At 56.0% G+C, this 139,620-nt stretch overlaps 9 protein-coding genes across 15 annotated transcripts; 5 read left to right on the top strand and 4 right to left on the bottom strand.

The window, feature by feature from the left end:
- The first annotated feature begins 29,064 nt into the window (after positions 1-29,064).
- Positions 29,065-31,101, top strand: LOC122384686 (extensin-like). Its single transcript, XM_043372324.1, has 3 exons — positions 29,065-29,211; positions 29,504-29,610; positions 29,861-31,101. The coding sequence occupies exons 1-3, from the start codon at positions 29,197-29,199 to the stop codon at positions 30,486-30,488; spliced, it is 750 nt and encodes a 249-aa protein (XP_043228259.1). The 5' UTR covers positions 29,065-29,196; the 3' UTR covers positions 30,489-31,101.
- An 8,143-nt stretch (positions 31,102-39,244) lies between these two features.
- On the top strand, positions 39,245-39,994 carry LOC122384674 (altered inheritance of mitochondria protein 3-like). The gene is made up of 2 exons (XM_043372311.1): positions 39,245-39,264; positions 39,331-39,994. Exons 1-2 carry the CDS (start codon positions 39,245-39,247, stop codon positions 39,992-39,994), a joined length of 684 nt encoding a protein of 227 aa, XP_043228246.1.
- A 934-nt stretch (positions 39,995-40,928) lies between these two features.
- On the top strand, positions 40,929-43,313 carry LOC122384673 (sodium- and chloride-dependent glycine transporter 1-like). The gene has a single exon (XM_043372310.1). It carries the CDS (start codon positions 40,929-40,931, stop codon positions 43,311-43,313), a length of 2,385 nt encoding a protein of 794 aa, XP_043228245.1.
- Positions 43,314-52,752: 9,439 nt separating this feature from the next.
- On the bottom strand, positions 52,753-64,878 carry LOC122384708 (nascent polypeptide-associated complex subunit alpha, muscle-specific form-like). Of its 3 annotated transcripts, none has more exons than XM_043372373.1 (10): positions 64,812-64,878; positions 61,753-61,880; positions 60,625-60,888; positions 60,194-60,280; positions 59,651-59,858; positions 58,994-59,117; positions 56,515-57,638; positions 55,158-55,559; positions 54,577-54,830; positions 52,753-54,000 (listed from the first exon to the last, which is right to left on the bottom strand). In XM_043372373.1, the coding sequence occupies exons 2-9, from the start codon at positions 61,849-61,851 to the stop codon at positions 54,604-54,606; spliced, it is 2,535 nt and encodes an 844-aa protein (XP_043228308.1). In that variant the 5' UTR covers positions 61,852-61,880; positions 64,812-64,878; the 3' UTR covers positions 52,753-54,000; positions 54,577-54,603. The 3 variants fall into 3 exon arrangements, with proteins under 3 accessions (XP_043228308.1, XP_043228306.1, XP_043228307.1); XM_043372371.1 differs by having other exon boundaries at positions 64,783-64,826; XM_043372372.1 differs by having other exon boundaries at positions 61,753-61,883; positions 64,783-64,821.
- A 400-nt stretch (positions 64,879-65,278) lies between these two features.
- Positions 65,279-87,607, top strand: LOC122384706 (trithorax group protein osa-like). Its single transcript, XM_043372367.1, has 7 exons — positions 65,279-65,744; positions 67,225-67,350; positions 67,809-67,928; positions 69,724-69,922; positions 81,390-81,594; positions 82,136-82,248; positions 84,456-87,607. The coding sequence occupies exons 1-7, from the start codon at positions 65,563-65,565 to the stop codon at positions 86,562-86,564; spliced, it is 3,054 nt and encodes a 1,017-aa protein (XP_043228302.1). The 5' UTR covers positions 65,279-65,562; the 3' UTR covers positions 86,565-87,607.
- A 770-nt stretch (positions 87,608-88,377) lies between these two features.
- Positions 88,378-92,940, bottom strand: LOC122384681 (mucin-2-like). Its single transcript, XM_043372319.1, has one exon. It carries the CDS (start codon positions 92,887-92,889, stop codon positions 89,008-89,010), a length of 3,882 nt encoding a protein of 1,293 aa, XP_043228254.1. The 5' UTR covers positions 92,890-92,940; the 3' UTR covers positions 88,378-89,007.
- A 298-nt stretch (positions 92,941-93,238) lies between these two features.
- LOC122384672 (peroxidase-like) lies at positions 93,239-115,574 on the bottom strand. Its single transcript, XM_043372309.1, has 16 exons — positions 115,567-115,574; positions 113,647-113,840; positions 112,679-112,817; positions 111,963-112,189; positions 103,029-103,208; positions 102,467-102,637; positions 101,306-101,500; positions 100,238-100,365; positions 99,032-99,216; positions 98,394-98,533; positions 97,463-97,581; positions 96,043-96,176; positions 95,581-95,750; positions 94,222-94,324; positions 93,300-93,919; positions 93,239-93,246 (listed from the first exon to the last, which is right to left on the bottom strand). Exons 1-16 carry the CDS (start codon positions 115,572-115,574, stop codon positions 93,239-93,241), a joined length of 2,721 nt encoding a protein of 906 aa, XP_043228244.1.
- Positions 115,575-123,722: 8,148 nt separating this feature from the next.
- Positions 123,723-132,076, top strand: LOC122384702. Its single transcript, XM_043372358.1, has 4 exons — positions 123,723-124,111; positions 129,316-129,536; positions 129,932-130,161; positions 130,393-132,076. The coding sequence occupies exons 2-4, from the start codon at positions 129,338-129,340 to the stop codon at positions 131,914-131,916; spliced, it is 1,953 nt and encodes a 650-aa protein (XP_043228293.1). The 5' UTR covers positions 123,723-124,111; positions 129,316-129,337; the 3' UTR covers positions 131,917-132,076.
- A 572-nt stretch (positions 132,077-132,648) lies between these two features.
- LOC122384703 (cellular nucleic acid-binding protein-like) lies at positions 132,649-138,094 on the bottom strand. 5 transcript variants are annotated; one of them, XM_043372363.1, is made up of 7 exons: positions 137,949-138,045; positions 137,230-137,354; positions 135,256-135,308; positions 134,713-134,869; positions 134,039-134,304; positions 133,691-133,845; positions 132,649-133,323 (listed from the first exon to the last, which is right to left on the bottom strand). In XM_043372363.1, the coding sequence occupies exons 3-7, from the start codon at positions 135,265-135,267 to the stop codon at positions 133,227-133,229; spliced, it is 687 nt and encodes a 228-aa protein (XP_043228298.1). In that variant the 5' UTR covers positions 135,268-135,308; positions 137,230-137,354; positions 137,949-138,045; the 3' UTR covers positions 132,649-133,226. The 5 variants fall into 5 exon arrangements, with proteins under 5 accessions (XP_043228298.1, XP_043228299.1, XP_043228295.1 ...); XM_043372364.1 differs by having other exon boundaries at positions 137,811-137,954; XM_043372360.1 differs by lacking the exon at positions 135,256-135,308 and having other exon boundaries at positions 137,949-138,094.
- Between the last annotated feature and the right edge of the window lie 1,526 nt (positions 138,095-139,620).

Here is a 139,620-nt window from a genome sequence, read left to right as displayed (position 1 = left end):
ATCTTGGTCTCCTGTCCCTGCAGCGGTGTCCGCGGTGCCAGCCGGCCACCACAGCCGAGTGTAGGTATCTGCACTCTGCAGTCGTGCCAGCCACCGCGCCATTCACTGATCGGTGCAGTGGTTTACACACGGCGGGACTTCTGATCCCATCGACTCAAGATTTGGTCTGAAGTGACCACTGTAAACTCAAGGCCCCCAAAACACGCCAACTAAATGAGGGTCAGCTCAGCGGGGATGTTTGTCGCAGCCTGTTCATCAGAGCACAAATTGCACCTGCAGTGCGTGACGAAAGCTGTCTGAGATAAAGCAACTGATGCAGCAAACAGAGGTTTGACGCATTGGTCTATTCCGAGTAATCAACCAATTACTAAAACATTCGTTCTTTTTCTGTCCCTACCAATACATAATGAAAGTTTTAGTCATATTTGTGACATATAGGCGATAGAAGCTAATCAAAAGATAAGTATCTCGTAAGATATTAGAAATAGAATGCGTTGGCGTAACAATGTTGTGACAACCGGCCTAATACAAAGACGGAATTGTGAAATTATCCAATCACTTGGTGACACGCACCTCACTGATAAAGCTGACCACTGCAGAGGGACCATCAAACCAGGATTGGTGTCGGACACTGATCTAAAGCGCATTAAATGATAACCGGCCGGGTCCCGGGTTACCTGCATGCAACGGCGTGGCCAACCGGGTCCGTCGGGAGCGTCCGGCGTGGCCCACGCCCCACCGGGTCCATCGGGGACGTCCGACGTGCCGTGGAACGGATCGTCGTCCCCAGAGTGAACTCTGCTGAAAACCCGCCCCATCGCCCTCTGCGAAACACGCCCTGACGAGGGGCAACGTAACCGATTACCCATCTCCAATCACAACGTGTTTTAAACTGTTTACCGCGAGCTTGTGACGTAGATTAATCGGCTGCGTCATCGGCCCGGACCCCGGTACCATCCTCGCTTTCCGCTTTTTATTGCCATTGTTTCCACGCTCGTTCCCGGGCGGCGAGGGGACCACTCGCTTTTCATTGATCATTTTCGACACGTCATTTGGAGGGGAGACCGCACTGCTTCCTGCGCCGCCGAGCCCCGAAAAATGTAAACCCTAATTTTATTTTGATTCGGCCGAAGAGCCCAGCGGGAGGCAGCCGAAGCGGACCCTCGATTTACTGTCAGGGGTAGGCCACATTCGAATGTGGGTAGGCCACATTCGAGACGGCTCTGAGGACGCCGACCAGCGACAGTGCGTCGTCCCGTGCGCCAGAGACCGGTTCCGTGACTCGATTCCGGCGAGTGTCACTGTCGGCGGCCAGAGCGCACACAACACGAGCCGCGGACCGCCAGAGTGTCGGATCGCCGCTGCCGCCGCGCCGCCCGGCCCACCGACGCTATTGGGTCATCTATTATGCAAAATTCAATTCCATTCGGAGACAAGGGGATCATTTGCGGGTTAAAAATGAAGCAGAGGCGGCGCGGCCGTGTCAGGGGTCGCCGCCGTTGCACAGCGCGCAGCGGCCGCGTGACGCCAAGCCCGGCATTACCGGCGATAAACACTGTTTTCGGACGCGGCCGGGCACACGGGCCGCGACCCGCGCCGGCAAAAAGGTAACTCGGTCCGCCGGATACGTGCCGCCGGGTCGCAGCGGCCGCAACCGAAGCCGCCCGGTCGGAGGCGACACGTTCCATCCGAGTGAACCCGTTGGCACCGGCCAACCCCCGGCCGCCCTTCGGCGCGCCGCCCGACCGAAATTGGACGATCGAGTTACGGCGGCGGCTCTATTAGAGGGCGCGCGCACCCTTTCACCGCGAGGACACGAAATTAGAGCGACCACGGGTCACTCCCTATCGCTTCTGTCCACCGCCGACACTCCGCGCCGGCCGCAAATCCAATGTCGCCCGGCTTTAATCGAATCGGCGACGTCACCACACGCGCGTAAATTAGATTCATCTGTTTGCATTCTATTTCTCGGCCGAGAGCGTGCGCACATTTCCGGGCTAATTCGGTTTTTAGGGTCAGCGTCCCGCGGGTGCGATGGCCGGCCGACATGATCTCGGCTTTAATCCGCGCCGTAATGAGAGAGGAGGCCGCGGCGCCCCCCGGGGAGCCGCTCGCGCCGCCCCGTCGGCGTCGATCGCCCCGGGCATCGGTCCGTGTCTCGTCGACGCCGACGAACGGCCGCCGAGATCGCGGCGGAGGGCGCCGGGCGGCCCGGCGGGACGAGGTGGATCCTCGGTCCAAGCCGCCGCAGTGCGGACCGAGCTGAACGACGCGGCGGAGACCGGGGATTCTCCCGGAATTCTCGCTGAGCAGCTCGGGTCGGTCCGGCCCGGCGACCGGAGCCCGGATCGGTGGCGGCCGCTGTTGACACTGCGGCTCAGCAGGCGCCGGCGCCGCTCTCCAGTGAGCGCCAACAAAGGGGCGCCGAGTGGAGGGTGGCCGCGGCGCGCCACCGGGCCGTAATCCGCCGGCAGCGGGCGGCCACCCGGGCTGGCCGCGTCGGCAGCTGTCGACGCGCTCCGTCCGCTCCGCTGGACCGGCCCTTCCGCCGTGAGCCCCGGCCTCGCGGCGTGTGCGTCTCAGAGCGCTGCGGTGTCACCGCGCGCAGATCCGCTCCGGAATGTCGCCGCTTATGGAAACCACGAGCGGCCGCTGTTCTCCGCCTCTGTGAGGAGCGCCGCCTCCCCCTGACACGACCCGTCACCACACTCACAATAGACGTGCCCGGGAGCTTTAACCGCCGCCTCAACGAGCCCCTGTCGTTCGGGCCGTCACATTCGACCCCCCTCCACCGAATACCGGTGAGCCGCGAGACCCGACGGCCGAGTCAGGGCGATCCGCTTCTGCAGGCTGAACCCAACTCACCGGTCCGTAGAACGCTGAGTTGAAGACACTTCAGGATGGTGAAGGACGTCAACGAAGTCGGTCAAAGATCAGAGAGGTGGCGGGGATGAGACTCAGCCTCGGAGGGATGATGCTGGGCTGGGCCTCAGGGTGACAGGGGGCGGAACCAGACCTCGAAGGGATGACAGCAGCGCCGGCAAAGGTCAGTGGAGGACATTCCGCGCTTTGTCCGGAATTTACATACCGGAGATGGGACAGGCGGCAGGCGCGTTAAAAATGCCTCGGCCCTCGAGTACGTATTTCAATAGTTCTCGTGCTATGTTTTCTTTTTTTTTATGTAATGAACAGGTGCGCTGATCTGATGGCTGAAAGCATGGTTATTGGTTGCTCATAATAGGTAATATGTGGTAAAAGGATGAGTCTGGTAATACATTTATATTCTTGTCATCATTTGATATGAATGTGATTGCCTGCCCCTTGCATGGTAACTTGCAACATTATAGGTAGGTACATGTTATTTGCAGCAATGCGGAGACATGAGATAAATGTTATATTAAACAGCATGATAGATTCGAATTCTGGTGGCGCTAGCCACCAAATGCAAATAGGTAGCCATCTTGTTTCCCACGGTAGGTCGGTGTTCAAGAAGACTGATACTACATATATTCTTCTAGCGCCCTAGGTAATTCGTTTTGATACCCTCAGGGAAGAAGGGGATATCCGAATTGCAGTTTTTATATTGCCAGCGTTATTTCTTTGATTAAACTATTCCGGAACAACAAAGTGGGAGCTGACCAAATACATCACACGCTAAAGTACTTCATAAGCGCCTAAGTATACCTCAGGCCTCCGCTAAGTATAGCCCTCAAAATTGGCTTCCACTTCTGCACATGTTTTGCAGCTGGGCTTTGCCTCCGAACGGCGAGTTATGAGCACACATGGCCTCCATGATGCTAATGGCTGCGTACCCTCCGTATTAACATAAAAACGCACTGTTCATCTTGGTCTGACATACGGCCGAGCGGGCACGCACGCCCACCCTGTGTCCACCAGGGTATAATTACACATTGCAAAAGCGTCCCATCCATGCGCGCGCATTCACCGCGGCCCGCGCGCCGGTCCATTAATTGCCTTTATGACCCCCGCGCCACTGCAGCCGGCGCGCAATTTGTTTATAATCCCTCCGACCGCAAAACACACTCTCGGGGGTATTGTCTGAGGGCGGCGCGGCTGCCGGCAAATCACCACCTTCTGCGGCGCCGAATTAGCCGGCCATTGACGGCTACCAGCGGCGGCTAATGGGCCGCGGCCGCTGCGCAGATCGGCCGATCGGACTCTCATCCATATCCAGCGGCGGCGGATTCCTGAGATGGCGCGCGGCGACCTCTGTGTAGCCGGGCGACCCGGCGCCGCCCCCGCGGCCGCTACACATGTCGGCGGCGCCGCGCACCCGGCAATTAGACGGAGACGAGCTGAATGGCGCGGCGGGCCGGGCATTGCTGCCGTGCCGGCCGGGTCGGGCCGACACCTCCACCGCGCCGAGACGGCCGACCGGCGCTGCATATTCATAGGCTGGTCGGCGCGCCGCGCGGCCGCTCGCCGCCTATGTAGATGAGCGGGCGCGCATCTGTGGCCCGTCCGCCGCCCGATCCCCGCCGCCAGCCCGTCTGTCTGTCTGTCTGTCTGTGTATGTGTGCGAGCACGGGGGTGCGATGAGCGTGTAATATGCAGGGCTGGTCGGCGGCCGCGGTGCGCCGTGCGCACCCGTTCCGCACGCGCCGCGCATAATCGAGCCGCCGGCGCCGCCACAGCGGCCAGCACGCTGTGAAATCTGAAGATGTGCTCATCTAACGGCGGTATAATATCCATCCGTTGGCGATCGAGCGTGCATAACGAGTCGGAAATCGGCGCCCGAAGCTCAGATTTCACGCCCAGTTTGACGGCGGCGCTGCGTGCTTGCAGTGGCCGTGGACGCCGCGCCGGGGACAGAGTCGGACGCTCGGTCACGCCGCCGGGCTGGCCGTCGTGTACCGGCACACCGGACCCATTGTCCGCGGCTGGTCCGGGAGCGGCCGCAGCGCGGTCCGGACGCCGCCGATACTAGCTTGATTTGGGGTTTTGTTATCGATCGTGATATGAACGATAACACGATTTGGGTGCAGACGGCCATTAACAGCCAATACTGGACAACAGATTTGGGGAGCGAACGGTATGAGACACCTAAATCAGTAATAGGGTCCACCTATTAGCTTGATTTGGGGCTCGAATAGAGTGAGCGGAGGATTGCCAGCACGAGGAGGGAGGGAGGGGCAGAGGGGTGGGAGGAGACCCGAGTCGTGGCGCGCGGTTGACGGCCCGGGTCCAGGGACGGGGAGGGGACCGGGCCGCGGCCGAGGCGAGATAAGGCACACACAGTACACACGGGGAGGGAGGGATCTGCCGCAAAACAGGTCAGGCAGTCCAAGACGCGAGCTCAGAGGCGGCGGACAGTGCAGAAGGGTGGAAACCAAGCGACAGGCTGTGGAAAATGGTCGTGGTCTCGGAGGCAACGGACAGTCGAGAGAGTGGAAATCGAGCGAATGACTGTGTGATATGAGCGAGCAGTGGGCGAGGACGGGAGACAGGTTTGTGGCACGACAAAGTAGCTGGTGCTCAGCAGAGGGAGCACAAGGGAAACATACATGGCCGGTAAGTCAGGCTAGCGTGCTAGCGAGACTAGTGATAAGGGACCTGCATAGTTGACCCGCTCAAGAGTCAAACGAATGGAATATGCCGTGAACGAACCCATACCAGAGGGGTGGACCATTGTGCAGAGACGCACTTGGCAATTGAGTGTACGTATGTATGTATATGTTAACAGGAAAGCCGCAAGGCAAATACGAGACTCTAGGCATCAGGAACATAACGAATCGGCTCGGCTGACATGACATGTGCAGCGATGATACGCACTCTGGCTGGCAGAGTGCGCCGTGCGCCGGGGTAGAGCGAGCTCAGCTGGCTATGTGTGCCGAGTAGTTGATCGTATTTTAAGTGTCGAGAGAGAGAGAGAGAGAGAGAGAGAGAGAGAGAGAGAGAGAGAGAGAGAGAGAGAGAGAGAGAGAGAGAGAGAGAGAGAAAAGAGAGAGAGAAAAAAACATAGTGGCCCTCGGCTGGTTGTGTTCGCCGGGGTAGGATCGCGATCGGCTGGCTAGGTGAGCCGAGTAGATCGACATGGTAAGTGTCATAGTGGCCCTCGGCTGGATGTGTGCGCCGAGTAGATCAACCTGGGCTGGCAATAGAGCACTTCATGGGCCGGATAAATCCGTTATCCACGGATAAATCCGCGGACCGGATAGGATTGGATTCTAAATTTGTTAAAAAAGAACGGATATGGGCGGGCCGGATTTGGGAATTGAAGGTTGAACCCGGATCAAAACGGATCAAAATTTTAACATTCAACATTGAAGTTAAAAATTAACCTAATGTGTTAAGCGGCAGGATGATACCTAGCTTACCAATGTGGTGATTTTCATGTGGTTTTAGGTTTATAAGCATGGTTTTTGGAACCATGATGGTCTGTGAGATGTATGGCTGTCTGGTCCCTTAGATTGAATTTGTTAGTCCAGTTTTGGGTGAAACCAGTTATTGGTGAAACGGATAATTACGGATATTTTTTGGAAGTTTGGCTGCAATACGGGCCATGGGTGGGCCGGATTCTGATATTCAAAGAAAGGCGGATAATGGGCGGATCTGGATATGACTTGCCGGATATGGGCCGGGCCGGATCCTAAAAAGCCTATCCGTGAAGTGCTCTAGCTGGCAACGTGCGCCGAATAGATCAATCTAGTGTCACCACTCTGTCGTGCGGCAACGGCATCCCGGCTGGCTGTGGGCGCCGGGTGGTCCCACTCGGCTGGATGTGTTCGCCGAGTGGTTAGATTTCGTGGGTTTCCCGGCTAGCTGTGTGCGCCGGGTGGTCCCGCTCGGCTGGATGTGTTCGCTGAGTGGTAAGTATTCGTGGGTTTCCCGGCTAGCTGTGTGAGCCGGGTGGTCCCGCTCGGCTGGATGTGTTCGCTGAGTGGTAAGTTTTCGTGGGTTTCCCGGCTGGATGTGTTCGCCGGTGGTCCCGCTCGGCTGGATGTGTTCGCCGAGTGGTTAGATTTCGTGGGTTTCCCGGCTTGCTGTGTGCGCCGGGTGGTCCCGCTCGGCTGGATGTGTTCGCTGAGTGGTTAGTTCTCGTGGGTCTCCCGGCTGGACGTGTTCGCCGGGTGGTCCCGCTCGGCTGGATGTGTTCGCCGAGTAGTTAGATCTCGTGGGTACCCCGGCTAGCTGTGTGCGCCGGGTGGTCCCACTCGGCTGGATGTGTTCGCTGAGTGGTAAGTTTTCGTGGGTTTCCCGGCTGGATGTGTTCGCCGGTGGTCCCGCTCGGCTGGATGTGTTCGCCGAGTGGTTAGATTTCGTGGGTTTCCCGGCTTGCTGTGTGCGCCGGGTGGTCCCGCTCGGCTGGATGTGTTCGCTGAGTGATTAGTTCTCGTGGGTCTCCCGGCTGGATGTGTTCGCCGGGTGGTCCCGCTCGGCTGGATGTGTTCGCCGAGTGGTTAGATTTCGTGGGTTTCCCGGCTTGCTGTGTGCGCCGGGTGGTCCCGCTTGGCTGGATGTGTTCGCTGAGTGGTAAGTTTTCGTGGGTTTCCCGGTTAGCTGTGTGCGCCGGGTGATCCCGCTCGGCTGGATGTGTTCGCCGAGTAGTTAGACCTCATGAGTACCCAGGCTGGCTGTGTGCGCCGGGTGGTCCCGCTCGGCTGGATGTGTTCGCCGAGTGGTTAGATTTCGTGGGTTTCCCGGCTTGCTGTGTGCGCCGGGTGGTCCCGCTCGGCTGGATGTGTTCGCTGAGTGGTAAGTTTTCGTGGGTTTCCCGGCTTGCTGTGTGCGCCGGGTGGTCCCGCTCGGCTGGATGTGTTCGCTGAGTGGTAAGTTTTCGTGGGTTTCCCGGCTTGCTGTGTGCGCCGGGTGGTCCCGCTCGGCTGGATGTGTTCGCTGAGTGGTAAGTTTTCGTGGGTTTCCCGGCTTGTTGTGTGCGCCGGGTGGTCCCGCTCGGCTGGATGTGTTCGCTGAGTGGTAAGTTTTCGTGGGTTTCCCGGCTTGCTGTGTGCGCCGGGTGGTCCCGCTCGGCTGGATGTGTTCGCCGAGTGGTTAGATTTCGTGGGTTTCCCGGCTTGCTGTGTGCGCCGGGTGGTCCCGCTCGGCTGGATCATGGATGTGTTCGCTGAGTGGTTATTTCTCGTGGGTCTCCCGGCTAGCTGTTTGCGCCGGGTGATCCCGCTCGGCTGGATGTGTTCGCCGAGTAGTTAGATCTCGTGAGTACCCAGGCTGGCTGTGTGCGCTGGGTGGTCCCGCTCGGCACCTGCGTGCCTGCAGTGGCCGTGGACGCCGCGCCGGGGACAGAGTCGGACGCTCGGTCACGCCGCCGGGCTGGCCGTCGTGTACCGGCACACCGGACCCATTGTCCGCGGCTGGTCCGGGAGCGGCCGCAGCGCGGTCCGGACGCCGCCGATACGGCCCGTTTGTCCGACCGGCCGGCCGACAGCTAATTGGCACTTCATTAATCTCAGTCCACCCCTGGGCTCCGTTCCTTTCTTCTGTTTGTTCTCTATCGGGCCGGGGTGACGTTTCATTTGTTGGACACCATGTAAAACGTCCCAGCCGCGCCTAATGTTTCTGATGCAACACGCCTTTTTCTTCTCCCGCTGTCGCAACCGATGACTGGGGGGTTGAACTACACCGCGTCCGCATGTTTGAAATGAAGATACTTGCTAAATAAGTACTTCAAGCCCTCCACTTTTGATATCCTAAATCCAATCAACTCGACGTCGGCGCTTGACGTTTTTTAATCGGGTCGTCGGACTGTCGTTTTTGCGATCAGCCGTCGCCACACCCGCCGGCGAATTTCCTGAGAAAACATCAAACGCAAGCGCCGCGCGGCGCCGTCGACAAAGACGCACGTGTCGTCCGATAGAGCCCAAATTACATGTCAACAGCGTATGATGGAGCGGCGAATCGATGCCTGCCGAGCTGGCGGCGGCACGACGCGAGCGGGCGTCGCAGCGCGTCGGACGCAGCCGCCGGAGCCGGCCGTCCAGCCTCCCAATCGATACAGCTTCATTACAGCCGAGCCCGCCGGCCTAGCCTCCTCTCCCGGCCCGCCAGCAGCCCGCAGCTCACAATCGCAGCTCGGCGTCCGCCCGCCGGCGACAAAGCGGGCCGCTGTCACACCGCCACATTCAAAAACACATCACCTGGGCGGAACGCGACAGTTAATTTCCTCCGGCGGCCGTATCTCCCCTCGCACGCCCCTCGCGCTAGCCTGCGGCCGGGAACGGCGGATGAGTCTGTTGTTCCGGCGCGTTGGAGCTGCGGCCGGGGAGAACTGTCTCCCGTCGTGTGGAATTGCGCGGGGTGCGCGCGCGGATCGCGGGCGGCAGCCGCACACGATAATGTGATTTCTGCCCAGCCGGTGGAAGTCGGTGCTGTTCCTCGCATGTAAAGCCTGACGTGACCGTCCGTCCGCGGGCGTGGTGTTTTGATCGGCCCGTCGTCACGGCAGTCCAACAGGAGACGCTTGCCGATATCGTGAGTTCGTGACAGGTCACCAATTGACCCCATTTCTCACGAGAAAACTTCGAGAGCGTTAATAGTTCGTTGGAAGTCGCTCCGTTGAGCAGCACCTTGCACCATGCCCAGACCCTACACGCCGCTCCACTCCCCAAATGCTCTGCGCCCGCGCGGTGGCGTGATAGGCCGTTTCGTGATTCGGTCGGAGCTCCATTCATCTCCGTCCGTGCCGGCGCCACAGCTGCAGGCTAAGCGGCCCCGAGCGTGATTTTTCGCCTTCCGCGTCGACGCGGGGCGGGCGGGGCGGGGCGGGGCGGCCCGGTTCCGGGTTGCATCTGTCGGTCCCGGATCTCGGCCCGCCTCTCCGCCGCCGGATCGTGAGCGGCCGCAGCTCCCCGGCTGCAGCTCCCCGGGCCCCCGGCTCCCCGACTGCAGCTCCCCGGCTCCCACAGCTCCCCAGCCACAGCTCCCCGGCTCCCCGGCCGCAGCTCCCCGGCCGCAGCTACCCGGCCGCAGCTCCCCGGCCGCAGCTCCCCGGCCGCAGCTCCCCGGCCGCAGATCCCCGGCTCCCACAGCTCCCCGGCTTCCACAGCTCCCCAACTGCAGCTCCCCAGCCGCAGCTCCCCGGCTCTCACAGCTCCCCAGCCGCAGCTCCCCGGTTCCCACAGCTCCCCGACTGCAGCTCCCCGGCTCCCCGGCTCCCACAGCTCCCCGACTGCAGCTCCCACAGCTCTCCGGCTCCCACAGCTCCCCGGCTCCCACAGCTCCCCGACTGCAGCTCCCTGGCTGCAGTACGCGGCTCCCACGGCTCCCGGCTCTCACAGTTCCCCGGCTGCAGTACGCTCCCTGGCTGCAGTACGCTCCCTGGCTGCAGTACGCGGCTCCCACAGCTCCCCGGCTCCCCGGCTCCCACAGCTCCCCGACTGCAGCTCCCTGGCTCCCACAGCTCCCCGGCTCCCACAAGTCCCACAGCTCCCCGGCTCCCACAGCTCCCTGGCTGCAGTCCCCGGCTCTCACGGCTCCCCACTCCCCGACTCCCACAGCTCCCCGGCTCCCACAGCTCCCCAGCTCCCACAGCTCCCCAGCTCCCACAGCTCCCCAGCTCCCACAGCTCCCCGGCTGCAGTACGCGGCTCCCACAGCTCCCTAGCTGCAGCTCCCACAGCTCCCACAGCTCCCCGGCTCCCACAACTCCCCGACTGCAGCTCCCCGGCCGCAGCTCCCCGGCTCTCACAGCTCACCGGCTGCAGTCCCCGGCTCCCACAGCTCCCCGGCTGCAGTCCCCGGCTCTCACAGCTTCCCGGCCGCAGCTCCCCAGAGCCGTCCGAGAGGCGTCGGAGCCAGAGATTTGTGACAACGCCATCCTTCGCCAGAGGCTTGCCGCCAAAGCCTAACCCGCAATCTATCGGCAAATAAATTACCGACGCAACAAGAGGTCGGCCGCTGTCCAGCGGTCAACAGGAGGGAGCCTGCGCCGCGGCAGCGCCGGAACGCCGGTCAACAGGAAAATACGGCCTGCCGAGGCGACTGAGGTCGCTGTCACACAACGAGATACTGCAGGGAGGAACGACGAGAAGTTTTAATTACTTCCAACCTGAGACCGGAAGTCAGGCAATGTTCGGACAAATCTGTTCGTTCTTGTTTCGCGCACTGGGCTCGGGTAAAACAGTGGGAAAATAAATAGGAATGTCTCAGTGTCATGAAAAGTGGAGACAATGCAAAACTTTGGACATACACATAACTGCCTAATGGAATGTTCAATAAGAGGCACACTGACGAAATTGGCCCTGTCTAGTGTCTTTCCCGCGTTTCGTCTATGTTTCCTATGTTCCGCTGTGTTCCGTCTCCGGAGCGGTCGGTGCCGAGGACGGCTCCTCCAGTGGCTCTGCGGTCCCGTTAGCGGCGCTCTCCCGGCGGGAAGGGCCTCCTCGGACGGCCCATTGATCGGCGCGCCGCCGGAGACGGGTCGCGACAGAGCGGCCGGCTCTCTCCGGCGCGCGGCGCATTGTCCACATTCCGCGCTTTAAAAGGCGCATCTGGTCGGGGAATGCGGCCGGCCCGCCCCCGGACACAGCTGGTACAGCGCGCCGCGCCGGGGACAGCGCCGCCCCGTCCACACCGACTTGACTTGCATGAGCGCCGCCCCTCATCGGCTCACCACGCCCCCGGCGCGACAGACGGACAGGGCAGACGTGACGGACGGACCCGCCTGGCCCGTATGGCTGTTAACAGACGGACCGGCGGGCCACGGCGCCCGAGAACGGTCCAGCATGGACGCACACCGCCGAGAAGGGGCGAGGCTGGGTGCCCCGGTCGTACGGACAACGCACATGATGAACATTGCTGACCTGAACCTATGAAGGCTAGATAGAGTGTTAAAAATGAGTGATTTTGGACGATAGCGAGGATTCACGTTATCTGGTATCATGGCCGAGATTCCTGACTATCAGGAAGCTATACCGCAATCGCGGAGCAGGAAGGTATAAAACAAAAAAATTAAGTTTAGTAAAGCCATGGGTGTCGATTTGTATACTTTTGGGGGTGCTGCAGCACCCCCAATGCTCAAATGAGCACCCTCAATGGTTTTCCGGGCACCCCCAAATGTTCCAGTCAGCACCCCCAATTATTTTGTCCCTCAATAACTCCCACTAACTCTGCTTGAGGAAAATAATTGGTTCCGCAGTCTTTCACTGCTAAAAATAAAACAATTACGCAATTTACAATGCATGAAATAAAAATGCAAAGAAAAGAAAAGTTAGTCTTAAGAAGAAGGGCGAAAAAAGGCGTTAAGTTGCAGACTGCAGAGACACTGGTGTGGGTCCGTCGTACACGAGTGTCTGACCCTTAGAGCTGATAACCCGTACCCTTTACAAGCCGGCAGGGGGCTCCAGATACCGGCGACGGGCCCTCAGAGGCCGGCAAAGGGCCATCAGATGCCGGTGGTACCTTCAGAAACCCTGTGGGGTCGTCTTTAGAGACCGGCACGGACTCAGACGCCGATGGGGCCCTCAGAGTCGCCGGTGTGGGGTCTTCAAATGTCACCGGTGGGTGGCCGTCATATGTGCACTTGTGGGCAGGGATGCGGAGCCGTGGAAATTTCAGACGGCTCCGGCTCCGGCTCCGGCTCCGGAGAAAAAAATCGGCTCCGGCTCCGGCTCCGGGTGAAATGTCAATACGGCTCCGGCTCCGGCTCCGGCTCCGAGTAAAATGGTCCGGCTCCGGCGGCTCCGGCTCCGGCTCCGGCTCCTACTCAGTACATTCCCTATGCGATTAATTAAATACGGGTGGTCTTAGGTGTTGTTTTTAGGTGTATTTTCTTAGGTGTATTATCTCATAAATACGGGTGGAAGAAAAAAGGCGATTGGATTGGCACACGTTGTTTCTGCATTTGCATAACAAGGATATTTGGAATAAATACCACATGTTTTACTGCTTTGTACTGTCAAACCGAGTTAGGTCAATATTTTTTTCCTCGGAGCCGGAGTCGCCCCTTTTTTGACGGCTCCGGCTCCGGCTCCGGCTCCGGGCTGTGTTGTTTCACGGCTCCGGCTCCGGCTCCGGCTCCGGGCAAAATATACTGGCTCCGGCGGCTCCGGCTCCAGCTCCGGCTCCGGCTCCGGCTCCGCATCCCTGCTTGTGGGGCCTTCAGAAGCGACGGTGTTTGGCCCTCAGAGCCGCCGATATAGGGCCTTAAGAGGCACTAGTGCGGGGCCCTCAGATATGGCAATGCAATGTATGGCCCTGGGAGGCGCCGGTGTAGGTGCTCCACAGTTGCCGGTGATGGCCCTCACAGGCGCCGTTGTGGGGGCTCTCAGAGACACTGGTTTAGGGCCATCACAGGCGCGCGTGTGGCCCTCAGAACTGCTGTTTCGGAACGGACCCTTCATAGGCCGACAAGAAGATATCAAGAGGTCACCGGTGCCTTCAGGAGCCTTGTGGGGTTCTCAGAGACCGGACATGGTGCTCTCAGACGCCGCTGTGACCCTCCGAGTCACCTGTGTGGGACCGTCAGGGTCGCTGGATAACTGACGAGGGTATCGCCGTCAGATCCGGGGTTTGGGTCGATACGGCTCTATTCCGGCTAGCCAGTATATGCCGTAGCGCTCCCGGGTTGTTATGGTTCCGAACCGCCAAGTCTGGCTCAAGTCAGACTCCCTGCCATGGCTCAAGTCCGGCTCCCTACGACCAGGTCCGGCTGCACCTCATAGCTGCTCTGGCTTACTGTGGCTGAAGTACGGTGGAGGTACGGCACGGCTGATGCGGCATAAGTCCGGCTGTGATGCGGGCGAGCTCCGGTATCGTGTGTCAGCTCCCGTAGGGCCCCAGACATTGCCCATACTTTAGCCGGAGCAAATGCCGGAGCTAGCCAGAGTAAGACCAGCTACGGCCAGGACCAAATTTGCTGGCTGGGAATAGGCCGGTTAAGACCCCCATAGTCTGACATGTGGCCCTCCGAAGCCGGTAAGGGGCCCTCAGAGGCCGCCAAGTGGCCCTCAGAGACTGGCTTGGGGCCCTTGTGGAGATCTTAGTGTTGGTACTTGTGGGCCCATGAGGGGTTTTTACGAGCCCCGTGGATCCCTTCTATGTCCAAATATGGCCAGCATTGACCCTTAGCGGCCAATTGGCGCCTCAGGGCCCCTCAGGCCCGAATAACCCGAGGGGACCCTGAGGCCCGAACCTGATGGGGGGGGGGGCACGTGCCTCACGGCCCACCTGGCTGCGCCACTGGGGAAAATCGTAAACCCGTAAATATCCAAATGCGATCACCTGTCATTTTTCATCGATATTGGGATCGTCTGATTACCGCCAGAACCTCGTAGCTACCGTTGCCTCCGCGCAATGTCCGCCCCTGCGGACCGCAGCGGCTACTGCACCGGTGCTAATCACCGTCATTGGTTTCTGTCACCTTATTACAGAGGTGTCAGGGCTGCTGCCATGCTGCCGGCAAATATTTTTTTTTTCGGAAAGATGTTTATGTAATCACTAATCAGGTAGCCAAGTACTAGGACGAGCAGAATGATTTTCAAGAAGAACGTTCTGCCCTTGGGAAATGTTAGTATATAGAAATCCCGGCATTATCAGTACCTTATGGGGATAACCAACCCCGCCTTGTACGGTTGTGCCGCATGGCAAAGCTGCAATCTGTCACCCGGTGCAGGGGTTGAGCACCCCCAACCATTTTGAAAAATCGACACCCCTGAGTAAAGCTTATGGTGGCGAGAAGGCTACAAGACTGTAACGTCAGCCAAGCCAGCAGCAACGTCTTCAGACAATAAGACTGAAATGATGTGATTTGTGCGCCCCTATACAACACATGATGGGTCACATTTTGCCGATTTTAATTCAACTGTCAGCGCCGCCATGTCGACATGTTTAGTATTCCGGCGACATATCAATTCGAGGGAAACTGAGATGCTCCAGCTTGCTTGCTTTTCATTTTCCTGTGAGCTATTGTGCTGGCGTCAGCGCTCGTAATGCCCTCTGTGCCGACTGCGGAAGGTTGTCCCGTTCCCCATATACATGTCGGCTGAGAATAGCGTGCACACGAGCTCAGTTAAGCATAAAGAATAACTCCCATAAAATTACGCCGTGATTTACCCAGCAATGCTTGCACATTCCACTGTAAGTGTTTGATATTATCCCCTACATGAGCCGTCCGTTGCGGTGTTATCGCCGTTATTTATTGATGTCATTCTGCGACATTGATCGGCCGGTAGTGTTATGGGCGATATTGCGTTTATGCATGGTTCCCCACGCCATTTAAATGGCCCATAACCACAATCAAACGGCGCGGAGGCTATGAAAATCGAGCTAGTCCCTAGTGCGTTAATTAACTGCATTTACCGACACCCATTTTACGAATTACGATTTACGCCTATCGTGACAAAGAAAGTGCGGTAGATAATTAAATGCAAGTTGTTATTAAACACTTCGCTCAGAATGTCGGAACAAATCGCTAGCGTATATTATCATGACACAGTGCAGTGACGCATAGTGCTAATTAACTGCAACTGAACAACAACAATAAATACGGTCATTTTTACAGAGTGGAATCATGTTTCGTAATGCAATATTGCAAAGAGACGTGCCGCGCCGATCGCCGCGCGCTGGTGGGAGCGCCGTTGTCCGACAGTTGAGCAGGACGCGGCTGTCTCCCTGTCCCGCTGTTACGAGGCCCTTCCGGTCATTGCGCGTCTCCCGGCAGCGGTGCCCAGCTGACCCGGGCCCCCCAGTTCCCGGCTACCTGCCGCCAGGCAGCAGCCGGCGCCGGCCGAAGCAGTCCGTAAAACCATGAATAGCAATGGTCGTATTCGGTGTCCAACGATCGGAGCGCTGCGGCCGGCACCGTTTACTGCCGGCTTAGTATGCATTAACGGCAAAATACCGCGCCGAATAAAACTGAGTCACAAATCACCGGGCGGCGGCGCGCTTTGGTGCCGGCCCGCCGCGGTCCGGTCGGCGCGCTCCGTCGGCAGATCACGCCGGTAACGTTTCTATGAATGCCGATTAAGCCGTTGGCAGTGGCCGGGCACGCCCGTGCACCTGTGATCACGCCGGGCGTCACCGGGAGCCGCTGCATGGGCGGCGGACGGACAGACGGACAGTGCCGACCGCAGGCCAGCACACCTTCACCGGAGTCGCTTTATCGTCTGCAGACGGAAAAACGGACAGACAGCGACGACCACAGGCTGTCACCTTCGCCGTGAGTCGCTCAATAGACATTGGGCGGAGGAACAGCGCCGACCACAGACCGTCTCGGTCACCGGACTCGTGCTGTGCATTGTCGGCTCCTGTGTGGCGCCTCCGCCATCCACCACCACTGAAGAGCCGCGGGCCGGTCCGCTCTGACCGTTCGCGCTCGTAACCGGCCGCGTCCCAGCTGCCGACATTGGGCCGTGCACGGTTTGCGGACGTCGGCTGCCCGCTGATGGCCGATTTCCGGTCATCATGACCGTGCCGAACGGCGCCCCAGTGGAGCCATTCGTCCGAGAATCGGCGGCCCGCTCCACAAAAACCTGTTGAGAAAACCATGCGGCGGCTCTTCTGGTTACCCCCATCGGGTTGGTTCCCCGCCGGGTTCCCCGCGGCTCCCTGCCGGGTTACCATTCAGACATCTGGCCGTTCTCTCGGTACGGAAGGTGGTGGTCCGGTAACCCATCTGGCGGTCCGGCGCCGTGTGCGGCAGACGCGGCGCGCTCAGCGGGTCTCCCGGCGGGCGAGCTCTGTATCCCTGCATCATCGACCGAGCGCCGCCGGCCGACCCCACCTGGCCAGACCCGACCCCCGCGCCGGGACCGGCGGACAGAGGGGCCGACGGCAGTAACACGCGCTAACGGCGCCGCCGACACCCCGATGACCGCTCCAACTGTTGTGTTCTCACTGGCAGTGTGTGTGAGTTATGGGCGGGGCCGCCGCGGGCCGGGCCGGGGCACGACACGGGCGCCGCGGGCCGGACCGGACTGACCGATGGCCTCATCTGGAACAACACAGAATGTGGGCCGACGAACCGCCCGTGTCGGGCTAAGAGTGGGCAGGCAGTCGAGACAGGGCTCTGTCGCCTGCACCCGCCCCTGTCGAGTCAAGGCCCCAGAGCTGCTCCACTGAGACGGGGCCGGCCAGAGCAGCGCCCCGCCTCCGCCGAGCAGGGGCTGCGGAGCTGCACCCGCCTCCGCCCGGGAGCGGCCCGATTGGTGCCGCGGTGCCGGCCGGCGGACACTTATTGTACTCGGTCGTCGCCGCCCCGCTGCCGGCCCCGGGGTGACACCTCATAAAGAACGCTCTTTCTTGTGAGCACTACTTTGTCCTGATTCATTTTTCTTCTTGTAATTTTTCGTCGGCCGAGAAAGACAATGGCGGATGACTGGTCAAATTCCGTCAGTCAAGATTAATGCTTCCAAGATGATGACGCCAACAACAGCTCCTGTGGCAAATTACATACGGAAAGGAAAAAGACAAAACAGGTCGGCAAAAACGGGCTCATTTGTTTTCCGCAGGGGATGTACTCACTGAAAAGACCCTGTAAATGCACCTCCGGCTGTCCCCGGCGGTGCGGCGCACCGGTTCCGATCGGGTCGGGTCAGTACGGTCAGGTGGCCAGTGGTGGGCGGCGGTCGGCCCCGGTGGGGGTCAGGTGGCCGCACCCTCGGGCGGCCGCTCTCTGAAGTGTTCAGCGCGGCGCGGGCGGCGCCCGTGCCACGCGGCTGATGTATACGGCCGGTGGGCGGCGGGCAGCGGTCGGCCCCGGCCGCCCGCCGAGCCGGCCGCTCTGAAGTGGCCGGCGTGACCCGCCAGCGCCGGGGGGCGCCCCGGCTGCCGCCCCCGCCCCCGCCCCCGCCAGCCGCCGTATCGGAGAGCTGCTGGAAATGAAAACCTATAAACACGGTCGGCGCTCGTTTAAATTCATAGAAAACATAATGAGCCGGTCGGGCGGCGGGCGCGCGCCGCGCCGGCTGGATGTCGCCGGCCGAGGGCGAGACGCGCCCAGCGGCTCTCTGGGCGGACGTCCGGCCTCGGCAGGGTCACCCGACTCCGAGCAGCGGCGGGACGGGGCGGAGAGAGTCGCAGCCCTCAGGCGCAGCCCGGAGCCGCGCGGGGAATGTGCGCTATGCGAAACATGACAGGCGCCGACTCCCGAATAACATAGCACCCGGCTTCAATTGCCACCAAAATGACCTCTGCAGCCGATACGGCGCGAGTTACACTCGTGATAGCTCGTTAGCGCCATGTATCGGCCGGTGCCGCTGCTGGGGTGGTATAACTCGCCCGCGGGTCCGGTGATAGCGCGGGATGTCGCTGCCGGCGCCCGCTGGACGCGGCGGACCTCGGCAGGGATATTCAGAGTATCGCCGATCGGGCCCGCGGCGGCCGCGCGCCACAGTAGCGTGCCATTGATCAGTTGCATGCGGCTGGCGGGCTGATGATATCTGGGGTATTCGCCGTGCTACTGGTGTTAAATGGCAGGTGGCCGGGCGGCGCCCGCCGCGAGTTGGCACTGCCGGCGCGGTGGTCGCGCGCTTCGTGCAGTAGCGATTTGTCAGCCGCGGCGAAACGGCCGGCCGGCCGGCCGTCGGCAGATGCCGCTGATGTTGGTTAAAACAAAACCAAAACCGAAACCGCACCGTGTTGTATCCAGTACACTTCCCACTGCAAGTGACGCAACAAAAACAAAAACAAAAATCACGTTGTAGAGGGAGTCGGGCCGCGTGTGGGGCTAGCCCGAACTGTGGCCAGTTCTGGGCAGCGCTGCCCGGGTATCCGTGCATGTAGGGCGGTTACGGCCTGGACCCCCCCCCCCCCGTCGCGGTGAGCAGAAGACCCGTCGGGGCCGGCCGGGGCGGGACGGCCGCTCTCAGTGCGGTCAAACCGAGCGCGTTTGTGGCCGGCCGCCTCCGCAACGTTCCGGGAACGCGGTGAAGCCGGGTGCCGGCCGGGAGGGCTCCCTCACCGACTGAGGTCGGGTGATCGTCGAGCCCTACGCTCACCAAAAGGCGAACTGGAACGGCGCACGGTTCCCCAGTGCAGCGGCCCTTAGCGGGTCACGCGGGCCACACAGCCGAGTCAGCCGTAACAGCTGTGATCCGTATCGCCCGATCTGTGAGTGACCGCGGGAGCGGCCGGCTGTCGGCCGCCGCTGCGACTCTGAGCCGGTGACACCGTCCAGTAGCCTGTAATGACGCTGCTCTCCGCCGGTGGCCGCCGCCGCCGCCGCCGGACGGCGTTTTTACGTGCCGTCGGTGCTGATGAGCGGCGGCGGCGCAGCACAAAGGGCCACGCCGCCGGGGGAGCGGCGCGCGCCCGCCGGGGGGTCGCCGGACCTGTCGGCCGCGCGGCCCGCGGCGCCGCCGGCGCGCAGCGGGGCGCCGCAACCCGGCCGCGCCGCGCCGAGCGGCCAGTCATGACCGGGCGCCGCGCCGCCGGCCCCGCTCCGGCCGCGGCCGCGGCGGGGAGCACGCCGGCGCCGCATGTGCTGAGTGGCCGCCGAGGGCCGCCTGTCACGCTCTCAGCTCGGTCAGGTGGTCCCCGCGGTGACAGCTTCGACGGCGCGCGCTCGATTCGGCCGCCGGACAAAAAGGGTGCTCCGTGGCGCGGTGCTGATGGCTCGGACACCGCTCACAGCTGTCGGCGATCAACAACAGCAGAACCTTACATAGTGGAAACCATAGTCACTAAAACAATGTTTGACGAAAAAAAAACAACAGAACAAATTTTCTATCAGAGAGGCGCCATTGTACCCTCGCATCACTCACCGGTCCACCCTGTCCGTCTGTGCGGGTCCGCGCGGGGAGCTCGGTCCGGGCCCGATCTCACCGGGGGCCGGGCCGAATTAAAGCCACCCCGACTCGGCTATTCATTGGACGCGCACAAGAGGACGGCAAACACGGCGCCGGCACGGGCGCCGACATTGTTAATCTGTTTGTCATGTGCTTGAGCCGGTCTCGGGGGAGGCGGCGGCGGCGCGGCGCCGTGCGCCGTTCCTGCCGCCGCGCGCCAGATGGTATCGGCCGAATTACGGCGGCGGCGCGCCATTTTCCATTTCGCGCCTTCCCGATCGGGCGCGCGGCCTGCATCCCCGCGGGACATTACCGATGCAGATGAATTCTCGGGCGCCCCGGTCGCAGATGGAAACGGCGCCCCCGGGGGAGGTTGGGGTTGATTTTATACATCATTAATTAAAGCAGTAACGCCGGCACAATGCCGCTCACGGTGCCGGTGGGGCGACTGGGGTCGCCTCGCTTTGTGATTCATTTCCGTACTTAACTGGCGATTTGACATGGACCAATTGCCGATTAGCCGGTGCACTGGTACACTTGTTATCCCGTCATAAAGGCATTGAGCGGCCGGGTGTGACAGACTGCCGAGGCGCACCTCTGCACAGAGCTGCCTCAGACACCGCGCAGTCTGGCGACGTCACGAACACACACCGGACTACCATCACCGACATCTCCCGAGAGCTCGACATGGACAGCGCCGCCCGAGCGCCGGTGCGGGCTGCAGCAGCGGCCGACCAGGGTGTGAGATAGGGCTAATGACCATCGGTGAACTATCGCGGCCGCCGGGCGCCCGATCCGATGGAATCTGCGATAAGGGTGGGTGGTGCGGAGCGCGCCCGCTGCGGGCGCCGCCGAGCTGACATCGTTACCAGTGCATTACTGCGAGCGGGCGCCGCCCAGCGCCCCTCCCCGGCAATATTGGACGGGCCGGCCGGCACCGCAGACCCTGAGAGGGCGGCCGCTTGGCGAGCGGGGCAGCTTGCGGAACAGCAAACCCTGAGAGCGGTGAGCAGGGCAGGACGGGCACGGAGTCAGTCTGCCCTCAAACGGAAGGGCTGGTTTGTTGTTTGTTTATCGACTACAAGGTCATTTTGCGCCCAAAGCGGAAGGGCTGGGAGGAAACAAACTGAAGGTAAACATCGAATGGCCTATGTCGTGAATAAAGTTTGTTTTCGTACCTAAAAACTTCACGTCATAGGTACTCAAATATCACGCGAGCCTTTTAAACTTTTCGATTAGGTAAGTACAAGGTTAAAACCGCTTGCAAGCGAGACACTTAAGTTCCTATCCAAGACAGCAAAGAACATTTCAAGCGCAGGTACAGAAGATTTCACAACTGGTTGTATGCGTCGTTTAAAAGTGCAAATATGGAAGGGGTTGGAACATTTGCTACGTTTCTACTTCGTTGTCAAGTTTTAATTGCCATTTAAAGTGTACCGCACTCACCGGGCTCTCATGCTTTCCGTCAAGTCTTCATTGCATCTTCAAACGTTTGTGAAGACAAACGTCGCATTGGTACACTCATCAAAAGAGAATGCTACGGAGTTGGGCCCACTTGTTTCCGCGCCCCGTTGCCGATGTCTCCTCTGTGACCGCCGCGCGGCTCTGCACCGCTCCCGCGGCCCATGTTGTTCTGCCCGTCATCCTCCCCGTCTCTCCGTCAGCGAGGGCGGCCCTCCGTACGGGGCGGCCCTCCGCACGGGACGGCCCGTCATAGCGCTCACTCCAGGCCATGCATACAGAGCAGGCTATTTCCGTGTTTTCTCGCGGCGCGGCCCGCCCGTGATCGACCTGCCCGGTCCTCGACACCGCCGCCGCCGCCGCCGCCGCAGCGCGCTCCCAGTCAATCGTAACCGGAACGAATGGGACGTTTCCACGATTGGAGCGAGCAGGCAGCAGAGGTGGTGGGAACGTCCGCCGGTCCGCAGTGTCGCCGGTCCGCAGCGGCGGCCGGAGTTCGGGCGGACCGGCCCCCGGTGGGCGGGGACAGCGCCGGCGACCCCGCAGATGAAGCTCGAAAATGGCTGTAAATCTGGCCACAACAAAAGCGGGCCGTGCGATAAATCCGTGTTGACTCGGCCACTACAGCGGGCCACTTGGTTTTTGCACGTCAGTACCCGGTCATTAACTAGTAACGCGGCGGATTTGCAAGAGGCGATACAATCTGTGAGGTAGCCGTGCGGCGCGCAGGCGCGGCGATCCATTACAGCAGCGTATTTCATAACTCCGACTGCCCACCCAATAATTAACGGGGAGCTCTGGCCAACCCTTCCCGGGCCCGAGATTCCACTACGAGAGCACCGCCTCATAAATAACACGCGTGGCAGGCCAAATTGTAGAGGCATCAAAATATTTCATTATCAGCCACACCACATCGGCTATGGGGTATAATTTCGCGGGCAAAGCACAGTGTTTTCTTCAATAAATTCATCAAAGCGGAATAAATACAATGATTAACGTTTTATCATGTCGAGAGGTAGTAGGGACAGAAGTCGGCCGCGCATCCGAAAACTCATTTGTTTCCCGAGATTGTCTGTTGACCCGGCGCGACCTCTGGGCCGGCTGAAAAACTGTGGCCGGCGGGCCGGCGCGGCCCGGCCGGTCGGCTGACGGACAGACGCTATTAGCCGGCGCCTTCTCTCCATTTGGGCCAGCACGCAAACCGAGAGACGGCGGCACCGGGCCGCGCCTCCGGCCGCGCCCCGGTCACGGCCCGGTCACGACACCGCCGCGCGTCAGTCACGAAAACATCACACTTCCGTCACGGCCGCGCATCAGTCACGGAAACATCATATGTCAGTCACGAACATATCACATGTCAGTCACGGACATAACAAACGTCAGTCACGGACATGGCACACGTCAGTCACGAGAACATTATACGTCAGGCACGAGAATATTAACGTCAGTCACGAGAGCATCACACGTCAGTCACGGACATACCACACGTCAGTCACGGACATGGCACACGTCAGTCACGAGAACATGATCCGTCAGTCACGAGAACATTATACGTCAGTCACGAGAGCATCACACGTCAGTCACGGACATACCACACGTCAGTCACGGCAGAGTTCACATCTGAAGCGGGCATATCACACGTCAATTATGAACACGGCACGGTCATACTCAGTCACCATATGACCACATAAACGTCAATTCCGTGGGTTCACCAGTATCGGTGTAGCAACATCAGACGAGTGGCACCGGTCTTTCAGTCGCACCAGCCTATGTACTCAATGTAGTCTGGCCAGTCTAGTCCGTGGAAGTCTATTGTGGCCGGGAGAATTAATAGCAACGGGCTAAAACGAGGAATTGCTGTATTCGGTCCGCCATTTCTGGACGGACACGAAGTAGGAAAGCAGACTGCTCTCGCCACAGCGGTGAGCGAGGGCGCTGGCCGGGCGGGGCGCCGTCTGCCGCCGGCCAAATCTGACATATCTGTCAACTGCTGAGTGACGGCCTGTCGTCGCTCAGACACGCCCACTAGCGGAGCTGTCATCTGCTGAGTAAAGACCGGTCGTCCATTGGACGTTCTATGAGACATCTGTCAGCGGCGCGGGTTCCCGTCTTGATGAGATGTCTGCCGTGACAGAGTGTCCGACATCCGTCAGATCGGACGGCCGGCAGGAGTGCAGGATATGCTGTCACTGAGGCCGCGGTGACCGCTCAAATGCGGGTATGGTGACAATGAAGCAGGCGGCAGCTACTGGTGGCAATAAAAACAAGGAACGGACGCGGTTCTTTTAAGCGCCAGCTTAGTCTAACATATGTACGTGTGCGGATCAAGCATAAGCGCATTCATTCATACATACTCGTAGAACTATAAAAGCAAAGAGACGAATAACCGGTGCACGTTTAAGGTTTTTATGGATCTTATTTCCGTTTAAATGGTTCATAATTGCATTAACGGATTTGCTTTCGCAGGGAATTTCGGGTAATTTACCATCACCGGGTAATTTATCATAGTGTACTTAACTCAGACCGATAAAAATTATCGCTAATGTCAGGCATTGATATGTTTATTCACATCCGATGACAGCATTAACATTGAATTATTTATTATCGCTAATACTTCAAGAGAGCTCAGGAGACCCTGCGTCCTTGTCAGGTCACAACTGACGCCACACAAACTCCAATATGTCAAATTGAGCCACTAAATCACATAGAAGTGGAGAACAATATATAACTTGTCGCACGTTTGCGAAGCATCAGTAGAAGCATGCAAAGACAGGGAACTCAACTCGGCACTCAAATATGAAATGGGAACTCAACTCAGCACTACAATATAAAATAACTAAAAGCCTAGGGCATGTTTTGACGATTCAGCTACGAAGCAGACGATCCCTGCCCATCAAAAGCGATGCCACGGAACATAGGAGCGTCGCACACTAACAATGACAGTCCGGTTCAGATCAGTTAGCGGCGGCGGCATTGCTCCCTCAGAGGGCGCTGCGGAGTGCTGCTGCTGACGGGTGCGGCAGCACTGGCAGCACTGGCAGTCCCGTCACCGGGGGCAGGGCCACTGCCAGTGCAGGCTGCAGCCGTCAGGAGCGTAACAGAATGATTTTCAGAGAACAACACAACCATGGGTGGAGAACCTGCCCCGGCCACCCCGGCCGTGGCCGGGGTAACTTTCAGCCTACCCCGGCGCGGCCGGGGTAACTTTTTCACTCAAATCCTAAAAGCTTCCTCCATAAGAGAAAAAAAAACTCGTTCTTCGGATGTTGACTGCCATGGGTGTAATGTTGCAAATCGGGTAGGTATTTACTTAACGGGCCAAAATCTCCAACTATAAGACCCGCGTGTGGTTGCCAATACCTGCAGATTGCTCTCAATGAATCATAGGTACTCAATTTTGAAAATTTTGCGCTCCTTCGGCGCACTGTATAGAACCACTGCTGTCTGCTTGACAAAAATCTAAGGATTTTTCAAACAAATTTGGCCCGAACCTTTTAAATGGAAGGATTTACAAGGACAGATGCAGAGCCCCCGCTAAGCGGAGCTTGCTGCGCTGGCCCTGCCCTTATACATACCTTCTGATGGTGTAATTCCTGATCCATGGCAGAAGTTAGAGCCCGAAGCTGAACGTACACACAAAGCCGCGCACGGCCGGTCCTTCTCATTGACTTCGGCTGACTTCGATTGGCCTGCCACCAACCGCAACCATACCCGTCAGGATGCTCAACACCGAGCGCCCGTCGCGATTCGAACCCGGACTGTTGTAACCGGGACGCGTGCTCTCACCACGCGGAGTCCAACGCTCTACCGAGTGAGCTACGAGATCGGGACCGGTCGATCTCCTTGGATTGACCCTCTGTTTGTCTCATGTGAGGTTGAGCCGCTTAACTTTGAAAAAGACTGCGTCCCTGGATGTCAGTCACCCACTTTAGTACTTTGATTCGAACGTTCAATTTTCTCTGTAAAGCTCCTACAAGGTGAGCTGTCGTCTTTTTGTGGCTGTTTTGAGACACAATAAAAAACTGTAAACGGAACATTGACTAATAATGGCATATTATATGGCTTGGGTATGGTGTTTGCATACGTTTAAGTAAAAAGAAATCATTTAAATGGAAATCACTTTTTTAATCATGCCAGTAGCGGCGGAACATCCTCAATTAAGGGGGGGGGGAGCACTGCCGACTTTTGGTCCCATTCTTTCCATGCAATGCCCATAGGGCTAATGTTAAAATGCCAAAATCAAAGGGGGGCACGGTGCCCCGGTGCCCTCCCCGTTCCGCCGCCTATGAATCCATGCCAGAAATGTTATGAATGATACGATGTCGGATACAACCCTCATCCTTTCATAAACTCAACATCCATTATTGCATGCCATGCGTCAGAAAAGGGTTTGTTGATGACCGTTGATAACGGCGTGAGCATATCGTTTTTCCGACTAACGGTCGCCGGCCGGGGTAACTTTTTCAAACATTCTCCACCCATGAACACAACCGACATTGATACCGAGCCGGAGTGCAGTGTCTCTACTTAGAAGGGGATGGCTCGAGATTCTCTAACAACGCGAATTCTAGATGAAAAATCGATGTTACTTTGATGTGCGATGGGCTTACATACAAACTTGTCTACATTTACAGTCCGCTTTCTTCCAAGGCGGCAGTTACACTAAATCAGGTTTTAGCTTTATTTTATGAGTCAAGAATAAATATCTACTCAACTATTTACAAGACTAGTTATACGCTAGAGTCAAGGCTTATTATATAAATCCCTTGGAAACAAAGGCGTTCGTTCGACGGAGCTGCAGCTGATACTCAGACCATCAGCGCTAGAAAAGGCTCAGGTGGCTGCAGATGGCGCCACTGTTTCAATACTAGTACCGTACATGGCCGCCAGAGGGGAGACGAGGTGACGGCGGCGTCACTGTCGCTATATCCTCGGATTCACACAAATTCTCCCCGACACCACAAACCCCTTGACCCGGGACTGAACGGTTAACATCATTCGAAAGAGAATAAATAGCTCCTCAGGATCAGGCCCGCGTGCCGTGGGGTGACCGTCTGCGAGGATTGGTGGCCTGTCCCTCGTGACGGGCTCAGCCCCGCGGCGCGCCAGTGCAGTGGCGCCACCCAGACCAATGTCTCCCTGAATCCGAAGATCATACAGCCCTTTACCTTAAACGGTCTCATTAGAACGAAAGGACATACCCAAACAAAACGTAGATCAAACATTCAAACCAGTGCCATAAATGTCTCCAGAGTGTAGAACAGATGTTCTGGGAGTTGTCCCAAACTTTAATGACAATCGCATGCTGGCGAAAGTATAATTTTCAAAGGCATCTTATCCTAAAAGAACATAAAAGGCCCTACAGCCCTTGTTCATTCAAGTTCAAAGGAATGACATTTCATTGCTAGAGAGCTACTCTGAAATAATAATGAAAAGATTTTAGAACATACGCTGGCCGTTGGCGAAAAGCTTCAGGGGCGGATCCAGGAAAACTCCAAGGGGAGGGTCATGAATCGAAGTGGTGCCCCTACCTATACCCAAAATTAAAAACTCAACGGATTTCGTCCACTTCATTTTGATGGTGCCCCCATTTTCAGTTTTTTTTCTTTTTATTTTTCATTTTTAGTCAGTATCTTAACTCTTAGCCACAACCACATTTACCAATTGTAAGCAAGTATATATGAATGTGCTATGTGTATATATGTTGTGGACGCTGAGTAGTGAGTAGGTACTTACCAGGAACGTTATCAGGTAAGCAAATCGTTGTCAGTCCGACGAACTTGACCCTGGCGTCTAAAGGGTCTGTCCTTGACACTTCAGGCTTGTCAGGGGCACCAAAGTCCTTCCAGGGACACCACAAACCTGTCAGGGGCACCTACGGCCTTGTAGGGGCGCCACAGGCCCGCCAGGGGCACCACAGGCCTGTCAGGAAGCAGGGGCACCACAGGTCTAGCAAGTATGCACGACAGGCCTGTCAGGGGCACAACGGGCCTGTTGGGTCCATGAGCACCCCTAGGGGCAGGGACACCACAGTCCTTCCAGGGGCACCGCAGGCCTGTGAGGGGCACCAGCGGCCTAGCAGGGGCACCAGTCAACACAGGCCTGCCAGGGACACCACAGACCTGCCAGGGGCACCAGAGGCCTGCCAGGAGCACCACCGACCTCGCGGGGGTAACTTGGGCCTGTCAGGGCCCAGGGGCACCACGGGCCTGTCGAGAGGCACTTCAGGCTTTTCAGGGGCACCATAGTCCTCTCCGGGCGCAGGGGTAGCAGGGGCACCAGAGGCCTGTCAGGGGCACTACAGGCCTAGCAAGGGCACCACTGGTCTATCAGGGGCACCACGAGCCTGTCATAGCCAGGCATCTCAGGCTTGTCAAGGCCCAGGGGCACCACAGGTCTGTGAGGGGCACTAGCGACCTAGCAGGGGCACCAGTCAACACAGGTCTGCCAGGGGCGCCACAGACCTGCCAGGGGCACCACAGACCTGCCAGGGGCACCAGAGGCCTGCCAGGGGCACCACAGGCCTAACAAGGGCACCACGGGCCTGTCAAGGGCACCTCAGGCTTGTCAGGGCCCAGGGACACCACAGTCCTTCCAAGGGCACCGCAAGCCTGTCAGGGGCACCAGAGGCCTGCCAGGGGCACCACAGTCCTTCCAGGGGCATTACAAGCCTGTCAGGGGCACCAGAGGCCTAGCAAGGGCACCACAGGCCTGCCATGGACACCACAGGCCTGCCAGGGGCACCACCGGCCTTGCAGGGGCGCCTCAGGCCTGTCAGGGGCACCAGAGGCCTGCCAGGGGCACCACAGGCCTAGCAAGGGCACCACTGGCCTAGCAAGGGCACCACTGGCCTGTCAGGGGCACCTCAGGCTTGTCAGGGCCCAGGGGCACCACAGTCCTTCCAGGGGCATTACAAGCCTGTCAGGGGCACCAAAGGCCTAGCAAGGACACCACAGGCCTGCCATGGACACCACAGGCCTGCCAGGGGCACCACCGGCCTTGCAGGGGCGCCTCAGGCCTGTCAGGGGCACCACGTGCCTACCGGGGACACTTCAGGCTTGTCAGGGGCGTTACAGTCCTGTCAGGGCCCAGGGGCACCAGGCCCGTGGTGTCCCTGCTAGGCCTGTGGTGCCCCTGGCGGTCCTGTGGTGCCCCTGTCAGGACTGTGATACCCCTGATAGGCCGGTGGTGCCCCTGGCAGGTCTTTGGGCCCCCGGGCCTCAAGGGGGGCCATGACCCATGTGACCCCCCCTTGGATCCGCCACTGAAAAGCTTATACCTATTTCTTATCAAAAGACCGCTATTTCGTTCGTTCATCCGCGAAATATCGGAAGAGACCTGTGCGTTGTGTAATGGTGAATCACTGACAACCAAATCATTAAAACCAGCCACCAGAATATTAATTACCTCTACACAAGACCAGAGACGAAACTCAGCGTTCAAATCCAATAAAAAATGTCGCTCATCCGGTGGATTATCAGGCGCTCTAAGTCAAAGCAGGACGATTTCCTCAGACCGGCAGATGTACGGTTTCTCCGAGTTAGCGCGACAGTCATATAGTTCTTCCAAGACACCGAGTTGTGCGTACTCACTAATTGATGACATTCTGTCAATTTCTCTGGTAATCCGGCATTTTTCGAGAGCCGCGGATGCCTGGTTGTGTTCGAAGTGAAAGCCGGGAGAGGCCGCCGCCGCTCGGGGACCGGTTCGGCTCATCTTCGAGGCTGTGTTTAGGTGGACGGCTGGTGAATTATGGTGACGGCTGGGGCCGGGGAGGGGGTGACCTGTCGCCGGACGTCTGGACGGGCCGTGGACTGGCGAGAGTGACCGGGCCGGTAGCAGAGGACGGGGGGAGGGGGGGTGACCGGTGGATAACCGCACCGGCCGACCGCTGCAGTGGCACTCCGGAGAGCTGGTGGAAAACAGCGAGTCCGCAGCGTCCCGCACGGCCCAGCCGAGTCCGCAGCGCGCGACAGGGACAGCAGGGGCGCCGCACCCGGGGCCACATCGGGCACCCGCCAGACGACACCAGCATGAGGCTCAGCACGGTAAGATTACGAAGTTAGTGGACCTGTGCACTGTGCCGGTTCAAGTGACAAGTAGACTGCAGTGCTCTGCCGCCGCGATTGTAGCTTCAGGTGTGACTGCAATTGCAGCTCACAGCTTCAACAGCTGCCTCTCTCATTATCTAAGCAGCATCGTAAGCGTCAATGGGGACACGGGACTACAACAGTTCCTTGTGTGAAAATTCTTCAGAAATTCAAACATTTTGCTTGACCAATCGTGTCCTTGTAATACTCAGTCAACTGTCTGACGGTGGGGATGTTGGCACTGTTTTAGACGATTCTGCTCGTTTCCTGCATGGTGAGCCATGTGTCCATGTCGAAAGGAGGCAAGGGGCATAAAGGCGTCTGGGACAAGTTCAAGAACCTCTGGCAAGATGACGAGTAAGTTACACAAAAAGTAAACGGTAACGAGATCGTATGTAAGCGACTCTACGAAACCTTTGAAATGTTCATAGTCATGCTCATTGCTCACTGATGCTACCGTTGTCTACTGTTCGTATGAGCTCCTTTGTCCATCTTTTCTGGGTCGTCGAATAGTTGTGATCAGATACCTTCACTCCCCGTTTATCAATGAGCTAACGACCAGTCCGCCTCCCGACCGTGTCCCCTGACCGCTGCCGGCGCCCGCCAGGGAGGAGTATATCGAGGTGGCGGTGCCGATCCCGGTCCAGCAGCCCGTCTTCCAGCAGCAGCCGTCCGTCTACCAGCCGCAGCAGGCGGTGCCTGTCCTCCAGCAGCCGGTCGTGATGGTGCAGGCCGCCCCGCAGGCCCCGCCGCCGCCCCCGCCGCCGCCGCCGCCGCCGCCGCCGCCGCCGCCCCGGCCCGTCATCCACGAGGTGGTCAAACACCACGTGGTCAAAGAGCCGCCCGTCACCAAGTTCGTGCGCGAGCCGGTGCCCGTGCCGCGCTACGTGCCCGTGCGCCACGAGGTGCCCGTTGACCGGCCCGTGTACGTCACCAAGACGCACGAGAAGCCCGTGGTGGTGACGCGCTACGTCACGCGGCCCGTCTACGTCACAAAGTTCCTCGAAAAACCCAAGTTCGTCACCCAGTGGCGGGAGCGTTACGTGACGGTGACGCGGTACATGGAGCCGCCAAGATCAGAGTACGGCGCGCCGCCGAGCACGGGGTACGGCGCGCCGCCGAGCTCCGGGTACGCGGCGCGGGCCCTGCACACCGAACAGGGGGAGGAGGGGGCGGCCACCCCGCCGATACCGCAGAGGGTCGACTGGACGGCCGACGGCGCCTCTCGTCAGTAGAGGGCGGGCGACGATTGAGGCCGACGGCACCGGCGCCTCTCGTCAGTAGCGGGGGACGATAGAGGAGGGTAGAGCAAAGGTGCACCGGCACCGCAGAGGGTCAGTCAGATGCTGCGAACGAAGTATCAGCTCGACGGAAATCAGAGAGTGAGCCGAGTAGAAAAGGCATATTGTGTAATTGTCAGAACTCGTACAATCTGCGTTTGTCATTTGCCATCATCATTGCGAGAGTTAGTCAATTTTGGTAGGCAAATGACTAGCTTGTTACCGCCCCAAGGTTTCTTTCTGGCAATCACTATGGGTTATGTCGATAAATCAATATAGGGAGGGGCAGGTTGCATTGTAACTTCAAATGTACCATTTGGTAGCATTTGGCACTTATCGGTTGGCTCACGAGTTTGTTGTTGTTACGTTGCAATATTTATGTCAGTTTGATATCAGCCGGTGCCCATCGTGTTTCATCAGCTGAAAGTTACTTGTCATTGATTGTTTAAATGCTGAAATGTTGTAGAAATGCGTGCATTTGCCATACATGCAACAAGTTGCTATGATCCGATTTGTTTTGTTATGTATGTTCCTGATTGTTATGTCCAAATACATGGAAAACTAGACAGCATTTTTAGGAGACTGTCAGCAACGTTCAACGGAAAATAGGATTTTAAGGTAAAAGTAGCGAAGAAAATGTAACAGAATCGCAGCCACAGCGACTTTCGGCTTCGTGTTCTCTACCTACAGTCTAAAATCTAAATCATTAACTATCTCTTATTGGTAGCTTGTCACCTCGACGTCTTCTTTGCGGTGGCTAAGAACACGTCACAGATTATGATAGAGATATCAGATCATAGACCACTATACCAGACATCAGATATCATATATAGAGATATCAGATCATAGACCACTATATACGGTATATAGTGGTCTATGATCAGATATATCATTTGACATACATCGGCGCTATCTTCGGCGGATCGGTGGATCTTCGGTACTACGCACATTTTAGATTCTCACAGTTTGGAGGCATACCTATCTTACATTTTTATAAGGGCCAGATTGGTCAACTGACCTCACTATTATACGTTAACAAGGAAAAAACAGAAACTGATTAGGTACTTTGCGCCGGAAGTGACACAATCATGATTTCATATCTTCTTCCAATTTCAGATAATTGTTCTTCACTTTGAGCCTTGAATCATGAATGACGTCATATTTGACGTTAAGTGATATTGACGTCAATCGGGTTGTTGGAGATACAGTGGAACCCGCTTAATAAATCCACTTTGGTGACAAAGGTGTCTTGAACTTATTAACCCGCGCCCCAGTGGCGGTCTCCGCCAACTTCGCCCTAGGGGGGGGGGGGGCATATGTTACCACCCACCTCTAACTCAAAAACGAAGAGGGCTAGAAAGACGCGGTAAAAAGCAGTCGATAGCTCCTGATGCGTGCGTTTGAAAGTATTTCGGTCATTTTTCATCTTAGAGCAATATTGGGGTCACCAGAGGTCATCAAAGGTCAAAATTTGCGAATTGTCATTATATTTTTCAGAAAACATGCCATTATCTCAGGAACTATGATAGCTAGAAAAACGCTGGGAAAAGCAATCGATAGCTTTTGAACTTTTCTTTTGATAAGGTCATCATAAAAAATGACCTCAGTTCAACGGTTTAGCCTCCAGAGGGCAAAAACTCCAAAAATAGCTGTTTTTAAGAAGTGTTTTTCGACAATAACTTTTGACTAAAAAAAGCTAGGTCATTTCTAATGCCAGAATCGTGTTCCTCTCGCCAAGACGCGTTGAATGAACTATAATTTGACCTTGAAGGGTCAACTTCAAAATTTGACCTCAGGTCAAGGTCATGACCTGACCGGAAAAGGTCATGTTGCATACCAGTCGATGCGTCTCGGCAAGACAAACACAATGAGGCCAACCCCAGCGTTCAATCTTTTTCCAATCGAGAGTTATTGGCAAAAAACTGTTTGTAGCCTCAAATGACCTCGGATGACCTTTCAAGAGGTTATCAGCAAAAAAGACACCTTGGTCGTCACGGGTGGTCCAAATCATTGTTATCCTGAAATATTTGGACTGTTCCTATGCGTACACACGGATCTAGAGGCATTTTCGTTTTTCTCCATTGACTTATAATGGAAAGGTCACGCCACCGACCTGACCTTAGGTCACGCATATAAAAAATCCGAGATAAACAAATTATAGGCACTCATAACATCATGTAATCCACCAAGTTTAAAACCTCTCTGACAAACACTGCAGGCTGGACATGATTGCAATTTTTTTTAGGCTTGGTCAGTTAACTTGACCTGGTGACCTGACCTGATATGACCTGGGGTCGAAAATTTCACACATTGTCCAAAATTGATGTACCAAAAGCTACCCCAAGCGGCGCGGCGCTACGCGCCGCGATTTTTTATTTATACGAAAAAAACGCGACAGGGTGGTAACATATGCCCCCCCCCCACTGGGGCGAAGGTTATTAAGCGGTGGCTTTATTAATCGGATTAAATTATTTTCATTTAAAAGGCGTGTATTGCAGCTGCACGTTCCGTTCCCCTGCAATACAAGCGCATAGGCTAGCATTGCTCATTGCTTTACTTATTCCAATGAAAGTGACCAGGGGCTCCGCCATCGGTGGGGTCGCGGGGTCCAGTCCCCAATAATTTGACTTTCGTAATGCAGCCTAATTCATAAAGGCGTGCGTTTCAGGGTTGGACAACCCCCAAACCTGCGAGCGTAGAAATGCCCCTGAAAGTGACCGGCGCACACTGCACAGCTGTAACACCAATTAAGTCAACATATCCATCCACGATCACTACCCGTCATGCCTGCTATGCCAACGCGGAACAGCCGAGCGTGCCTGCTTTGCCGGGACCATTGCTTTGAAGTGCATGTTGATTGCGCTCTTTATAGCCCTGAACTTCTGTTTTTAAAACTCCAACTGCTGCAGACCGCTGCTCCAGAACGGTTCTTTGGGAGCGCGTTGGATGCCACATTTCGAGTGGGGAGACGTCACTGCGGACTTCGAAACTCCCAAGTGGCTTTATTAAGCAGAGTGCGTAGATTTATTAAGCAGATTTATTAACTATGGGTATCTATGGAGAAAATCCGTGAACAGCTCAAGCGCCCACAATAAGCGACTGGATTTATTACCCAAGGATTTATTAAGCGGATTATACTGTAGTTAACGTTTTTCGTCGATACCTCGCGACTACAATGATAAAGCAAGTAAGGAAAGGCACAATTCAACTCAGCATGAGCTACCTAATCAAATCCTTCGACGAGTTTCTGGATCTGGCCGGGTTCAACTTGACCTTGCCCAGCGGCCAACATCGAAGGTGATCTTCTCCTAAACAAAAAGTATGTCATCAATGATCAAACGCTGCTGAACTTGACGATCGCGATTAGCCAATATTGGTCGCTGATGGTCGCTGAACTCATTGTTCAGCGACCATTTTTCCGAAGTTGTTTTTTCACATTAAATTTCGTTCATATACGCATTTGTCGTTTTTATATACCTATATCGTATATAAATAGGTGCACTTACATCGCTCGTGTAACACATATGTCACTCATGTATGCACATAGGTATTGGGCATGTACATGTAATTATTGTACCTATTAATGTGAGCGCTTTTCCCGAGATTGTTTACCAAAAACTGCTCTTTGAAATTTGGGCCTTTGATCTGACCTCAGAGGCAGTGGCGCAGCCAGGATTTCGTTTCGGGGGGGGGGGGGTCATCGCCTCCAAAGCGGGCCCCCTAGTGTGCGGGCCTCCACCCATTTTTCAGAATCTTTCCATATTTCATACACATTCTGCTGAACGGGCCCCCCTTTACCTACACATGATAACCCTGAGCGAGTTTGAATCGGAAAATTTTGATAGAACAATAGCTCGGTGATCACCCGGTGTTCAATTTCTACGCGAATTGACCATGACAGAAATATGTTACTAGTTATGAGGATTGAGGTATGAATACGTATCTTTCGAGGCCGCCCCTTCCGCAATATGCATAGCATATATGTAAACGGAGCTGTTGCCTGCTTCTATTGGACAATATTTAAGTATTCCCATCATCCCATGTGCCTGTCCTAAATCATCTATTGGCTGCTGTAGGAGATTGTGCCTTTATCCTTCTTCATTACGTGAATTCGCTCACAAGAAGTTTTAACCCTCGCCGGCGCAGGGGGAGGGGATGATGCAATCCCCTAAGGGTTTTCGCGAATAACTCGCGTAAAAAGTGGCCGATCGCGACAACACTTTCAGTATCCTCGCGTTGATCAGTTTTACACCTACCCTATAGAAATTGCATGACCCTGACTCAAATGACCTTTGACCTGTGACCTACTTTCCGAGACCATGTTTGGGCAGAATCGCGATTCGGCGTATGCCGGCTCGCATTAGCCGCGCGCTTGCAGTCTTTTCGTGGTTTCAAGCGTTCAAACATGTGAGTTGATGCTGCTCCCATGCATTAGGGTGGGTGTCAAGGTTACCTGAAGGTCAGGTCAGGTCATTGACATATGATGACCTCGGTACTTTTTCGAATTTTACATGTTTCTAGGCCAGTTTTTGGAGCTGAATCCGAATTTAGCAACCATTTGAACATTCACGAAGTAGTTTTGGTGCCTTCGTAACATGTTACGAAGCTGCTAGAGGCGGCTGACACGTAGGTACTACAAATACCCGGCAGGACCCCTACTGGTTGACCTGACCTGACCTGACCCGACCTGACCTAAATGCATAAATACATCATCTGTGATCAAAACTAACATGATAACTATTCTTGATCAGCACCCCAAAAACCCTATAGCAGCCACACTTAACGACGTTCTAACAGGTCCCGATTTTCCCGATTTTTGGGTCATTGACCTGACCTGGAAGGTCAACCAATGACCAAGAACCTTAAAATTGAGTATCATCGGCTTACTCTCGTCACGGGCAACACGTTCGTTTTTTTTTCCGCGAAGCTCTAGCTCAATCATGGGCCAAACGCGGGGGGGGTCGTACCACCCTCCCTTTGTGCCGTCGAAGGACGCAAAATGGCTGGAATAGCCTGTGCCGGCGAGGGTTAACGCGCTCATATGGGACATGTATTGCCTTGGGCCGGGTTTGTTGTGGTGTGGTGATGTGGTGACGTAGATTCTGTCTGCTATCGAGGTCCCGGCAACACGAGCACCTCGATGCGATGGATATTTTTTCCCAAACCAAAATGCTTAGCCGCCAAAAAGCAATCGACCGAAATGGATACATGACCCACGGACACAAGACCAACCAAACGCCCACCGATCGAAAATACCCCTTATTCGCGTTACGGAGCAAGCGGGTCACCCTAGCGGGCCCCATTCAACCGGGGGCCCGGGCCCTATCCACACGGGGGCGCGGGCCCTATCCACCCGGGCCACGTCCACCTGGGGCTCCGGGCCCCGTTCACCCGGGGCTCCGGGCCCCGTCCACCAGGGGGCCCGGGTCCCATCAATCCGGGGGCCCGGGCCCCGTTCTCCCGGGGGCCCGGGCCCGTTTCCCGGGAGGCCCGGGCCCGTCCTCCTGGGGGCCCGGACCCATCCACCCAGGGGATCCGGGCCCGTTCTCCCAGGGGCCCGAGCCAGTTCTCCCGGGGGCCCGGGCCCCATCCAACCGGGGTTCTCCCGGGCCCCGGACCCATCCACGGGGGGCCAGGGTCCGTTCTCCCAGGGGCCCGGGCCAGTTCTCCCGGGGGCCCGGGCCAGTTCTCCCGGGGGCCCGGGCCAGTTCTCCCGGGGGCCCGGGCCCATTCTCCGGGAGGCCCGGGCCCGTTCTCCCGGGGGCCCGGCCCCATCCACGGGGGGCCCGGGCCCCATCCACCCAGGGGGCCCGGGCCCGTTTTCCCGGGGGCCCGGGCCCCATCCAACCGGGAGTCCGGGCCCCGTCCACCCGGGGCCCCGGACCCATCCACGGGGGGCCAGGGCCCGTTCTCCGAGGGGCCCGGGCCAGTTCTCCCGGGGGCCCGGGCCCGTTCTCCGGGAGGCCCGGGCCCGTTCTCCCGGGGCCCGGGCCCCATCCAACCGGGGGTCCGGGTCCCGTCCATCCGGGGCCCGTTCTCCCGGGGGCCCGGGCCCCATCCAACCGGGGGTCCGGGCCCCGTCCACCCTGGGCCCGGCTCCATCCACGGGGGGCCGGGCCCCATCCACCCAGGGCTCTCTCTCTCTCTCTCTCTCTCTCTCTCTCTCTCTCTCTCTCTCTCTCTCTCGAGCGGGCCCCTGACAGAAATTTCGGGGGGGTCAGCTGACCCTCTGACCCCCCCCTGGCTGCGCCACTGCTCAGAGGTACTTACCTAACCACTAACCAGTTGGCCTCAGACCTTAACACTGGGAAACATTCACTGCGTCTCGTAACGGCGAACATCGAACATGCTCGTTTTTCTGCCAAGCTCTAGCTCTACCTCAATCGGGTTGAAAGGCGAAGGTAGCATACCACCTCTAGGCCCTTCGGTATATCTATCGAAAACCAAACGGTACGTGGAGGGTTAATTCAAACTGCGCTTGCCGTTGGAATTGTCCGTCAATTATTGAAATCATTGAAACTGCATATCATGTGCAATGCGTAATACCTATTGCACCTAAAATGAATGGTAGCCAGCAACCTGCATACAGGTACAAGTTGAGAAAGAGAATGAAAATGAGAATGAGAATGAGAATGATAAAGGGAGAAAGAGAGAAAGAGAGAAAAAGAGAAAGCCAAATAGAAAGCGAAAGAGATAGACATAGAGATAGAGATAGAGATAGAGAATGAGAAGGAGAAAGAGAAAGAGAAAGAGAAAGAGAAAGAGAAAGAGAAAGAGAGAAGGGGAGTGAGAAAAGGGAGGGGCAGAGAGAATGGGGGGCATAGGGAGGGAGGGAGGGAAAAGAGAGAGAGAGAGAGAGAGAGAGAGAGAGAGAGAGAGAGAGAGAGAGAGAGAGAGAGAGAGAGAGAGAGAGAGAGAGATCAGCTTGCATCTTATCCCAATCATATCGAAATAATGCCACCACTTATATTGCAGATCGAATCGGTCGTGACAAGACAACCAAATGCGAAAGTAAAAGAAAGTCGTGAAATACTTCCTCTTCGTTCAGCTTGATAAATTTAGCTTTAGAAAGCATAATGCTCTTAAGCTGGAACTGGTTTACTAAAGTGTCATTTTGCAATGTGATGCAGTCTATGTTGATGACATTTTCGCAATTAATTAGGATGCTGCACAATCTTGCAATGCATTTTCCATAAATCAACAAGTCACCGATGAAGATAATTCCCGGGATTAGAGGCGTGCCCGGCCGACCGGCAGCTCGCAGTCAGCTCTCCCGCGATGTCCCCCGAACTGAGCGGCTGCCTGTGGTTCCTATTGTCCATTGTGAGTGAGGTGGGCTTTTGGAGTCGGCGAGAGAGTTGTTAGGTCATACAACCGGACCCGGATCAACCCTTCATCTGGTCTGGTCGGCCAGTTCGAGAGGTCACGTGGGTGACATCAGGTACCAGTTAATTAGTTATGACAAATGTATCCGGCACACACCGCGATTTGAGTTTAGAACCAGATATGTATGTGATGTATATGAAAATGAATTCAATCCGGTGCTGTGTTAACATTTAGTTGACATTCGGCTGAGGCTGAGATAATGGCACAGTTGAGACTGAGCTCGGGCGAGTAAGCTATTTTGTCGAAGATAACACGAGCCAGAGATAATTATAGCCCCACCTTCTGGCCCAAACCTGTCGGTCCCGCTCGCGTCTCACTGAACCTATCACGGCCGGGACAGGTCTCAACTGCGACCCCACCGCAGCTCAGGGGGCAGAGCTCGCCGTCCGCCGGCTGCCGGCCGCCGCTCGGGTCGGGCGCGCGCCGCTCCACCGGCCCGTGTTGCCTCACCGTCAGGTCGGCAGCTGTGCAGAGAGTGTGCACTCTGTGCAGGACGGGACGGCGCCGCGGAGACGGGTCGGCTCACTTGTCAGCCGGCGGCGGCGGCGCCGACATCAGCATGGCCCCCTCACAGGTGAGACCCGCGGGGATAACGCTCAATCCTCCCTTATACACACACCCTGTATTAACCCGTCACCGAAGATACAGAGGGTGCCGGTGGGACGTTTAGGTGCTGACAGCGGCGGACCGCTACTATAGTCGCTAGAATATCCGCTAACTATTCAGGAGTGCTAAGTGTACTGAGATCTCGTCCTACGCAATGTCCATGATTCCAGCTTATTGTGGAAAGAAATACGATTAGGGAAACGAAAAAGGAATGCTGTTTATGATTTGCGATTGCATTGCATTGTCAAGTCAAGCCAACAATTATGCTCACGTCTTTTTCTAGCATATTATGAACTATTAATTGTAAATGGCCTTGAGACAACTTCTGAGAAGACCAGATTAGAAATATTTGCATGCATTCAGGTTTCTTAGCATACTAAAACAGTCCCGTCACTCGTTCATCCGTGTACTCATATTTACGCACATGTACGTTTCGTTTCCACAGGTTGCGATAGCTATGCTATTTTGCTTTGGTGTAGCTCACTCAACATTTGGTGGCCACAAGGGGAAAGGAAAAGGGTGAGTCCTAAATAAAGTAGACTGTGACGTTACTTCCTTTCTCTTCCGCTAAGCAGCCGAACACTTCTCAAATAGGTACAGTTTTTCGCCTGTATTTGGTTAAAGGTACTTTTTGGTGAAATCATAGACCTCTGTATACATCCCTCTATATACGGAAGGTATACACTATACAGAGGTCTCTGGTAAAATATTTTTCGACCATGACATTCGACCGAGCCCGGTATTTTTGTTTGCCGCGCCATCTGACACGTCTGCCGTCCAGTGACCTCATCCGTTCCGTTTGCAGAGGTCGTGTCACGCTGGCGGCGCCATCCTACTCGTACTACTACCCGGTGCAGGCGGCGCCCGTCTCGTACGCTGCGGCGGCTCCCCTCCAGTACGCGGCGCCGGCGCCCGTGACCTACGCTGCACCGTCCTATGCCCCGGCCGTGACGTACGCAGCGGCGGCGCCGGCGGTGGTCCAGGCTGCCCAGCCCGCCGTCATTCAGTCGAGTCCACAGGTGGTGTACCAGCAGGCCCCACCTCAGCAGCAGGTGGTGTACCAGCAGGCCCAGCCGCAGGTGGTGGTCCAGCAGGCCCCGGCGCAGACAGTGTACCAGCAGGCCCCGGCGCAGACAGTGTACCAGCAGGCCCCACCTCAGCAGCAGGTGGTGTACCAACAGGCCCCGGCGCAGCAGACAGTCACGGTGGTCCAGCAGTCGCCGCCGCAGACAGTCACGGTCCAGCAGGTGGCCCAGTCGCCGCCGCAGACGGTGACTCTGAACCAGCCGCCGGTGACGGTCACCTCGCTACCCCAGACGGTCACGGTGCAGCCGCTGGCCAGCACGGTCACCGTGCGAGAGCCGGCCGTCACGGTGACGGTGGTGGAGCCGCCGCCGCGCGAGCCCGCCGCCGGGTACGGGGCGCCCGCGCGGGACCCCGCGCCGGCCGCACACTCGTACGGCAAGTGAACAGCGGTCCGAGCGGTCTGCAGAGCGCCCCGGTACCTACCTGGGGCCCGCGAAGGACCCAGCGCCGGCGCGGCGGCACACGGGTACGGCAAGTGAACAGCGGTTGGCGCAGTCTCCGAGGGTCGAGTGACGAGGAATGCGACATCATTGTGAATCCAGTGTGTGCTTAAATTCAGCGTAGTCGTGCGATATCATGTCCATACACATCCCTCTCCAGAAGTGTGGACATGTCAGCCAGTGGTAGGGTGTGATGTGAATGTATCTGGATTATATGCATGATACATGATGTCAGCAACGGCACGCTGGTGATACAAAATAAAATCGAGACATTCCTCTCGCATCACTCCACTCTTATAACTTTATGTCAATATAGGTATAACGCCACGTTTTACCAACGACAGCCATCTTCGCAGATGGAAAGGGTCAGGAAAAGTTACGATTCTGAGTACCGCCAAAATGTTGAGCTATATCATAAGGTAAATAGATAAGTGACGTCAAAAGCAATGGATTGCTTACTGCTCACTGCAACCAAAGGAACTACTAATGATGAGTTACTGATCAACGAATCAGTGCACAATACCAATGGTCGAGATAGGGGCACAATGGCAATACGTACTCTTTTGGATCTCACCACGACCTTTATCAAAAATAATTTGGGAAGTGCGTCTGTTCAACTGCACGAGTTTTATCAAGAGAGACGTAAAAAATAGACAGCCAGTACAAAACAGGCCTTGAAACAGGCAAAAAATAGACCATTAAGAAATCGTTTACGTCGAGTGCGTATAAATGGAGCAATAACTGGGTTCCACGAAGTGGTCATTCACAATAATTTGCATATGTCACAAGAAACCTGATTGAGCTGAATCGATTAGCAAAAAGATACATAGGACATAATAATTATTTCTAAGGGCAGAATCTATTGACAGTTATCGAGATGGACTATTTTGTCACCATACCAGAAAGTCGTTCAACAAAAGAAACGGAGGCAAGCACCACCGATGGAACTGAACAAGTGACCCTCCCCGAAGTTCCGGCCGTGAACACAAAGAAACCGGCCACACTCACCCCCTCACTGCTACTTCTCGCAGAAACTAGAAAGCGAAAGATTAATACAGAATTTGGCACAATCGTCGTAGACTCTGAGGGAATCGAGGTGCTCTCCAACGACAGCAAAGACTCCAGAACAGTTCGGAAGACCAGGTTCCGCGATCCGGCCGCCCGGAAGTTCGAGTGTCCACAGTGTGACCTCGTCCCGCAGGAGGCGGCGCAGAGGCCGGGCGGCTCGCGTATGATCCTGTTCAACCCGGCGCGCACCGTGTCGCGCCTGCTGGAGTCGATGACGGAGCGCAAGGTCCGCGAGGACCGCGGAGTCTGGGGCTCGGACGGCGAGCTGCTAGCCGTCGGCTGCAGCGCGCTGGTCAGCGTCGTCACCCTGCTCTACATGCCGCACCTCAGCCTGCAGCACAGCGGCGGCGCCTTCCTCCTCATGTACGCCGCCTGCCTCGTGCTGTTCGGCGCGCCCATGCTCCTGCTGGAGGCGGCACTCGGCCAGTTTTGCGGCCACGGCCTGGCCCGGCTGATGCCGGAGATGGCGCCAGTGCTGAAGGGCTTCTCGTACGCCATGCTGGTCTCGCTGATTGTGATCGCCATCACGTACATGCCGGTGGTGAGCAGCGCGGCGCTCTACAGCGTGGAGGCCACCCGCAGTCCGGCCGCCTGGAGCACCTGTTCCAACAGCTACAACGGCCCTTTGTGCTACACCCACCGGTTGGACCAGAGCTGCCAGAGCCAGGGCGCCGCCCTCTTCGTCGGGCGGCGCTGCCTCACACTGCGCGAGGTGTGCGAGCCGACCGACGAGCGGGTCGCGCGGTGGAACCTCTCCTCCGCGTGCGTCCCCCAGTCGAACCGCTCGTTCACGTTCAACCACACGCGGCTGCACCAGCTGCGGACCGTCGCCGGGGTGGAGTTCTTCGACCGCGTGCCGTACGCGGTGATCCCGGGGCTGCGGCGCGCGCAGGGCGCGGTGGCCATCTCGCTGCTCGTCTGCTGGATGCTGGCGGCGCTCGTCTCGCAGGCCGGCGCCGCCGGCGTGCGGTACACGCTGCCGTTCGTCATCGGCGCGCCGCTGCTCGTCGTCACGGCGCTCACCATCTCGCTGCTGAGCTCGCAGCGCGCGGCGCGGGCCGCCCTGAGCCTGCTGGCCATCGACCCCGTCTCACTGGCCGACTCGCGCGACTGGCTGAACGCCGCCAAATATACCCTGTGCACGCAGAGCACCGGCCTCGGCGTGAACAGCTTCATCTACAGCCGCAACATGCTGACGCACAACTGCAAACGCTCGGCCGTCACACTGATCGCCGTGAAGTTTGCGGTGAGCGTCATGTGTGTGGTGTGCTACGCTCTGATGGCCGGGACGCACGCCGTCGAGGTCGGCGAGGAGGCGCGGGAGCTGACCGCGGCCTACGGGGACCACCACGCCCTGGTGCGGCTCACCTCGACCCTGGGCATGCTGCCCGACAGCGAGAACTGGTCCGTGCTGATGCTGCTCGCCATCGTGCTCGCCGGTCTTGGGTTCGTCCAGATCGTGCTGCTGACGATCGAGGCGAGTCTGCGCGAGCTGAACCTGGTGCGCGGCCTGTCCACGCGCGCCGTGGTGCTCCTGCTGTGCGCCGTGTTCTTCGTGGTGGACGCGGTGAGCACCGTGCAGGCCAGCTACTTCACCTTTCTGTCCGTCTACCAGCACGTCAGCGTCTACATCAGCATCGCGCTGACCACCGCGCTGCTGGTAGCCGTCAACTCCACGCTGAGCGTGGAGCGGCTGCTGGACGACCTCCGGGACGCCATGAACGTCTCGATGCGGTGGTCGTTCAACTACTGGGGCATCTCGTGGTGCATCGTGTGCCCGGTGCTGCTGGTGGTGCTGTTTTTCGGCACGGTGGTGGAGGAGGCGATGCTGCCGGGGCGGCCGCTGCGCGGCGAGGTGACCGGCTGGACGTTCTCGGTGAGCGGCCTGCTGGCCGCCGGCCCCGTGGGCCTGCTGCTCGGCTACGTGCTGATCGAGTGTCGCCGCACCGAGCGGTTCGACAGCGAGCTGGACGTGTGCGCGCCCACCCGCCACTGGCGGCCCGGCCTGCTCGACGAGTGCGTGGTGCGCCAGCAGCCCTCCCAGGAGGTCATCGACAAGTCGTCGCAGGCGCTGATGACGTCCAAGTCGTCTCTGATGACGTATGTGTACAGCCCAGTCATCGGCTGGTCCACCGAGGACCTGGCCTCCAAGGGCGGCGGGTCGCGAGGCCGCTCACCGGCCGCAGAACCCTAAGCACGGAAGCAGCCCCTATGTGTGTAAGATGGGACCTGCCCGGTAGGCGCAACATAGCAATGTGTTATTTTCGGCAGTCATAATCACAATAACCGCAATGTGCTCTTACGAGCTAAAATGGAGCCCAGAAACCATCAAGACTCAAACGTTATGTTTGATTATTGTGCGCTGATTTTAGCAGTGTTGCAGGATTATCCTATACGTGGAGCGAATGTCTCAGTGGGCCCCATCGAACAATGTTCCCCTGCAATTGTCCCATACTGCTACGATGTAGCTAGTAGCAACTACGTTGCAGCACTTTGTACATTGAACCTGAACATGATGAGTGTTATATTTATCGATATCGAGGAATTCATCGACATATCTAGTGCCTGTTAATCTACGTACACCCAGTTAATCAGCATAAGACGCCGATGCTTTTTGGCAATTTCAAACAGAAAAATCCCGTCGGAAAGCAAGCCATTCCGCACTTTTGGATGACTTCCTCCAATCACAGCAAAACACTGTTCACACTGCTCAAAGCACTGTTAACTAAATTTAAGTGTAGGGTAACTGTGGGGAAAACGCACCCCTGGGCGTTTTGCACGGTGGTGAAAGTGCAGGGTAGCGCCCTGTAGGTCGGGGCCGAAAAGGCCTCTCCCTGTCCTTTTTTGCTGATATATCCTAAACGACTGCAGATATCGTCACCAAACTTTCAGGACTCCTCCGGGCATCCATTTTACACATTGCAACAAAATTTTATTCCAAAGGCTATGATAGGTTGACCACAAATGACGTGAGAATGACGTCAAGTTCTGCCATGTTTATCATGTTCTGTTGATGGATGGGGTGGGGGCGCTTTGCACATGGGTGTGGGCGTATTACCCAGGGTGTGGGGCAAAAGGCCCTTTTGTAAGGGTATGCGAAAACCTTTTTGGGGGGTTAAATACCACACGCAGGTGTCTTTTCTTGGTCTCAAAGCGTAGTAAAAAGAATGAGCTACATGATGGTGCCCAAAGGTTTGAGTAATCTGTGTTGGGTTGAGTGTCAGAAGGTTTCGCGCTTAAGGGGGGCGTTTTTGACCTATTCACCCTAAATAGATACCTCGTAACAAAATGATAGGTAAAATTGAAGCGATAATGCATAATTGATGAAACAATGGCCATGGCCACAAGCCCATGTCGATCGTCTAGTTAAAGTCTGATGATATCATGAAATAATCCGCAATGAAAGTGCTCAGGAACGTAATTTCCAAACATATTTAATTTATGGCAAATTTCTCTTCTTAACACGGTTTGTCTAATGAGCGCGCTTCAAAATTGATTTATCCTACAAAGCATTGTTCAAGAGAAATGTTGATGAGCTGAATATTGCAGTACCTTTTGTTACATCCCTGCGTTGCATTGAACAATAACGTGGAAACACAACTAGGTATTCTCATGAATCCTGAATCAAATTAGACGATGAGGTGTCTGAACGTATCTTCAGTTTGTAAGCTAGGGCTAGAGCGTAAGGGGAACTCTAAACATTCATGGATCAGCAAAATTTGGCAGAATATTGAACATATATTAATTTCAATTCCTTAGTTTAGCGATGTTGTCTAGTCAGTAGGTATTCGGCCTCAATTTCGTAAAATGTCCCAATATTGAGGGGCTCAATAGCTAGAAGACATAGCCAAAATAAGGGTCGGATGAGTCTTACATTAGTTCCAATCAATAGATAATTTCGACACCCGATAAAGACCAGACATAATTAGAACTTCACATAAAGGTCCTGCAATCAATTTTCTACCTCAGCACATGCGAAGATTACCTATCAAGAGCTCGAAACACAGGTACTCATACCTAAAAAGAAACAATTCAACTCGGGTCGTCTAGAAAATACACGTAGAATAAAAACGTTTGCACTTTCACTCCTCTAATAATAATATGTCTTTCCTTTCTAAAGCGTTATCGAAAACGAAAGTCGTAGTGCCGAGGTTCCCGAGACCAGGGTTCACACGGAACAAAAGTGTTGTAGACAAGATATGGGGATAATACGGGACTCTCACCACTTCCACAGCGTGTAATCCGGCGGCACCGACAGCTCTGACGACACCAGCTCGCAGTAGCGCACTCGGAAAAATCGGGACGCATGTCGGTGCGCACGAGCGGACGACCGTCACATGCCGTCGCATTGAGCAACGGACCACATCAATTTGCCGCCGACCGCAGGGGAGGCGGCCGGTCGGGACGAAAGTCGTCACCAGAAGCGGTCGGCCCGGTCGCAGGAGCGGCGTCGGCCGGCCGGGTCACGTGAGGTCGCCGGTTCTGGGTCATACCGAGGCTGTGCGGGGGGCGTCCCGTCCGGCTGGGCCGGTCGGACGGCCGGGGGCGCTCTCAGCTCCTGACCGGCGGAGAGAAGCGCCGCGACCCCGCTCAGTCAGTGTCGCCGCCGCGGAGACACACGCGGAGGACGTCCGCGCGGCACGGTCCGCGCGCCGGCTGCTCAGACACACGGGGAGGACGTCCGCGCGGCCCGGTCCGCGCGCCGGCTGCTCAGACACACGGGGAGGACGTCCGCGCGGCACGGTCCGCGCGCCGGCTGCTCAGACACACGGGGAGGACGTCCGCGCGGCACGGTCCGCGCGCCGGCTGCTCCGACACACGGGGAGGACGTCCGCGCGGCACGGTCCGCGCGCCGGCTGCTCCGACACCATGGTTCACACGCGCCAACTGACGGTAAGCTGATCGATTATTTAGCCGGAAACTGCTCCGGTTGAATATTATCGCATATTTGTGCATGCATGCTATGATTGATTGTTATTATAGAGACAAAGTTCAGAACTTGGCAGGGCAATGTCAGCTTTTATGCCAGTTGTAAGTACTCCGTCTCTGAAACGGTCTGTCAGTGTTCCGGCTCTGGATCAGTCTGTCTCTGTCCCTGTCCCTCCCAGAATCAGTCCGTCTCTGGCTCTCTGTCCCTGTCAACCCCTCAGTCAGGCCCGTCTCTGCCCACTGTCCCGTCTCTGAGCTGGGTGTGCGCTGCAGTGTCAGGTTTTGCTGCTGACCTCAGTAATGGCACCTCCCGCTGCGCGCCGGTAATTTGGTGTGTCAGAGCCCTTATATGTGCCGCCAGATGTTGCTGCTGACCTCGGTAATGGCTCCCCCGCCGCAGGACAAGTCGTGTGTCAGAACCCCTCCCTGACCCCTACATGTGCCGTCAGGTGTTGCTACTGGCCTCAATACTGGCACCCCCTGCCGCCGGGCAGGCCATGATGGCTCTGGCGCTGGCCAGCAGAGCCGCGCTCGCCGGAATGCTCTACTCGTCTATGATGGGAAGGCCGTCGTTCATCGGCGGCGGAAAGGGAAAGTAAGTCAACGATAATATCAATTATCAGCGACTGACTAACATACCACGTTATAACATTTGCACGCCTTTTTAGATGTGTATGAATTAGTGCTGACGCAAATTGAAAAGCTAGAATCTTGCGTTCTTTCCTTGCATTCAGCTATCGTCTAAAAAGTTTTTAACGGTGGCATAATTTATGTACAGGTAAATTAAATATGTTCGGAGTGTCATTGGTAACCCTGTTTCTTCACTCTGCAGAGGCCACAAAGGTCATAAAGGTGAGGTTCTCCAGCAGGACATACCGCGTGCCGAGCCCGCTACTCAGATCCTCCGCTTCAAAAAGTACAAGTTCAAGAAGCCGAAGCCGATAGTGATCCGGCACCATCTCTGGCCGCGTCCCGAGGAGTACCACGAGTACGGGGAGGACATGTACTCCCACCACAAGGAGGACTACGGAATGTCCGGCCACCTGGACTCGGGGGATGACCATGGTTACGGGCACGCAGCCGAGTACGGCTTCCCCAACAAGGACATCGAGGAGAACAAACACAAGTACTCGTACGGACAATACGGAGTGTTTAGGTCTTTGGAGGAGAGCATCAAAGCTTCCAGTCCACTGAACAAGAATAAATACCAGTTTCCGGAAATCCTGGGACATCATAAGAAGGGTCACAAGCACGGATACAAGGGCGGCCCGCCGCCGGGCCCCCCGGGAGCGCTCGTCGTCCGGCCGCCGCCGGCGCCGGCTCCCGGTCCGGTGACGGTGACCGTGGTCCGACCCCGGCCGACAGTCACCGTGGTGGGGCCGCGGCCGCCGACAGTCACCGTGCGGCCGCCCACCGTCACTGTGCGGCCTCCGGCGCCGCCGCCCACCGTCACCGTCCGGCCGACAGTCACCGTCCGGCCGACAGTCACCGTCCGACCGCCCATCGTCACCGTCACCGCCACCCTGCCGGGACCGGCCCCGCCGCCGGGCCCGCCGCCGGGCGTGGTGACACCGCTGCCCCGGCCGCCACCGGTCCGTCCCCCGGCGCCGCCCACCAGCCGTCCTCCGGTACCCGGCCCCGCCCCACCGACCCCCCGACCCACGGTCCCTGGACCCGCACCGCCCACGCCCCGCCCCCCGGTCCCTGCCCCGGTCCCACCGACCGTGGCGCCGCCGGTGCCCCGTCCCCCAGTGGTCCGCCCTCCGGCGCCACCTCCGTTGGGCACGGCGCGGCAGGTGACCTTCCCGGTGACCACCCGGCTCTCGGACCCGGTGCAGGTGACCGGTCGGACGCCGGACTCGGACTCCGGAGCGGTCCCCGCGGACGAGGAGGAGGTGGAGGAGGCGCGGCGACCGGTGCCGCTGGGTGCGCCGCTCGTCTCTCTGGCCGAGTACACCTCGCAGGCCGAGCTGGACGGACCGCTGGAGGGCGGCGGGCTGCGGCTGGAGCGCGACCCGGTGACGGGCCGCGCGCCGGGCCTGCAGCTGTTCCCGGGCACCGAGCCGCCGCAGGTGTACTCCCGACTGGAGGAGCGCCGCCGAGCCGACCACGCCCACACCGTAGTCTACGTCCACTCGGGGGAGGGCCAGGACTGGTCCCCGGCGGGGGAGCAGCCGTGGTCCCCGGCGGGGGAGCAGCGGTGGTCCCCCGCGGGGGAGGAGGAGCAGAGCTGGGCCCCCGCGGAACAGGAACAGAGATGGTCTCAGGCAGATGGTGAGCCGGTCATAGCTCGCTCGCTGACGGCGCGGCAAACCTCAGAGCGCCGGTCAGAGTGGCAATACCGGACGGAGGAGTCGGAGCCTCAGCACACAGAGTACCAGACAGACGAGACACAGCCTCAGCACACAGAGTACCAGACAGACGAGACACAGCCTCAGCACACAGAGTACCAGACAGACGAGACACAGCCTCAGCACACAGAGTACCAGACAGACGAGACACAGCCTCAGCACACAGAGTACCAGACAGACGAGACACAGCCTCAGCACACAGAGTACCAGACAGACGAGACACAGCCTCAGCACACAGAGTACCAGACAGACGAGACACAGCCTCAGCACACAGAGTACCAGACAGACGAGACACAGCCTCAGTACACCGAGTACCGTCCTGAAGAGACGCAGTCTCAGTACACCGAGTACCGTCCTGAAGAGACGCAGCCTCAGTACCGCGATTACCGTCCTGAAGAGACGCAGCCTCAGTACACCGAGTACCGTCCTGAAGAGACGCAGTCTCAGTACGCAGAGTACCAGACGGAGAGGCAGCAGCGCGCGTTGTACCGGGCAGAAGACGGCACGGTGTACGTCTTCTCGTCAGACGACAGCGCGGAAAATCAGAAGGAAAAACAAGAGGAGGATCGAGAGGAGACGGAGCGGGAGAGACCTGCCGAGTACGAGCAGCGGTACCAGGTGGTGCGGCAGCGGGTACCCGCAGAGGACCGACAGGAGTACCAGGTGGTACAGCAGCAGGCGAGCGCAGAGTACCAGCATGAGGTGCAGCAGCCAGCACCCAGCCAGTACCAGGTGGTGCAGCAGCCAGCAACCAGTCAGTACCAGGTGGTGCAGCAGCCAGCAACCAGTCAGTACCGTGCGGTGCAGCAGCCAGTAGCCGGCTAGTACCAGGTGGTGCAGCAGCAAACGCAGCAGCAGCAGACACCTCCCCAGTACCGGCAGTACCTGGTCCGGGACCGGGCGTCCGGCCAGTACCAACTGCAGTACCAGCAGCCGCAGGGACCGGTACCTGCCCAGTACCAGCCGCAGTACCGCACGGTACAGCCGGCGGCCCAGTACCAGCCGGTCCAGTACGTCACAGTACAGGCCAGGTCTATACAAAAGTAAATTAACAATCTGCCGGGGAAACGGCAGCCGTGAGCAGGTGCGAACCGATGCTCGGCATGTGCTGCATTATCCTCTATGAATCGTTCATTGTTTTTATTATGTATGTTACCTAGTGTGCTGTAACACGTGAGGGTTGAGCTGTTATCTGTAATGCAAGTAATGTTAAATTATTTTAGATAATAAAAAGTGTTTGAATGTCTGTCTGGTTTCATGTGAAGCTAGCATCTCATTGCAGTATCTATTTATAGACATCGATGTGTTCGAGCTCGCGGAAATGCTGGCAGCTACTCTGGAAATGCTAGCTGAGGGTGCTGACTGCTGAGGTTAGGTAAATAACTGCACCGTATCAACATCGAACATCAACTTTTAACATTACCTTCCTTTCTGATACATATCCTTAGTATTGGATACCTCGAAATAATTTATTAAAAAAAAACTTAACAGCTATAGGCTATAGCTGGGCTACCGCTTTAGTTGATCGACAGGCGCCGGCGCTTCAGTGTCGACAATTTCGTCACTAGATGGCAGGAGCGGCGGCGCCTGAGTCTATGCTGTACCGCATGACCCGTGGACGGGGAATGCGTCCGCTGCAGCCGCGCCGCGCTAAGGCATAAACGATCAACCGACGTGGTGAAGGAGCTGCTGAAATAAAATGCCTGATAATATATATTTGAGGTCTCAATACAGGGATGCTTACAACAAGCAGGGTATTAGATGGGTGCGAGTAATAAGCAAAGCTGGAGCGGCCGAGCGACCTACGAAGTAACGCGCCAGCCTTGAGGGAAGAGGAGGCGTGCCCCACGACGGATTTCTCGCGATCGCTCGGAACGGATTAGGGATAAGGAGCTGAAAGTTAGCATACCTACTTGACTTCAGATAAAAGGCCAGATCTTGTGACATTAACCACATCAGGTCCGCTCACTGACCTGGCTATGACTTCATAAGCGATCCTCTGCACGGTTCAAAAATGCTGCAACTTGCAACTCGTAAGCTCTCAGTGGGTACCGTGACAAGGAAATATTTCGCAGGGAACTGGAGGTTGTACAAATAATTAAGCTCCAGAACACTCACGATTTAGGTCACCGACTCTGGAACCCGAAAATTCGATACCTACCAGTTGTTGCGTATGCGTACGGCGCACGCTTCCTTCTGTCGCAAAGCTCTAGCTCAATCATGGAGCGAAACGGAACGGCTCGGAGGAATGCACCCCCCCCCCCTCCGCCCCCTCGGGCCTGTATGTACAGCCCACCGCTAAAGTAATGTAGGGTTTTACCAATCTCAACGGTTGGCTTTGACTGGCGATTGTTTAATGCGGAGTGATCGAAAAGAAGATGTAAATAGCTAAAGTTGCAGAGCCAAGGGTGACGATACATATAAGCTACATTCAAAGTTTCATTGTAGTCTGGCTAATCGTTCCTAAGCTTCAGAAGCAGAACATACCCATGACTGAAACCCCACATTACTTCTGCTGTGGACTGTACAAGTCAGCCTATGCAGAAAAACGATATAGGGATTCGCTATCATGAAAAGAAACTGCCATGGGTATCACGAAACGACTAGGGATCGCCCAGCCAGCAAAATTGGCCTATGGGCCGTAACTAGTTGGTTTTACTCTGGTTATGCTTTATTCTGGTTAGGTCCGGCACTTATCTCCGGTCGAAGTACGTACATACGGGCAAGGTCTGAAGCTCTACTGGAGCTGACACGATCCCAGAGCTCGCCCACACCACAGCCAATTATGCCGCATCAGCCGTGCCGTGCCTCAACCATACTTCAGCCGCAGTAAGCCAGAGCAGCTAAGAGACAGCCGCGTAGCAACGCCGCGGTAGGGAGCCGGACTTGACGGTCCGAAACCATGCGAACTCCGGAGCGCTACGGCAAAGACTGGCTAGCCGGAAAAGAGTCTTGTCGACCCAACCAGTGGCGGATCCAGGGGGGAGGCAAAATGGGCATTTGCCCCCCCCCCCAAACGGCATAATTTTAACATAGGTAACGCCTATGGACGATGCATGGAAAGAATCGATAAATTTTATGATTTCCCCCCCCCCCCCCCCAAAAAAAACTCTGAGCTGGATCCGCCTCTGGACCCAACCCCCTTGTTCCGACGGCGTTGGCCGTTTACAGCAGCCTAAATCTGACAGATCTGACATGTCGGATTTCGCGGGGCACTACGGACATGAGCCAAACCATATTGATATTGCTGGCTGGGCAAAATGCTATTTCTTTCATTGGCTAACTTTAGTGTACAGTTAAACACGGGGTGAATTGCGATGAACCTGACAGGTACCTATCATGGTTTCTTTGGACAGACAAATTACCCAGGCAGAAACAAAGCACTAAAAGGTGGTACTCACCAGCGCAGAGCGCGGCCGGCCGCTGACCGCCGTCCTGCGTGCATGGCCTCCCCGGTCCGGTCTTGGTCCGTGGTGCGACTGCGGAGTCACGTGGTACAGTCTGGGCCGCCAAACACCAGCCAGTGGAAGGAGCTCTGCCTATCACAGCCAGCACTGCACTATTCTGCCAACGACCGACCCCGGGACGGACCACGCGCACTGAAACCGAGCGGCTGACGCGGGATGCCAAGTTCAAGGTCACTGCCCCCAGCATGCCGCGACGTGCACCGCGCACTGAACTTGAAACCGGCGCCGCTAAAATGAGTGACGCTTTGAAATAAATACTGTTCCATTATCGATATCACCTCCTTTCTAAAACGCACATTTCACTGACGTCACTCTTTTCATGCACGAAACACAACCGACACACTCACGCCCAAGGCTATAGAACTCCTCACGCCACTCAATTTACCGTAAACAAACCACCTGCGTCGAGCGGTCACGCAGAATACGGCTCATCCGGTGAGTCATCCCCAGAATTAAATGTTGATATCCACCGCAACGATGGTTTAGGTATGTTAAAAATAAGCACATTAATGCAAGGCCCTATATCATTAATGCTTTGACTACATTTAATTTGCATTTTTAACTTGGCGATTTGATTGTCAAAGGCGAACCGGCAAATGAAATTCGTCAGCATGCATTGATAAAGGAGCGTTAAATTATTGTACGTCCAAAGGCCCCAGCAATGGAAGTCAGGCGCGACAAGCGAAAAGTTCCGTGGCAAGAGTGTTACGCGCAGCTCTCGTTTTTTTTTTTCTTTTTGCCGTCAGCTTCCATTACCGACGTGATTTGCCCTGACTGGAGCTAAAGCGATAACGGACAGCTCGGTCCCGGCTCAGCTCGGAAGGTTGACTCTCGACTGATACAATCAGCTTTTTGGTCGGCACCGACTCAGCACACACTGCACAGCGCCGGGTAAATACATCCTCTTGTATTAACGCATGGACATCACAACAGAACAGCAAGCCTATGAGTTTTGGGGGCGCCGCACTTCGCAGACGCCGGAAACACAAACCAGCAGCGAGAGTCGTATCTTTATTTCAGAAAGATTGCCAAGTACTTATACGGACTGAAGTTTAGCCAATCGGAGAATGGGTCAAGGCAACATAACACACACGTGTTTGCGGCGGCCCGGGCGCGCCTGGCGGCCCGTACCACCCGGCCGGCCGCCGCCCCCTCTGTGGACTAGCTGGCGCACATGTACCGTCCGGTGACTCTCGCCCTCTCTCCGCTCTCTGGCCTCCTTCCCCGCGCACATATACTCTTCTGAGGTCGGTCCGTTCGCTCCCGTGGCGGCGGCCGGCCCCGCTCAGCCCCTCGCCTTCTCTCTCGTGTCTCGCCCGGTCTCCTTTGCAGTCGCTGCCCGCGGCCGGCACTCCCGGCCACACCGTCCGCCGCGCCAGTAACAAACCTTCATCGTCGGAAACACGCTCAGATGCCGTGAGAACAGCGCACAGCAGGCACGCGGCTTATCAAAAACCTACAGAGGACCACAGGCCCAAGTGCGCTCAATAAAAACCCATACCTGTGTGGGGTGTTTCCACAGCATAATTTCCACCTGTTCCCGAGATTTGCACTGCCCTGTCGCCATGCGCCGCCTCCCCGATCCGGTTCACGCCGCCCCTGGAGCGCGCAGCGGCGCGTTGAGCCCTATCCGCAGCACGGCGACCCGCTCTCAGGTCGGAGCTGGGCAGCCGCTGGCCCGGGCCGGTCCCTGCCGAGGGCAGGGCGCCGGCCGCGGCGCGCCGCCCCCGCTCCGGACCGGCGAGCACCCGTCAGTACCGCACCAGCATAAACCGGGAGAAACAGACCTTCCTTTGGTGCTCAGTGGGCCACGCTCGCGGCCGGCGGGTCCGGCCCGTCCGGACGGTCCGGACGGCCGGCGGCGCCCGGTCAGGGGTCACACGCCGCCACCCGGGCCGACCCGGCCGACCCACCCCGAGGCACTGGGACCGGGGCCGACCGGCCGCGGGCAGCCCGCCCCTGCCCCTCCGTCAGTCGGCGCGGGCCACGGGCCGCCCGGCACCGCCCCGGTCGACACTTGCATCACAGATTTGGGCCCGAGGCGGCCGGCGCCGGCGCCGCGGCCCCGCCAGCCGGCCGGCCGCGGGCGCCGCGCCGGGCCGTCGCTCGGGTCAGATATCGGTCAGAGGTCCGTCTGCAAAGAGAGAAAGGACGAGGGGCGATGGTTAGCATCTGACATAATATCTAACGAACGGTGAGCTTATGCGTAATGCAGGGCTGAAGAACGGTAACACAATTGGTACGCCTACCATTATAAAAACCGCAGAAAAAACACGACAGCGTAAGATAATACGTAGGACATAAAGGTACAAGCACGCCTATCAGTTCACGGGCAGACGAAGGCGACCGCCCTTGGTATGCCAACGAACGACAGCTGATATTGACAGGTGGCGCCAGCGAGCCGGAGACGTCACCGAGAGCGGCCACACGGATCGCATATTAACACAGCCGCCGACACGGGAAATCCGGCAACAGCTGGTACAGTCAGCTACTGACTGGGTCAGCAGTTGTGGCATCGCTACGTCACCTCACGGCTGCCTCATGATCGCAGCTAAACTGCTGGCCGGCCCCCTGTCCCTGGCCCGCCCTCACACCCTCCCGGTACTCACTGGTGTGGCGGCGGCGGCGGCGGCCGGGCGTCACAGGGTGTCCTGCAGTGACTCCCCAGTCCCTGACCTGACCTGCCCTCCCGGTTCCCGCGGGTACTCACTGGTGTGGCGGCGGCGGCGGTCGGGCGTCACAGGGCCGGGTTGAAGCCCGGCGGCGGAGTGGAGGTCCAGAGGGCCGGCGCGGCACGCTGCGGCGGCCCCGCCGGCGGGTACATGGGACCCGTCTCGGTGAGCTGCTCCAGCGAGCGGAGCCAGTGCGGCGGCGAGTCGGAGCGCGCCGGCGCCGCCAGCTGGCCAGACGACACGATCGCCGGGTCCATGGCCGTCCAGTCGGAGCCGGAGCCGCCGCTCCAGCCTGACGGCGGAGTGACGACACCGTCAGAGGGACGCGGGCAGTGGGGGGATAGTCAACGACACCACACTGCGTGACTGGCCGCAGTCAGTCCAGCTAATTCACATCACTAAGCTACACTCTGAACACGGCTCCGAACCCTTCACGCTCCCCCAGAAACATGTCATCTGTCGTCAAATGGGCACACTGGCCGGGATGGCGCCACGGTAGCTATCGTCGGAACACTAAAGCAGCAACCCATACCGACATCCCGGGTGCGGCATGTAGCGCCGGCATCACCACACGCCTCTCCGACAGGGCCTGTCTGCTCCGCGGCCGATCGTCACGTACCTTGCGAGGTGGTCGGTTTGGGCGGCTGGGCCATGAAGCGGGCCAGCGGCGGCGCCGGGCCGTGGTGGGCCGGGTGGCGAGCCCCGGAGCCCGGCTGGCCAGGCGGAAACCGGCCCACGCCGGCCGCCGCCGGCGGCGCGCCGCTGCTGAACGATATGTTGATGTTGGGAAAGTGCTTCTTGAGGCCCTGCCAGTCCTTGAGGCTGTCGTGGCGGGGCGGCTGCGGCTGCTGCTGCGGCTGGCTCTGGCCGCCCACCAGCATCATGCTGGAGAGATCCGAGAAGAGGCTGTCGTGCGGCGAGAGGGCGCGCGGTCGTCCCGGCGGCGGCGGTCGGCTCAGACCGTTCAGACCGTTCAGACCACCGCCGTTTAGGAACGGCAGCATCTTGCTGCCACACAGATCTGGAACGGCGCGGCGGCACCGGTCAGTGGTAGTGGTCAGCAGTCGCCACACAGGAAACACACAAACAGAACAGACACCGTGCGAGACTCGTCGAGCGGGATCCCACGGATCGACATCACACAGTAGAAAGATCGACATTGATATTCATTTCATCGCAAAGATGAAATGAAAAGAAATATAGAGCTGTCGGAAGCCGGACGAAGACCTACATCTCGCAGAACTGGAATTTATCAGCTGCAATTCGTTTCACTCAGATCCTCAAAATATAGGAATATAAAAATAAGAAAGTAATGGATTCAATAAAGGATACTCTGCAGATCGATAGGATTGCCACTAGATCAGACAGCTGCACAGAGCAGACGGCGCAGAGCTGAGAGCCGACGGCGGCTGCGCCTCGCGTCAGTGTCGCCGTGTTTGTAAACACTCGGCGAGGAGGCAGCGGCTTCCGAGTATTGTAAACACCCGGGCCCGGCTCGACTATATGCCGCTGACGCAAGGAACACAAACGGCATCGGGAGCCACCACACACAATACAAACAACGTCTCACAGACTGACATCCTCAACCAAGCACGGGAACGGCTTCCCTGGTGAGGACACTAATTAAACCATGCTGCGACCCTGAGGTCATTATATACATTACATACATTACACTCAGGGACCAGTTTAGGTCACAAGTAAATGCACTCACAAGTAAATGACTTCAACGTTACTAACACATAAATAAACTGCAAATAAAAAAGAAATGTCGAGCAGCCTGGGTTTTCCTTCCCACGCTGCCCCATTTAATTGGTTAGGGAAGTCTATCAAGTGCCACAGCCACTGAAACGGGTGACCGCTTCTTAGACAAGACTGCGTGGTCACATTTACCAGTATTTTATCGGGGCCAGATTTGAGCCCGCCGTGCAGACAGCGCGGCGACTGAGGCAGTCGCAGAGCGCGCCATGAGTTCTCACCTGGCGCCGGCTGCTGTGCCGGGTGGCCCAGCGGACCCAGACCCAGGCCGCTGGGGCCGCTGAAGCCCGGAGGCGGCAGACGCGCGCGCGCCGCCGCCGCCGCATTAAAGCTAGAGAGTCCCGGCGCGGGCGGCGGCGCGCCGGTGCCGAGCCGCAGCGCGTGCTGCCGCTGCGCCGCCTGGCGCGCCTGCTGCTCGCGCTCGCGCTCCAGCAGCGCGCTCAGACCCTTCTCCGTCTCCTCGAACGGGTCGAAGTCGAGGTCGTCGGCGCCGCCGTCCAGCGGCTGGTCGTCTTGTTCGGGCGGCGGCGTGGGCTGGCTGAGCAGCGCGGCCGCCAGCGAGTCGCCGCGGCCCGGCACCAGCCACTCGGCAGAGCCGGCGCTCGAGGCGGGCGTCGACGCCGGCGTCGGGTGCGACAGGCCCGGCGGCGGCGTCAGCGTGGCGATCGCTGGCGTCGGCGCCGGCGAGGGCACCGCCGTCACCGACTGCGCCGGCGCTGGGGCGGGGGACGGAGCGGGAGCGGGAGCGGGGGCGGGGGACGGGGCGGGCGAGGGCGCCACAGCCGCCGCCGGAGGAGGCGATGGCGAGGCTGACCGCTGTTCACTGGGCTCCGGCTCGGGCTGCCGCTCCGGGTCCGGCTGCGGCTCCGGAGCGGCGGCCGCCGGCGGGGTCGGCGCCGGAGGGGGAGGCGTGGCCGCCGGCTGGGCGGCCGGCTCGGGCGGAGGGGTGGCCGCCGACGCCGCCGGCTGGGAGAGCGGCGTGGACCTGCTGCTGTCCGTCTGCCGCTCCCGCGAGCCCGTGCTGTTCTCGTCGTCCGACTGAGCGTTCACTAGAGTCCCGGCGGCGCCGCTGCCGGTCGCGCCCGACACCGCACCCGCTGTCCGCGCCGGCGCCGCCGACGTCGCCGCCGCCGCGGTCTCGGCGTTCCGTTTCCGACTCTTCCTGCCGCGCGACTTTTTGGTCTGCTGCAGCAGCGGCCAGTTGCCGTTGGCACCGGCCGAGCCGCCGCCGCCGCCGCCGCCGGCCGAGCTGCCGTCCGGGGGGCTGTTTTCGGCGCTGCCGAGCCGCTGTGAGCCGGACGGTATCGGTACCGAGCCCGACTCCGACTGGGACGGATTGCCTCGCCTGAAACGCAGAGAGCCGAGACGGCAGTGAGCGGCGCACATAGAGAGACCACAACGCTCTACCGTGACTTCGGTGTCCGAAATAGAAACAAATATGGACGTCATGTCACAGTCCGAATATACTAGTATTTTGGTTGACAACAGCGTGTTAAATGTATGTCGAAACGTATGTCACGCCTCGCGGCCGATATACCTAATACGATAAGCTGCCCCATCCCATCGTGGAACATATTGGTATCTGGTTCACCATCACCGCCCACCGTGTGACCTTGCATTGGATACGGAGGGCGGAACGGTCGATATTTACCAGGCGCGGGTGGTACACTCGGGGGCAGATTGATGTTCCACCACTCCCTACCCATCGGGCTCCCATGGCTCAGCACTGGCCGCTGCCAGTGTTGCCTGCTCTCAGCACTGGTCAGCACTGCCTGCCAGTGCCAGTGCTGCCAGTGTTGCCTGCCCCCAGTACTGCTCAGCACTGCCTGCCAGTGCCAGTGCTGCCAGTGTTGCCTGCTCTCAGCACTGGTCAGCACTGCCTGCCAGTGCCAGTGCTGCCAGTGCTGCCACTGGCCATGGCCTGGGAGCCATGGGAGCCCGATGGGTAGGGAGTGGTGGAACATCAATCTGCCCCCAAGTGTACACTGTACATACATGCGGTGATTAGCCAAACCTATAGTAAAGTTATCTTGGGCCAAACCTACTGCTCACGATCCTAATGTACCGACCGTTCACAAAGGCATACTTGTCGAAAACGGCGGCTTGTCATCAGTTAGTCCATCTAATCTAATGATGATTCACAAATAGTCGGAGTGAAAATCAGCAAGGAAGTGGCAAAGAACAGGTTGCGTACACCTGTGCAATGTCACGCAATCAGCTGTTATATCTTATCTTACAACTACCGGCCCGGTGCCGGCATTACTGCAGCCCCTTAGTTCACGTGCAGGGATCAACTGCAGTAACAAAGGGAACCCCTCTACCCCAGCAGCTCGCGAATCAGCCGCCGGCCGTGACCGCACTCCCAGCGCCCACTCAGACCGAGAGGACGGTGACGGGTCGGTGCGGCTGAACGGGTGTATATACGGCTCAGAAAAGGTCAGCGGACATGCATGGTACCGCGGGCCAACCGTGTGCGTCAAGTGTTCTCAGAGTACGGTTACGACCGACGCAATTAGGGTAATGCTCTGAGCGGGCGAGACTTGCGCGAACTGGTCCATCAGGCAACACTGGGCACCGACGAAACAGTTGAGCTTAAACGTAGGACCATTTACTTCGTCTTTCAATTGGAACCCTGGTCGATTAGCTGGGTCAACAAACAAATATCGACTTGGAACGACGCATGAAGAAGACGGTACGCACCTGTCTTTTACCCGGTTGATTTGGTTTTGCGACTGCTGGAAAAGCTGGTCATGCAGCTTTTTCTCGTATTCTTGGTGTTTGCCTTGCTGCATCGCCTCTTTGGTGAAGCTCGCAGCCTCATCCCCTGGAAGTGCACAGAGTTTAGCGTGAGCGCACGATAAGCCGCTCCATTTCACAACTGCACCATAAACTATAGGCATATCGGCATCATTTCGAACCACTCCAATAATGGAAAACAGTACGGGTCAGGTACGTGCCCTAAAAACAGCTCAGATCAACAGCAGTAATGTATGGCAGCTCGAACAGCTACACAGAATGCAATCATCGAGTGAAATAGGGCAGCGTGTTCAAACAAAGCTAGAGCGATGGTATGCCGCCCGTGTGGCTATTTAAATACGAGCCCCGAAATGTGTGGCACAAACTCTCACTTCAATAATCCCGCTCGTGCGTCACCGTGTGCCACCGACCCGTCTCCGTGCGGACGGTCGAACCCGCACCGCCCCAGCAGCTGCTCTCACTACCGTCACCGTCCGCAGAAAACTTCCACTATCCACCAGACCACGAACCCAGACTATGTCCACAGAGCAGCGTCCACAGAGCGGCGCTCACAGACTTCCCTCCACAGACCACCGGTTGCAACACATCATCCGAACTCACCTGGCTCATGCAGGTACATGCAGTCGGTCTTTGGACACGGCTGGTTCTTCATGAAGTGTGAGCAGTACTTGGTGGTGCCCAGCGAGGCCTTGAGCGTGCGGTTCTCTATGGTGACGTTGTTGACGGCCGCTATAGCCCGCAGCGCGTCGTCCGATCGGTAGTAGGTCACGTACGCACTGGCGCTGGGGCCCTGCGGTACGTGCCGATACTGCCAGAGACGTCAGGCCAGGTCAGGTCATGGTCAGGTCAGGTCATGGTCAGGTCAGGTCATTGTCAGGTCAGAGAGGCATGGTCATGGTCAGGTCCATGACTGTTCTTGTGCACATCTCAAACAAAACGAACGTCATTTAAGATTCATAAAAACGCAAAATATCGAGAATTACAAGCACTAAATGAATTTGATGTTCAGCATGACCAATGCTTTATATTGTAAGTAGGAAGTTTGGCAGCTCATTGTTATCAAAGTTGGTCATAAAACCCAGCAAATTGCGACAGCTCTAGACGGTAACTCCAAGTGACTGGGAACCAGTTGACGGCACGTACCTGCGAGCCGACGTACTGCGTGCTGTGGTTTATCACAACTTTATGGATTTTGCCGAACTTGCCGAAATATTCGTGCCGTTTTAACACCTGGAACCCCGAGGCAGACACCAGTTAGTTCAGTACAGAGTTTAACAGAAACACAAAAGCTACTAGCTGCATGATGAAACACAAGATAACGATGACGTCACGAATGCCTTTGTTGGGAAGTGTCTGTCTGTAAGCAGCGGACTAAGCAGTGATTGAGGAGATGCGTCACATGCGAACGGCCGACTAATATCAGACGGCTATCCAGCGCTTACCGCACCTCGGTCAAGGTGACGGGCGAGGGGGTGGACCAAGGGGCCGACCGGCCTCTGGGTCAGAGAGGCACATGGGGAGGGGGACCCGGCCCACAGGTAGGGGGAGGGGAGGGGGAGCGGGAAATGACTGACCTCCGGGTCCGAGAGGCGCGGCGACAGGCCCACCACGAACACCAGGTTCTTCTGCACCACCCGCACGTTGGCCAGGTGCTTCCTGTTCTCGCTCATCTTGAGCTTCTTCTGCAGGTCCTTCTGTTTTTTCTCGGCCTTGATTTTCTGCAGCTCCTCGTTGGTCAGCGGCTTGAAGTCGGCCGGGTTCTCCGAGTAGGGTTTGCGGCAGGCGGGACACAGGCCGTTCTCGTCTGTGCGGATCCGGTGCCAGCAGAACCGGCAGATCTGCGGGCACGCGCCGACACGGCGTCAGTCGCGGGCGCTCACCAGTGACATGGTCAGAGTGTGGAGGTTGACGGTCCGACAGACGGCCCGGGACGGCAGCGCCGCAGCCGCACGGGTGAGGGACACACCCGAGGCCGCCGCAGCACGGGTGAGGGACACGCCCGAGGCCGCCACCGCCGCCCGGGTGACGGACACACCCGAGGCCGCCGCTGCCGCCCGGAAGTGGGTAAGGCCTCTGCAGTCTGCACAGCACTGAACCGAATCACGTGGACTGAGGTTGACTGAACTTGCCTTCTGCGGTTTGGTTGAAGGCAAATTGGCAGAGCTAAAATAAACAAAATGCCATCGAGGGGAGGCAAAAAAGCTTTAAATGGCATGTTTTGAATCAATCATAAGGAATTTCTCCTGGAGAGCAAATACATTTACTGTTAAAACAATTAACACTATCATATTTTCAGCCTAAATAGCTGATGGAACTAGTGATATGTGCACATCGCTGAAATAGTTTAAACAGGAGTAAAATGTATAAACGTGTTGAAATTTCTCAGGAAGGTGAGAGGTGACCATTTGGCTGTTCACTGCCTTAGACTGAGTATCAGCTGACATCTGCCAGTCTGGGACAGATGAACTGCCAGCTCAAATTGGTAGAGAGAGAGAGAGAGAGAGAGAATGGGAGAAGGGGAGGAAAGCTGGAGGGAGAGAGAAATAGAAAGGTAGGATGAGTGGGTGAAAGTGTTCATGTAAAATATGTCTACAGCACCCTCTTACAATTACTGTTATCCTGGGTAGTGGGTGCAATAAACCTATCACTTTGCTTTTTGGTTACAGGTTGAACATTCAACCCTGACCTGATACACTTCTCACCTGATATCCACAAGTGCATGGGAAAAAGCTGAGATCATCCATCTCAAACTGTTCCATACACAGAGGGCACTCTGCCTGGTCATCCATGTCATAGGCCATCTTGGAGACTTATCTTCAGCACAAAGTTCCTGCTGGCACAGAGATGGGTGATCAATCATTGGTTGCAATAACAAAAAGGACAGTATTAACCACAGCTCACATCTGATAAACAGTAAAAGCAAATTACATATTTGTGCTAAAGTGAATGCTTACAAGACATGGCATGGTTCAAATATAAAAAGGTCTGGCATGGAACTCCAAAACATTCTAACCACATTAGGTACTTTCTAGTTTCTAGCAAGTATAGACTTTTTATATATGATGCAAAGTCAAACAGGCAAACTTAGACAGTAAACTTAAACAGGTAAAGAACAGGTAAACCCTTGATTTCATTTCTAATTTAAAATGGTTTTATTGCTTCATCTAATATATAAAATGCATCCATTAACCCTATTCCTGGCGGGCTCCGCCGGGACAAGAAACTGGCGGGGGGCCGATTCGGCCCCCCCTGAGATCTCGAGAACGAAGCAAGATAGCGACAAGCGGTAAAGGGCATCGGATACGCACGGCCAAGATCTACAATTTTTACTAAGGTCATTTTCAGGTCAGGTCAGAGATGACGTCACAGGGGTCGAAAAAGTCAAAATGGCGGCGCTAGATATGGAGAGAGTTTTTCTCGAATAACTTTCGAATTAGTCAAGATAGGAACAAACTAAGGGCATCATCGTGATCCTCTCGTCAATCCGCATCGAATGATATATATGTTGACCTCGAAAGGTCAAGGTCAAAGGTTGACCTCAGGTCACGTGACCTTGAGGTCATCATGTATATCATTCGATGCGTCTTGACGAGCTGAACACAATGAGACCATCCACGCGTCTGTATCTTGTTCCTGTACGGAGTTATTGGCCAAAAACCTTTGGTGACCTTTGATGACGTCACATGACCTCACAGCTGCCCAACAGCAAAACAGACCTCAAGGTAGTGAAGGTTGATCGTATATGAAGTCATGTATGGTATATGGGGCCATTCCGACCCGTTTTAGTGGTAAAAACAGGGAGTTGATTTTTCCCCCATTGACTTATAATGGGGTGGTCGCGAAATTGACCTGACCTTAGGTCACCGATATCAAAATTCCAAGATATACAAATTGCACATACTGGTACCCTAACTAAACCCTGAAGAGAAGAAATTGATCGGTCAAAAACTCTAGCTCTGGCGTGATTGCAAACTTTTCTGAGGTAGGGTCACCAAACCGCCTCTGGTGACCTGACCTGAGGTCAGATCAACTCAAAATTTTCAGACATGTTGCGTAGAAGCCTTTTAGGAAAAGTCAGAAAATTTGAGCTTCCTAGCTCAACGCGTTTGGGAGAAATAACCAAAAAACCTCAGGGGGGGGGGGCTCCTGAGGCCCCCCCCCCCACCAGGAATAGGGTTAAAAGACATAGCAGGGCTCAAAAATGTGGCTTCAACAGGTTAGGCCAAGGGTCTGGACCAATGAGGTCGATATTTACCAACATTCAGTGAATACAATAAATTTGACTAAATAGTAAATTAAGAATCACTAGGCTTTTGACAAACAATAGATTTATGTTTGTTTGGATGTTACATCTCTGTTTGCTTCACCATTCTGATGGAAAGGTGACTTACAGCAGAAATTTACACCACAAATGTTTTACTTTATATACATACCTAACATAAATTTATTTTTTTAACTTTAATTTTGTTTAATAAAATAAAAGCATTTCATATCAAATGTCCATCTATGCATGTAGGTAAGTGGGTAATGGGTAAGTTCTTTCTATACTAGGTATCCCATTGTTAAAAAACTCAGGAGTGAGAGGGTTTGCAGATGCATAGACAACAGCCTGTCCCATAGCTCAGTTGGTAGAGCATCGGACTCCCGGTAGTGAGAGCCCGGGTTCGAGACGCTCCGGCGCTCGATATTTGAGACTCCTGACGGGGATGGTGTGCGGTTGGTGGGAGCAACCGCAGCCAGTTGAAGTCAGTTGAGTGGGACAGGCCATGTCCGGCTTTGAAGGGCACGTTAAACTTTGGCATCTAAATTCTCCTGTTACCTGGAATTGCGCGATCGGACGGTAGGCGTCGGGGTCTACGCAACAAGCTCTGCTTAGCGTGGGTTCCGGCTCTGTCAATCCGTCCATTCAAACATTCGAGCTAAATTTATAAAAAAAAACATTGGCGTTATCATACTCCAATACATGGAATATGATTGAGTCCATAAGAAATGGCATAGCTAGTAAGCCAAAAAATGAACTACAAGGTAGGGTAGGTACCTAACACCTTTATGCATATAGTGACATATGTAAGATTAACTACAAGATACAGCACAAGCTTATGACAAGGATATCAGGGCCCTTTTTCGCAGCCACTGCCAAGAGCCAGCACACTGCCAGCGAGTTGATATAATAATGGGCAATTTTGGTGCATGTTTGCCGCAATATTCAATGACGTAATCAGTAAAGAAGTAAAATTTTATGCCATTAGAAACATTTAGACATCTACTTTAACTACATACTTGATGATGTCATTCAATATTGAGGCAATCATGTGCCAGAACTGCCTAACATGACATCAGCACGCTGACGACATGCTGGCAGCAGTCGTAAAACAGGGCCCAGATGAATCATAACTTGCACAAAGGAGAATGCCTACCTAACCTACAACTAAATTGCCCTGAAATACATTTCAAGGATTGACCTTATGAAAATAAATGAAATTATAAATTCATGTCCAGGTCGAATCACAAAAATACACAAACAGGTGATTAACCTAAAGCGATTAGAAATATGCGAACAATGACGCAGAAGACAGGGGACCAAATGTTGACGAAAAACTAATACTATTTCAACAAATTACAGGTGGAAACGAAAGCAGATGATTAACGATGCTGCAAGGATTGTGAAAACGCTAGTTACATGCTAAAATGTTGGTCAAACTCGTCAAAATTCAATATTAAAATTCACTCACTTTCACCGAACCAACGTTGTTGACGTTACCTTGGAGCTGGCTCGGGGATGGACAGAAACGACTGTTTTCGTCAACTGCGCAGATGCTTTGCGCAGGTGTCCCGGATGCAAGGAACTTTTAGGAAGAATTTACATCGCTTTGCTACAAAATAGCCCTTTTTAGTAAGCATTGAGATGTGAAAGATTTGCATTATGTCTTTTTTTAGTTTTTTGGAAGCTAATGCATGCACCTGAAAAGAAAATAAATATCAAGAAAAAAGAAAGTTTCACTAAAGCAGAACTAATTTGTAAACCTCTTGGTAAAGGTCAGCTGATTCTAGAAGCATTTGTTTACAATAGAGGCATTTAAAAAATTGGAAATATTTTACAGCTTTGCTGTACAGTCAAACTGTAAATTTCATGATTGAATATTTGACTATCTAAATATTTCAACATTTCGATTGAAGCAGAAAGTCTTTTGAGCAAGTTGAACGTACTTTTTGCGTGACCTTGAATATTCGATTCCAACTCATTTGCCTTACTTCCTTCTCTAAGATTCAGCTTGTGTCGCCACCGTGAGAGCTGCGGTGATGTGTGTTGTGTTCCTATTATGTGGGCGTTTTCGTAGCTATCCTCATAATGAGGTTCATTTGTTTTAATTCAAAATGTGTTTGAAATGCTTTTAGATCAGCCATTTGTTGTTGACGACTCGTGTGAAGTGCGGAGAATGGAAGTGATTTTAGAGCAGTTTGTCGTACATGCGTCTTCAGTGTCAACATAGGCTCAAACAAATTCGTGAAGCATGGAAACAACTGCGAATAAGAGTGTAATGGAAAATTATGGCAGTGTTGAAAATGATTTCAATGGCTGCCATAAAAATTCGTGGGGAGAGGACCAGCCTCAGATGGACATGCAAGGATCACATGGCATTGAACAGACAAGCAAAACCAGCAGACTACACAGTGTGGTCGAGGCTGCGTGCAGGTATGGACAAAAATTTGGTGCTTACACATGCATATGGTCGCATAAAAATGAGGGTCTAAAAAATATTGCTGTTTTCCCCCTTTTTCTGCGGAACTCAACAAGGAATTGTGGAGTGAAATTGCCATGCTAAGTCACCTTTTCTTCAGTAGTCTTCTTTTTGATCAGAATTCCTTCAGGTGTGTCCTTATCCAGTTTCAATACCCTTTTGTTGGTCAGACTGCCCTCATTAACATAACTTCAAAAATACAGAAGCATTTTATAGCATTGATACATATTGGCCAGAATGAATCACTACACCATCGTTCACAGTCATGTCAATTTCAATGTAGCAAGATACCTATTCACCAGCATTTTGTTTTGTATATCTATTTTGATATCCATTCAATGTCCATATTTATGTCCATATAAATGCCCATGCAAATAGGTTTTGCTTTTGTTTGTATGGAGCCTTCACAGTAAAGTTGCTGGATTACTTAAAATGAATATTGCATGTTGTCAATGCTGTTATTTAAATCTTGCCTTGTTCTGTAATTTTCCTGATATCTGGGAGATGTGTCCTGTCCCTTCTGTCATATGTTGTAGTTGGCTTTGTCCCTTCTCTGCCCTTCCTGTGTGAGGGCTAATGTAACCTCTCAGACTTTTATCTCCAGACTTGGGCTGCAGTTTTTGAGTCCACTTATGGTTAAGGTTAAATGAAATTGAGTTTGGATGTATTTGCTTCAGTTACTCAGGTGGCCTGGCCTTCAGGCTGCAGCTTCAGCCATTGACTATGATACCATTTCAGACCAGCTGTGATGATCAGGGCAGAGCTTGTCCAGCAGCAATGTGGAGCCATAGCACATTTGTCATTCAGCCCTATACTCTCCTATCTCTGATATCACAGCCACACCAGGCAGTGGGGATTGAAACAGGCTTAGGTGTGGCCTCTGACCTCACTGGGAAAAAAAGGAGAGGGTATGCTTGTGAACTGTTATACTGTGTTGTATTCTCTTCTTCTGCCGGGCATGCAACATGAATGAGTATACCTATTTATTCACTCCACTCCAGGCCAAATCAAGGATCTAGGTTTAAGACCTGAATGAGTAGTCAGTATGTACCATTGGCCATTGCCCGGGTGACTGTTTGGCTGGTCAGATAGTCCAGTATTCATGTCCCCCCGTGTTGACCCGATGTATGCCGCCGCGGCGCTGGTCGGTACCCGCACCTCATCGGTTAGTGTCAGCCTCTGGCCGATATCACTGCCGAACGCTGTCCGTGGTGTGCCTGTGCGGCCCGCTCGGCCACCTCGCTATGCTAATCGGCTGATGGTGCCGGCTGTGCGCCTGCCCGGCTGCATAATGGCGCCGGCCGTGCCCAGCTCCCCGGCCGGCCGGCAGACGCAGCGGCTGGACCGGCCGTGGTTGCCCCGCCGGCGGGAGGGTGGCGCCGGGACCAGTGCGTGTGCGTGGGTGGTGACCCGGCACCCCGCGCTCTGTTCCAGTTCTGAGTCGTGCGCAGTCGTGGACCGCATCATTCAGCAAGTCGACCAGCTCTCGGACCTCGAAAAGCTGCTGCTCTACCTCAAACTTCCTGCCGGCAAAAACAACGACGTCGACCCACTCAAAATGTGAGTATGCTCAGCTGCGCCCGGTCGCAGGCTGCGGCATGTAGCGCTCTCGTCAGGAAACATGACCTCTCTGGTATTATTGCGTGCTTTCCCGGAGTTGATACTGATAATGCGTCATATGCGCCGAAAGCGGAATGTCAGGTGTCGACGGGGACCGTAGAGGTGTTTGCATTCATGTATATATTCTCTATTTTGTTTTTTATAGATTTGCACGACTAATGCTGCGTGAAAGATTAAGTTCATTTTGAGCGTTTGAAATGACCGTAATATTTGATTGGCCTTCTACCTTTCGTTATTCTTACTACGGTAATATATGGCTGAGTGAGTAAAACTGCACCGCCACGTTTACAGCATGCCAGTCTGATGCTCCCTGTCGCGTGGTGCGTCGGTGCCGTGTGCCCCGTCCGCCGCCCGCCGCCCACTGACGCCCCCCCCCCCCCCCCTCCGCGGCCCGGCAGTCCGCTGAACCCGCTGGGTAGCCGGTTCGAGATCCAGCAGACCATCATGTGGATCCGTACCCACCTGGAGGAGGATCAGGACGTGTCGATGCCCAAACACGAGGTGTACGACGAATACCAGTGAGTGCGCTATCCAGCACGTCCCACCGGTAGATACTGGATACAGTCCGACGATCGGAGACTGGGCAGGGGTGGCGTGCAGCGGACTGGGTTGCGTTTGGCTGGTTGGGGTGGTATCTTTTCATGCCAGTTTTTCATTGTGAGGTCCGTCGTAAATGAGATGCAAATTTAAAACCCGTTGTCTTACTGTAATGCTGCAGCCTGCATGTGTATGGTAAGGACTCCTTCGCTCACACTACTGACTCATCTGCCTTCTATCTAATCCCCCCCCCCCCACACACACACACACACACAATGGTGGCCCGGTAACTGAGTGAGTGGGGGTGGGATGGGGAGGTGATCATGGCGCACATGTCGTCTGGCACGCCGCCTCTGGCCGGGCCGCCAACGGCGCCGCCCGCGGCCGGCCGCCGGGCGGCCAGCAGGCCAGGGAATCCCGGTGTATGTCCGATTTGGCGGCGGTTGGGGCCGTGAATTAGCCCTCTTTGATGAGCCGTCAGCTGGGTACTGGGATACTCGGCTGGTCCACGGGTCCAACATTTCCCTCTCCGTCGAGCTGTGGCCATGGAGTGACCCCAGTCATGACGCAAATCTTGACGCAAGCCACAGATGTAAGATTCATGAGGATTGTCAATGGTTTTCTATTTATATGGTTTATATATACATATGGTTTTCTATTTCTGATAGAAATGAGCAACAGATTATTCTTCATCCTTCTATTAATAGGATTGCCAATCTTGGATTTTGTGGACACGTACGAATCCCAGCCTGTTGGGCATGCTATTTTTTCAATGTTGTTTACCACGCTACTTTTGAACAACGTGCTGTTCAAAATTAAAGAAAATTAGTTGCCTTTACTTTGTTTTCCTGGCTTGTTGACCCCGGGGCTACTTTTTGAAGTTTTGTAGTGTATTCGGTGTTCAGGCACACGGTGTTTTCATACAGCACGGTTTGCCGCCTGGCTCGATATTATTCAAACCGGTTGTATTACGAGTTCGTGCCGGTGTCGTTTGCGGGATGCGCCGTATTGATTGCCGCGGGATGGAGGCGGTGGCCTGGTGTCGTTACCGTGCGGCCTTTTGTCGGCCGCCGGTGCCGGGGGCGGTGACTCGCTGCCTGCCTGTCATGCAGGCCAAATAAAGCACACATCTGCGGCGCGCCGGTCCCCAGATCAGAGGCGCGCGCTCCGACTGTCAGGACGTGCTGTCTGCCCGAGCCGGTATTGTTCTATTCTGCTCGCCCGTCGGAGGCTTAGCCTCGCACGTCCTGCTGGTGACTCAGCAAAAATGAAACTTCGAAATAGGGTCTGATGGTGGCGACTTATAAGCCATCTGCTGACGGAATGGTTGACGGAGATTTTCTCTGTGGCTTCTGCTAAATAAATGGAAAAGGAACTGAATCACGATAATGCAACATGTGCGTCAGAAACCTCCTCTAGGTCGCAAAAAAGACTATATCTGGAAGGAGCTCCAGGATACTGACCTAAAAACCTCGCAAAATCTTTACTCTTTTGTGAGCCTATGTAATGGAACCAATGTTACTGCCTATCTAAATAAGCTGAGCTGCTGTGGAGATTTGTTTTGCATTCATTTGATTATTTCGGCTCGTTAGCACTTAGCGTGTGCTGTTTTATTTGTTGGGCTGTGGCATTACGATTTTGGGTATTTCATTTTATGACATGTGTTTCATTCGCCGTACTTCATAATACCAGCTCGGTCACCAGCGCATCGGACCGCTGCGCTCGTTACGCTAGCGACGACGGCTGAGTTGCTAATGCCCGCCCGGTCCTTTACAGGATGTACTGCAGCAACAACAGCATGAAGGGTCTCAGCACGGCCGACTTCGGCAAGGTGATGAAGCAGGTGTTCCCGCGCGTACGGCCGCGCCGTCTGGGCACGCGCGGCCACTCGCGCTACTGCTACGCCGGCCTGCGGCGCAAGACCAAGCTGGAGCCGCCGCAGCTGCCCGACCTGGACGGCGACTCTCCGGCCAAGGTGGGTCCCGGTGGCAGTGGTCGGCCGCTGCCCGGCTCTCGAAGGTACCCCGCTCCCCGGCCTCGACTCCCCTCAGCCGTGTCCTGATAGTGATTAGGCGCCGGGTGGAGCCTCACGCTGGGAAAAAGAAAACGAGTGGACGCGCGGTACCCAGAAGAAATGTCATGCCTCTTATTTGTGTGGTTGTTGAAAGATATTTTTGTGGGAAGTGGATTCCGCTTGAGTCATCCATGGGGTTCATGCCATTATGAGTCTGGCACGCACATCTGAAAGCCGTTTAACATCGATTGGTCTGTGGCAGTCTGTGACCGTTTACTGTACCACTGTAGGGTTAATCGGCTTACGCGGTGACCTTTTGTCGACCTTTTGTCTTTGTCGGGGCTGTCAGAGCGGCGGTAGACAAGCCGCCGCGCACATTAGTGCACTGTCTCGGGGACGGATCTGCCGCACACGGCTGTGTGTAATCGCTGCCGTTCGCCCGGCTGCCTGGCCGAGGGTTCATGTCCGCATTGTGAAAACAGCGGCGACACCTGATAGTACCGTGCCCGAGCCAGGGCCATATGCGCATTCATCAGGGACGGACAGGGGAATGTCTGCTCTCTCCAGCTGGACGCCAGTGATACCCGGCCGGCTCGGCATAAACCGCACCCCGGCTGCGTAACAAATACGCTCTGACGCGTGTGGCAGTGGCGTATGGCCAGGGACCGTGTTTGAGCAGCGTTTAGGGAGCCTTTACAAGGCTGTTGCCCCACCTGCATACACATGGTTTGTTGCTGACCGAGTCACGACCAGCGACTTGCATGCATACGTAATTCACGGCCATTGGCGACAGCGAGCGGCGCCGGGCGGTGCTAGTTTTTACCTACTTGACAAAGCGCTAACCGTGCTACCCAAGCTGTTTGGACAGATTGGCCTCAATTGGCGGCTTTTTACGTTCGCTCAGCGGGTTCGCCGACAGGATCGGTTGTGTTGTGGAGCCGGTGAAGCGGAGGCGTTGGGTCCCGTGGCGGCAGTGTGGACAGTCTGATACCCTCCTCAGTCGTATGGGGTCTGTGTGCCGTCGTCTCTCTGCTCTGGTCGCTCCGGCTCCGCTCGGGTACGATCAATGGCGCGCACGGAGCGAACACGGCGCGCCGAGAGCTCCGACCGGCGGGATGTGAGGGTGGGGAGGGGGAGGGGTCGCCGTGATGAGCGGCAGACAAGTGGGATCAAAGCTGCGCGCCGCCGGAGCGGTGCTGTGCCACTGCCGGGCGCTCGGCGCTGCACTTGACGCCCGCCGCGCCGGTAGTAACGCGGCTGAGGGTGGCAGCGATGCCCGCGGCCGACGGACTGGGCGGAGCGGTGTCGTGACGGTTTTTGGCTCCAGCTGTGCCGCCGTTCCCTTTCCCTGTACCCTATGTCCGGCAGCGTGTTACGAACTGGTCACTGGTAGGCGTACCCTGTCACCTGGCGCTCGGTCGCTGGACTTGACGGACATCAGAACGTTGGTGGATGGCTTTTCGCAAAGCACAATGATAATCCATGCAACCACTCGATATGGAAGTACTATGTCAAAAGAAAATGTCACCAAAGAAATGTGCAGTTTTCGCAATTGCCTCCCCGGCCGAGGTTATATTTTTCATTCTTTTTTTTCTGTAAAGTGACTATGTCCGCCGTCTTTTAATTGCATTGCAGTGGCATTCCGCTATCGCCAGGTTACAGCGATTAGCCTAACCACTCGGCTGGGCCGGGCTGGTGACACAGAACCGTAAACACATACGTCATTGGGTGATTTCTGCCCGGATACCGGACACGTGCCGCGCCGCATTGGGTGACTTCCAGGAACGGCGCTGGTCGCTGAACAGCTGACCGGTGGCCCACATCGTGTCGCTGAGCCACTGCGCCCTCTCGGGGCTGAACACGGCACCTGGATCACACGCCACCGCCCCGGTAAATACACACATACACCGGCCGCCTGTGAAGTATGAGTGGTCAGTACAGTCGGTCCGTACTGTACTGTACCGCGCAAAGTAATGGTGGATCCATCAAGCCTGACCGAGGAAGGGCCTGCTAAATTTGAGTCACCGAAGCAATTGACATCCCCGTCCATTCCCCAGGTCAATTGGTTCGGTGACTTCCAAATTATAGCAGGCCCTTCCTCGGTCAGGCTTGATGGATCCTCCGTTACTTTGTGCGGTACTTTTAAGACAGACTGTACACTGCACACTCGCAGAGCTGATCAGTGGGCGGCGGCGGCGGCCTCGCCGGCCGGGCAGGTGACAGGCCGCGTCCTCAGGCAGACCGGCCGGCGGCGCACGCATCCGAGCGCCGCCCGGTGTCCCTGTGGGGGCCCCGGTCAGCAGGTGTTCCTGTGGGAGCCCCGGTCAGCAGGTGTCCCTGTGGGCGCCCCGGTCAGCAGGCGTTCCTGTGGGGCGCCTCGGTCAGCAGGTGTTCCTGTGGGCGCCCCGGTCAGCAGGTGTCCCTGTGGGTGCCCCGGTCAGCAGGTGTCCCTGCGGGAGCCCCGGTCAGCAGGTGTTCCTGTGGGTGCCCCGGTCAGCAGGTGTTCCTGTGGGCGCCCCGGTCAGCAGGCGTTCCTGTGGGTGCCCCGGTCAGCAGGTGTCCCTGTGGGAGCCCCGGTCAGCAGGTGTCCCTGTGGGTGCCCCGGTCAGCAGGTGTTCCTGTGGGTGCCCCGGTCAGCAGGTGTCCCTGTGGGAGCCCCGGTCAGCAGGTGTCCCTGTGGGCGCCTCGGTCAGCAGGCGTTCCTGTGGGCACCCCGGTCAGCAGGTGTTCCTGTGGGCACCTCGGTCACCAGGTGTCCCTGTGGGAGCCCCGGTCAGCAGGCGTTCCTGTGGGAGCCCCGGTCAGCAGGCGTTCCTGTGGGCGCCTCGGTCACCAGGTGTCCCTGTGGGAGCCCCGGTCAGCAGGCGTTCCTGTGGGTGCCCCGGTCAGCAGGTGTCCCTGTGGGCGCCCCGGTCAGCCGCTGGGTCCGATGTTCCTTCGGGCGCCCGGTGTTCCTGTGGGCGCCCCCATCAGCCGCTGGGTCCGATGTTCCTTCGGGCGCCCCGGTCAGCCGGTGGACCTGGAACCGGCTGGCCCGAGGTGAATGTAAATGTTTACGGGCTTCTTCAGTCGTTGGTTGCGGCCGCAGAGGCCCTCCTGGCCGTTCCGCGTGTTTGTCGCGACCACGTGGTGGTGTGATCGTCTCCGGGGCCGACCGGAGGGGGGGGGGGGCGAGCTGCCTTGCCCCTGACGGTGACATATGGCTGAGTGCGTGCAGCAGCTCCAGGTTGGTGCTTCCTTCGTGAAGATGTGCTTATTTCTTCAGCACCGACGTCGCTGGCGTATTTTACAGTACCTTGCGGCTACTGTAAACTGTAAAGTGCCCCCCCCCCCCTTTACCGTCTCACTTTCCCCACAGTTCCATCTCACCGCCGGGCCGCCGTGTCCACTGTTCCCCCGGCCCATGCTGTCTCTCCGCACCGAGTCTATCGGCCCGCCTCTCGCCGCTGTGTCCACTGTTCCCCCGGCCCATGCTGTCTCTCCGCACCGAGTCTATCGGCCCGCCTCTCGCCGCTGTGTCCACTGTTCCCCCGGCCCATGCTGTCTGTTCGTACGGAGTCTGTCGGCCCGCCTCTCGCCGCTGTGTCCACTGTTCCCCCGGCCCATGCTGTCCCTCCGCACGGAGTCTGTCGGCCCGCCGTCTCCCGGCCGGCCCGCTGTGTCCACTGTTCCCCCGGTCCATGCTGTCTCTCCGTACGGAGTCTGTCGGCCCGCCTCTCGCCGCTGTGTCCACTGTTCCCCCGGCCCATGCTGTCCCTCCGTACGGAGTCTGTCGGCCCGCCTCTCGCCGCTGTGTCCACTGGTCCCCCGGCCCATGCTGTCCCTCCGCACGGAGTCTGTCGGCCCGCCGTCCCCCGGCCGGCCCGCTGTGTCCACTGTTCCTCCGGCCCATGCTATCGCTCCGTACGGAGTCTGTCGGCCCGCCTCTCGCCGCTGTGTCCACTGTTCCCCCGGCCCATGCTGTCCCTCCGCACGGAGTCTGTCGGCCCGCCGTCTCCCGGCCAGCCCGCCTCTCGCCGCTATCCTCAGCCTTGGCTGGCCGGCGCCGGCGTATACCCTCACGGCCAATGGGCGCTGCCACTAATGGCCTCAGCGCAGAAATGCACCGATAAATCATCCGGGCAGATAATGGCTCTCTCCGTTACGCCGGTCGGTGGCCGCGGAACGGTGCAGAACGGTCAGCCGCGGCGGTCCTTTACACTGAGGGAGACGCGCGGACACGGGGGACGGTCACCTGCTGCCTTCTGAGAGCGATCGCCGCTCACCGCCGGCACTGCCGCACGTGCAGCGGGGACACTCGGCTCCCGTCATTTGCATTGTATCTGCGCGGTCGGCCGCGCCGCATTAAATGCTGCTGTCGGCGGTAATTTATATGGCCGTCGGCGCTGGCCGGCTCTGTATCCAGCTCCGGTGACGTCCGTCAGGCGGCGGCCGGGGCTTCTGAGGTCAGTGGCTGTGCGCAGCGCGGCCGGCACCCAATCACTTACCGTGGGGTCGGCGATCGGGCCGGCCGGCGCACTCACCGTCAGAGTGTGTGGCCGGCCGGGCGGTCCCAAGGACACCCAATTATCGCACTCGGCCGAGTGTGGATCCAGCTCGGATCGTCGCCTGAGTTACAGACGCTCATGTAGTGTAGTCACTAATTCAAGCGTATTTCTAGTGGGTTCTGTCGGTACGGGTTGTGCGTTTCAGTCCTTAGACTGCATGTAAGGCGCCTTCTGTTACTCATGAACAGTCTTTCGGTACACTGATCCTCAGATTCGTGCCGCGGCAGCGCCAGCTCGCTTTGACTCACTGTCGGCAGTGGTTTCCTCGGCGCTGTGCCGCCGTCCGAGCCGCGCTGACAGGGGCGCGTCAGACGACTCAGCGGCAGGCACAGACCGGCCGGCTATTCACCACTGAGGGCCGAGCTTTGAATATCGACCGGGTTACACAGCAGCGGATCTACTTCACATGGCAGTTCCCGTATCAATAGACCGGACCAGTGTTTGTATCCAGGGAAGGGACAGATCAATGAGCACCTCAAGATCAATCGAAACTTCTTACGAAACAAATTGTCTTCCTCCGCGCAGACTGAATAGAAGTAATATTTCTCCGTAAGTACTTGACGACTACTTGCACCGGTCAATGGCGCATGCTGGATATCAAATAAGTTCCAAGGTCAGGCAGAGCCTTGTTGCGACGCGGGAAGACACGCTGTACACCTGCCGCGGAGCGTTATCTAATGCAGTGTCCATGCCTCATATTTACGGAGCGCAGATTATTGATGTGTCGCCTGTACTCGGTAGCGATGCTGGCATTGTGCTGGCAGGGGTTGACATGTCGCTTACAGACGTGGCGCAATGACCAATACCGTCCGTATTACGCAATACACAATGTCCGATAGCCCCGCCGTGCTCTGTTTGTTCGCATCCCGCGCATCCTGCCATATAATTCATAAGCAGGCAATAGGCATGGGGAGGATGGTATGCCAAGCGTTCAGCGAACGGGATAAACCATTTACGCCGTACAGGGCGGTATGGTATGGGATGAACCATATACGCCGTACTACAGGGAGGTACGGTGCCGGTATGAACCACACACGTCGTATGTGGCCTGGAATACCTGTCCTGGGGCCTGGGTCGGGTGGCCGGCTGGCCGATCCGTCCGTCCCGTCCGCCCCCGGTCCCCTCCGGTTCAGCGGGGTGTTCTCGTTACACGGCAGCTCGGCGCCGGTCGGAGCAGACGTTTTTACGCCGATAGCTGTGCCGTGGCGGCGCCTGACGCTGTTCTTTTGTCACGTTTTCAGCGATGCCGCATGTCTTTTCAATGGTTCACGATGTAATGTAATGATATCCCGGATATAGCTGATGCGCAGCTCGGCTAAGTCTCGTTCAGGGAAAGGTGGCGTCGTCTTACATGACAGAGCTGTGATGCCACTCCGGTACTGTCCCGGTGGCCCCAGCAGTAAACAGGGCGGCAGCCCGGACTGCCGTGTCGGGACGGAGGGCGCCGCCACTGCGCCCAGCCAATTAGCATGGCCATTGGCGGCGGCAGTTGCCACGTCCGATGTCCCGATCAGCTCTGAGACGCGCTGGTCGTCTGCGAACGGCCGGCCATCCATAATGCAGGTGCTGAGGGCGCGGCGGCCGGCGCGGAGGCCGCCGTAGGGCCGCCGCCCGGCCCGCCCCTGGTCCTGGCGCACCAGACGTGTGATCAGGCGCTGCACCTTACCGGTCAGACGGCGGGGCCTCTGGACGTGCCGGGGAGCTGTGCTCAGGTCCCGGTGACTGTGCAATGGGATCTGTGCATGGACCTAAACGCTGGCAAGTCAACTTCATCGCTGTCAACAAATACTGGTCGGTTGATCGGTACAATACATGTCACCATCAATCCGCAGTATTTTTTTTTTCTTAATCTGGCTCTTTTTTGTGGACTCGCCTATATTTTGGGCCCCGGTCGGCGGTTTTTGTCCAGCGGCGACTGCTTGGCTCCAGCTGCGAGCCGCGGATAACAGTCCGGTGTTTGGACCTCCATAGGGCCGCCTGTTAACGCGGAGCTCATTTTTAGAGGCGCTGTTAGTTTGGGTTATTCTTAGATTGCAGCTCCGAGCCATGAGTAGCTGGACCGTGGGGATACACAGAGCCTCTACCCCACGGAGGTGGAAAGTCGCTGTGACCCCTTTGTGCGAAAGGTTGGAAGCGATGTGCCCTGTGCGGTGTGCACACTGCCTGCATAATGAGCAACGAGCATTGACCAGTCTTCTGAGCTCTGCACGACCGCCATAACTGCTCGGTATAACAGCTCGGTATACTGCATAACCTGTATACTGCAGAATCTCTTTACTACGGTACCACACTACACTGTATCTGTGTAGTGCAGAATCCTTATGCTATAGTGCTCAGTATCTGTATACGGCAGATTTGGTGGCGCGCTCCCCCCCCCCCCCCATACGGCAGATTATATATGCTGCAGTACCCTCCCCCCCCCCCCCCCCCCCATACGGCAGATTATATATGCTGCAGTACAGAGTATGTATCTGTATTAGAGATGTCAATCGGATACCAACTTTTTGGTATACCGATACCAAACCGATACCAACTTGGTATTTGGTACCTATTTCAATGCTAAGGCTTTCGGTATTTTGTTGGTATTATGAATCCTGACTAACGAAAGAGGCTAATGAATTTGGCTAATGAATTTGGTAAAAAGTTGGTATTTTCTCATTTTCCAAAGTCGGTTTGGTTTCGGTATTTTCTCATGGTTTTTGTTGGTATTTGGTTTGGTATCGGTATCACGATTTTCCGTAATTGACATCACTAATCTGTATGCTGCAAATTTTGCAGCTACCTGAAACCAAAGCCGGTTGTTTTAGCACCAGTTCAGAAACGGAATGAGGATTGCCATGTCGATAATGAGGAGGAAAAACTTTTAATATTTCCTCAATCTCCTACCTTACTAGCTGAAATGCTCGTTTTCCGACAATTTCAAACATTCTAAATGCAATTTATAATCCGAAGGGATCCAACTTTATCATTTCTTAGTGCAGAGTCCCATTCCACAGCCAGCGAGTAATGCATGTAGTTATTAACACCATGCCGGCCGCCAGGCGGCGAGCGGCCGCAGCGTCATTGTCCATGGCCGGCCCTCCCCCTCCCCCCCCCCCCGTTACTGATCGGCCGGGGGGGGGGGGGGGGCTGGGTCGGTAGCGCTGGCTGCCGGTGGCCGCCGGCCGCCGCCGCCGCGCCGGCCGGGGAGGGTAGGTTAGGTAGTGCTGGCTGCCGGCCGGCCGGCCGTGCGCGCCCGCCGTGAGCGCCGAGCGTCACGGTGACGGCCGCCGGCCCGGGCGCGTGACGACGCGCCTCGCCTCCCACCATTGTAGGCCGACATCGATTGGCGTCCGCTCTGTTACCGTCCGGCGACGGCGGCGGCGTGGAGGCTAGGTCAGTGTCGGCCCGGCGCCAGCCGAGCGGCCCGGCCGGCCGGCGCGTCGATAGGGCCGTCCACCCACCGGCGGCCAGTGGCCCGCGGTCCTCCGCCGGCGGCCGGCCGGTCGATGGGTTATGGCGCAGAGCGCTAAAATTGGCGTGGCCGGCGATTGCCGCCCGACCATGTCCCGCCTGCTAATGTCGAGAGTCTGCTGAGATACTCGGGTAGAACGGCCCGGAGATGACCCCGAACAGGGCGGCTCCGGTCGATTCGTGTTGTGTGTTGGGATGAGCAGAGTGACTGTGTCTCCGTACCAAGTCGGAATGTAGCGTACCGGAATGAATAGAAACGTCCTCAACTTATTTTTTTGGGATGACCAGGCTCGTGTGCTCTCATCTCGATATGCGGGAATAACTTGTTGATAACAACCGCGGGTAAAATATATCATATCGAGTTACGATACGCCGTCGTGTGGTGATAGACTGCAGTGACGTATGACACCCGGCCGATACAGATCACATATGATAATTGATATGACCACGGATGGGCCATGGGTAGGTCGGAAAGGACCCATGTGACGAGCGATAGAGCTCGGGACCGACCGTGACGATCTGGCCAGGTCACCGACTGGCGCGCTCTACTAGGTTGGCCGGACGCTGGCTACGTGTGTGAGTTGGTGTTCGCAACGCCTCGGTCGCCAGGACGACGTGTGAGCGTCGCCCCGTTATTCGGCGGCGGGGCCGGCCTGCGGGCCAGGTCAGGCCGTGCGCGGCGCGTCGTAACTCCGTGCGGGTCGGGCAGACGCCGAGACGCCGGCCGCTGTTGCCACCCGCGCTGGCCGCGTTACGCCGCTGCCGCGGGCACTGCCGGTGTGCCGTCCGCGCCGGTGTGCCGCCCCGCCCCGCCCCGCCCACTTCCCACGCCGTCCGCGCGCGGTGCGAGCTCGGCGTACGGACAAGCCGAGCGTGTCCGTTGCCGCCGCTGTTTTAACCGGGCCCGTGTCCGCCGGCGCTGGGCCTGGGAGGTCATGGGCCTCGGGCATATAAATTAATTGAAGGAATAGCTTATTGGTGCCACTTTCAATCGCAGATACTCCTCAACTGGAAAGTTTTCACGACTCGGCCCTGGCTACTACCACTAAACTTCCTGAGTCATCTGGCTGCGTGCTTGACATAACCCTGTCCCCACAGCAAACCTAGTATATATTAGTTCAAGCATTCTTTTGTATCGCCCTTTTTACTCTTGACGAGTTTCAAGATCGTTTCCAGGCTAACTTGATTTGGTCATGTCATTGCTCAAAACCGTTCACGTATATTTCGGGATGTGATACCCTAACCATAGACTGCTGCATACCTTAGGGTATTAAGTGGTCTATGCCCTAACGTAACAAAATTGATCAGACTCCCTGAATTCAATGGATGTTTTTCAATGGATGTTCCCCTGCACTGTCAAAGTGAAAAAACGCTTGTCATAGGTGACATTGGATGAAGAGACTGGTTCCTCTCAGGTGCTGGTTTCTCAGACCGCGCGGCGGAGGGGCTGGCTGCTGGGGAGAGGGCGTGGCGGGTTCACACGGGCCTGTTGAGGCCGGGCTGGGCCGGACCGCAGCCGGGGACGGTGTACCGCGGGGTTCCGGCTCGGCCGGCAGGCGGCACACCCCATGGCTTTGTGTCAGTGTGGACTGCCCGGAGCGGCGACTGAGACACGGGGACTCCATGGCAGGCGGTCCGTCGCCGGAGCACGGCGATCTGGCGCTGTCCTGGGGACATGGAGCCCCGTGGCCCGGCCCCGGAACCGGAGCCTGGCTCGGTCAGGAGCTGCGGCCCGCCCGCCGGCCGGGAGGCGACTGGCCCGGTCGGTACTGGGGCGGCCGCCGGGCCGCGCCGCGCCGCGCCGCCGTCGGTCGGACTCGGACCGACTCCGCAGCCCGCTGCCCGCCGACCAAGGCCAAACAGTGCACGGCCGGCCGGCCAGTGTCGAATGACGCCGGCCGCATCGGAGTGGCGAGCGGCGAGTGGCCGGCTGGGCCGACATGGGGCGACACCGGCACCCCCTCCCCCCCTCCCGGGTGGTGGTGACCAGGGGTGGGCTACGTGGCAGGGGGGGGGGAGGGCTACAATGCTGCTGAGATTGCGGAGATTATCACTGTCTTGGGGGAGGGGAAGATAACGATTCAATGATGTTTTCTGTAAGATGTCCTACAAGTCTACCAGCAAAGACGTTGCAGAAAACGAAGGCAATATTTGCGGGCGCATATCACCTGAAAAGAAATTATTAACCAAAGTCTGAGATGAAAAGTCGTGCTTCAAATCACGTCCAAGTTGTATTGCACTTCTCGGGAGACTGGCTTTCATCTCATTTCTCGTCTGCTGGCGCCCCAGGTGCCGCCTCTGAGCGGTCTGTTAGTTCAGCGATGGGATGTGCAAACTTGGCGCCGTGTGGATAGTGGAGCTGGGCCCAGGTGGACCGTGGAACTGGCTCCGTGTGGGCAGTGGACCGCCGGCCTTGTGGACAGTGGAAGGTGGGGCTAACAGTGGAGTGTCCGCCATGTGGACAGTGGACAGCCGTTGGCCGTGTGGACAGTGGACAGCTGTGTGCCGATGGGGAAACTCAGCCGGCTGGCTGGCAGTGTGCCAGTGCAGGGAGTCGCCGCCCAGCCGGTCTGCCGCCGCGCCGCGCCGGTGTGACTCGACCCCGTCTGGCCGCTCGGTACTGCGCCGTCACCCCACAGCCGGCCACCGCGACAGGTACAGGAAGAGGCCGCGGCTTAGCCGCAGCTCGGCATCCACGGCGTACCAGCCGGCCCGGCGGGGGCCGCGGCCTGCCGGTGGACGGGGTGGTCAGGTGGCCCCTCCCGACTGACGGGGCGGTCAGGTGGCCCCTCCCGACTGACACAGTGGGTAGGTGGCCTCTCCCGACTGACGGGATGGTCAGGTCACAGGTGGCCCCTTCCGGCTGACCTACTCCCTTCTGACGCACTTATGCCTGCCTACCTCCCCTACTGACGGGACGATGTAACCGCCCTTCCTACGGACCTTCGCCACGGATACCGTGTGGCATGTACCCAATGACCTCCGGACACCGGAGCTGATCCCTTCACGGTGTCACTCGTCTCCGCCCCGGTAATCTATGAACGCTGCGCAGAAGATAGTGTTGTGCTTAATTTGTGTGGGTGCATCCCTCGAGGAAGAGTTGTCACTTGTCAGAAGTTGGCAGTTAACGAACATATCCCTGGGTTCATGGATGGCGCTACATGGTTTCACACCTGGGCTGTAATATACAATTTTATTATTAGGGATTGGGTCTTCTGTTCGGCTCCACTCCTGCTGTCCGCCGTCTGCCGGCCCCCTGTCTGTGTGTGCTCCACCCCTGTCTGTCTTGTACACTTGTACACAAACTTGTGCTAGCGCCCTCAGTTTGTGTGCCGACTGCAGGTGTGCATAGGACGCCGTTGTACTGTGCCCGCCGCGCTGACCATTGCTCCCCGTGTCTGACACCTCTGCTCCTCCTGTGCCGGCAGGCGGGCGGCGAGGGCGGCGGCGGCGGCGGCGACGGCTCCGGGGAGCTGGCCGCCTCCTCGGTGCTCATCCGACAGTGGGCCGAGAAGCTGATCGGAGAAAAGTTCGAGACGCTCTCTCAGCTCAGCAGCTACCTGGTCAAGAAGAACTACGTGAGCGGTCCGACGCCACTGGGCATGGCCGCGGCGGCAGCCAACGTGATCAAAGGTGGGCGGCGGCGGCCTTGTGGCGCGGGCTGCGGGCCGGGCCGGCCGGATTACCGCCGGTCGGCCGGCCGGCCGCGGTGACCCGGCGCCGTGCATCATGTCGTATCACCGCACATCAGTGGTGGGCCGACAGCGGCCGCAGGTTCTCCGCAGCGTCCCCGGCGACCCGACTGCTCTCCTTTCCCGACACGGACCATCTGTCAGTCGCGCTCAAATGAGCTCTTTATTCTCTGCTGCAGATCAGACCAAGGGCACTAAATTTTATTCTAGAACAGAACGTAGTCTGGTTTCAAATGCATAATTGCGTCGTTGAATATTAATCGTATGCGTATACCCTCTGGTACGTACTGCTGACTTCATTCAGTCTGTAACCCGACCATTGCCAATGAACGATGCCCATCTTCGTCAAGAACCAAAAAGTGTCCGCCGAAACGGCTCGAACCGGCTAGCTCCCATCGCCCGCTACCCTGCCAGCGGCTCCGGTCTCTCCGGGCCGAGCTGCTGGGCGGCGTTTTGTGACACACTGTGTTGTTTTGTTCCAGACTTGCCGTCAGGCTGCTTGCCGCCTGTAAATAGGCATAGGGAGACGCAGCTCCAGCTTCAAAGAAAACTGCAGGAGAAGGAACTTTTTCGAGAACAGAAGAAGAAAATACAGGTATGCACAATAATTTTGCATACTTTATTTACAGGAAGTCTTTACTTGCTCTCTTTTGTCTAGACTCCGCTGTTTGAAGTTAAATTGAATGCAACTGGCATTGTCATTGTTTTGGTAACTTCAAATACGGCAGGAAATTGTCCCAGTGTGCGGTTTGTCAGGTGAAGCCGGCAGTTTTACCGCTGAGCTGAGGCCCTGTATAGTGGCACCGGTGATTGCCTCATTGTGATTGGCCCAGGTGCCAGTCAGTCGTGTTATATAAGGCCGGAGGCAAGTTCGCAGATAGGATCCAACATATTTGGAGTTGTCAGTCCAATTTCCTGACTAGTTACCGAAACTCTCCGGCGGATATTGAGTTTTGTATCCTCCTTCGTCACGTTCACAAGATTTAAATCAGGGCTACACAGACAGGCCTCTGAATGATGTTACGCCTTGAGGAGCTCTTCGATTTGGCCTATTTGATGATCTTTGTAGGCGGCGATGAAGTTTTATTTTATTTTCAGTCAACGATCTGGCTGGCTTTTTATTCAACACCTACATCTTGTGCGTTACCGAGTTGCAATAGTTGCGTAAGGTCCTTAGCGCTACCTGCATTTTATCATCAAAACTGGCTAATTAAGGTTTAGCTTTCGCTGAAACTGCGTCATGTTCCTGCGTATATCATTGGCCTTTAATCTGTAATATGTCAGCGTTATGGGTACGGCTTAACGGCTGATCTTTCCGTCGGTAACGAGTTGAGGCCGCCGCGCCGTCCGGTTTGGAGCCACAGCCCCTACCCTCCCCTCCCCATACACGACTGGCAATGTCACGGGCGAGTCCAGGGTTGTCGCGCGCTGCTTTGGCTCGGGTTTGGCGCCGGACTGATATATCTGGTAGCGACTTGTGTCTGTCGTTGGTGGGTACGGTGTCAGTGTGTTCCGCGACTGCCGTGGTCGCCTGCCGCTGTGCTCCTGTGTTCGGTGCCGGGGCCTCCAGGCTCATCCGACGGAGGCGGCACAGACAGCCGATCTGGGCTCTGTTCGCTCTGCTGTCTGACCGGCGTCGTTGGAATGTGTCTGGTTTGTCTGCCCTGCTGTGTGTCTGGTCTGTCTGCCCTGCTGTGTGTCTGGTCTGTCTGGCCTGTCCCGTGTGTCTGGTCTGTCTGCCCTGCTGTGTGTCTGGTCTGTCTGCCCTGCTGTGTGTCTGGTCTGTCTGCCCTGCTGTGTGTCTGGTCTGTCTGCCCTGCTGTGTGTCTGTGGTCTGTCTGCCCTGCTGTGTGTCTGGTCTGTCTGCCCTGCTGTGTGTCTGGTCTGTCTGGCCTGCTGTGTGTCTGGTCTGTCTAGCCTGTCCCGTGTCGGGCTCGTCTGGCCTGTCCCGCGTGGGGCTCCCGTCTGCTCCGTGGGACTGCTTAACCCGTCCGTGTGTGTGTGGTGGTCTGTGTTTCGGTGGTCGCTCTGTCGATCTGCCTCCGGTGTCTGTTGCCCTGTGTTCTGTGCCATGCTGGCAAGACACTGTCTGTATCAGCCGTGATTTGTGCCGGCCATGACTCCGCCTTCCCTCCCCAGTCCGCCCACGACCATCATCGGCCGAGTCTGCGCACGTCCAGTGTGCGGCCCGAGCCGAGAATGTGTGAATAAATAAACAGGCGGCCTGCAGCGGGGGCGGCGCGGCCGGCTCTGACATTGGCCGCGGCCGCCCGCGCGCTGTGGGCCGCCGCTGGTACACGCGCACTTCGTAATGTCATTGTTCCATCCGCGCATTAGGGCTCAGTTGTGACCTGACCTAACTCGGCGGATCAAGTCACCAGTGCTGCACGCGATATAATTGACCTGGCTACCCGTCTTGGACGAACGGCGCCGCCCTTCTATAAGCGCCGAGTGCTAGTGAAAACACAGACCAGCCGTAAACAAATGTCATGTTAGATAACATGCGTCCTGGCCAGGCCGCTCCAGCTGTGTCGTAATAGAGGCAGCTAAAACAACACATGTCTTGGTGCACCAACGCCCAAATATCACTGCGCAAATCTTCCACTGGGTGATCCGCGGACTTCTCGGCTCCTCATACCACTACCTCTCGGCCGGTGCTGTTGTTTCCCTGACTGGCGTGCACTGCACTGGATGGCCCTCCCTGCCTTGCCCCGTTGGCCGTGTCTGTGAAGCCGTGGTCCTTACGCCAGCTACCTGGTGCCGCCCTGTGCCGCCCGTCTGACAGCCCTCCTCTGTCCACAGGACGCCGACGGCAAGGGTGATAAGGTGGGCGCGCGCGGACGGAAGCGCAAGAAGGGCCTGGGTGACGACAAGCCGGACGGCACGGAGGACCTGTCGATGGACTCTGCCGGCTACAGCGAGCCGCCCGGCTACGGCGACCACTACGGCGGCGGCTGGCTGGAGCCGCGGCCGCCCGGCGACGCGTTCGGCGGCGGCGGCGGCGGCGGCGCGCCGGCCGGGCCGCCGCCCAACGCCATGGACCAGGAGCGGCCCGAGTACGCGCCGCTCTCCGAGGCCGCCTGCGTCAACATGTCGGCCATGAGCGGCGGCGGCCCGGTGCCGAGCTCGGCGGCCAGCGGCCACTCGCACTGCGCCGTCATCACCAGCGCTGCGCACGAGCCGGGCGCGCACACCACCTTCGTGCAGCCGGCCGGGCCGCGGCACAACGGCTACCAGCCGCCGCCGCCGCCGCCCCCGCCCCCGCCGCCGCCACTGCCTCCGCCACCACCGCCGCCACCGCCCCACTCCAAGTTCAAGCTGAAGTACGAGTCGGGCGAGTACGACGCTCGCTCGTCGTGTTCGGGAGGCGCCGAGCCGCCGCACCACCGCGAGTACGGCGACGCCATGGCCGCGCAGGATAACGAGGAGGAGCTGATGCAGTACTTCAACAACAAGGACCACCACCACCAGAAGGAGGAGCTGTCGCAGCTGCGCATGCTGCTCGAGCAGAATCTACCCGGCAGCAAGGAGACTCAGAAGGTGGAGAAGCCGGCCGGACCGTTCCCGGGCGCGCAGGGCCAGAACGGCGCCGCCAACTCCGTGGCCATGCGGCGGCGGGTCAGCTTCCAGCCGAGTCTGTCGGCGCCGGACGGCCTGGCCGGACAGCCGGCCGGCATGGTGCCGCCCAGTCCCAACACGCGGCGGCGCTTCTTCAACTTCCAGCCGATCGGGCACGACCCGCCGCCGCCGCCGCCGCCGCCCGGCCTCGGCATCGCCGAGTCGCCGTTCGTGTCTCCGCACAGCACGCCGATCCCGCTGTCGCGGTCCCGGCACAACTCGGGCCAGCTGCCGGCGCCGTACCTGGTGCGCGGCCCCGGCACCGGCACCATCACGCCCTTCTCGGCCATCTCGGAGCTCTCGCGGTGCGCCACCATCGGCTCGGAGAACTCGACGCCGTTCCTGTCGCCGCAGTCCACCCCGGTGCCGTTCGCCAGGTCGCGGCACAACTCGAGCCAGCAGACATGCCGGTTCCCGCAGTCGCGGTCACGGCACTCGTCGGGCGCCACGCCCATGTCGGCGGTCGGCTGCCGCCAGCCACAGCCGCTCTACGCGCCCATGAACCCCAACCCGTACTCGCCCATGTCGACGCTGGCGCCCAGCTCGCCGCACATGTCCGTCGACGAGTCGGGCATCCAGACGTCCAACTTCCCGACGCCGGACGGCACGCCCTCGGTCCGCTCGCGCCACTCGTCCTCTGGCTCGGGCATCTCGCCCATCTCGGCGCCCGTGTCGCCGACCAGCGCGGCGCTGGTGGACAGCCGCGCCGGCTACAGCGACCTGCGCCGGCGGCACCAGTCGGCCGGCGCCACCGTCCACTACCGGCCGCCGGCGCGGCCCGCCGACACCCGCTTCGACCAGCTCGGCTTCGAGATGTCCGGTCTGACCGAGGGTATGGACACGGGCGGCGGCGGCGGGCAGCTGGGCCTGCAGCGGTCGCAGAGCGTGCCGCCCACCTCGATGGCGGTGGGCGGCGCGCCCGGCGCCGACGGCGGCTACGTGTTCCGCGCGCCGCCGGCCGCCATCGCCGGCGCCCACTCGGGACACGGCCTGGTGGCGCCGCTGGCGCTCGAGTACGGCGGCGCCATGGATGCCGGCTTCAGCGCGCCGCCGGCCTCCTGCCCGCCGCCGCCGGCCTCCTGCTCGTCCAACATGACGCTGGCCGAGCTGAACACGTCGCTGCAGCGGCCGACGGTGTCGTGCGCGGCCGGCCGCGACCCGATGGCCGGCGGTGGCGGCGTGCAGGAGCCGCCGCCGCCCAGCGTGGACGCCGACCTCGGCGAGACGCTGCAGGCGCTCAGCGAGTGCGACGACTTCTCGCGGCTGATGATGGAGGTCCCGGAGAACGAGTAGGCGGCGCGGTGACGTACCTCAGGCGGGCGCAGTCACACACCCACACAGACACACAGGCAGACTGACTGATCGGAGGGAGTCCGACCGGGCCGGCGGGGAGGGGTGCGGGACCGACACACACATATTCTACACACAGTCTGACACGGCTGAGCTGTCCGCTGCTCCATATGCTCGGCTTTGCCTCAAACGCATGACTCTTTAATATCGTCCACGTCTCGTTTATCTTTGTACCCAGATACATAGTTGGGTATTTGCCGCTTTTAATCAGACATTTGATACACGTCACATCATCAGAGTTCGGACACTGTTTCCATCGCGCCGCGCCATGTGATGTCCGTCAGAGGGGGCGCGTCCCGCCGGCAGTCTCTGGGTCGGGCGCCGGCCTGCCGCGGGCTGGCGGACGGATGGGTTGGCTCGACCCCGACCCCGGGGCGCGGAGCTCGTACACCGTGTGTGCGCGGCCGCCCCCCGGCTCCAGTCGCTACGTCTCGCTCGGCTAGAGGCTAGTTTTTACCGTTTAAGCTGGGACTGACTGAGAGCGAAGGAAGGCTTGCTGATGTTGTGCGCCGTGAGGTGTCGCTTTTGTCGTGGTTTCGTCGTGTGTGATTTGCTATGGTGCTGAACGATTTACGCGTAAAAACTGCCCGCGGGTGGCATCATGTCAGAGAAATAGATATATTTTACCGAGGCGGGTGCGTAGCTAGATGTGAACGGCAGTGAGAGGAAAAGTACCTGAAAACTTCAATATATCTCTGAGATTGGCGCGCGCGCGCGCGCTGGGCTGACGGGGTAGAGCGGCCGGAGAATGGAGAGAGGAGCGGCGATCAGTACAAACTCGTGTCGGCGCTGGGTGCAATGGGCGGCGGGCGGCCGTCCGTCCCGGCCGCGCTGCGCTGTGATCGGGACGGCCGGCCGGGCGGTGGCGCGGCCGACGCCCCGGTCCGCTCGTCGATGTTGATTGTGCGCCACCTCTGGCCGTGATGGGTTGGCGGCTGACCGGCGCTCGTTGTTTGTGTTGGTGTGGGCGGCGGGCGGCCCGCTGCTCGGCCCTGTCCAGCCTCCGTGTGCTTGGTCCGGTCGACGGTACGCTCGGTTATTTTTGCCAGTCCCCGGCTTTTGGGCGTTGCGTTTCGGCCGTCTCGGTGGCCCGTGTCTGTGTTACCTGCCGGTGATTTGTCGTGATGTCCGCGGGTGCGCCACCGGCGCCGCCGCCGGGCGCCCCTGCAGTAGCATAGCATTCGCTTTAAGGTGATTTAGACTTACAATGGCTGGCGGGCGGCGCCGGGCCGCTGGCCGCCGCGGCAGTGACCCGCTAATCAAACGGTGCCGAGCGGCCGCTGGCTCTCGCACGGGGCATTGTGGGCGCGGCGTGCCGTGGCCGTGGCCGCGGATACAAATTCTATATTTTATGTTTACGATCGGTAGAGGTGGGTGGGTGCCCGGCCGCCGCCAGCTGCCAGCCGCAGTTCAAACGGACGCCGTCTGTAGTTGTGGGTGTAGCGGCGGCCGATCTATGGTGCTGTGTGCGGCGGCGCGGGGCCGGCAGCCGCGCCGACAGTTGTTGATCATGCCTATCGAAGAGGGTCGCTACCTGCGCACGATTGAGACGAACTTCTGCCAAATGCAGGCTCTTTTGCGTTGTTTGTTCATTTTAAAATGCCAACAATACACAATAAAGCAAGCCTAATTACAGTGGTCTTGTTGTGTGGTCATCGCCGTAGTTGCCGTGCATTGTTCTCGCTGAGGGGACAGTCATTCGGGATGCAGACTTCGCACTAATTGTGTGGTGTCGGCAGGCAGGTAAACACTGTCGTAAGCAAATCACGTTATATGTATTATGGCGACAAGCATCTACATCGTGTTCGTAAAAAAGTCGTAACAACCAAAATGCCACTGTTACAAATGCCTGTTGTTACAGTCTTAGAGAGCTGCTGGTAAGGAAACATTTGCAGAAAATACTAGTCGAAGTTTCACCTCAACAAAACACTAATCCTAACAAAAACTTTCAACGGAGAGTAATGCCCACCATAACAGAATGCCACGGCACTGCCCTCTTACGATTCACAAATCGCACACCCTCAACAAAACATTATCATAACTAACAGCTCCAGCGTTAATTCTTCAATGACGTGGGAGTTTCCTGACCCTATCAATCGCCGCTCACATTTACTCGTCAGCTAACTACACTCGCATCAATACTGGTTAACGGTGTCATTAGATGCCAATCCACTACTAGAGTTGTGGTGCTGGCATCTGTGCAGCTGCCTCCCGCCCCTCCCGCTCGCCCACCCGCTCACCAGCAGCGGCAGTGCGAGGGCGGACAGAAGGGCGGGTTCCGCCTCCCGCGACTCCCGCTCGCCCCACCCGCTCACCAGCAGCGGCAGTGGGACGGCGGACAGAAGGGCGGGTTCCGCCTCCCGCGACTCCCGTCCCCCGTATCCGCTCACCAGCAGCGGCAGTGGGACGGCGGACAGAAGGGTGGGTTCTTCATCAGGCAGTTGGAGGCGCACCACTGGCTCATGCCGGGCACCCAGCGCCAGGCGCCGGTGGCCTCACACGCGCTCACCAGGGCGCCGGGCCGGGCCGGGACCGGCGGCACGGACGGCCGCCGGCTGGTCGTGGTGGTCGGCGGGGGTTGGGAGGTCGAGGGACGGGCCGTGGTGCTTGAACTGGCCGATGGAGGCACGGTGGAGGCCTGCGGCGCCGGCCCGAGGACAGGGATGGGCTGCACGTGTCCGACGGGCTTGGTGAGGACGTGGGAGCCGAGGTCGGAGGACGGGGACGGCATGGGCTGCGCCAGGCCGTCCGGCTTCATCGGCGCCATGGTGCTCGGCGTCTGCCGGTCGGGGGGAGGCCCCTGGTCGTCGGTCGGCCGGTGGGGACCCTGCCCCGCCGGCAGGACGAGGATCGGCTGAATGTCTCCGGTGGGTTTGGTCTGGACCGGGTAGCCCTGCTCCGCGGGCAGCACTGGAATCGGCCTCACGTCTCCAGTCGGTTTAGTCTGGACCGGCTGGTCGGGCTCGGCGGGCTGCACGTCTCCAGTCGGTTTGGTCTGAACCGGCCGGTCGGGCTCGGCGGGCAGCACAGGGACTGGCTGCACGTCGCCGATCGGTTTGGACTGGACGGGGTGGTCCGTCTCGGGAGGACGGACGATGATCGGCTCGACGTCCCCGATGGGCTTACTCTGTACCGGGTGCCCGGTCTCCGGCAGGACGGGTATCGGCTGGAGATCGCCGGTCGGCTTGGTCTGAACCGGGTGGCCTGGTTCCTTCTGAAGGGACTGGATCGGTTCTTCACCATCTGTTGGTCGTACACCTAGCTCTGGGCTATCAGAACCATCCTCCGGTGTCAGCTCGCTCGATTCAGATGGTATCGGTAGTCCTGCCGGGGGTCGCGGAGTTGGGTAAACTGCCGGACCGGCCATGGGGTATCCTCCGAACGATCCTCCGGGCCTGGGGTATCCTCCAGGTGATCCTCCGGGACTCGGGTACCCTCCAACTGATTCTCCGGGCCTGGGGTATCCACCAAACGATCCTCCGGGCCTAGGGTACCCACCGATGGATCCACCAGGTCTAGGGTATCCTTGGACGGATCCACCTGGACTTGGGTATCCTCCGACTGACCCTCCAGGACTTGGATATCCTCCGACCGTTCCTCCAGACCCAGGATACCCTCCGAGCGAGCCGCCGAGGCCGGGGTAGACGCCGCCGGTGGCCCCGTGTCCCGGGCGGCCGGCGCCAGGTCGGGTCGGCCGCTGGGCGGTGACGGTGACGGTCAGGGTGGCCGTGGGCCGGGGCACGGGGACGGCCGGCGCCGGGCCCATGTCGCCGGCCGCCGCCGACTCGATAGTGAGCGTGGCGCCGGGCCGGTGCACGCCCGCCATGGTCGGCGTCGGACCGGCGATAATGGTGACCTGCGGCGGGCCGGGCCGGGGTCGCGGCGGCCAGCCGGCCGGCGACGGACGCGACCACACGATGGAAGTCACCATCACGGGCGCCGCGCTGGCCGAGGGGCGCACGGTGACCGGAGGCGCGGCACTGGCCGAGGGGCGCTCGGTGACCGCGGTCGACCCCGGTCGGATGGCCGTGACCGGTCCGTAGGGGCCCGTCACCACGACTGTCTCAAACGTCAGCCAGCTGGTGACCTGTGGTCGGTCAGGCCGGGACGGGGTCACCGCCGGGGACGGAACGGTCAGGGTGGCGCTAGGGTGGACGGAGGTGACCGAGGGACTCAGGGTAGCTCCGGTAATGAACGAAGTAACGGACGGTTTCAGTGTCGCCCCGGTAATGAACGAAGTAACGGACGGTTTCAGTGTCGCCCCGGTAATGAACGAAGTAACGGACGGTTTCAGTGTCGCCCCGGTAATGAACGAAGTAACGGACGGTTTCAGCGTCGCCCCGGTAATGAACGAAGTAACGGACGGTTTCAGCGTCGCTCCAGTAATGAAGGAAGTAACTGACGGCTTCAGTGTCGCTCCAGTAATGAACAAAGAAACGGAAGGTTTCAGTGTTGCTCCAGTGATAAACGTTAAAGACGGTTTCAGCGTCGCTCCAGTAATGAACGAAGTAACGGACGGTTTCAGTGTCGCCCCGGTTATAAACGAAGTAACGGACGGTTTCAGTGTCGCCCCGGTTATAAACGAAGTAACGGACGGTTTCAGTGTCGCTCCAGTTATGAATGAAGTAACGGATGGTTTTAAGGTCGCTCCAGTAATAAATGATACAGACGGTTTTAGTGTTGCTCCAGTAATGAATGAAGTAACGGACGGTTTCAGTGTCGCTCCAGTAATGAATGATGTAACGGACGGTTTCAGTGTCGCTCCAGTAATGTATGATGTAACAGAAGGTCTTAGTGTCGCCCCAGTAATAAATGATATAGGCGGTTTCAGCGTCGCTCCAGTAATGAACGAAGTAAGGGATGGCTTCAGTGTCGCTCCAGTAATAGACGGTGTAACGGACGGTTTCAGTGTCGCCCCGGTTATAAAAGAAGTAACGGACGGTTTCAGTGTTGCTCCAGTGATAAACGTTAAAGATGGTTTCAGTGTCGCTCCAGTAATAAACGATATAGACGGTTTCAGCGTCACGCCAGTAACGAATGAAGTAACTGACGGTGTCAATGTCGCTCCAGTAATGAAAGATATTGAAGGCCAAAGAGTAGCCCCAGTAAGGATTGATGTAATCACGGGCTCCAGCGTCGCTCCAGTACCAAAAGATATCGACGGCCGAAGTGTGGCCCCAGTAATGAATGGATAAATGGACGGCCTAAATGTCCCTCCAATCGTGAAGGACGTGAGAGAGGGAATTAGAGTCGCTCCTGTCAATATAGACGACACGGAAGGTTCCAATGTGACGCCAGTGAGGATGGACGAGGCCGATCCACTCTCCGTGGCTCCGACTGGGACCGAGGACACTGCGGTGCCCAGCGCGGCCCCGGCGGGTATGGCCGGGGTCAGGCCGGGCCGGCCGGCGGCGGGGTCCGCGGTGGCGGTGCTGGGCCCGCCGGCCGCCCCCGCCGGCTGCACGGACGGCTCCAGGTGCGGCGAGGAGCCGGGCCGGTCGGGCAGCGCCGCGTCCGGCACCCACACCACCGTCGGCGGCCCGTCGTCGTACTCGGTGTCGGTCGGCTCGATGGCGATCGACTCGCCGGCCGGGATGGTCGGGTAGTCAAAGTCGGTGGTCGGGCCGGGCGGCAGCGGCTGCGTGCCGCCGGGTGAGGTCGGCACGGACACCTCCTCCCACCCCCCGTCTGGGTACTCGGGCTCCACGCCGGGCTGCAGGTAGTCCGGGTACAGCTCAGCGTCCTCCGTGTCGGGGTACACCGGCTGGCCGATCTCCGGGATGGTCACCGTCGTCTCGCCGCCCGACGGTCCCGTGTCGGTGGGCTCGATCTCAATCGACTCGCCCGGCGGGATGAACGGGAAGTCGGGGTCGAAGCCCGGCGGGAACACCGGCATCGGGGGCGGCCTCGGCGTTACCACTGACGTCGCCGGCACTGCGGATGTCACCGGCGTCACAGACACTGACGCCGTCAGTGACGTTAGCACAGAGAGCGTGGTGAAGCTCCCCGTCGCCTCTATCGTCATCGCTGGCACGGTGGGAGTCCCGGAGACGGACGCGGGCGCTCCTCCGCCGCCGCTGCTCTCCCTCGAGGGGAAGATGACCGCGGGTGGGAGAGAGCTGAGGGCCGTGAGTCCGCCGAGAGCGGGCCGCGGCACCGGGATGATGGTGACCACGGGCCGCCGGCCGGCTACGATCACCAGCTGCTTTCCGGGGGCCGTGGGCCACAGGGCGGCCGGCACGGTCAGCGTCATCGCCGACATCATCATGGTGGGTGTAGGACGGGACGGGAACGGCACTGGCGGCGGCTGTACCGGCGGCTGTATCTGTGCCCCTGCGCCGAGAGTCGGCAGGACCTCCACTCCGGGGTCCGGGACCGGGGCAGGCAGGATCTGAGCCCCGGGGCCGGGAGTCGGCCGGATCTGAGCCCCGGGGCCAGGGGCCGGCGGCAGCACGGGCGGGTGGATCGGCTGGTGCGGTCCCGGAGTCGGCAGTGGGACCGGTCTGACTCCCCCGCCGGGACCCGGGGTCGGAGCCGGCGCCGGTGGGAGGACCGGAGGGTGGATCGGCTGGTGAGGACCGGGCGTGGGCAGCGGGGCCGGCGCCGGCTGCAGCGGCTCACCCGGCTGCAGGAGCGGCGGGGACACGGGCACCGGAGCCACCGGTCCCGGGGTGGGACCAGCGGGCGGCAGGACCGGCGGGTCCACCGGGATCACGGCGGGACCGGGTGTCGGTCTGGGGGTGGTGGTCCGCGGCGGGTCCACGGCAATCTCCGGCAGCGGGGCCGGTCCCGGAGTCGGCCTGGAGGGCGGCCACACCGCCGGGTCTACAGGCACCACAGCGGGGCTTGGGGTCGGCTCGGATGGCGGCAGAACTGCGGGGTCCACGGGGACCACCTGTGCGGGCGGCTCGACCGCGGGGGCCCGTGAGGGCGGCTGGGGCTCCCAGCTGGGCGGCTGTCCGTCGGAGGTCGCCGGGCCGGTGCTCGGACCGGCGCCGGTCGGTGTGACGGGCTCGGTGGGTTCGGAGCCGGGGAACACCGGCCGCTCCAGACTGTCGTCGGTGCCTGCTGCCGGTCTGGTGGGCGGCGGAGTGCTGCCGGCCGGCGGAGGGCCTCCTGGGAACGGCGTGGGTCCGCCGGCGGGCCGGCCGCCCGGCCAGAACGGCGGCGGCCGCGCCGGGCCGGGCCGGCCGCCGGACCCGGTCTGGGGGCGCTGCGGCGCCACACAGCCCAGCTCCGAGGCCCAGAGACGCAGGTCCAGCGCAGGCAGGTGGCGGCACTTGACGCGCTGATTGGACCTGCGATAGGCGGAAACGTGTCAGCAGGAGAGACCTCGCAAAGATGCATGAGGCATCGCGCTTTTCGAGGGTCGTCGAGGCTGGTGAAGTAGTTGGTCCTCGACAGCCAGGCATGCCAAGAACTCAAGCTAACACTCAGATGTTCAGTAAGTGTCTGCACGTATGCAGAGTTGCCTAACAGCTGACTTAATAGCGCAAGCCTCAATCTCACGCACCGTACGAAATCGACAATAAATGTCACTGTGTTTGTTATTTGATTGACCGATTGCTAAAGCGATTGACAGTTTCTGACGACCACTTACGTGTCGTCTGGTTTGAACATGATGTCGGGCTGGATGGTGGCCAGAGCCGAGTTGTCGCAGATCACCTTGGAGAGGGTCACCTTGCGGAGCTCCCTCAGTTGGGCTGTGGGGAGAAGGGACAGAGATTAGCTGGGCTGTGGAGAGAGGGCGGGGATGTCGTCAGCTGAGCTGTGAATGGATCAGCTGGGTTGTGGAGAGCGGAGATCCTGTCAGCCCTCCAGTCCTGGGACTGACAGTCCTGTCAGTTAAACGGGCAGCTCTGCCAGCCAGGCTGGACCACTCTGTCAGCTGGGCGGCTATCTCTATCAGATGTGCAGTGGAAGGGCATCTCTATCAGCTGAGCGGTGGAGGGGCATCTCTATCAGCTGTGCGGAGGCCAGCTGTAGCGCCTCTATCAGCTGGGTCTGTGGTCGAGCCGTCCGGTAATCGCCATCCGACAGTCAGGGAGTGGCTCTCCATTTGCACACTGCACACATACTCGGCAGTGGGACGCTCATCGGGATGCGCTCCATCCGATGGATTATTCAGTGTCGGCTCACGTCCAGTGGCACGCCGAAAACCGGCCAGCCTGTCGTGACGACGATACAAACGAGCGTTATACAATCAGCCCAAGCCGTTCGAGGACGGTTTGCAATTGAACAGCGCTGAGATTCTTCACGGATTCCAATGACATACGCTCGTTACGGATGCATCGGTAAAATCGACGTTTGTAAATAGTTCCTGGAATTGAATTGAGGACATTCATATTTATAGGAAGGCATTGCTGCAGAAACTTTGGACATGGCATGTGCTACTTCTTCTTGTTGAAAACCATTGAAATGCCGGGATGGAGATATTTTACATACGAAGGCATGGTCACCGCTTACGTTTTGCTCATCATACACAATAAGACATAATATGTGCCCCGATACGGTACATAGATTTGGATAGCTGATAGCTCCCGATCATAACGACATCTGTATAACTATCCGCGAGTTGCCACATCCTGGGGTGGCAGGGGACCAATTTTATAGACGTTATTCAGAAAGTGCGTCGTGCACGTGTTTTGTCAGCAGGGCGAGATTTCCGAAGTTTCTAAGCTCGGGGTCGGACTGTGCCGAGGCCGCCTCGGGCCTCAATTTTGCCCCTCCGCCGTTCGTCGTTTCTCGGTTTGGAGCTGGCTACAGCTCGGCTCTGTCCCAGACGGGTTTGGTTCGGCTATCGGTCCAGCTGACCTGTAGTAGATGAGAACCTCTGCTCCCACGGCCAGCTGACCTGACTCTGACCTGACGGACCGCCGCGCCGGCTCTTTACTGACCTGACGGACCGCCGGTCCTATACTGGCGCAGTGTGACCGCCGATCCTAAAGAAAATACTGACCTGGCGTGAACGAATGGCGTTCGTCGCCGTTCTCGTACCAGAACCGATCGCCCCTCCTCAGCGTTTGGAACTGATTGGCCATCAGACAGGCCAGTGTGGGCCCGACCAGGGCGCCCTCCAGCGGCGTCTCCAGCAGACCGCCGACGTAGAGGTCCACGTCGGCCAGGTCCCTACCGAGGCGGCGCCACCGTCAGCCATAGACACTGCTGCCACCTCCCGGACATAGGGGGAACTAAACGGGCAGCTGCAATTACGTTATACAGCACATTCCGGGCGGGATCTTATATCGCCATGAAATATGAGACAGACCGCATGCATGCCCGGTGACAATAAAATCCGAAACGATGTCATGAATCAAAGTGATGGCTCTAAAGAAGACGCTGCAAAAACGGGGGGCGTGACGATTCGTTCCGTTCCGTCCCGACGGCCCTCATCATGATTAAGACCGCCACGGCCCATTACTTGTAAGTGGTGATCAGCTTGGCCACCGCCAGCGGGCTCATGACCGTCTTCAGCTGGGCGAAGCTGTCGACGGGCGTCAGGCGGCAGGCGCGCCTCCATTGGACGTAGCTGGGCAGGCCGTGGTCCCGGCCCCGCTGGAACAGGGCGAGGGGCACGGTCAGTGCAGCACGGAGGTCAGAGCAGTCTGAGGGACACGGACCAGGCCGAGGGACGCGCCCAGTGCGGCACAGAGCTGAGGCCGTGGTCCCGACCCCGTTGAAACAGGGCGAATGACATGGTCAGATCGCTACGGCGGTCAGAACGGTCTGGGCGACACGGATGTGACAGGGGAAGGTCAATACCAAGGAGAGTGGTTACGGTCACAGAGGAACAGGATGTCAGAGTGAGAAACACGAGGTCAGGTCAGGTATTGGTGTATTTGTGTAGTTGTGTCAGCGCGCTCGATATCTTCACGAAGTCACTTCTTAGTGCTTCAGTGGTTCATATTTGTGTGGTCATATATTCTGAGAAAACGTCGCTTATTTTGCCATCTTGTTATCCGTGAATAATCGTTACACTGCCACAACACCGCACCAGCCCATAACGTCAGTGTTTGTGCACCACAACTGCGGTCCAAACGCCGAGTCATCTCCGTACTAAAACAGTTTCAGCAGCGTGTAAAGCGCTGCTTTGTTGCCGTAACGCTGAACATGCTTACCTGCACCCACCCGTGACCCCTGACGTGAGCTGATGCCAACGAACTGCACAGTGCACACGATTACCAACACATTGCAGAATTTTGCATTAAAGCTCGCAACAGCCACGGAATGTTCCATGAATGCGGCGTTAAACACACGAGGTAGACGTATTCCCACATGTGTGTTCCCCTGCTCTCACAGTGTAGGAGGGCAGGGGTCAGCTCCTACCCCGGCTGACGGTGGGTGAATCAGTGACGGCCCCCGTGTGGCTGCATCGGTCGCCGACCGCCGATGGCGTGTGGCCCTCCAAGGTCGGCACGGTGATCACCCGACGCGAGCAGCGCACCTCGGGCCGCTTTTTACGAGCGTGACGGCGCGCGCCCGGCCGCAGGAAGTCGCCCCCGCCGCCGCCGCCGCCCCCGCCATCACTTACTGAGCCGGCGGCCGCTGCGCCCGAGCTGACCGCGGCCCGCGATGCACGGCTAATTCACCGTCCGTGGGACACCGTCGGCTCCCGGTCATGACCCGTGGCCGCCGCCCGGAGCGACGCTCGTCAGTTCGGCAAAAAATGGACCGCGCTTCATTTGTGTTGTTTGGTCGGCGGCGGCTGGGACGCTGATTGCGGTGTCGGGCGGCGGTCCCCTGGGCGGCCGGCTGGGACGCTCTGGGACGCGCTGGGGACCGCTGGGAGTCGCCGCGCGCGCTCCCACCGTGGGACCGCCGGACAGACACTGGGACCTCACCTGGATGTTCAGAGCACCCAGGTCCAGGCCGAACGCGGCGCCGGGCGGCGCGAACAGACGGTTACGGATCGTATCCACCAGGTAGTTGTCCGCCTCGCTACTGTTGGCGTTGGCCAGGCCTGGAACACGAAATGGACAGTCGGATGGTTTCGCGTATGTGTAGATAAAATATATGTTTAGGGACACGAGAAGACTGAAAAGGGTTTCAGTTCGGATAGCAAAACATTTCGATTCGCGTTTTAAGGACGACATTTGTTGAATGCTGCAAGACGAATATTTGACCGGAAGATGGTTTTACAGCCGCTTAATTAGCCTTCTAAAGGTTACATGTGTCCAATGAGTCGAGTGACGCCGATGTTATCGCGCAGCGCGCCGGTCGGGACGAGGGCCTGCGGTGGCCGTCCGGGTTCATATCGCGCCGCGACTGGTCACCGGGAGAGGTCACTCACTTCGCGACGTCACTCGACAGGAAATGGACCACTCTTTTAGTCAGACACTCTGCGCCGGCGCTCCTCTAATTGGCTCTATACACAGAGCAGTCATTAAATCACTAGGGCACTTACCGAGCTGTAAAGTTCACGGGCGCTATTAAGATATGAATCGGCACCGGAGACCACAATACGATCTCCAGTAACGCTTATTTGTCAAATCAAACCGTAAATGCTCATCATTCTTACGTCGACAACAATGCACGGTGAAATTCAATTTCAATGCCGTCATTAAAACTGGGCAGGGACAAACAGTCCTACCTAAATATAGCATGGGAACTGACATCATGAACTCGTCATCACATAATTGTGACTTAAATATGTAGATTACCTGACCTTTCGGATGGCATTTCTGTGTCGTTACGAAGACGGGCAATTAATCTACCGTGCCCATGTATTCACTAGGTAGTACCGAAATCCACTTATCTATCGTATACCCTTACCGGCCATGTACTCGTCTATCCTGCCGGGGTGGTAGAGCGAGTGAGGTCGGAAGAAGTTCTTGTGTAGCGCCACGCCGGCCAGCTTGGTGTGCCAGGGGGTGAACAGCATCAGGTGGTCGGGCACCAGCGTGTGGCCGAACCTGGAGAACGGAGTCGTACGGCGATCAGTACAATACAACTATGACCATGAAAATATGTTTGAAATATCTTAAAACGGATTTATTTGATTTTGCAGCATTGTTAACGAAAGCATTATAACGGTATCTGCATCTAAGGAGGAAAATAATTGTTGATATGCAATTTCTTATGTAAGTTAAAAATTAAGAAGGGTCTCGAATAATGATAAAAAGTCTCCGTTTACAAATATACGAATTCTTTCGACTAAATCCGTTTGTTGCATGGTAACATGCAATGCAAATAATAGGAGTGAGACAGGCGTGGGATCAAATAATGGACCATTGTATTCAAATATTATTATTAAATGTCAGCTAGATAAAATACGAGTAAAATATGCAGCAAAGCAAGAAAAACATTAGCATAGCCTTTGTTTACGCCTTTCCATATTTATGGAGCAGCTGTGTCTTTGAAAATACGCTCCCCTAATCGTCTCTCTGTACTGGATGCCCTGGAAGACCTACCTCATGGCTCCGGTGGCGAAGACGTTGGCGATGGTGGCGTCCACGTCGGGGCTGTAGTCGCTGAAGTAGCCCTCCTGGAGGGGCTGCAGGCCGTGGCGGGCCGCCAGCCGGGGACCGACCACCAGCGGCACCCACTCGCGGTAGGTGACGTGCTGCAGCATGGCCGCCACCAGACGGCGCGACTCCTGGGAGAGATAGGGGGACAAACGGGACCGGACGGTCAGTCGGGAGACAGACGGAATGGGGCAACACTAGTCAGACGGGAACAGCCGGCAAGACTCCGGACAGGGACGAATGGGACGGGACAATACTCAGACAGGAAGACCTGCAGGAATCCAGAGACGGACAGGGCTAGACAGTGCAGTCAGTCGGGGAAATCGGGGGGATTCCTTAGTGGGGCAAACAGAACGGGAGCGGACAGTGGACAGTCAGTCGGGGACACTAGTGGGACTCCTGTGCGGGACAAACGAGGTGGGGCGAGACGAGACAACCAGTTGGGACCAGCCGGTGGGACTCCTAACAGAGACGGATGGGCGGGACAGCAGTTGTCCGACGAGGTGAACACCTAAGCCGTCTGACAGTGAGGAATTCATCAGTCAGGACTGCCGCTGGTGAAGTCAGGGGTCGGCCGTCAGTGTGGGCTAGCTGGTTGACGATCCTGACTGCAGTTTAGGTGCGCGTCCGACACACGGCATTCGACGTCACTCAACTGTCTCTGCGATACTATCGGACTTCGAGATAGGCGATCTAAGGTAAAGTAATGTTGTCATTCTGCGTAATCATTTTGGAATGCATAGAAACTTGAAGATTTTGATATTGGATGCATCCAAAGGTGGATTAGTGTGCCGAAGCGAATTCCCAAGACTAATGCGTTTCCGGCATAAAAATGTACATCGTCTGTCTGGTCTAGTAATAACGCTATGTCACATGTGCCTTTTCCCAGCAGAAAGTAATTTTGCACAACGATGCTTTCCTCTTACGACTGAGAACCGGAAAGTCTGGGAATGCCTCATAAGTGTCCATCACTGTTGCTCATGACAGTGCTTTCCGGCCGGCGTAGCGCCGCGGCCGGTGCCCCGTCCTCCCCTGCACAGTGTTCTCAGCCCGGTCAGTGCCCGTGCAGCGCTCCCTAATGACGGGCGCGGGTGCACGCCGGTTCCGGCGGCGGGACTGCGGCCCGGTCCCCGCCGCGGCCCCGGGTCTCACCTGGAACAGCGTCTCGTCGTCCCAGGCGGGGCAGTAGCGCTGCAGTCGGCCGGCCACCCGGTTGTGCTCTCGCAGCCACAGAGTGTGCAGGGTGGTCAGGTCCGGCTGCTCGTTCACACGGATATCGCCTGGGGAAGGTTTCAGAGGGTTGGCAGGGGACAGAGCAGAGAGAGGGCGAAGATTATGCGAGCGACTCGGCACGGGAAAAGTAGACATAAAGGAGGGGTCAAAATAAGATGGTGTAGTTTTCCTAGTTTTCCCAACGATCTACGATACCAAGGAGCAATGAGCTAATGACACAAATATTTTGTTGTAATTTGGTACGTGCGTCACTTCAGATCTTCTGGACATGGAATGCGTGCAATTGAGCTTCAAGTTGGTTGACTTACTTATATATAACCTGTTCATTTCTGGCCTCTATTAGTTTTAGCGTGCCGCAGTGATTAAGGACAGACAAGACAACGCGCATTGATTGCTGGGCCATTTTTTATCGCTAATCCGAGTTCCGACGTCGAGTGGCATCCTCCCAATTCCTACTGCGTTCGGCCCAGGCCACCGCTGGTGACTGCATCGGAGCAATACAAGCTAACACCCGCACGGCGCGCGACCAGCGGGAGATTTCATCGCAGCACACGACAGTAGCACTGATTGCCTTCATATCGTACTGCTTTGGTGGAGTGTATGCCCCGTTTCCGGCATCGTGTATCATATAGTTTTCAATTGTACACTGTGTTCTCCTTAAGTTATGCTTGAAAAAGGTTTGCTTTGTTTCATATGTTAAGTGTCATATGTTTAAATATCAAGGGCACTTACATGTGCTCCATTTATTCATATTGGTATTTTCATATTAAAAACGGCCCTTTCTCTGATTAAGACATGGTTAAGATTTAGGTATAAAAAATAGGGAATGGATATCATATGTCCTTGCCGATGACATTCATTATACAAAAGGAAAAACAACGCCCACAATAATGTACTCTAAGCCCTCGTGTGCTGTAATTGGACTCGGCGCTAACTGCACTCACACTACCCGACCCTTTCTGAGTGTTCCCACCACCGGCGACTCACCCGACTGGAAGCAGCGGACGTCTCTGCGCTGTCGGATACAGCCCCCCTCGTCCTCAGTGGTGGGCAGGCGGCTGTCCTCCGTCTTCATCCGACCGCCCTCGAACTGCCGGAGCCGGCTCATCTCGGCGTCCGAGCTGCCGTACACCACCGAGCCGTCTATGTAGGAGGTCACCTGGTTCACCTGCTCCCGAGGACCTGGCGGGGACGGCAGCGTGCCGCTAATTAAGCATCCTAATTTAGCCCAAAAAACGAATAACTGGCGCCCAGACGACTATGAAATGACGCCTTGATTTGGTCAGTTTTGATGCGCCTGTGGTGGCATGCCGTGTCATTAGGAGCTGATGACCGTGCTTCCTCAGTCCGAGGAGGCATTAGGAATTATCCAGCGTGAAGGGGGTAAATGAAGCCACAGTCGCGCCTGCTGATAGCCATTATCGAACACAATCACTGCCAAGTCGATAGAAGGGTATCGCATAGAGTTCTGCCGTAGCCGCGGAGTCTCGTGTTTCAAGTTTTTCAGCACACGCCACGGTAGCTCTGTATTTGTTAGAGGCTCTCCACGCCGCCCCGACATTTATATACGATATGTTAGTGAGCCGCCGGTTTTTGTGACTCGTTTTAGGGCATGTTTTTCGGCTAATTCACCACACGAGCCATATTTTATGTCGCCGTCTGAGCGCGTATGGGCGAGAACTATGACAAATAGTTGTCTGCTCGTCCGTTTGTTGATGGTTGCCGGTCCAATTTCGGCGCCGTCCGGTGATGGAGCGGGGGCGGCTCGCCGTAGCCTCCGCCCGCGCGCCGGCCGCCTCGCACGTAATGACCGCCGCCTGACGACCGATGCATGGACGGGGTTCTCGGCAAAGGGTGCCATTAATCCCACGGCAGGTGGCTGACCGGCGCAATTAACGCCGCAAACAGCCTTAGACCGTATGTCCCGGAACAATGCCCGCAAATCGCCGCAGAGATATACGGCGACGGAAGCGTAACAAGTTCAACGCACGGAAACAGTGTTGCGATAAATATTGGTCAGTACGCTCACAGAAAGCTGTCAATCACAACCGAGCGACACTGGATAACGGCAGCATCAGTTAACACAACCGGCGGGGAGCGGGCTTCACTAAACACCCGGCGGCTCTGGATGGGCGGCAGACGACTCACCCAGTCCGCAGCCGTTGTGCAGGGCCGGCACGGAGCGGGCGAACTCCATACACGTCTGGCCGTGCTCCCGGTACAGGCTGTCCCCGCGCGGCACCGAGATCGGGTAACAGTCCGGGTGCTGGCCGGGGTCCGACAGCCCGCAGCACGAGACCGGCCGGCCGTACAGGGTGGCTGAAAACGCAGAGACACGGCCAAATACAGCACCGGCGCCGACAGAACGGATCATCAGCGGAACGCACGACGGGCTTATGTAAGGAGACTGGCCATTGTTCTGTTATTCGACACACTTATCAGAATCTCTAAGAAATCCGCTGAAATCTCATTCAAAGCTAACTATGTCGATAAGGACTCACAGAAATCACATCAAGATTTAGACGGAACCGTCAACCACAGAATGCTTTGCATTGCATTTACATACATACGAGACTGTTTGACATCAAACTTTGAACGGGTATTGACGAGCCAGCCCTTACAAACAAGGAGGAAAAGAACGATCCCAGTACAAACAGATTCCGCGCAGTTGGTTGAAAGATAACCGGCGGGGGCGGGGGGCGCCGCTGACCTGTGCTCATGGGCGTGTGGGAGAGGTCGTGGTCGAGGAACTGGCCCCACTGCATCACCATCAGCGAGATCCTCTCCGAGAGCTCGGAGACCACCAGCGGCTGAGAGAGGCAGGCGGCGCTCACCCGGCGGGCGCTGGGCAGCGCCGAGCCGTCCGCCGCCGCACGGGGACTGTCCACCTCTGGCACAGAACACAGCGGGACGTTACCGGGGACTGTCCACCTCTGGGACAGAACACGGCGGGACGTTACCGGGCTGTCCATCTCTGGCACAGAACACAGCGGGAATGTTACCGGGCTGTTCACCTCTGGCATAGAACACAGCGGGACGTTACCGGGCTGTTCACCTCTGGGACAGAACACAGCGGGACGTTACCGGGCTGTCCACCTCTGGCATAGAACACAGCGGGACGTTACCGGGCTGTCCACCTCTGGCACAGAACACAGCGGGAATGTTACCGGGCTGTTCACCTCTGGCACAAGGCACAGTGGGTGCTACTGGGGATAACTGTTACAGAATACGGGGGGCAGCTCTGTCAAAGGGTACAGGGGCAGGGGTAGTTGGAAAAACTGTGTCGCATAGCACATTTATGGTGCTGTTAAGGAGTGAATATTGAAAGCTCAGGTTATCTATTTTTTTCTTCTTTTCAAATTATTCATTCACTCGTTCATTCATTCACTCATTTATTCATTTGGTCACTCAGTCATTGGGACATTGATTAATTCCCGTATTCATCCATTCATTCATCTATTAATTTATTTATTTATTCATTCATTCATCATTCAGTTACCTATCTACAGATGCATGCGTAAATATTTTCATTAAAGGGACCCTCCCACCTTAACATTAGATTTGAGTTGAGATAGCCAAAATGGGGTCCCTGGCTCACAATTACCGGTTTCGGCACTCACAACATCGAGAAATGCCTTAAATAGGAAATATTGAATTTCAAAATTGCAGCATTTTGATTCAGAGGGGCTAATGCATAGGAATACCCCTCTGAATGTGTGACGTCAGAGCAGATATCTAACGATTTTTAAATGTTTGACTAAAACGTTTTGTAGCACGCGGTGGTAAATGCTGCTTTGCGCGCAACAAATGCCGCACTTTCAAATAAAGTCGCTAGGAACAGCGGAGATCCCAAAAAGTAAACAAAAGTAAAAGTCTAATATCTTGAGAACCGGTGAATATTTTTTGATGAAATTTGGTAGATATTCGTTTTTGCTCTTTCTGAACCGAGCGACATCACTTTCATGCCAATTCATTAACTTTTTTGAAGGTGGGAGGGTCCCTTTAAATTAATCGGTAGTGCTCTTGGCTAGTTTTTAATCACTTTTTAGACATATGACAGCTTTTAAAGAAAGCATATCACTAACATGGGTTTTTTAACTGAAATGGCAATTTTGTAGCTTGAGTTGTAGGGGAGAGTGGGGAAAGATGCCCAGGGTTTTACTATGTCATATATTATTCGAAAATGACGATGGGAAAGCAAAAACTTGGAGTTTCAACGGAAGCCGACATCATTTTTCTCCAAAAATATCACACTTTCGTGCCTGAAATATTATTACTTTTTTTGCTATTAAGCATTTTCCTGAAGAAGTGAAAGGGGGCATCTTACCCAACAGGGTGGGAAAGACGCCCCCTGACGTTGGGAAAGATGCCCCCTGCACTAAAAGTGACATAAATGGGCACGTGAATCGCCTGAACGAATCAGTAGTCCCTTCGAGCCTGCAGTAGACACCAAACGTCATCATAAGGGCCCTCAAAAGTAGTCGTAAGGGGCTTCAGAGGTCATCGTTAGGGCCATCATAGTCCAGCGCGGCCAAACAAGCCTCCGTGGTGGCGTTCGGAGACCACTGTGGGGCTCTTATAGGTCTTCATGATGCTTGAGGGCCCTCGAGCCCATCGTGGGGACCTCCGATGCCAGTGCGGCCCGTGGGGCCAACGTGGGAGCCCTCAAAGGATGTCGTGATGGGCCCTGGATCCAATAATTGGGCCCACAGAGGCCGTCGTGAGGGCTCTCAGAGTCAGATGCCGCCCAAAAAGTCGCTATGTGGGCCGAGAGACCGGCATGGGGAGCACCCGACCGTACTGGACTCTCAATAGTCCCAGATCGGCTTTTGTCTACATCACAAGTATGTAATAAATGATTTGACGGGCTGTTTGAAGGACAGCCTACGGATTTAGGGGGGCGTCTTTCCCCATCAGGACAGGGGGCATCTTACCCCAAGGTACCGAAGTAACATTAAATCAGTACAATTTGTTAGCCATAAAACTACACCATGAAACAAACTGTTTGGGACACAGTACACGCATGCTAATGTATCACGACTATAGCAAGGGACGCAAAAATTATTTACCTTCTTTGATATTTACAATGTTCTGACACCAAAATATTTTTTGAAAGCAGCAAATAAAAAACATGCAGTCATCAGCCAGCCGTTGCCCAACTGAGCTTCGCAATTTTTTGTGCCGTTAACAAGGCAGGCTTCCGCTTTACGCTAAGAACATTAATTTCCAGGTCCGATTCTTTGTTTCGTCGCTAGAGGGGGTGGGGCGTCTTTCCCACCCTGGGCATCTTACCCCACTCTCCCCTATATAATACAAATCAGGAGCATTTGCGGCCGAACGATCGCTCTAGGAAAAGATATTCCATTTCTCGTTTCCAAATCACTTCCTTACGGTTTACGAAGGAGTTTTCCCTTACAGAAGAATGCCAAGGATGGAGCCATCTGTGGTAGAGGCCAATCATCAGCCAATCAGCATGCAGTATGGACGGAGCTATAAGGTGATATGATTGGTCAATATGCAATCAGCTTCCGCTGCAAACACTATATAGCCTCTACCAAATACCGAAAATAGTTCTTCTTTATGAAAATATTTAAAAACGTAAATATTGTTTTCCTTTCTGATAATTTTGAGCATGAAATTATAGAACTGTAGCAAAAAAAAAATAATAATTTGAGGGAAGTGGTACGGCGTGTATTGTTGTCTAACACATAGGCACAGATACGTAAAAGCATAGATAACATGAATTACCTGGATTGGACACTCGTTTTTGGCGCGAAAAATAAGAGGCCACTTTGGCCTCTTATTTTTAATGACGTATTTTTAATCAGTATTTTGAGAGGCTGATATCTCAGCAACCGCTGGGCCGATTCGCCTGCGGTCTTTTTTGTTGGGTAGCTCCATCCCTTCTGCCCCGCAATTCACTTATCGTAGTGCATTCAGGTGACCGTCGTGGCACGTGGCACGTGAGAAGTTGGGGTGTTCAAGTCGTTCTGCTGGAGTAACTATTTTGAGAGGCCTATATCTCAGTAACCTCTGGGGCGATTGACTTGCGGTAACTTTTGTAGAGTAGCTGTATCTCTTCTAACAAACATTGGATACTCATGATGAACGTGAGTGACCCCCGCTGCACGTGCGAAGTGCAAAAAACAGAAGAGGTGTTATATTTGTTCCCATTTCAGTAACTCAGCAACTACTGCTGGGGCGATTTCGCTGAGACTTGGCATGCATGTAGGCACCCACCGGGCAATGCATATCCGTATGTCATGGTTGGGGTGCTATTGCACGTGCGCACGTGCAGGGGTCGCTTCCAGATCTCGAGAACGGCAGGACCGATTGCACTCAAATTTGGTACACGATTAGAGACCGGTGAGAAGGGTGCCGTGCAAAAGTCAGTTGGGACCCATATTGCACGTGCGCACGTGCAGGGTGCCGCTTCCAGATCTCGAGAACGGCTAGGCCGATTGCGCCCAAATTTGGCACCTCGCAAGAGACCAGTAAGTAGAGTGCCGTGCACCGGGTAGGTTGTAGCTCTGCGCGTGCTCACGTGCTCACGTGCACACCCCTCTGTCATATTTTAGGAACGGAGTGACCGATTGCAATGAAATTTGGTGTGTGATTGGATGCTGAATGTGTATGAGTTTTTCTAAGTCGATGAAGGTGAGGTAATGCACGTGCGACTGCGCACGTGCAGGGGTCGCCTCCAGATCTCGAGAACGGCTGGACCGATTGCGCTCAAATTTGTCACACGATTAGAGACCGGCGAGAAGAGTGCCTTACCAAAGTCAGTTGGGACCCATATTGCACGTGCGCACGTGCAAGGTGCCGCTCCCACATCTGAAGAACGGCTGTGTCGATTGCGATCATATTTGGCACATCGCAAGTGACCAGTTGGTAGGGTGCCGTGCACCGAAGAGCCTGTAGCTCTGCGCGTGCTCACGTGCGCAGGTGCACACTCATCTGTCATATCTCAGGAACGGACGGACCGATTACAATGAAATTTGGTGTGTGATTGGATGCTGACCGTGTATGAGTTTTTCTAAGTCGCGAAGGTGTGCTTATGCACGTGCGCACGTGCACGAGCACACCCAACATTAACAGCTTAAAAACTGGAAGGCCGATTTCGATCAAATTTGCCGTGCGATTAGGGGATAAGACAACAAATTGCATTGACTGTGTGCATCAGAATAAGTGTGAATATGCACAACCCAATTTTTAGAGCTGACAAAACGAGCACGCTGGTGGTGATCAGATTCGGTTCATAATCGATAGCGTAGCTCGCTCAGGCTGGGTAGTACGGTCAGGTCAGGTATATACCTGACCTGACTGAAATCCCCAGTCTGAGCGAGCTACGCTATCGATTATGACCCGAATCTGATCACCACCAGCCTCTGCCCGTTTTTCAGCTCTAAAAATGGATTGTGCACCTTCATATGTGCATACTCACACCCATTCTGATGCACACAGTCAATGCATTTGTTACCTTATCCCTTAATCGCACGGCAAATTTGATCGAAATCTGCCTTCAGCTTGTTAATGTTGGGTGTGCACTTGCGCACATGCATACTCAGTGCTGGAGCATACAATAAATGCACTTTGTTATTTCCCAATCGCACACCAGCTTTTACTGAGATCGGCTAGTCCGTTTTTAGCTGTAAATATGGGGTGTGCGGTGTGCACGCGCGCACGTGCTTTAGCACAACTTCGTCGACTTAGAAAAACTCATACACGGTCAGCACCCATTCACACACAAAATTTCATTGTACTCGGTCAGTCCATTCCTAAGATATGACAGATGGGTGTGCACGTGCGCACGTGAGCACGCGCAGAGATACAGGCTCCTCGGTGCACGGCACCCTACCAACTGGTCTCTTGCGGTGTCCCAAATATGATCGCAATCGACACAGCCGTTCTTCAGATGTGGGAGCGGCACCTTGCACGTGCGCACGTGCAATATGGGTCCCAACTGACTTTGGTAAGGCACCCTTCTCACCGGTTTCTAATCGTGTATCAAATTTGAGCGCAATCGGTCCAGCCGTTCTCGAGATCTGGAGGCGACCCCTGCACGTGCGCACGTGCATTACCTCACCTTCATCGACTCAGAAAAACTCGTACACATCCAGCGTCCAATCACACACCAAATTTCATTGCAATCGGTCACTCCGTTCCTAAAATATGACAGAGGGGTGTGCACGTGAGCACGTGAGCACGCGCAGAGCTACAACCTACCCGGTGCAAGGCACTCTACTTACTGGTCTCTTGCGAGGTGCCAAATTTGGGCGCAATCGGCCTAGCCGTTCTCGAGATCTGGAAGCGGCACCCTGCACGTGTGCACGTGCAATATGGGTCCCAACTGACTTTTGCACGGCACCCTTCTCACCGGTCTCTAATCGTGTACCAAATTTGAGTGCAATCGGTCCTGCCGTTCTCGAGATCTGGAAGCGACCCCTGCACGTGCGCACGTGCAATAGCACCCCAACCATGACATACGGATATGCATTGCCCGGTGGGTGCCTACATGCATGCCAAGTCTCAGCGAAATCGCCCCAGTAGTTGCTGAGTTACTGAAATGGGAACAAATATAACACCTCTTCTGTTTTTTGCACTTCGCACGTGCAGCGGGGGTCACTCACGTTCATCATGAGTATCCAATGTTTGTTAGAAGAGATACAGCTACTCTACAAAAGTTACCGCAAGTCAATCGCCCCAGAGGTTACTGAGATATAGGCCTCTCAAAATAGTTACTCCAGCTGAACGACTTGAACACCCCAACTTTAGTCACGTGCCACGTGCCACGACGGTCACCCATGAACGCACCACGATAAGTGAATTGCGGGGCAAAAAGGATGGAGCTACCCAACAAAAAAGACCGCAGGCGAATCGGCCCAGCGGTTGCTGAGATATCAGCCTCTTAAAATACTTATTAAAAATCCGTCATTAAAAATAAGAGGCCAAAGTGGCCTCTTATTTTTCGCGCCAAAAACGAGTGTCCAATCCAGGTAGTTCGCATAGTCGAATTTGCATAGCTATGGACATTCTAAATGTTCTTCTTGTCAATAGGCAGTATGATGAATTCTGACTGACTATGACAGCAGCACAGCTGTAATGAGACAGCTGTTACGGTGCTGGGCAGGCGGACGGTAGCGATCTCTGATATGAGGGGAGATAGATGAACCTGTACGGTGTGTCAGTCACCTCTCTGAGTTGATTGAGTCGAGCCAGCGACCCATATCTCCGTTGCATGTCATCGTACACCTCATACGGTGGGTAAACAGTTCAATGCTCCGCGATTGGGGCGGTCGGTGCAGCCGTTTTACGATAATCCGCCGACTCCGCGGACGTGCAGTGAATGATTGCGCCGATAAAGGGCCGGCCCAGCGCCGCTCGCGGCGGGCGGCCAGTTTGTATGTCATCGACGGCCGTCTCCGCTCGGGGGCCGGCTCGTTTCCAGCAGTGGTGCACGTGGCTGGCCGGCGCTCGGAGCAGTTCCCTTCGCCGAGCCGTGGGTAAATAATCTCGCCGCACGGCCGGCCGCCGGTGGCCGACAGCGTTCTGCGGTGGCGGCCGCGCGCGCGATAGCCGCCGGCTGGCCACAATCGCTCCCATAACCCGGCGCGGCGGCGACCGTCCCGGCGCACGCTGCCGACGGCGTCGCAAGAAAAACGGATATGTAGTTGGTCGGTGCGGCGAGCGAGCCGGCCGAGTAAACACAGGGTGCATAATTGGCTCGTTACTTCTTGGTAACGGTGCTAAAGCGTCGCGGCGACGCACCGGCCGACGCAAAAAGGTGGTCCGGCCGAGGGAGGGAGGTGGTCCGGCCGACGGACGCTATGGAGCGCTATTAGGGGAGGCACTGACCGGCCGCAGCCCGCCGGGCAGACGGGAAGAAGAGGAGGGGAGTGGTCAGAGACTGATCGGGTGCAATGACGAACAAGGCTGCAGCCTTTGTGCCCGTCAGAAACCGGCCATTGGAAATCCGGAATGCCCGCACGAGTGCTGAGAATTATGATGAAGGACCCATTGAGCAGATGAGGGGCCTCGTCATTCTGACGGGCAATTATAGCTGGCGTTCAGGAAATTATCAGTCACTAAAATCGTAAAATTGCACGCAAATCGCCAAGTAGGTAGATACTGAGATATGGGAAGCTCTAATAGCACGCTTGAACTGGAGCAAACAATTAGATAACGTAATTAAAGTAAAGTCACTCTTGACATCCTTGTCGTTGTCAGGCAAGACAAAAATAGGCAAGGATGTTTCTCAAACATGCCTGAAACTACATATCCGTATATCACGGCCACTACATATCCGTATATCACGGCCATTCATTCCAAAATAGAAAATCACTATATGTAGGTATCGATTGTTATATTGTTCGGGAAATTCCCTTATAGCAGTGCAAATAACCAACCTTCTAGCGGGAGTCCCTGTATGCAGTGCACCATTGGGCATTGGAGACATGAGTGAATATTCAATAAATACCAGACGCGATCCTCTGTCAACGGCGACACTTTGGTGAGATATCGCTGGTCCCTGCACACTGGGTGCAGGAGAGACGCTCAAATGGGAGAGAGAGAGAGAGAGAGAGAGAGAGAGAGAGAGAGAGAGAGAGAGAGAGAGAGAGAGAGAGAGAGAGAGAGAAGAGGGAGACCAAGAGAAATCCCTTTATTGGCAGAGTCCTGGTCCATGATGAACACATCAAGCAGCTAATTCGTAAACACACAGACATACAACGAGAGGGTACTTCCAACGGGCTTGTGCAAAGCACCCTTCTAACCGGTCGCTAGCGGTGTGCCAAATTTGAACGCAATCGGCCCAGCCGTTCCTGAGATCTGGAAGCGGCATTCTGCACGTGCGCACGTGCAAACGGGGTCCAAAATGACTTTTGCACGGCACCCTACTAACTGGTCACCAACCGTGTACCAAATTTGAGCGCAATCGGCCCAGCCGTTCTCGAGATCTGGAAACGCCCCCTGCACGTGCGCACGTGCAGTAGCACCCTAACCGCAACACATGGGAATGCATTGCCTGGTGGGTGCCTACCTGTATGCCAAGTTTCAGCGAAATCGCCCCAGTAATTACCGAGTTACTGAAATGGGAGCAAATTTGGCACCTCTTATTGTTGTATTTTGCACGTGCACTGGGGGTGACCCACATGCATCGAGAGTATCCTATTTTGGGTAAAAGGGATGCTGCTACCCTACAAAAACTACCGCAAGTCAATCGCCCAAGCGGCTGCTGAGATATGAGCCTCTCAAAATCACTACTTTTGCAAAACAGCTTGAACACCCTTGACTTTTCACGTGGCACGTGCCACAACGGTCACTGAGATGTATCAAAAGTAGTCAATTACGGGGTAGAAGGGATGGGGCTACCCAACAAAAAAGACCGCAGGCCAATCGGTCCAGCGGTTGCTGAGATATAAGCCTCTCAAAAGCGTTACAGGCCGGGCCGGGCCGGGCCGGGCCGGGCCGGGCCGGGCCGGGCCGGGCCGCTCATACTGAGATTTTTCCGTTATATTGAAAAGACTCACTTCGCTCGCTGCGCTCGCTCGCTCGTAAACAGACATGTGAGAACTGCACTTCCCTCTGTTTGTGTTTCCGTGCGGGCGCCCGCGGTGGTCTGGGCGGGGTGATACTGGGTACTCACTGTCGCCGTAGTCGGGCGGCAGGAGGCGCACGAACGCCGACCGGGCGCTGCCCCACCAGGAGAACTGCAGGTTGTTGCAGGTGCCGTCGGCGGTGCGGTAGCGGGCGGCCGAGTCGCAGGCCGGGTAGCGCGCGCCGTGGTGCGGCGGACACACGCGGCCCAGCCGGGTGGCCGCCAGGTCATACAGCGGCAGACGGAAGGCCACCTCGGCGCCGGAGAGCGCCAGCCTGCGGACAGGGCGCCGACAAACGACCGGTGACCCGGGGCCGAGCGGCGGCCACCCCTCCGTTCCGAGACTGATGTTATTATTGCGGTACCCGGCGGCGGCGCAATTAGGGCGAATTAGTGGCGCCGGGTCGCCGTGCCGGCCGATCCTTTGTGGCGCCCGCTGCCGTGACGGTCAACGGGAGCCGACACTGTCCGTCCGACGGAGACCGATGGAGTCGGCCGATCGCGGCATATCGAAAATCGCTCCAATCACACCGGCCGGACAGAAACAATTGTCCAGAGCGGCGGACAAAGCGGCGCTATTTATATCTCTCACTTTTCTATTGAACGCGTTTATTGTGTCTCTCTCCCTCTCTCTCCCTCTCCCCCCTCTCTCTCTCTCTCTCTCATCCTCTCTCTCCCTCTCCCCCCCTCTCTCTCTCTCATCCTCTCTCTCTCTCACACCTGTTTCTCCCGTTCTAGTTCCAGTCTCCTCCCCGTTCCCTCACCTTTTCTGCAGCAGCTGCGTGGCCCGGATTGCCGTTCGGGCGAAGTAGGAGTCGTTCAGGACCTCTTCCAGTGGCTTTCGGTGCATACCGTGCAGGCGGGAGGGGTACGCCGCCCCCGTTCGCGACTGGTTTTGAAAGCCTAAGGGGTAGCCATAAAGCATTCGTCAGTACGGTCACACAAGTAAGAAATAAGAATGTAATGCCTTGGCAAAACAAAGTTAAATGTTCACACACACACAAAAAAAACAATGGTGAGCGTGACGCGTGATTTCTAAAATCACTTAATCGTACCAGTTTGTTATGCTTAACAAAGTTCGACTGCGAGGGAAATCTTTTGTTGCAAGTTGCATTACCTCTTGTGCTTCTCCTTGCCACACCCTCCGGTAAGTTATTCTTTATGTGGATATGTCCACTGCCGCTGACGGCACCGCCGCGGGCGCCGGCCATCCCCGGTTTTTCGGCGGCGGCCGGTTTACGATGGGAGCCGGAGCTCGGAGCGCACTGCGGCCGCCGCCGGCCACCGGACTTCCGCGTACATACAGCACGCGGAGCCGGCCGCGGTGGCGACGCACTCGTAAAGCGGGGCACTCTCCGCGGCCGGTATGCGTCAATGGCGTCGTGGGAGCGGCAGGCGCTCGGAACCGCCCACACCGCTCCCAAATAAACGGCTCCGCGGCGGGCCGGCAGCGGCACTTTTTCAGAAGGGATTCCGTGGAAGAAGGATGAGTGGAAGCTGGAGTTCAATGCCTGGCGTATTAGTTAGAGTGTCAATGGATCATTCTTTGATAGCTACTTATAAACAATTACCTGAAGTGGATCGGCGATTTCGTTTTGTAATGTATGGGGTTAGCACGGCGGTCCCTATAAATTGATTAGAGCATACACGATTTACGACGTTAATTGTACGTTTCAGGAGCACATTTGTCGGCGGAGATGGCTAATGCAGCCGGCTGTGATGATCGGCTCACCCTGGGGGGCCTCTCGGGTGCGCAGGCTGTCCATCTCGTCTGTGGCCGTCGACACCACGTCCCCGAGCAGGTCGCCGCGGAAGGTCAGGTCGGCCGGCGGATCGATGTCGCCGAGCGGCGGACGGGGGAACTCGTTACCGAGTAGCGGCCGCAGGTTAAACAGGCCGACTCCACCGCGGACCAGCACCGAGATACTGTGGGGAACAGACGGGGGCAGAGAGGTCAGCTTAGGGGGTACTGCCGGGAACAGGCAGGTCAGCTCAGGGGCACTGCGACGAGGACGTCCGGGATATGAACCGAGACCCATCGACTGAGTGGGTCTTCAGAAACAATGGTAAACAGCAGCTGTCAATTCAGAGAGACGATGACTGGGGGATGGACCTGCAATGCCGAGACAGACGTCTTTATAATACTGAATAAAGACTGGCGGTAAGGGCTGTAGAAACATCCGGCATCCTTAAGTAGCTTGAAAAACACTTAACCGGCCATCCAAGTCATATTTGCATTCGTGCAACATAGGTGAGTCATGGCATTCGAATGTCTGCATGGTCATCCTTGTGTTTGTCTCTTTTGTTGTCGTATTAAAACATACCGAATCACGCATAAAAATCCACTTATCGTTTTTCTTCGCATGCTTGTCGAGTGCACCAAATGTTCGATGATAGCGCCAGGGCCGGACGGGCGCGTGTTTCGTGCGGGAGCGGGCGTTTTTATCGCGAGGCGCTGAGCCAGCCGTGGGCGAGTTCCAGTCCAATTTCGGCCGCCTCCCATGGCTCTGTCGGGCCTATACTTCCAGCCGGTGTCGGTGGTCCATGGCCCTTTGGTCTGTAGCTTCCAGACCGCTCTCAGTTTGTTCTTTCCGAACCGCTGTCGACTCTTTGCATTCAGTCCGCAGTTATTCATTTTCCCATTTGTCACCAACGTCAGGGCGACAGCCGACAGGCCGACATCACGCCGTTGAATGCAAGGCGACACGGTCCAGCTGCCGGCAATGGCCGGTGTTTGGTGGTTAGTGGTCGGTAGTCGGTCGGTACTCGATGGTCGGTAGCCGGCAGGCGGGCGGTGGGTAACGGGCGGTGCACACAGTCGGTGGGACCGTGGCGGCGCCGCGTGCCGAGGTGGCCGCCGCCGACCGTCCGCTGGCCACGACTCACGAGCTGCCGCCGACCGTCCGTGGCCACGAGCCGTTGCCGACCGTCGGCTGGCCACGACTCACGAGCCGCCGCCGCGCCGGTGCCGGAGTCGGTGCCGCTAGCGACAGCCGCGGCTGGACACTCGAGTAGGCACACCGTCTGTGTCGGTTTTGCTGGCCACTGCATTACAGGCTGTCACTAAGTAGTTGCCAATGGCCCAGCTTAACTTTATTCTGGGCTCGAGGCTGGGCTACCATCTCTTAACAATGCATCATAATGGTCATGGTTGTTCTGCAAGTTACAACATCTGAATTAACTTAAAGAAACCTGCTGCAACATACGAAGTACACAAGCCGCATGACAAAACGAGAAACTTGTGAAGTAGTTACATTAACCGCATGACAAAACAATCTAAACTCTGCACACCTTTGTAAAACCTCCGGTCATCCTAGGTGACTACAGAGGGTGACATCTGCATGCAGTTCCTTTGTGACCTGCCTCCGTGGCGTCGGCACCTGCTCGGCGCTGCCTAATCACCGGGCAGGTGGCCGGTAACCATTTGTCACCTCTGTCCGAGCGGCTCCCGCTTCCCAGCAGTGTTCTGGTGCAGGGGGCCGGGCCGGCGTGGACTGCAGCACACTGAGCGATACGACACTGCTCGAGGGAGCTAGTCGTCCGGCCGCAGGAGGACGTCCCTATGTCACCGCCCCCGGGATCTCTGACACGGGCCTCGGCGGTCACCGGCACAGTGGCTGTCTGCATTACTGTTCTGTGTTCACGGACTTACGGCAGCATGCTCGATGGAGACGGGATGGACGGAAAACTGACATCGAATCATGTTTGCGGGCTTGACTGACGACGAACAGATGACATAGGGACTTGCCTGATACAGATGCCGATCGTTTTATTCGATGTGGCTGTTGACGGGGCCACATGATCGCCCTCTGATATGCTATAAGTTATCCCGCTGCTATGTTAGTGTGTAAAGCTACGGGCGCTCTTGTGACTAATTACGAGTTCCTGTAAAAATTGACACGTACATGACGTCATCAAGTGGATCCGCTGACACCGACTGACCCCGGAGACTGCGGAGGACATATCAGGTGTCCTGGGGTGGCCTCTGACGCCGGGCGCCCCGCTGTGCCCCGGGACTGACGGCCGGCCGCCGCACACGGCCGCTGTCAGTTTCAGTGGGGATGAGGCCCGGCCCTGGGACGAGCGCCCCAGGAGCCGGCTGGCGACTTTTTGTCCTTATTAATTACCACTCAGGAAACGGATCCATCAGACGCTGTTTGTCACTTTAAATGCAGTATACATAATTAATTTGTCACCGTTTAAATAAGTACTCGAGGAATATACCGACCAGTTGATAAAGCACCGTGATAGCTTTGTTACGCCCCCATACATCATTTTATTATGCAGTTATTTGTACCGGAGCACGCATTTTTCAAATCTTACCACTCCTGATTATAAATATAAGCCCATTGTTCGACACCCACACAATGTGGCTGTGAACAGCTAATTCGGGAATGTGTTTGTGGTAAGTGAGGTTGCTACCGCAGTGTTATTTACCTGCATATTACTTTGTGACGTCATAACCTGCGCCACGACCAGAACCGTGCCCATGTGGGTCTGGGTGATGGCCAAGTCACAGCTGTTATGGTCAGGAAACGGCAGTCACTTCCAGTGATTCTGGCATTGATCAATGAAAAATTGTCGATTGAATGTGCTGGGACTGCTGGTTGAGTCCATTGGCTACTTGACAAGGGAAAACAGGGTATTAATGAGTTTTACACATATAATAGACTTCTTGCCAAGGCATGATTCTTAGAAATGTCAAATAACAATACAAACCTGGTGAAATAAGCATTCCAATAAGCCGCCCTGTGACTGCCAGCCGGCCTACATAGCTGAGTTGTGACCTCCCAATAACTGGATTCACCGTTCGATGAGCGGCCAAATATGAGCCACTGGGGTGTCGCGCGCCACCAGTCCCCCGGCGGGCCGGACCGGTGGACGGTGACGACGCTCTAATTACTCCACCGGTGCGCACCCTGTCCGTACATGTCCGTACACAACATGGTCCTGTGCACCGCTGGATAGGGTAATGTCAAAACCGGTGTAGGTATATTTAGCTATCCGTTCACCCTGCGATCAGGCCAGTCACCGGTTCCATGAGTGAGCACTTAGCGGGAGTGGCAGCGTCCGTCCGAACCACACACGCTCCGGGCTCATATGGCCCCGCTGGGTTTGCGGGCTATCCGTTCAGCGGCGGTCATCCACCCGGCCGGGGTCAGTCCGATCGTTTTGGGTGTCGCGGGAGACTCCCATGCGCTACTGCACTCGGAAATAACCACGCCGGGCCGCTGGGAATTATCGGAGCGCTAAGCCGCACGGGCCGCCGGCACCACGCGGCGCCACTAATGGCCGGCCGCGGTGCTCGGGTGCAGAGAGCCATTGGCCGGCCTGGGTCTGCCGTGGGCCGGCCTGGGTCTGCCGTTGGCCGCTTTGGGTCTCCCGTGGGCAGGCGTGGGTCTGCCGTGGGCCAGCCTGGGTCTCCCGTGGGCCGGTCTGGATCTGCCGTGGACCGGCCTGGGTCTGCCGTTGGCCGCTCTGGGTCTCCCGTGGGCCGGCCCGGGTCTGCCGTGTGCCGGCCCGGGTCTGCCGTTGGCCGCTCTGGGTCTGCCGTTGGCCGCTCTGGGTCTCCCGTGGGCCGGCCCGAGTCTGCCACTGGCCGGCCTGGGTCTGACGCTGGCCGGCCTGGGTCTGACGCTGGCCGCCCTGCCCTGGGTCTGCCGTTGGCCGGTCTGGGTTTGCCGTGGGTCGGTCTGGGTCTGCCCAGGTTGCCGTGGGCCGGCCTGGGTCTGCCGTGGGCCGGTCTGGGTTTGCCGTGGGCCGGCCTGGCCCCGCCCCCTGTCTATTCGGATCAGTGGGGACAGAGATCGAGATCGTCTTGCAGTGGGTGGGTTACGGGGTTCGAAGAGGACGGCGTGCAGGTAGTGACGCTTGCTTGCAATAAAAACGTCACTTCGCCACTAGATCATGGGGAGATGAAAATGGTAGACTATTCCCTAGAGGAAAAAGCTGACGTTTAGGCGTTTAGAAGTGAATGCATGTATAGGTAAACCTTAGGCTCTCTGCAAATAGTCAGCGTATAGTTAACATATGATAACGTCAGCCATTTTTCATTACAATTCATAACTACATATGATCTGCAGTGACCACTGACTGAGAACAAATCCTTTATGGATGACATTCGACTGAGCAGATATTTGGACAGGACGATAGCGGTCTATCGTAATCGGCGCAGACTTTATCGTGTACAACACTAAATATGTTACCACCATCTGAGCCATTGAACGCCTGTAGAAAGGCGCCGTTCTAAAAAAAAAAAGAAATGGTATAGATAGTTAATTGAGTTTTCACGTTAACGCTTAACATTAAAATATACTATGGGTCAGGAAGTACTTTCAACAAAAAACACGCAACAATGTTGAAAATATTACATCTCGTAAAAACAAGAAGACTTAGCATGAGAATACGTTATCGTCGACAAAATAGCAGCATTTATATCAAACTCAAGTACCTTAACCACCGGTTTGGGAATAAAACGCGTCGAGACTTCATGACATCGTGTCGTTCACACCCGCTTGTTACGCCACTAGTGGCCGGAAAAGGCGGGCAATCATCCCACGAAAAACGTCCGCGCTTTCCAGCGCCACTTCTTTCGGTGCTCTAATGGTTCGCTCGCGTGCGGCAGACTCTCGGGCCATCGACTTCTGATCAGATGTTTGGCGCCACTATAAGACAGCGCTCTCACATAAAGATACGATCGAAATCAATCTGTGGTAGTAGACTACCGTATAGTGACTTATTTCAGAGATGGAGGCAGATGTTGCTCTGATCGAATATCTGTTTTAGTAGTTATGAACAAACGGCTCGGAGAGTGGCAGGGAAATAAAAAAAATGATCTAGTCTTTTCTCGGATATAATCCGTACTGCTCACAGTGTTTACAACTATGCTGCCAACATTACAAACTTTTCGATATTGCGTGACTATTGATGGATTGCATGGTTTCTGTTTAATGAATTTTGCTGTGCATTATGAATTGTGCTGTCGTAAACAGAATAAACTTAATTTTGTTATGAGTGATATAATGTACATCAAAGTCCGATATTCTCGTCTTAATTATCACTTTGTAAACGCAACAATATGAACGATCACTTGCACAGCTTGCTTGTCATTTCTATAGACGCGTTATGAGCACTTTACGTACCTTGTTTTATTTGTAGGTATAGGTACAGACTCTTGCTAAAAGCACGTTATATGGCTCCATCAAATTCCGAATGTATCGAATTGACCGTTGTTGATTTTATAGAGAATGCGTCGTGAGCTCCGTTGGCATGCTCTTAATGCGGTGAAATGATCCTTGCAAGATTGCGGTCATTGACCGTGAGCAGCATGGGATAGCCACTGATAGGATGCTTTTACGTCGTTCACCGAATAATTGCACATGAGTTATCATTAGGTAATCTACCTTAACAAGGATTTCTGACTGAAAAACCGTGTGAAGTTGCAATATGGTCTACGGCATGGTAGCGAAACATCATTCAAAGTAAGATTCACATAAACGTTTCATGAAGGGGTAGGTACTTCGGTACTGACCTGAGCAGCCACAGCGCCCGGGGCGCTCCCGGCCGCAGCAATGCCATGGTGTTGCTCCCCTTCTAGTTCCTCCTGGACATGGTGAGGATCCTCCCCGACTCTGCTCCCGCCGCTCCCTTCGGTGTGAACGGCAGCGGCACTGTCACCAACAGCTGGAGCGATGCACTGTGACTGGTGACTGATTGACTGACCGACCGGCGACTGCAGCAAACAACCTCAGCAGGGCGCCGCTCCTTTAACTCCAAAACGATCAGTTCAGTTTGTCATTAATCAATTTGCAGCGCGCCAGTCCTGTTTTTCGCCGGTTGTCTCGGTTGGCCGGCGTCGGGTGAATCCTATCCGACTAGGTTTCAGAGAAACGGTCGGACACGATAGGCTCAGCAGAGTGTCCTCGCAGGAGCTGTGACTTTAGTCTCTTGCTGGCAATAACTCGGAGTCGATTGAGCCCTAAGCGGCGTTCCAGGAGCTGTTTTAGCAGGAGGTCGTCTACGAGTCACGTCTAGATTTGTGTAAGCTCGTCTTGTTCAGGACGTTGCTCTGCCGAGTCGGGACGGCAGCCGGTCTGGGTGGCACGAGCACGGGACACTTCCGACGGTGCGATCCACCGCGACCGCCCCAGCCAGCACTACTGACGCCCGCATAACGGCTGCGTCGTATTAATAGTACCCATGGCAGCGGCGGCGGCGGCGGCGGCGGCGGCAGCGGAACCGCCGGCGGCGCTCGGCGCTCCCTGCCTCTGTCTCACACAGCAAACATAACGCACATCATACTGCATGGAAAATATAGCTACAACAAATCATCAGCCATGAACACCGCGCAGTGGACAGGAAGTGCTTCACCGCCCGCCCGAAACATGTTCATAGGAATGCAGGCTGCATTGAACTGAACCGGTACCGGCAGATGTCCTCGGAGAACTCAGATATCGGATCATCGGTTCCAGATCATAGGATGCATTTTTATCAACCGATTGGGAGGAGGGACAGAAGATACGGTTCACATATTATGAAGCGGGTGAAATACTTCATATTCCAATATTAAGCAAAAACATTTATGAAAATCAAGTATACCTATTCCACATTATTTTCTCGTGCATCACAGAATGACGATTTCATTGGTGCCAATCCTATATATACAGTGGTGTACTTCCTGATTCGGTGATCTGGACTCCTGTCAGCCCTTTTATCGCTCCTCTATCCGCGAAATATCTGATCAGACTTCCAAATGACATTTATGAGCCCATCGATACACTGGAAACATATCGAATGAATGTTTTATCGGTCGGATGGTTGAACAAATGCAACTGGCCACACACATTACTTGTCAGATCAATTCTAAATGGTAATTTTTACGCTTTCAATTATTTGTCGGCACTCCAGCCACGATAGAGACGTACCAGTTATTTCAATAGGTAACACCCAAACCCTAAAAGCGACAAGGAATTAATTGAGTGCACTTTAACCGGGCATTATATAAAACGGCGCGATAATTTATCATCGCTCTCAATACACGTAATACGGAAAATGTAATATTGCATGATTTCGAATAAGAAGGTGCGCTCGAAAATTCTATGAGTTAAAGTTAATACCGATTCATAGCTAGAATCATGCTTAATGAGATCTTCCTTCTTTAATGCTATTTGTATTTTAACTCACGAGCCCCTCGCTGGGGGGAGGGGGCATAAAGTTGCCCTCCTTTACGTTTTGTGGAATATCTCCGAAACCTGATGAGCTACCGACGTGAAACTTGGCATAGCTTCAGGGAAATGCCTAGAAAATGTTTGAGAAAAGTTTGGTGGTTGTAGCATTTAAGATAACATCACAGTGACGTCATTAAGTTTTGTCGTTTTCCGATATGGACCGTTTCTGATGTCGCTGAGCATGAAACTCAACTGTAAATGAACTAGACAGCAACTACTGTCATCCTAAAACACCTAAGCACACTTCCAACTAGTTCCTGACCAGTAATCGGTCCCTTATATTCGGTCTCATAACCTCGGCTAGGTATTCAGGAAGATATGTGCATAGTTCCGCTTCTCTATCTCTTCGCGTTACGACGAAATCGTCGCAGAAGTAAAGGGGGGCAACTATATGCCCCCCGGCGGCCGGCGGGGGACACAGAGGCCCAGCGGCCGCCGGGGCAAATAAATTTGTTCCTGAAGAGTTGATCAGCTGAAAGTAAAGCCTTTTAGATTATTCCGGCTTTAGACACATTGATCGGAAGCTCCACAAACCGCTTACCGTTTTCATGAGGCGACTCGATAACTATACCGATTTATTTTAGACGTTAGGTCAACCGTCCGTGTTTCATTCGTTGGCGATGGCAGATGGTTTAATCTATCAGCATAACCGCAGGATAGAGAGCACAATCCATTACGGCCACTAATGCGTTGGCTTTTCCCGCAGATCGGATATCCCACCCACCGTGACACACGGCGCGCTGCTCCTCGGTCCCAGACCGGCGGCGTCCGCGGGGGGATCTGACCGCACGTCACCCCTCCGCCACCTCCCCGTCCCCTTCCCGTCCCCTCTCCACTCCCACTGGATGATGTCATCAGTCCGACCTGCTGGAAAGGGTGGAGTGGGGGAGGGCGGTGTTGACAGTGTCTTGACGGGAGACGCCGAATTTGGGAGACATATGCAGTGCATTAATGAGCTTTCATACTTCAGTTTTCTTCCATCTTGTATCCTTCAAAGCATATAGCTTGTGTAATTATGCAAGTATCCTTGACTGTGCAATACCATCTTTTAGGAGGTGAGATAAGAGATATCATTTCAAATCGAGATATGCAATGTGAATCACTGGTCAGACGAGGGCTTGTCCTTCCGGTCGTTGTAAGTTGACCCAGGCTGAGTAAAGAATAGGCATGAATGAGTAAAGACCGAGTCGAGGAAAACGCCGCAACAGCTCGGTCCGCCCGCTCCCAATCCACCTCGTCACCGCCCTAAGGCTATCACAGCAGCGTGGCCTGTCCTGGCCGACCCAGTGGAACTCCCAGCGGTCCGACCGCAGTGGCTAATCGTCACATAAACCGTAACCATCCCCTCCTCTCACCTTGTCCAATGTCCATATGTGACGACGACCGCCAACAGTGCACGCTGAATGGGACGTCTCGGGGCAAAAACAGCCGTATTATTCGCTCGATCGCTTATGGCGTGGTCTTGTAGGTGCCACCGTGTGTCAACGTAAGGGCGGGCGTGGAAATGGATGGAATCGTATGGCATCCTGAAAATCTGCGTATCTGCAGACCAGTCATACCAATCTCCAAAAGAAGCTAACTTTGCTTTTCCGTTCAAACTTTTTACAGGGTGTTCCAAAAAAGTGAGCCCCTTAACTTATATTGCTTTTATCTCCAAAACCGTACGTCCTACGATAATGAGAGACCCCTTGTTGGAAAGAACGGTCAAAATCGGTTCTAGTAGGCTACCTAGTGTGGCTCTGAATGATTACGTATTACACCGAGAACGACCAGAACAAAATGTGTTGCCAGATCGGGTGAAACACGGCGCCGGCGGTAAACGTGTACCTATTGCTGACGGCAACGCATGACCGATATCGGAGTGGTCAAAATACTGGTTGAACTAGGTCATCCATTCAGTGTTCAATTTTCATGATAAAAGTTCATGTGCGAAGAATGAATAAAAGCACGTGAACTGAAATATGCAGTCAGATGCGAAGAACTTTCAACCATATCCGATACCGTTAAATGTTTCACCAAGAATTTGGTATTGAATTGTGCTTTTCACAATGCTGGCCGTGTTGTGCAAGATATGTAACGGAATTACGGTCTATCTGGATGGAATTTGATTGCTCTTTCTAATGAGTAGCTTCCCAAAGCTGTAGGATGCACGGTTGCAGAGATACAGTCGATCTTAGTTGGGGGGCTCACCTTTTTTGGAACACCCTGTATAACATATACACTTTTTGGAATGAGGTCTTCGTGGCAGATAATAGACGCGTTTACATAGGGTTTGTTGCAAGCTTATATCTCCGTCCGTGATGTTGCAAAAGATGCCAATGGTGCTTAAAAATTTACAAAATGATCCCCTCTAAATATTTGAAGACCACTGCATCGAAGTTATCGCCAAATTAACGAGCTAGAGCCTCGTCAAATATGCTATGTAAACCGGGTTATTATACCTTCCTAGTGCGGCATTTACATTCAGTAGGTACAGTAAACCGAGTTAAAGACAAGTTATGAATGAAAGACAAATACAAACTTTTAGCTGATTAAATACACCACCTTTCTCATATTTTTACAGAAAATATGCTAAGAAGAAGCGCATCTGGTAAAACCTACCGTCCTAGCAGGCAGCACAGCTGGCCCACCTCTACGAGTGCGCTCCCGTCGCCTGGGGCGGTGCCCTGACCGCGGCCCGGGTCAGCTGAGCGCGCCGCCCGCCTCAGTCGGTGGCCCGGCGGTCGGTGGGGAGCGGCTGTGCGCGGCTCCGGTCGGTCTCTGCGGTGGACACGGGTCGCCCGCGACTACACCGACCCTCCGGACACTCAGGACGCGCGCTCTGGAGGCGGCCACCCTGGGGAGCTCACCCGGAACGTCATCGTCTTCTCCGTCCGTCTCGAACGCCGCCAGCCTGGGTCTCCCGGCCGAGTCGGAGGGCTCTCCGCTGACGCCGGCGGCTGTCGATCGGCGCCGCTCTCCGCACACACCGTGAGTTATTCCGCGCGGCGGGTCGACGCTCCGCGGCCGCGCCCGGCCCCGTGTCACGCCGACGACACCCGACCCCGACGGGCCGGCGCGCCGGTCTGTCGCCGAAAAAGCTGTTCCCAGATGAATATTCCGATAACCTTGTCACGTCGGATCGGTGAACAGCGCCGAACGGCTCCGATGTCTCTATCTTATCTATCCGGCCACGGCTATTGTTCGTGAACTCTCCGGGGTTTTGTTCGAGTACAAATAGCTAACGTCAGGTTTGAAGTTTTACGTTTTATCATAGTAACCGAACCTTTACTAACGGTCGATTTTAAAATAATAATATAACTATTAGCGCATGTATTTTCATATTAGCGCCTGTATTTTCATAGGATTTTTCTTTTCGTCTTGCATTGAATTAGTTTTGTCGACTATGGCCATACAAATGGCATTTTATGACAATGCTCCCAAATAACTAATTGAGATGCGAATGTCTTTCTAGTTGCGGTTTATTTGCCACTGGTCAACAGTGCAGGGACATATATATGATTCTTCGTGTCTCCGAGTGGAAGATACCTAAAGATATATTATCCAAGCGGGTCACTGAAAAGCGAGCGATAAACGCGAGGTTTTTTCTTCCACTCGGAGCCATGAAGAATCCTCGCTCAAGGGTCATTATCGTGCGGATCTAGGGGCCTGTCAATTTCATCCAGCTCTCAATCTTCTGCCTACTTTGGCACATCAGAGTGTTGCACAGTGCTCGTGCGCGCTGCGCACTTTGTAGTCGTTGGTTTGTGCACCATGCCAGAGCACAGTGGGGGAAACTGTGGTCAAATCTTCTATTTTTGGAAGCCTTCCATTTTTGGAAGGACCTTCCATAAATGGGTATGCATTTTCCAAAAATGGAAGGCTTCCAAAATTGGAAGGTCTAATCTCAGTGTTCCCAACTGTGATTCACATTCTTTGATTTAAGTTACGGCCTTTTTAAATGTGTAACATTAATAGTTGATTTTGCCATTTATGATCATTGATATAAGGAGAAGCAGCAGTGCTAGTGTTGGTAATACAGGCATGCTATGTCAATGTACATAGTGATATAATAGCATGGTGTCCTGGCGCACTGCTCTCTTTTTCTACTTCTAGAGGACACATAGAAATTCAGAAGAGAAAACAGCTGGTCAATAACCAACCAGGAGGAACACAGCTATAGCCCTGACAAAAAATGGTTTGAATTAAACTTACTATTCCTCATATAAATTGAAGATTCATGCTCCTTCGATAGAAAGTAACACGAAAAACGGCGCAGCAACGCCTATTTAATTCGTCCCATATTCCGGAAAAAACATTGAAAAATGACGAGACCTCCACCCAAATGTTTGGCAAAAGCCTTAAAAAATTGAAATCAACCACACAATATGCTAATAAATGCAGAAAACGGCAACAAATACAAGTTTTACTCGCCACTACACTCCCGAAACCGCCGCACTCTGTCCAGACAATTCCGCACTGTAAATAAAGTCGGCGGTATCGAACAAGCATGGCCCGTCACTAAAGTACTTTAAAGGATATTTACTTTTCGTTTTTGATGCTTTTTGCTTACAAAATGTTTGATAAAGTCTTATAAAACCATCGTTTGTCGGTAAATTTTTGTCAATTTTCCACGACTCATTACTTTGAAAAATTACCTAAAATACATCCACGCTAGGATTTAGGCATCCACGCTAGATTATGGACACTTCACTATGGCGAATAGAAAGCGACCAGGGGCGATAGTCGCATTTGCCTCATGTTCGGCGGAAATCGGTAAGTTCCAACATATGCGCAACATTTTCTATATTTGGGTACGATGACGTCGTCAGCGTACCCATTTTTGGAAGGTGCGTACCCATATATAGAAAATCCTTCCAAAAATGGAAGGCTTTCTAAAAATGGAAGATTTGACCACAGTTTCCCCGACTGAGCACGGGCGTCGTTCCGTCATCTCTAATCACCAGCGGCGATAAAATCCTGCGGCTCTATTGATCTTCCCTCAGTTAATTTCACGTCCTGGCTGATTGATGTTCAATTATCCCATGACCCTTGCAGGTGGTTCAATAGCCGACCGTGTCCTTAGGTGCGCAAGGCAGTTATACCTCCTAGGTGGGGTGGGGACGGGGTGGTCAAACGGACGGGGTCTCTCCTTTTCATGACTAACCTAATGGCCAGGCTGTCGTACTGACTAGCGCACATTGAATACATGAGCTGAGAAAAGTGACCATAAAAGTAGTTGTGGGGAACACGGTTATGTTGCAAAGCAAACTCTGCGCAAACACATGTGACATGTGTTGCATTTAGTTTGCATTTTCTTTTTAGTTGTATCCGGGATGCCCAGAGATAATGCCATGAAGCATGCATTCGGACGTGGTTCTGATTCCCAGTCTTCTGCGCGGTCGGGAAGTCGTTTTCTATGTTCCATTAGGAGCCGTTACGAATCGTCGGCTGTGATGAATAGTGGGAGACTGCAGACATTTATCAGAATCATCAGTGCAGTGAAGACGCCACTTCCGACTGTTTGTAATCAGCAAACGGGAGGCTTGAAATATGGAATGTGTGCATGTCCAAAGTCCGTCTTTCATCATTCTTTCGGCATGCAGCGGTACGAATATCTTCCCATGGTATCCGTAAAGCACGCAGGCTGAATTGTGAATGATGGATGATGGAGAGGCAAAAAAGTTGCCTGCAACATTAAAATTTTTCCTAGTTGTTTTCCATGGTGACATGGTCAACGTTTCAGAGTAAAACAACGTAGTGACGAATAGAGACAAAATTGCAGCCGTCTATAGCAGCCGTCTAATGTAACAATACCACTGGCAATAGGAGACTGAAGTGTCTCACAAAACAATAGCACTGCTCGCACTCGGAGCTTGCAGTGTCTCACAACACAATAATAGGTAGGTACTATCAACAATAGAAAACTGCAGCGTCTCACAAGACACTAACCCTATCGGCAACAGGAGACTGCAGCGTCCCACAAAAGAATAGCCCTACCGGCCATTGGAGACTGCAGCGTCCCACAGAACAGTAACACTAGCGGCCATTGGAGACTGCAGCGTCCCACAAGACAGTAACACTAGTGACAATGGAGACTGCGGCGTCCCACAGAACAGTAACACTAGCGACAATGGAGACTGCAGTGTCCCAAAAGACAGTAACACTAGCGACAATTGGAGACTGCAGCGTCCAACAAGACGGTAACACTAGCGATAATTGGAGACTGCAACGGCCCACAAGACAGTAACACTAGCGGCAATTTGGGACTGCAGCGTCCAACAAGACGGTAACACTAGCGATAATTGGAGACTGCAACGGCCCACAAGACAGTAACACTAGCGGCAATTTGGGACTGCAGCGTCCCACAAGACAGTAACACTAGCGACAATTGGAGACTGCAGCGTCACACAAGACAGTAGCACTAGCGACAATTGGAGACTGCAGCGTCCCACAAGACAGTAACACTAGCGGCCATTGGAGACTGCAGCGTCCCACAAGACAGTAACACTAGCGGCCATCGGAGACTGCGGCGTCCCACAAGACAGTAAGACAAGCGGCAACTGGAGACTGCAGCGTCCCACAAGACAGTAACAAGTGACAATTGAAGACTGCAGCGTCACACAAGACAGTAACACTAGCGACAATTGGAGACTGCAGCGTCACACAAGACAGTAACACTAGCGACAATTGGAGACTGCAACGTCCCACAGAACAGTAACACTAGCGGCCATCGGAGACTGCAGCGTCCCACAAGACAGTAACACTAGCGACAATGGAGACTGCAGTGTCCCACATGACCGTAACACTAGTCACAATGGAGACTGCAGCGTCCCACAGGACAGTAACACTAGCGGCCATCGGAGACTGCAGCGTCCCACAAGACAGTAACACTAGCGACAATTGGAGACTGCAGCGTCCCACAAGACAGTAACACTAGCGACAATTGGAGACTGCAGCGTCCCACAGAACAGTAACACTTGTCACAATGGAGACTGCAGCGTCCCACAAGACAGTAACACTAGCGGCCATCGGAGACTGCAGCGTCCCACAAGACAGTAACACTAGCGACAAATGGAGACTGCAGCGTCCCACAAGACAGTAACACTAGCGACAATTGGAGACTGCAGCGCCCCACAGAACAGTAACACTAGCGGCAAATGGAGACTGCAGTGTCCCACAAGACAGTAACACTAGCGGCAATGGAGACTGCAGTGTCCCACAACTCACAAGACAGTAACACTAGTCACAATTGGAGACTGCAGCGTCCCACAAGACGGTAACACTAGCGGCAACTGAAGACTGCAGCGTCTCACAAAACAGTAGCGCTGCTGGCACTGGAGACATCAGTGTCTCACAAGACAGTAGCGGCAATTAGGTAGGAGCCTGCAGCGTGAGCCAGAGTCTCTGAAACCTCTCGGACATAGGTTAGCTCTAATGCTCATATACTATATAAGGAGCGTGGGAAGCATGAAGGCCCCAAGAGGTCAGCATGAGACCCTCAGAAAACGACGAGGGCCTTCAGAATTAAACTTGGGCCCTCATGGAATGCAAAGGGCCCTCCGATGCTTACGTGGGACCCTAATAGATCGATGGGCATAGCGGGCATAGACATTCAGATCGGCCCAAAGCCCTAAGCGACCACGATGGGTCTCTCAAGAACCTGTGCCAGGTCCCTCTGATGCATGCGTTAAGGTCCTTAGAAACTGTATATGGATCCTCTGACTTCTGAGACCCAATGGCTGACACGAGGCCCTGTGGATCCAGCCCCAGCTTTAGTGACTGGCATCAGGTAATCGATTGAATCTTAGATCAGGCCCTTGGAGGGTTTCTAGTCACTTTTTTAGGGGGAGTGCAGAAGAGTGGTACACGCAACTGCATCCCTTGTATCCCCTCCCCACCATCAGAGGGTCCGCCCGGCTCCGGTGTCCGTCCCCGCCCAGTACCGGTGGCTGTCCCCGCCCAGTACCGGTGGCCGTCCCCGCCCAGTACCGGTGGCCGTCCCCGCCCAGTACCGGTGGCTGTCCCCGCCCAGTACCGGTGGCCGTCCCCGCCCAGTACCGGTGGCTGTCCCTGCCCGGTAGCAGTGGCTGTCCCCGCCCGGCAGCAGTGGCTGTCCCCGCCCGGCAGCAATGGCTGTCCCGCCCGGCTCCGCAGCGCCGCCGGTCCCTGACGCTTGCGGCGCCCGCCGGCAGGCGGCAGCACCGTCTCTCGGTGATGATCGAGGAGCCGGACAGCCGGTGGAGGATGTCGGAGCGGCGCATCTTCTGCCTGTCGCTGACGGTGCTGCTGATGCTGCTGCTGGTGGGTCTGCTGGTCGGCATGGTGACCTGGTACCGCACCCAGTCGGACGCGCAGCTGGCGATGGCCGAGCAGCAGCGGCTCTGGCGGGGCCGCCTCCTCCAGTGTCAGCAAGGTACCGACTCCGGGAGGGGGAGGGGGACAGGGTCGGGAGCGTGGGAAAGTGCAGGTAAGCTAATTGGACTTTGGAGTCGACAGGTTTTCATGGGACGATTATGAAAGCATCCTACTTCTGACGTGTATGTATGTATCTTGATCAGATTACATTGACAACTTTTACATCGCCAACTGTCATGATCCTCGTAAATAATATTTATTATCATGAAAGGCTTACAAACGGTAAGCTAATGAAAATTGGTCATATTTCTGCCATGTTCTCAGCACTGGCACGTACCCTGCAGGTAATGACGTCCGAGCCATGGGGCATGGCCACCATTCGTCACTGTGCGCTGTCAGGAGCAGGTGTCTGACCGCCTGTCCGACTCTACCCACTCCCCCGCCCGCCGCCAGGTCGCCGGTCGGCCGAGACCCGTCTGGTGGCCGCTGCCTCTCGCGTCGGCTCCCTGTTCGAGGAGGGCTCGCCTTACCACCGAGCCGCGCTGCAGGGCCTCCGGGACGCCAACGCACGCGCCAGCGTGGGCCGGCCGCTGCTGCAGGCGGCCGCGCCGGACGGAGGCGGCGACCAGGGACCGCCGGCCCTCTCCAACGTCACTCTCGTCAGCGCCAACGTGTCCGCCACGGTGAGAGCCCGGGACAATGTCGTCAATTTTTACAATAATTAACTCATATGCTGAGATCTTCATCTATTGGATTTAGTGTGCACGTTTATTTTACCGGTTTTCTTGGTCGACTTTACGGTGTATAAATAATGGTGTCGTCCTCGTTTAAGCTGGCGTCCAGACCCAGCATCCACCGGGTCGTCTATTGGCCAGAGTGTCTCTCTGAGCTCGTGTAACCTCGTCCCTCCGCAGGGCGACACTCTGGCTGCTGTCCAGCAGCTGTACGCGGACGGGGTGCGGCTGTTTATCGGGTTCCCGGACAGCGACGAGCTGCTGCGCGCCGTGCAGTGGGCCTCGCAGCACGCGCCCGACGCCGTGCTCGTCTCGCCGACGGCCACGGCCGGTGACCTGCAGTCGGACTCGGGCAATCCGCTGCTGCTCAGTCTGGGGGACGCGGCGCTGGCGGCGGCGCTGCTCTGCCTGCTGCGCCAGCGCTCTGTCCGGCACCTGGTGCCCGTGGCGGCCGACACCACCTACGGCCGCAGCGTGGTCGAGGAGCTGCGCCGCGCCGCGCTGTTCGACGGCGCCGCCACGGCCGTCACCGAGCCGGTCTGGTACCGGCCGGCCGACGCGGCGGCGGCCGCCGGCCGCGGCGCCGTCATCCGGGCGGCGGCCGACGCGGTGTCCGCGCTGGCGGCGCCGCCGGCCACCGTCGGCCTGCTGTTCGTCTCCGGCGCCGAGATGCGCCACTTCCTGGAGGAGGGCGGCTGGGACTCGCGGCTCTCGGCCGCCCAGTGGTTCGGCACCGACTCGGTGGCGCTGCGGGACGACATCCTGGCCTCGCCGGCGGCCCGCGCGGCGGCCGTCCGCGTCAAACTGACGGCGCTCATCTACTCCGGGGCGGACGCGGCCAGCGCGGCCGAGCAGTGGGCCGTGCTGCGCCGGCTGACCACGGGCGCGCAGCAGCCGGCGCCCAGCGTGCTGCGCGCCTACGACGGCGCCGCCCTGCTGGCCGAGCTGGGACACCTGCTGCTCGGCCACGGCAACACGACCGGCGCGCTGGCCGCGCTGCGGGCCTCCGTGCGCGCGGGCGTCACCGGCGCCGCCGCCGTCAGGGACGGCTCGCGCCGCGCCGGCGGACGGTTCGCCGTGACCCGGGTAGTGGCGCGCGCGGACCTGGAGCGCGAGCTGCTAGCGGCGCCGGACGCCGGCCCGGCGCTGTGGGCGGTGACTGGCCAGGTGCGGATCGAGGCGGACCCGCAGCAGGGCGCCTACCTGGGCCGCATGGTGCTGAGCTCGGCCGGCGCCGGCCTGCACCTGGTGCGCCGCAGCGACGTGCGCGCCCTGTACGCGGCGCTGGGCGGCTGCGGCGGCGACGGCCTGCAGCTGACGGCCACTGCGCCGGCCGGCGCCGCCGAGCTGAGCGCGGCCCGGCGCGCCGCCGAGCTGCCCGAGCGGCTGCTGGTGTCTGCCGCCCGGCCGGCGCGGCTCGAGCTGCACTGCGCCGCCTCCGAGTCGGGCCTGCTGCACCTCAGCCTCCGCTGTCCGGCCGTCCAGCTGCCCGGCGCCGACACCGTGTTCTGCCTGGCGCAGTACTACCGCCTGGTGGGCGCCAACGTCACCAGAGCCTCTGCGTCGGCCGTGCGGTGGCGCCACGAGCGGCGGCTGGTGGGCTGCGGGGCGGCGCCGGCCGAGTGTCTGGACCGGCCCTGCCGGGAGCAGCGCTCCTGTATCACCGCGCTCACTGACGAGCTCGGCACGTGGCTCAAGGAGTGAGGCACTGCCGGCTCCACGGAGGGCCAAAACTGACGGCCCACGTCGACAAGCCGGCTGGACGGCGACAATGTTGACCGCCATCTTTAAATTGTTTAAATGTACCGGATTGTTAGTGCTGTATTACAATATCAACTCGAATAAATATACACCTTGAAACTCAGCGTCCACATGATTTACGTGCTAGTCTCATGATGCCATGATAAATTAAACGGTAAAGCTGACTCAGAACTGTTATAAATGGGTGGCAGAGGTTGGCCCACGGCGTGTGTCGTCCGCTTACCTTTCCAGTTTCCACTCGAGGGTTATACCACTGTCCACCACTGCGTGGGAGCAGCTAGTGATCCAGGACAGCTCCGTAAAAAAGATGGCTGATAGAACGAGGATGATACGCAAATTAGTCATTCAGGACTAGATGAACTTTTATTTGTAAGTGAAATGCACACATGTTTTGGATGGATGAGTAGAAAACCGCATGAATATGTGTAAAGAACTAGGCAAGTAATCGACAAAAAAATGAAAATAAATAAAAAAACAATTTGCACCATAGAACACGTCGGCAAAACCTTGACATTGCCACCACAGGGCTGGCCAGTTTTCCGAGATCCTGCTGAACCCCGCACGGCTGTCAGTGGAGTGAATAGGCCAAGATTACACCGCCTCACTGAACATCCAATGGATCACACCAGTCGCAGTCTTACGAACTCAGCATCCGGCCTTGCCTCAAAGAGGACGAAGACGCAAACAATTTATTGCTTAGAAACATGATCGAATACAAGGCACACAATTTTGCTCGAACAAACCAAGCTACGCATCCCTCACGAGGGGCACGAAAGTAGGGTGTGAAGAACAAACCGACCCCGGGCGGCGGCCTTCCGACTCACCGGGACGGGCGCCGCGCCGGCCCGGGGCGCAACAGAAGTGAGGAAAGCATTAGAGCTGCCGCTGCCGCGCGGCAGCCGCCGGCAGCTGGCGCACCGCGCTGCACGCTGCGCGCGCCACCCGTCGTCTGTCTCCCCGTCTGGACAGGCCCCGGCTCGCCGCTCCAACTCGGCCGGGGCCTCCGCGGCGCGTCCGCACCCGCGCCGTCTTCTCCGAACGTCTCCGAACTGACTGCGGCCGTCTGGACGGCTCGTCTGCGTCGTCTCCCTCGTCTTTCTCTCCCCAATTTGTCGGTCGTGAATTTGCTCTCGCTGCTCTGGGGCAGCCGTGTGGCGGCGCCGCGGTGCGCGGACGGCCGCCGACCCCGTGGACGGCGCTACCGACCCGCCGTGTGCTTCTGGCTGCGGCCCGCAGGCCCGGACCGGCCTCCTCTAGCCGTCTCGGGAGCAGTCGCGCGCCATGTGACCGAAGTCACCGCACGTGTAGCACTTCATACAGTTGCGGGCAATGTGACCCGTCTTCTTGCATCTGTGGCGGGCAGGGCCGAATTAAGATCCTAAATTGATTTAGCATATACAAATTGACAATCAATTGGGGATGCACAACCTCAAACTGAAGACCATTTCCGATTTGAAATTGAAGTGACCCAAACTTGGTCAATGAGGCTAACATAACTCATGAGTTGCTTTCTGCAAGACCAACGAAGCAAAGTCAATTGTTTACCCACTTCTCAAAAAAGTATCTGCACATGCAATCGCGAGCGAACGAATTGTTGAGTGAAGTTTTATCTCATGAATCAGTATCACCCTGGAGCGGGACAGGATTGCAGAGAAAAAGGAAAGACGAGGGAGAGACCAGGAGAGCGGAAGCAGGCGGCGAGTCGCCCGCGACCCACCTGTGGCAGGAGTCCTCGCCGGCGGCCGGGTTGTCGGGACAGTCGCGACTGATGTGCTCGGTCGACTTGCACGTGTAGCACATGCGCTTCTTCTCCTCGCCGCTGGCCTCAGTGCAGTCGGACGAGATGTGGCCGCTCTTGCCACACACGTAACACTGCCGGACAGACGGTCAGAACACAGTCAGACTCAGCACGGCGGCTACAAACACACATTTCCCGATCCCCTGCATCACACACACTAATGAACCATCCCTGTAAGAAGTTGACTTTACCAGTCAACTAACAGCATTCAATCCAAATATGGCGCTAATGCGCTATAGGCCCGTGTCCACGGTCTCACTCACTCACCATGCGGTCGTCGACCTCGCAGTCGCGGCTAATGTGGCCCTTTTTGCCGCACGTGTAGCACGTCTTGTCCGAGTCGGGACAGTCGCGCGCCAGGTGGCCGGTGCCGTTACAGTTGTAGCAGAGCGGCTCGCGGCCGCGCCGCTCCGCCTGCGGGTTGGAGCAGTCGCGCGCGATGTGGCCCGGCTGGTCGCACCGGTAGCACACGTCTTCGCCGGCCGTGCAGTCGCGCGCCATGTGGCCCATCCGGTTACACTTGTAGCACTTCTCTGCGGAGCGCGGGAGGGAGGTGTGGGCGGTTAGCACTGGGTGGGACGGGCGGCTGAGGCGGGCGAGCGCCTGCTGTCGTAGGACTGTAAGGACGTCTGGATGATATTGAATGGTAAGACATTACCATGCTTGGGTTTTCTAGGACGTGGCGAAGATCTCTGGTCATAGCGTACGTCCTACTTTACCAGTAAAACAGCAACGCTGATACGCTAATACACTGTACAAGTATGGAACAACCGATTACTGTTTGCTACGGTCAGACAGAGAGAACATAACATGAATCGCATTCTTTTTGACGAAAGCACGATTTACGAAGCCGCTAGTGCCGCCAGCTACCCCCAACCGCCCAGCTCGGTTCTCAAGTTGTGAGTGATAAGCCACTCGTCTGACCCGTGCTGTGTACTGACCTCTGAACACGGTGCGTCCACCCCTGCCGCGGCCTCGGCCCCGTCCGGCCGCGCCCGGCGCCGGTCCCGACGGCTTGTGCTCGGCCGTGGGACAGCTGCGCGCCATGTGGCCCGTCTCGTGGCAGTTGTAGCACTCTATGGTGCTGACCACCGCCGGCTGGCACACGCACACACAGAACTGTCAGCATTGCAGCCGATACCTATCCATTCATCCGAGTATTCAATTTCAAACAACTACCAACTCCTGGTGTTACCCGTTGCAGTTAATGAAACATTTTGTTTGCTGCATCACACTTTGCTCAAATGTCATGGAAAATGATAGGTAGTTCCATAAAAATTCATCATGAATTATATGAATTCTCAAAATATATAAATGAAATATACATTGTCTATGCAACAAAAACAAAGACACAGGTAAGAAATGCTACATCAAAATATGGAGAATAATGTATTTTGTAAAAAAAAAGCATTAAGCTGCAAAGCCACAGCTATATAGCAAATATCATAGATGGGCACCACTCCTCAAAAATGTAACTTCATTACTCGCTCCTCCATTCCTTCAAAACGCCACTTCCAATACTCGTTCCTCCACTCCTCTGCAAAAAATGTAACAGAAGTTTCTTAGCTAGTCACCTTGTTACAGCTTCACAACAAAAGACCTAAAAATGTCCTGTGCATTTTACACATAACTGCAACTGACACCAGTTCCAAATAAGGCCACCAATACAGATGGCCACATCTCTACCCGCTGAGACAGACTGCTTCAGTGGGTTCAGATAACTGGCAGCTTGCTGCCATACAGTGTTGAGTTGGAACCCTGCAGTATCAATGTATTGCAATGCAATCTGTCTCTCTTTTGCCTACCATTCACCTTAACCCGCGCCCTGGTGGGGGGGGGGGCTATTTTTTGCCCCCCCTCCAGACTTTTTGATATATCTCCAGAACCGCTGCGCCGATCGTCACCAAACTTTCAGTACCCTCCCGGACATCAATTTTACACATTGTGACCAAAAATTTTTCCAAAGGCTATGATAGGTTGGCCGGAAATGACGTCAGAGTGACGTCATGTTCTGCCGTTTTCGACCCAAAAAAGGGTTTCGCGGGAAGAGCTGTCAGGCCTATAGCTTTGCAAATACAGAAAAATGATAAAGACATAAAAGCTGTAGAATCAACAGGGCTACAAAACTGCTATCTCGGATTTTTGAAATTTTTGGATTTTGACCCCCAAAAATCAAAAAATAATTTTTTTGCATATAATAATCGAAAAATCCAAAAAGTTTTTTGAATTTCGCAAAAACCGGAATATATGTGATAGTCCTTACCTCCTTCCATCCACATACCAAATTTGAGATCGATACCTCTTTTTTTGGCGAAGTTATAGCGAAAAAACTGTTCAAAATTGATGACGTCAAATTTTCAAACTCAATTTTTAGCAATTCTAGACCCCGTAGCGCAAAACAAAGACCACCATTAGACTCCCCGTGACGAGCTGCATCGAATCAATACCAATTTTATGCAAAACTATCAATTTTGAAATTTGACCTTTTTTGGCCTGACCTTGACCTGACCTTGACCTGAACTTCACCAGAAAGTGACCTAAGCCGTACCTGATAGTCTTATAACCAATACCATTGAGTTGGAAATGAAAAATTGGCCATAAAACATGCATCACACAACCTTAGTAAAGTGTGGCTCATGTGACCTGACCTGTGACCCTTGGTGACCTGACCTGTGACCTGACCTGGTATTGTCAGTGACCTCTAATAGTAATATATCTACTAGGCAACTGACGCCCTATCGCTGATTCTCGACAAAATGCGTTTTCCTCGGTGTTATAGCGCATTCCCTAGAAGACCCGTGAACGGTGAAACATTTCATCTTTGACCTGACCTGTGACGTCATCGGTGACCCCGAGGTCAATGAAATTTGGTTTTCCTCGACAAATTTGACAGGCCTTTCGAACGCCGTTTGAATTTTGCGGATCCGTCCAGTAGTTTCGGAGATACGAGGGGGGGCAAAAAATAGCCCCCCCCCCCCCACCAGGTCGCGTTATAAACAGACCCCACCAGGGCGCGGGTTAAAATGCAGTCCTGAAAGATGGAATATCAGCTTGGGAAAAGCTATCTTCACATAATTTCTTTCATTCAAGTCTACCTGTGACAAGGCACTAGCATGTGTTGATGCATTAGTAATGACAAACTAAACCTAAAAGAATTCAGAATAATTCAATCAATTGGGTGGGACAGCCAGTCAGTATTCAGATGAACCCTTAAAAATACATTCCTCAGCTGCCACAATAGCTGGTGACATTTGGTTACTGAAAACCATAACAGCACTCATTTCATCACTTAAAGAATAAATTGTGCCCATCTATGCTGTGCAAAATATTGTAAAAAAAAAATCAACACCCACACACTGATACATTACTTCAGAACAACCATCTAATATCTACAAATCAAGCAAGTGAAAAATATAAGGAAAGATTCAAATAGTGCTAATAGTATGACCTGTGCATACCTTTTCAGTTTTGGTGGTATCTGAATCATTCTTCTCAGCTGACGGACAGGCACGAGCCATGTGTCCCACCTCATGACAGCTGTAGCATTCCACAGCGCTGGCACTCATTGTATTGACAAGAATCGCTGAAAAGGGTACAAATTATAAGCATGACAAATTCAGATGCAATTGCAAGTGAGCAGAAGGGTGGAATCTGAAAACAGGGTGCCAGAGCAAGAGGGCATATTGTCAGGTGATTATTGAGAAATTCTTTACCTTCCAATGCCTCTAACATGTCAATTTTGAAAAAGCCTTGATCAATTGCCCCAGGCACCCTGAATTCAGATTTCACCAGCATAAGTGTTTCTAAGTTAAGATTTGCATACCATGACCATCGCCCATGCAGAGCTTCAGCCTGAGCTAAGCATGAACGAAAAGCAAGTCACATTGACAAATAAAAAGCCACTGCAGTTTCAATGAAGCTGTAGATCAGGGTATATTGAGTGAAGATAAGGTAACAAAAATTTGAAAAACCATCAACATATTGTAACCTAAACAGAATTTGAAACTCAAACTTGATGAATCGATCCACATGCAATTACCTTGTCACAAATCCAATAGGCAAAGATTTTAAGGCTAAAGAGAGTGTCTGCATGAGATTTCAGAGCTAGGAAAGTCTCGACATTAGACAGTCAATTGAAAATAATAAAAAATTGTGCTACCGCCCACACCTTACTCACCAATCGGACGCAAATAAACTGTCCCACGCGCACGCGTTCCACATGGAAAACGTGCGCAACAACCGCCGCCATAAAGCAAAAAATAATTGTAAAATATCTTAATCCTAAGACAACCAATGCAATTGACATATATGTTTTCAGAGGTTTTTAACAAATATATTATAATAAATTATGAGTAACTGACTTTATTCGTGACATTAATCATCATAGTAATCATTTTCAACCATTTCTGGAACTAAGGTTAAATGTCAGAAAAATCACTAAATTATGGATATTTGTGTCAAAGCAACAAGCGTAGTACTAAATGTAAACTAAACCAATTTTACCATATTAATTTCCAGTAGGGAGGCTATATGGTTTAGGTTTTTATGGTTTTAGCCCATCCGTGAATCGATAAATCTGGTTCATACCTAAACTACACTAATAGATCTGGTTCGTTTGGTAAAAAACGAGGCCTGCACAGTGCACACTTAGAATTCAGCTTGAGCCTCAAGGTTACCCAGTCCGTAGGTAGGTACCACCTACCTCTTTGGCCTACCGGCCCCGGGAGCTGGGAAAAAGATATGCACGGCTGTCCTATTGATACGAGTAGATATGCACGGAAAAGATATGCACGGCTGCACGGCTGTCGGCGGACCAATAGGTCCGCCGGACCTATTGGTTTTCTAAATATGCACCGGCCGAGGGGAGGGGGGCGGGTACGACCCCCTCTCGCCGTTTCGCCCCTGATAGAGCTAGAGCGTTGCGGAAAAACGAGCGTGTGCGCCGTTACAAGATGCAGCGATTAGTACCCAATTTTAAGGTCTCAGGTCAACTGTCGAGGTCAGGTCAAGTGGCCCAAGTGCCAAGGTTCGGTTTTTGGCAAATAACTTCGCAAAATTGGTCGCAGAGCCGCGACTCTGACAGCATCGTGTTCGCCTTTCTCAAGCGCGTCGAATGGTACCTACCTATAGGTACTTTTTGTCTGGGTGCGGTCAGTTGAGGTGTTGGCCTCGGGTTACGGTCAGGTCAGAGTCTCTCAGGTCACAAGCTTGGCCGAAGGAGGTCATGTCGCATATCATTCGATTCGGCAGGTCTTCTCGAGTCTATCGGTGGCTTTTCCGACTCGCTAACTCAATTTGATCAGAAGTTATTGACGAAAAACTCTAATGACCCTAGTGACGTCATCCTAACGTCACGCAAGGTCAAAAATGCAAAAGTGAAGCGTCCAAACTTACAAGGAGTGCATGAAATCACGATTCCGTCACCGTGCGGTTGAGATAGTTTGAGATCGTTCGGCCGGCGCCATAGTAGCAGTTTTCATTTTTCCCATTGACTTAGGTATACCTACCTACCTAATGATGAGGTCACGGTAACTGACCTGACCTCATGCGACCTTTAGGAAAAATCCGAGATATACAAGCTGTGAGATCTCTAATGGATACTAGGTCTTGAAAGTTTCATCTCCTTGTGAAAGCTCCTCTGACACTGAGGGCGTTGCGAAGTTGCGACATCTAAAGACCGTGCAGAGGTTCACTTATGACGTTATAGGTCAGTGACCTGACCTGACCCGAAAATGCAGTTGGTGTCAAAAGATCCAGCTTGAATCAAAGATCAGCTATGCTAAGTTTCAGCTCTCCATCTCCAGCGTGCTTGGAGCTATCGCGAAAAAAAAAACTATGGGCTTGATGCT

The sequence above is a fragment of the Amphibalanus amphitrite genome, unplaced genomic scaffold (genome assembly GCF_019059575.1).
Source record: "Amphibalanus amphitrite isolate SeventyFive unplaced genomic scaffold, NRLGWU_Aamphi_draft 000196F_arrow, whole genome shotgun sequence".
NCBI classification, from domain to species: domain Eukaryota; kingdom Metazoa; phylum Arthropoda; class Thecostraca; order Balanomorpha; family Balanidae; genus Amphibalanus; species Amphibalanus amphitrite.
This window is presented reverse-complemented; position numbering and strand designations above follow the sequence as displayed.

Coding starts and splice junctions, on each gene's coding strand:
- LOC122384686 (XM_043372324.1), top strand. Junction 29,611..29,860: donor AACCTCTGGCAAGATGACGA/GTAAGTTACACA, acceptor GGCGCCCGCCAG/GGAGGAGTATATCGAGGTGG.
- LOC122384674 (XM_043372311.1), top strand. CDS start 39,245: ATGACATTCGACCGAGCCCG. Junction 39,265..39,330: donor ATGACATTCGACCGAGCCCG/GTATTTTTGTTT, acceptor TTCCGTTTGCAG/AGGTCGTGTCACGCTGGCGG.
- LOC122384673 (XM_043372310.1), top strand. CDS start 40,929: ATGGACTATTTTGTCACCATACCAGAAAGTCGTTCAACAAAAGAAACG.
- LOC122384708 (XM_043372373.1), bottom strand. CDS start 61,851: ATGGCCTATGACATGGATGACCAGGCAGAGTGCCCTCTGTGTATGGAA. Junction 60,889..61,752: donor CATGCACTTGTGGATATCAG/GTGAGAAGTGTA, acceptor GCGTGCCCGCAG/ATCTGCCGGTTCTGCTGGCA. Junction 54,831..55,157: donor CAAACCGACCACCTCGCAAG/GTACGTGACGAT, acceptor CTCCGCCGTCAG/GCTGGAGCGGCGGCTCCGGC.
- LOC122384706 (XM_043372367.1), top strand. CDS start 65,563: ATGGAAACAACTGCGAATAAGAGTGTAATGGAAAATTATGGCAGTGTT. Junction 67,929..69,723: donor GAGGTGTACGACGAATACCA/GTGAGTGCGCTA, acceptor GGTCCTTTACAG/GATGTACTGCAGCAACAACA. Junction 82,249..84,455: donor AACAGAAGAAGAAAATACAG/GTATGCACAATA, acceptor CTCTGTCCACAG/GACGCCGACGGCAAGGGTGA.
- LOC122384681 (XM_043372319.1), bottom strand. CDS start 92,889: ATGATGATGTCGGCGATGACGCTGACCGTGCCGGCCGCCCTGTGGCCC.
- LOC122384672 (XM_043372309.1), bottom strand. Junction 103,209..111,962: donor GCCGCCCGACTACGGCGACA/GTGAGTACCCAG, acceptor GTTCTGTGCCAG/AGGTGGACAGTCCCCGTGCG. Junction 95,751..96,042: donor AAGCTGATCACCACTTACAA/GTAATGGGCCGT, acceptor CCGCCTCGGTAG/GGACCTGGCCGACGTGGACC.
- LOC122384702 (XM_043372358.1), top strand. CDS start 129,338: ATGATCGAGGAGCCGGACAGCCGGTGGAGGATGTCGGAGCGGCGCATC. Junction 129,537..129,931: donor CCTCCTCCAGTGTCAGCAAG/GTACCGACTCCG, acceptor GCCCGCCGCCAG/GTCGCCGGTCGGCCGAGACC. Junction 130,162..130,392: donor GCGCCAACGTGTCCGCCACG/GTGAGAGCCCGG, acceptor GTCCCTCCGCAG/GGCGACACTCTGGCTGCTGT.
- LOC122384703 (XM_043372360.1), bottom strand. CDS start 137,337: ATGAGTGCCAGCGCTGTGGAATGCTACAGCTGTCATGAGGTGGGACAC. Junction 134,305..134,712: donor TGGACGCACCGTGTTCAGAG/GTCAGTACACAG, acceptor CGCGCTCCGCAG/AGAAGTGCTACAAGTGTAAC. Junction 133,846..134,038: donor GCGAGGTCGACGACCGCATG/GTGAGTGAGTGA, acceptor TCTGTCCGGCAG/TGTTACGTGTGTGGCAAGAG.